Source organism: Tinamus guttatus, unplaced genomic scaffold (assembly GCF_059628265.1).
Source record: "Tinamus guttatus ecotype Peru unplaced genomic scaffold, ASM5962826v1 Tinamus_guttatus_pri_ptg000397l, whole genome shotgun sequence".
NCBI classification, from domain to species: Eukaryota; Metazoa; Chordata; class Aves; order Tinamiformes; family Tinamidae; genus Tinamus; species Tinamus guttatus.
In genome coordinates, this window is record NW_028288931.1 from 2,397,900 (window position 1) to 2,500,916 (window position 103,017).

At 48.4% G+C, this 103,017-nt stretch overlaps 5 protein-coding genes across 7 annotated transcripts; 3 read left to right on the top strand and 2 right to left on the bottom strand.

Moving 5' to 3' along the window:
- The first annotated feature begins 8,655 nt into the window (after nucleotides 1–8,655).
- Nucleotides 8,656–62,895, top strand: MAN1C1 (mannosidase alpha class 1C member 1). The gene is made up of 12 exons (XM_010228653.2): nucleotides 8,656–8,848; nucleotides 27,792–27,888; nucleotides 46,131–46,246; nucleotides 47,639–47,719; nucleotides 49,476–49,570; nucleotides 52,814–52,937; nucleotides 55,404–55,497; nucleotides 58,697–58,812; nucleotides 58,947–59,166; nucleotides 60,446–60,618; nucleotides 61,404–61,519; nucleotides 62,086–62,895. Exons 1-12 carry the CDS (start codon nucleotides 8,834–8,836, stop codon nucleotides 62,207–62,209), a joined length of 1,371 nt encoding a protein of 456 aa, XP_010226955.1. The 5' UTR covers nucleotides 8,656–8,833; the 3' UTR covers nucleotides 62,210–62,895.
- Nucleotides 62,896–67,557: 4,662 nt separating this feature from the next.
- Nucleotides 67,558–81,618, top strand: SELENON (selenoprotein N). 2 transcript variants are annotated; one of them, XM_088531135.1, is made up of 12 exons: nucleotides 67,558–67,665; nucleotides 70,551–70,671; nucleotides 71,450–71,580; nucleotides 71,811–72,023; nucleotides 72,956–73,080; nucleotides 73,882–74,019; nucleotides 75,522–75,603; nucleotides 76,593–76,781; nucleotides 77,720–77,825; nucleotides 78,333–78,445; nucleotides 79,030–79,131; nucleotides 81,063–81,618. In XM_088531135.1, the coding sequence occupies exons 1-12, from the start codon at nucleotides 67,558–67,560 to the stop codon at nucleotides 81,231–81,233; spliced, it is 1,599 nt and encodes a 532-aa protein (XP_088387261.1). In that variant the 3' UTR covers nucleotides 81,234–81,618. The 2 variants fall into 2 exon arrangements, with proteins under 2 accessions (XP_088387261.1, XP_088387262.1); XM_088531136.1 differs by having other exon boundaries at nucleotides 70,554–70,671.
- A 3,454-nt stretch (nucleotides 81,619–85,072) lies between these two features.
- MTFR1L (mitochondrial fission regulator 1 like) lies at nucleotides 85,073–93,871 on the top strand. 2 transcript variants are annotated; one of them, XM_088531148.1, is made up of 6 exons: nucleotides 85,073–85,094; nucleotides 85,312–85,416; nucleotides 85,900–86,009; nucleotides 86,766–86,977; nucleotides 89,424–89,736; nucleotides 93,307–93,871. In XM_088531148.1, exons 1-6 carry the CDS (start codon nucleotides 85,080–85,082, stop codon nucleotides 93,410–93,412), a joined length of 861 nt encoding a protein of 286 aa, XP_088387274.1. In that variant the 5' UTR covers nucleotides 85,073–85,079; the 3' UTR covers nucleotides 93,413–93,871. The 2 variants fall into 2 exon arrangements, with proteins under 2 accessions (XP_088387274.1, XP_088387275.1); XM_088531149.1 differs by lacking the exon at nucleotides 93,307–93,871 and adding an exon at nucleotides 91,885–92,004.
- A 1,963-nt stretch (nucleotides 93,872–95,834) lies between these two features.
- Nucleotides 95,835–99,035, bottom strand: AUNIP (aurora kinase A and ninein interacting protein). Its single transcript, XM_088530979.1, has 3 exons — nucleotides 98,949–99,035; nucleotides 98,454–98,598; nucleotides 95,835–96,936 (listed from the first exon to the last, which is right to left on the bottom strand). Exons 1-3 carry the CDS (start codon nucleotides 99,033–99,035, stop codon nucleotides 96,014–96,016), a joined length of 1,155 nt encoding a protein of 384 aa, XP_088387105.1. The 3' UTR covers nucleotides 95,835–96,013.
- Nucleotides 99,036–100,337: 1,302 nt separating this feature from the next.
- Nucleotides 100,338–101,414, bottom strand: PAQR7 (progestin and adipoQ receptor family member 7). The gene has a single exon (XM_088531138.1). It carries the CDS (start codon nucleotides 101,407–101,409, stop codon nucleotides 100,369–100,371), a length of 1,041 nt encoding a protein of 346 aa, XP_088387264.1. The 5' UTR covers nucleotides 101,410–101,414; the 3' UTR covers nucleotides 100,338–100,368.
- Between the last annotated feature and the right edge of the window lie 1,603 nt (nucleotides 101,415–103,017).

A 103,017-nucleotide genomic window follows, 5' to 3' on the forward strand; every position in this document is an offset into this window, starting at 1 on the left:
AGAAAACACTGATCCTTGCAAAGCTTTGTGCGGGTTCTTGAGGGAATCTGTTTAGTCCAGACAAGGATCCAGGGGAGATTTTCTCACTCGTGTGTATGAATTAGGCATTGTTCTGTGTACCCACTTAGAGCAGGAAAAGGAAAGAGAAATGTCCTCAAAAATGTAATTGGATCTATTGGTCAAAATAGGAAATTTGTCTTTCCATGGGATCTCTTAGATACTAATCAGAAAATGATAGGGCGCTGAATATGGCCTGGAGTCCAGAATGGAGATCTTTTGCCAGAAGAAATTCCGTCTCCAATGCCAGGACAGGGAGGCTGCTGTGAGCCCTGGCTGTGAAAGGGCCCTGCTTTGGCTACGTGTCCCATGGGCTCTCCCTATCCACCAGGCGTGGGCTGGCAGATTTTTACATTTTGATGTGTTTCATTGGCCTAGACTAAGCTGCTCTCCCCAGGCTCCACTATAAAGATAATGCAGATAGTTATTCATCCGAGTGACCTTAGAAAGAAACGCGCTGCCTTCACCCTGAAGGTGCCTTAACAGAGTCTGTTCTGGGCTATGCTCGGCTCCCACCGCACACGGCAGCGTTTACCAGGAAGCTCCGTGCACTGGAATATGGAATCTCATTGTCACGTTAAATTACAGGAAGGCTTGAAGGGAAAGGGCAACGGTCTGAGGTGGATTCAGCCTTATTGGGATTGGCACTCAAGGCAATTTTTCAAAATAAGAGCAACAACCTTGCCTTTCAGGGGAAAATGAACAAATCCTATAAAGCAGGACTGCGATGCCAACATGTCTTCAAAGAGCAGATTCTTCTTTTATGGCTTTACCTTGTGACTTGCCATCATCATTTAAAATCCGAAGTCATGTTTCTTGTCTGGATGCTAAAGATCTGACACAGGAGCTCCCACTCTGGAAATGTGAACTCCAGTGTCTCTGCTTCCTTGTGTTGGTTAACGTCTAGATATGGAAAAGGGTAATTCTCTAATTTGGCAAAGCAATGCATAGCAAAGTGCTTGAACAACTTTTATTACCCTCTGTAGGGAATAGAAATATATTTAGCCACTGGAATATCTGCTCCATTAACCTTAGCATTTCTTCTTTTTCTTTTTTTTCCTTATGTGCTGTTCGCTTCACTGAAACAGGTCTAAATCTTGCTTACCTTGAAAGTCTCTGTGAAGGGACTTCACCCATTAGACACTGGAATCCGTGCAAAAAAAAAATTGAGGAATTTATCCCAGTCACTAACCTGGAAGCTGGAGATGGCTGCAGAAAGAGGCTGGTAACTTCTGAGTAGTCCCAATAAAATACTTGGGAACCTGGGTATTAATCTTAATATAATTGCCCGAAGGGCATCTACCGACCTACTTTACCCTCCAGTGTAAGTTTCTGTAAAGTTGACAAATGGTTTTAGCAGAGCCTTAGTGGTCACCTGAGGATGGCCAATATATAGCGCTATAAGCTGGAATTTTTATTGCAGCACACGGTTTAAATGACTTTTAACTCTTTGGAAGTGTTTCTTTTCCTCCGTAATGGAAATATTTACATTATCCTGTTCAAATGCTCTAAGGTGTCTTTATTTCTCTTGGCCTGGCTCATAATAGCCTAGTTCTGAAGCATTAAAGTTTAAGGGAAATGAGCTTTGCACCAAGGGAAGTTGGAAGACATTTTTTCCTCTCTAAGATGGATCTGTTCACATTAGGAAGATGCTTGTTCCATAATGGTGCAGATTTCTCATTTACCATGTGTAGGGGAGATTTGCAGCAGATCCAGGGGCTCTCTTTATCTCTTTATGTCACCGTAGTAGTACAGGAAAATAATTAAGAGGGGTTGAAAATCTCATCCAATGAGTTCATCAAGGATTTCCCAAACTGCACCAGTAAGAATCCAGCCTAAGCACAGCCTGGGCAGTATCGTACCCTTCTTGCAGCTGGAGGACACGGAGGTATTAAGTCTAATAACTCTAGTTAATAATCTGATTCAAAGCTTTCTTATATTGTTATCTCTTGCTGAAAAGCCAAGACTGCCTATCCTGTAATGGGTATTTTGGTAGGTTTCTTTGCAGCCTCCTTAGATTGGTGGGATTCAGTCTTTGCTTTGTGGTATTCAGGAAACAAATGTCCTCTGTGGAGGTTTCCATGTGGTTCATATGAACCCGTTTGTCTTCCTTGTCTTTGTAGACTGCTACAAAGCAGCGTATTAACCCCGCTGGTCTGCCGCCCGCAAGCTGGGGATCACTGCCCTAAATTACAAGAGCGCTTGTCTGTCACCCAGGGGAGCTCCCGTACTAATCCACATCCAAAACAGACTCCTCTGGGCATGACCCTCTTCCGAGTCCATGCCGGAGCACTGCTGAAATCACTAACCCCATTGCATAATTACGCACAGAAGTGACGGTTCAGCCAGCGGCTCTGCAGCAGACTGGGGCTTGTGGGGCTCCCGCAAAGCAAAAGAGCTCTGAGGCAGGTAGTGAAAAATGTATAAGTGTGTTTCATCTTTGGCCAAGACACAGAGCAGAAGCAAAGGAAATTTTTTTTTCCAATCTGTTGACAATGAATAGGATGAACAGAAAGGTTCTTCCTCCACGTATTCCCACATGATGATTAATCTTCCCAGCATTTGAAGATGTTGGCCATTATTTTCTGGCTTGCCTTGAAATCCACTCTTCAAGAGCAGCTGCAGAAGGATATATTTATATGATGAAAGAAGATTCTGTGAAATATTCATCTGCTACAGTGTCCTCAGAACAAACCTGGTCCAGCTCTTCACAGAGAGCGGAGGAGACTGTCTGAGACATGAGAATGTCTCTGGATTTGGGACTAACAATGGACTGCACAGATGGCTATCAAATAAATGGGAATTTGCCCTTGGGGAGACGATTTCCTTTAAATTACTAGACAGTCTTGTGCGACTACCCAGCAGTCTGGCAACTTCTGAAGGTGTCACTTAGGCTGGTTGCTTCTGTGGCTGGGAAACTTCCTGTGCTTCATCAAACACGAGGTCCACCTGAACAGGCAGATTTTACTTGAAGAGAAAGGCAAATATTCCCGTTCCAAACAATTTGAGATTAAAAATCAAAACAAACAGTTTTACCTGTACATAAACAATAACTCATTTTTCAGGATGTCTGCACCACCATATCGTATATAAATGTCACTTTGGATTGACTATAGATATGTTTGACATGAGCCAATTATTTAAGCTTGCTTTCAAGATTGTTGGGCTTTCTTAATGCATCTGTTCTTCAAATCTTCTTTTTGTTTTGCCTTTTTTAGACAAAAATGTCTTACCAAGCTTAGCAGAGATTTGTCAGTAATTCCAGCTCACCTGAAATGCATTTGCTGACAAATCAACTCTTTGTCTGAAAATTATTCTTAGACACTTTCCACTTGGGATCTTATTTCTGAACCATTCCAAAATAGGAGGTTGCTCCACATTCGCAACAGTGAATTCATTGCATTCTTGTAGCCCTTATCTCACTTAAGTAGGGGAAAATGGAATACTGGAATACAGCTCATTCTCATGATGCTGATTTTAGTGAAAAAGGGGTCTTTAGTCTGCTGAGTTAGTTAGTGTTACAGGAAAGTAATAAACTAGTACTGTTTCCATTCATTTGCTCCATGAACCTTCTGCTATGTTTCTGCTTTTGCAGAGTTTTTCCTCTTGTTTTGGATTTTCCCTGGCAAAGAAGAATTAAGACTTTTGAGACACAGACCTCTACCATAATTAAGCAAGACTCCTCTTCTTGTGAAAGCTCTTTGTCGTGTTTCTATACAGTTCTAGTTTAAGAAATGTAAAACTGATTTTTATTTCCCATGTGAATGGCATTTTCCTCCTCCTTTTTCTTAGGAAATTGTTAGGTCTATGTGAGGTAGTGGTGGCCTTTTTATTGTGCAAATGTCTCTTTCTCCTGCTAACAGAGAACTGCCATTTGAATTCTCAGCAGGACTTTCGAATATCCCTGGACGTAAGTTTAAATTCAGATAATTAATATGTTGTATATAGGACATGCGGAATTAAAAGAAAAGCAGTCAAACCTGCTGGTCAGTGCATGATGAGGGTCCTTAATTCAAAGGTTTGGAGACAAGATATGCTATTTCTGTTTTACAAATTCAGCTCTAGCTGCAACATTTCAATAGTTGCATAGACAGGAACTGTGTTCTGCATCAGCTGGTCACTCTTGATGCAAAGAGAAGGGGTCAATAGCCTTTTGCTTTGTGGGTTTATCACATGGAATTATCATATGAAAACCTTATGTCTGCACAGCAAAAAATATATGAAATGACACTAAGCACAAATCAGGGCAAATTCCACTATTGGCAGCACAAGGTGGCAACAGTTGCCAATGGGATCATTTCAAGGAGAAGGAAGGCTGCTCTAAAGAAACTTAAATGTGTGTTTTTATACCTTCCGTCATCTCCTTTATACAGTATTTTTCTTGCACTATATATAGGTCAAAACTGCCGGCTATGATTGGAGGGATCTTGCTCTATTTGCTGAACTCATCTGGCTATACCTAAATCCAGCAACATCTTCTTGGTTATGTTATTATTACAGTTCAACGTGTCTTATTAGGATACCTCTTCCCAAAACCATCTCAGTTCTCCCAGTCAGTGGATGGTCTAATCTAAGGAGCAATCGTGCATTTGGGCTCTGTTCTTCAAGCAACGCAAGCCAATGTCACGTTCTCCCTTGGTTAAAATCAAGCTGCCAGGTCCTCTGCGTGGCTGCAATTCACTTCCACGCAGCAGCTAGCGACGTTCCTGATTATCTAGGCTTCTCAGGAGCTTTGTGTCCTCTGCTTGTATTTCTAAAACCTTAAAAAAATCGATATCAGCCAGATCTCTTCCGTCCTGAGTCATTACAGGCCATCAGGGATGGTTTTACTCATTCTCACCGTTGTGGATGAGCTCCGCTTTGACACATTTTAGGGCTGTTGCTTGCGTAAAGTTTCAGCCAGTTTAAACATATGGATTTCCCCTTATCTGATCGTGTCCAGATAAAGTGAGGGTGGGTGCAGCGGACCTGCAAGCTTACACATATCTAAGCCTTTTAACAGATGCTAGTCCTTGTGTGTGCAGGCAAGAACGAAGAGGGACGGTGCCTCGGAAGCTCCGTGCTCTCCGCAACATTCCCGCTGGGCTGCATGGGAGTAGGAGCCCACGGTGGGAAGAGCCGGACGCAGCAGGAATTCCCGGCGGGAGACTCCCCTCCGCCTAAGATCCGTCTTTGGAAGCTGCACGGCAAATTAGGCACCGCACCAGAGTGAAGTGTCAGAAATCTTTTAGCTACGCGCTGGAAAATGGCACCTTGTTCTGTCAAGAGCCGAGCTTGTTCTCTTAGAGATAAAGGATTTCTCCTTTTTAAAACCAGCGTTTTCACCGGGTTTTGTTGTTACTATCTATATTTTGTAGTAGCTATCAACAAAGTTTAAGCGTCTGGTTTACACGCTGTGTAAACCTGCTTTAAAGATGCATGCAAATGTACTATCGCTTTCTACTCCAGTGAAACAAGGCTGTTTTTCTGCAATACTAACCACGTTAGCTCTGAAACTGCCTGCCAGTGATTCAGCCTTTCTCCCATCTGCCTGCTGCAGCCTTTCTTTGCCACGCTGCCTAAAAATCACAGGTCTGAGTGGTACTGAGAGCCGGGCAGGGCTTTCTGGCTAAGAAACAAAGTGCTTTTCCAGCCCGAGAGAGGCGTCTGGATGCTCCTGCAGCCAGAACGGGAGCATTTCCTAGAGGCAAAGAGAGAGGAAAAAAAATCTAGCCTATTTAACAGATAGGCTAGAGACCTGAGTGTAATTATCTTGCCAAACTCTTTTGCTTTGAGTATTATCTATCACTCTGTAGTTTTCCTCCTCACAGAAAGGTAGATATTAAATTCCAGTTTTCTCGTGGCCATAAAAAAGTAATTTTCTTTAAAATTATTTCTTCCAGTTCTGCTAAAAACAGGAATCATAATGCATCAGGATCCTCATCTTTCCAGTAATTACGCTCTGCCTCCTAACTCCTTCAATGCCAATTTCTCAGTTTACATGGCTCCTGCCTGGAACTGCAGTCATAAGGCAGAGACAGGGCTCTCTGTCTCCTTAATACATAGACTAAATTGTTTTAAAAATGTAATTAAACATTTACCTTGAAGACAATGCTTTGTCTTCTTTAAGAAGAAAAAGGATATCTTAATTTAGCCTAATTTAGAAAACCTTTAATTTCTAGCATTTACCTTGGAGACAATGTCATGCTAAAATGCAAAGCAAAGCGAGGATTTCTTAATTTAACAGAATTAAAAGATAAGCCTTCAGCTTCCCTATCACTGCTGCATAAAATGAAAAACCAGGCACATCCCTTTGGTGTGTTCACAGATGTCAGTTCTCTTATCCCCTCTGATGCCCCCAAATCCTCTTAGAAAGCAGCACTGTGTAACCTTTTCTGTCATGGGGTGTCTGTAAGCTCAAGGGACCAGCCCCACAACACTGGAGCTTTTTGGGGTTTTGGGGGGTCCTGCCTGCAAACCAAAGGTTCAAAGGACGCATTTCAGAAAAGCAAATAATAAGGATGTAAATTTGCCTCATAGGGCGGTTGCGTTCAAGTTCTGCGGGGCAGCACCGGAGATGTGAAACCACAAGGCTTATTTTTTTTTGTATTTTCATTATTGAAAATCTGCAGGTGCAAGGAACAATAAGGCGGTGCTCCTTAGTCCTACTGCTACAGCTCTTCTGCCCGTCTCCTTTTTATTACTTACAATACTTTTAATATGAAAGTGTCTTTATAATTTTTTTCATTTGCTGTTGTTGTTGTTGCTTCACATTTCGGGAGAGAAACACGTCATGATCCTCCACTCTGGCACAGGTGGAGCGTGAGACTTGGTGCTTTGCCGGTTAAGGTGGTGTGTGATGAGGGCTTAGATGTCCGTGAGGGCTTTGGCACCGAGGGCTTGGCAATAAAAGTGGATTTTGGAGTGACCAAGTTGACTGGGGAGGGGACCGAGTCCCTGCTGGGGACTGGGGCCCTCTGCACGCTGGGGGCCATGAGGGCAGCGCCCCCACGCCTTATTCAAAGCAGCTGGAACCTTTCGGCCAATCACAGCGGGAAAGGGGCGCCGGAGCAGCCAATGGGAGGCCAGGCTGGAGGAAAGGGGCGGGAGAACAGGCCCCTCCCCCAGCTCGAGCCGGGCAAGGGTGGTAAACAAGGAGGCGGGTCGCGCGGCTTGAGGGGCGTTCGGCGCAGCCAATGAGCGAGGCGGCAGCGCGCCCGAGAGCCAGTGGCGAGCGAGGGCGGGACGGCGCGGGGCGGGGCAGGCGCCGCGGCGGGCAGGTGATTGGCCCGCCGTCTTCCCGCCTCCTCCTTCGCCCCGCCCCGCTCCGAGCGACCGTTGGGCCGGCGCGCGGCCGAGGGGGCGGCTCCGGCGGCCGGCGGCGCCGTCTCAGTGAGCGGCGGGCGGGCGGGCACCGGCGGCTCCCGGTCCCCTGGCAGGCAGGGGGCAGGACGAGGGCGGAGTGAGCAGGAGGAGGAGGAGATGCGAGGCCGTTGCCTTCAATTAGCCCGATGCGCGTAGGGCGCTGCACGGGGGTTGCCCGCCCCCCACACAGAGCCCAACGGTTTTAACGGCCGCCGCCAGCCCCTGAGGGGAGACCGCGGAGCCGGCGGGGTGAGCGAGCAGCGCGAGGGGCGAGGCGGGGGCAGCGCCGCAGCGGCACCGGGGGCGTCCGCAGCCGCTCCCGGAGCGCAGCCGTCGCTCTGGCCCTTGGGTTTTGCCGGCGCCCGAGGAAGCAGAGCGAGACGGGGCGCTTGAGGGGGGAGATCCACCGGGAATCACTTAAAAAGACCCAAATCCGTAGTTTCCTCTGAGGAAACTTGAACCGCGCGCGCGCCGCGTGGCTCCAGGTGCCGCAGGGAGGGCAGGGGCAGCGCGGCCCGGGGCGCGTCCCGCTCTGCGGGAGCCCCGCTCTGAGGGGCTGCGGCGCCGCCGGGACAAAGCGCCGCGCGCGCCCTCATCGCACCCCTTCTCCCTCCCGGCAGGAGGCTGCAGCATGAACCGCCCGCGCGGGGAGCCGCGCTCGCCCTGAGCCGCCGCGGAGCCCGCCCGGCCGCCCCGCTCCGGTGGGATGCGCTCGCCGCCGCCGCCTCCATGCCGGGAGCGGGAAGCCTGAGCCGCCGCTGCGCGCCCCGCAAGGCTCCGTGCGCGCGGGCAGCGGCGCCGCTGCGTAGCCCCGGCCGCCGCCAGCCGCGTGCCGCCCGGTGAAGGCGCCCGCTGCAGCCGGCGGCGCCCGCCGCGCCCGCTGCCCCATGGTGCTGCTGCGCAAGCTGCCGGGCATGCCGGGCTGGCCGGCGGCGCTGGGGCTGCGGCTGCCGCAGAAGTTCCTCTTCCTGCTCTTCCTCTCGGGCCTGCTCACGCTCTGCTTCGGGGCCCTCTTCCTCCTGCCCGATTCCTCCCGCTTCAAGCGGCTGTTCCTGCCCCGGCGCGCCGCCGCCGCCGCTGCTTCGTCCTCCGCCTCCTCCTCCTCCTCCGCCTCGTCGTCCTCCTCTACCGGCGACACGGAGCTGCCCCGCAGCCCCCCCGCGGCCGCCGAGCCCCGCCACGCCAGCCCTGCCGCCCCCCGCCGCTCCGGGACAGGCTCCGCGGCGCCGCCCGCCTGGCCGCCCCGCCGGCCCACACGGCCCCGGGCTCCCGGCCGCAGGTGCGGGGCGCCGAGCCCGCCAGCGCGGCGCCCGCCGCCGCCCGGGACACGCGGCCCCCCTCCCGCTTCGACTACGAGCGGTTCCGGCAGAGCCTCCGGCACCCGGCGCGGGGCAGGCGGCCCCCCGAGGACCCCGAGACGAACGCCCGCAGGATGAAGGTTAAAGAGGTAAGAGCAGCCCTCGTCTTCCCGCTCCAAGCAGCCTGGCACCTTCCCCTCCCTCACAGCCCTGTCCCTTTTGGTCACACACCTCTCCATCCTCAGTCAGCTCTTCCCTCCTTCCCCCAAGCCTTGTCACCCCTCATCCCATGTCTCAAGTCACCCACTGTCTTTTTGGTCACACCCCATCCCTCTCTTCATTGCTATGTCCCCTATTCTTGATCACCCCTCATGTTATTTTCCCCTCCACGCATGCCTCCCCATGGCTTCGTCGCTGCTCATCCCCTCAGTTATCCCATGGACCTTTGTCCCCCTCTCCTCATGTCCCCCTCGCTTCCATAGGGTCACCCCATTTCTCTTTGACAAACAGGCATCTTGGAAGGATGGTGACAGGAGCGAGGGGTGGGGGGGAGCTGTGTTAATGGGTGTCCTGCAGCATCACCCTCTGCATGGGGTGTGTTGGCAGGTGCCTGTCGATGTTTCTACACTTTTCCTCTTGCCAGAGGAAATGTTTGGGTAGTCTAATAGGGTGTGACTGGAAGTAAAGAGCTGAAATTAGGCAAAGGCAAATTTCAGCATGGCTATTAAGGAAAAACTTGCTTGGCGGGAGGTGTCTGTGGTTGTGCAAGAGGCTCCCTCCTGGGGTATTGGCAGAAACCTGGCTGCTTTACAGCATTTAAATACATAAAAGCTGGTAGGAGATGATGAAACTTGTGCCGGTCCATGGGATGGACAGGCGGGATGTGCCCTCGCGGAGGCTTGAGCCTCGCTGTCCCCATCAGCCCCTTTGTCACTCTGCCTTGGGTGGAGTCGCTCAGGCCTCGTTACCTGCAAAGGGCAGCCCGAACCGCTCGCACCAGCCCCAGGCAGGGCTGGGGAGCAGCAGCAGGGAGGCAGGGGTGCAACAGAGGGGCGAATTTGGCCTCCTGCCTACACTTCGTGGAGAAAAGCCTGGCAGCCTTACAAACATTGCAGTACAGTCTGTGACCTAGTTAACCAAGAGCGATAGATTCCATGTAGGATTGGATCGTGTTTGTCATATCTTGCGCTGTGATGGATAGCAAACTTGGAGTGAATCTTGGTATGGTAGGAGATGCCAGCAAGTTAAATGCACAGACTTAATTAAGCGGAGCATTAATTTCCTGTGTTTGTTTCTTCATGGAGGTGCAAGTATTCCACGAACATGCTGCCCCACGTTGAACAGAGAAGGAAGTAAAAGACTAACGCTGTGGTAAAGGGCAGGTTATTCCAAGGGCTTTGAAGAAGAGTGTTTTCACACTCTGACAACTTTGTGTGTCCTTAAAACAAAGGCAGCATCCTTGGTAGGTCTCCAACCTGTGCGCCGAGCAGCCAGGCGCAGCACCCAGGGGTGCCTGGTTTCCTTGTGATCCCAGCCAGCGGGTGGGCAGCGGGTACCCGTCTCTGGCCCTCCCGTGTGCCTGGCGTTGGGAATATACGTTTGCGTGTGCTGCAGTCTCCCACTTTCAAGGTGCACTAGTGCAGCGTGATATAGCCAGGAATAGCCCAGCTTCCAGGCTGCACAAACAGCTCAAATTGGAAATCAAATTTATGAAAGCTAGTGGAATTCAATCCTTTATTTGTACTTAATTATTTTTTAAATATAGGATTATTGCAAGTTGTATGGATGCAGCTCCATCTGTTTGTAACACAGCCATAATCAGTGCCGGGTAGCAGAGTTAGATTTTTTTTCAAGGATGAGAATCCATAAATACTAGTTTTATGCTGACAGCTAATTACTCTTCAAACAGAGCTCTTATTCCTTAAAAGTGCCTGTGCTTCTATTTATTCAGAGAGGGAGAGAAACAAATATCATGCTGAGATTTGAGACTGAATGTGCAAAACAAGGGATGCTGGTCCAGCTTATGAAAGAGATAAGGTGTGTCCTCCTTTTCAGGATTTAAAGACATGAAAAAGCAAACTAAGAGAGGTTAGAAGATAAATGCTGCGTGAAAAGAACTGGATGGCTAAAAAATTGCCAGGAAAAAATAAGTCACAATGCAGCATTTAGGTGAGCAAGCACTCATGTGAGCACACGATGTGAGAGATTGCAGCAGGGCAGGTGATGGGGTTGCTGGCTGCTTTGGATGTGGAGGGCTGTGTTAGGGTGTTGTGTGATGTAGCAGCAAGTTGGGTTTTTTTCTCTCTCTATCTTTCCCTCACCCCCTTTTTCTTGTTGTTCTTCCTCCTTTTTCCAGAGCTTTAAGCATCAGAATTTTCTAAAATGTGTTCCAGACCACTCCGGTAGTTGAGTCTTCTTCCTCATCTTTGCCCCCCAGCCTGGACATTCTTACAGGGCAGTGTAAATGTAGCAGAGGGAGGATGGATATGGATGGTGCTTGTTGATTGAGATATATATATATATTTTTCCCTCATCATTCTGCCAGAAGGCAGATAAAAGCTAGGAGAAGGAATTGGTGCATGATCAAAGACTAGAGATGATGCCCAAATTGAAGACTTTCTGCTTTTCTGTAGGGCACTTCCAATGGAGCAGGAGCCCTAGCAGGTATCTCCTCTTTTCCACCCAGCCTCCAGATACTTGAGCCAAGGAGGGTGTGTCTTTAGGTTTTTGGCTGTTTTACGTGGAAACGATCAACTAATAATAATCAAAGCAGAAGCATAGTATAACTATAATGTTGTCCAGAGAGCAAAATCTGTGTGGTGTCTTTTTATTTACCTGCTGTTTGGGAAAATGCTGAGCAGCACAAGAGCACCAGAGCTGTTTGCACATTAAGAAGTTGGGCCAAGGGTATAACTCCCTTATTCTTGTCTTGAATGCTGCAAACATTTTTCCCCCCACACAGAAAGGAAGAAAAAAGATGGATTGGAAAACTGAAATGGTATGTAGAAGTCTGTTAAGAGAAGTAAGTACTGCAGTGATTTGAGTTGACGTGTGCATGCATGTATTCTGCTCTGCATCAGTGAATAACTTAGCAGAGTGGGCAGACTGCTTAGGTTCTACTTATTTTAAAGACAGTCCAAAGTCGATAAACAGTTTTTTTTTCCTTTCCCTCCCTGAGAAAAAGAGAGGAAAGCGCCCGTATTACACAGACTGCTTCCTGCAAAAGGTTGTTGGTCACCTAGAGACTTGCCTGGGATATGCTGCTGTGCGTTACTGTGCACAGCCGAGTACTGTGGGCACTCTGACCTTTTTGGAGAGCACTGGAATTAAAATGAATAACAATCTCGCCATGCTGCAGGTTGGGAAACTTTAAAAGGGCCTGGGACTATTTGTCTCCTAAAATGACTGATAAAAGTATTAGTTCTGTAATTGATCAGTCATGCATGACTTCAGGGAATAGCTGATTTTTGACATGCACCAAATAGTAATAAGTGATGCCCAAAAATAATAATAATAAAAAAATGTGGTTGTAGTCAGAAAGTGCCTGCAAAAATGCCACAGTGGGATTCCATATTTGTTCCCTCTCAACAATTTCCAGATCAAATTGGCTCAGTGAAAAGTCAAAATGATTTCCCCTCCAACTGCTGCTGCTGCAAACTCAGCCTTAGATCTGGGGAAATCAAATCGTGTGGTTTCAGCCTTTTGCATCATAACTAGTAATAAAAATTTTGCGGCTGGAGCTGAGCTCCCGGTTCTGGATGATGGATGAAGCAAACCAGGATCCCTCGTGCTGTCCCGTTGCGGTGTGGCCTTTAACGGGCTGGTAGGGAGGGAGATGCTACAGAGAGAGCGCAGCATCTTCCATAGCGTGTCCACTGCTTGAGGACAACCAACAAAACCAGCTAGAAACAGTTGCCCATGAAGAGGGGAAATGTGTGAATGGAACTAAGACTTATTGTTTCTTCTTATTCTTCAGGCATAAAGGCAAGTTTTTCTCACCTAATGTCAGTGAATACCCAATACCTTAACCTGACAGCAGCCTTGGTCCCTTTAAGTGAGGGTATGTGTCAAATCCAGTCAGACTTTTAGTCGTCTGCTGGAATTGTACCCTTGGGTCTGACACATTTGTTTCTTCTGCGTTGTAATACTGAAGCTGGATTGTTTTATACTGCCATTCTTCTTATCCTAGCTTTTCTTGTTGTCTTTGCTTTCATTTCCCTCCCCTTCCTCCACTGTCCTTTTACCATAGCTCTAAAGATGTATTTCCTTTCAAAAGTAAGACCCCAAGGGGAGAAAGCCATCGGAGTCCATGCCCATAGTTATCTGCACCACTCTGCAGATTAGCAGGCATCTATTAAGGTAGAAGAGTCTTTTAAACACAAATATCCTGACAGTTTGTCACTAAAGCCTAATTGGCAAGAAACGGAAGCGTTATCGGGAGCTGAACTCGTGTGGGAAGTTGATTAGCGTTGGATGCCGGGTCCCTTTGGTGGCTTTGACAGTCCCGACTGCTGCTGCCTGGCCAAGAAGAGCAGGTTGTTGGGGCAGGGCTGGGCCACTGCTGCTGGCCCCCTCCGAGTTCGTGTCCCAGCCCTGGGCCCTGGCGCGGTGCCCGTTCGGTCTGGCACAGCTCTATCCCACCCTTATTCTGGGGGGATTTTGTGCAGATCCATAAGCCCCACGAGCAGGCCTGAGCTCCCCAGTTCATTGAACGCAGGGCTGAAACCCCTTGTTGCTCTGAGCTGCAGTCAGCCTGCCGGCACCGTGCCGCATATCTGCCCTCGTGTTTCCAGAGCCAGCAGAAAATTCCTGAAAGGTTTTGGCCATCTCCATTTCCCAACCCTGTGCAACTTCTTATTCTTTCATTTGGCATAAATGCCTTTTCTTTTTGGAAGCAAGGGACGGATGATATTAAAACCAAACAACATATCAGTTTTAGTACGTAAGAAGCAGTTGCAGATAGGAATGCACCTTCCCATTCTCCTTGCTCTAAGACCCCTGGAAAATCTCCCATCCTTTGTGCTCATCACATACAAATGCAGTTTCTTCTAACAGACTTATTTTGGACACTGTTCTGGGTAAAAATTTTATTATAATGAAATAGAATGATGATCTCAAATCAGTCAGGTACCTTGTGATCAAATCCTAATTTCTCTGGGAGAAGAAATGCCTTTGCAATGAGAGTTTCCCTGCAGTTTGAAACGCTGCCTGGCTCTCGGCTTGCTGGAATTTTCCTTTACTCCATGCTTGCTCTCATGCGAGTTTATTTACTGAGCATCTGAAAAAGGGCACTATACTGTAAATCCCCCCTATGGTTCTTACAATATATTTTATGCTTCGCTAGCCTCTACTGAATTCATGCAAACAAGATTTAGACCTAACCTGTCTGAGCCCCTTTTGGCTACAGGGTATGCAATTAACTGGCTAAAAATATATTTGTTCTGTTGGCATACTGCATGAGTATAGAAAATACTTCAAATGCTGCGATCCATGCTACAGTGTTGCCTGCCTTAAAGATGCCCATGTTACCTTACCCTCAGCTGGAGTGATATCAGCATGAAATATTTCGGAATTTGAATGTGCTGTGCAATTTGAACACATTTGTTTTTACCTCCAAAACCTGATGCTGAAAGCAAGCGCTCCGCAGCAGCTACATTTGGTGTAAGACTAGTCTGCAAACTGCCGCTTAAAGGCAATGCTTTGTTTGCAAAACTGTCAGATCAGGGACCTTTCGTATTACAGCTAGTGACAGTGCAGGTGCTGGACACAGTGCAGCAAGTTTTTGGGATGCACACAAGGGCCTGTGAATTGCCAAATGAGCTCGCAAAATGCACATAAGCTGTTGTGATGTCCTCAAATGTAAAGGGATTTAGGGCAGCAGGGTCGGAGTCCAGCTGCTGCCGTTGCCCTCAGCACAGTCACGTATCTGCAGGTACCTGGGGGTGCCATCGCTGCGGGTGACATGGGACACTGTTTCCCTGTGTGATACCGGGGTCAGCCACGTCCCCCCACCCCTCCTGCTGGTTCTGCCTTCAATCTGGGGGCTGCAGATGCAGTCGTGCAAATATTTACTAAAACGCAGTCACCTCAGTTGAGATTCCATCTTTCCAGACAAAATATTTATAGACTCCTGATTAACTTTCTAATCAGCGATTAAATCTGCCCCTTAATGGGAGCGTGATTTTTGTGCATAGTGTTCTTTCCTTTGGATCCCTGTGCCAGACTTTACCAGGAGATGTTAATCATTTATATGTTTTGCTCTATTTATTATTATTTATCACTTTGTGATGTTTTTACATATGTAAGTCAGTATTTTAAACAATTCAGGTTTTATCTAAAGAGTGGAAGGGGAGAATAAGAACCCTAGATTGGTCTGTGATTGCTTGTTTTGTTTTGAAGATAAAACTGACATGAAGCTTTCAAGAGAAAAAGGTAGGAAAAATACCCCCTTCATGGCTGGGAAAATAAATCTTGTATTTGGACCATTTTGATTTTTATGCTTAGTGAAGAGATTAAGTTTACGTTCCCACAAAAGTACTTTTCAGTGGAGGCTCCCACAACTGCTGCCTGTTTTCGAGCAGCCCCTCGTTGTGTGACACAACATCCAGACGGGCTGCAGAGGAGCTGTCATGGCCAGTGGTGTCCGTGTCCTCATGTAACGTGAGTGTTGTGGGTGATGGACCAAACCCACGTAGGAAAGGGAGCACCACAGGACCAGCTCATAAACATCCTCTCTTAATGAGCTGAGGTGGTTTAAAGTAATGATTATTGGTCATTTATGCACTTAGTAGAGAGGTAAAGCATCTACTGTTAATTAGAACAGGGCACTTGGTCCTGAGTTCTGTTCCTGCTGACAGATTCCGCGTGTGAAAGTAGGCAAGTCGCTGTAGGAATAACAGCCCGAGTCTCAGATTTTGCTGTTTATTTGTAAAGAAATGTTTTTATATTCCTCGTTGCCTGGATTATTTTTATTTTATAAATTATGTGAGCTCAAAAGTGAGCATAAGTAGATATAGGCTGGTTTTATTAACTGTCTTACTGAAAGAAGTAGAAGAAATGATGGGCCCATCTTGTTCTAGTTCATTAGCTCTGCTGAAGAAAACAAGTCTTTAAATACGTTTGAATGTCTGTAATCCAGTATGCACTTCAGTAAAATAGGCATTCTTTCTAATTCCTCAAACTTGTGTGAGGTGCAACTGTTTCCTCTAAGGTGCTTGTGCATTCCCTGGGAGGACACCGCAAGCGACGGCGAGAGGCTGCAATAAACTGAAATGACTTCAGTGCTTGCCTTTTGCATCTGTTTATCTTGAAAGTGCAGACAGAATCCTCTGGGTGTGTCTTGCTGTGTGCTGGATTTGAGACATCCAAATGATGTTTTAAAAGGAAAAGTTTGTTCTTAAAATCCTCGCAGATGGGAGGATATAATGGAGCCTGGTTTCCTTGGATGAGCCCTGCGTGCTCAGTGTGCTTCCTTGGGTCCCCCTCGAGTGCCTGGTGACTTTCCCCTTGCTCTGTCTGTAGTTCCCTCCACGTCACCTCCTCCTGCTCAAGGGACAGGAGGTGGCTCTTTTCCAGGTCCCCTCTCCTCTGTGTGGCCAGAGGCCCCGGTGATGGGTACTCAGAAGGGGTCCGTGTGCTGCTGTTTCTGCCCTCCAGCCCGCTGGCAATTTGCATTGAACTTTAGTTTCTTTCTGCCCTTTACCCTCTGTCAAACCTGATAGATGTTCAGCAGCCCAGAAGTTAGCGGGGAGGACGGGCAGACGACAGCCGAGCAGAGAGCAGTTCTCTGCTTTATTTGACTTAATTGCTTTGATGGCTTTGATTGACTGGGAGCCAGAAACTCATTAGTTCTAATCCAGCCTCCGACATGACCGTTGCGTGGCCACAGAGTTGATGCTTAATTTCTTCCTCTCTGCATTTATCAGGGAGTAGAAACGTTATCACCGGGAGAAGGCTGCAAAGAATAATAAATGCAAGAGAGCTAGAAAATCTACAGCACCTGATTGTGCCAACAGCACTTGTACAGGATGATGATGTACAGTAAAGCTATATGTTCAGCATGCGCTGGAGGATGTCTCCTCTCCAAGAGCTTGTACTTGTTTCAGAGGAAGTCTGTGACATAAATCCCACTGATTTATGGAGCGCGGTGGCTCCGAGGAGTGAATGCACTGAGAACTGGAACCGTGTTAGTAGCTTCCTAGCAAACTGTTTAAAACTGGGTTCTTGCTCTAATTCTGTTAACATGATTTCCCTGGGCAGTAAAGAAAGTGCATAGCCCTGTACTTTGCAAAGTAACAAACGGTGATTATAATGTAATCGTGTTTCATCTGCCCTGAAACCCTCCTGCTGCCTGGGTGAGCCAGCTCAGCTCACAGAAAGCATCAAGTGGAAATGTGGCTGTTTCTGGCTCTTCTTCCATCAGAGCCTCCGTTTCCTTTTGGAAAGAATCTTTTGGAAGTTATCTTGGCAGGACACTGATAATTCAGCATGATGCAAGATGAACCCAAGCAAATCCTTGGCTGATTCCTGGTTCTGTTCTGGCTTTCCCGAAGGCCTTTCTCCGGCACTGATACCATGTTAGGATTCCTCAATCCTGAAGCAGCACAGCTGTGCTGGATTATCTGGCCCCGCAGACCTTTGCTCTGAGCCGCTGAGCTCTCCTGTAAGTAGGACATCGTCGCCTGCAGAATGTGGATTTACCTAAATTTCCTCAGTGGGTGCACAGTGGCGTGATTCAAAAGATGCGTTTGCAGAAGGCAACTCCTTGGCTGGTTGTAGGATAAAGCAGTAAAGACCGCTGCCTTCTATTGCTCTTTATCTGAATTTTGAAAATTTAAAGCAATAAAATTTTAAGCTGAATGTTAGGATGAAATTTGGTAAGTGGAGATTTAGTAGAGTGGAAGCTTGTTGAGTCTTGAAAGAAAGCCTGGACAAAGCAGTGCAGTGGGAGCCACTTCTGCATTGGCAGCGATGTGGAGTTCATGACCTAGGAGGTGCTCTCTGTCTCTATTTTGATGAAACTTTATGGTTCTTTCCTTTAGTTTATTATCTAGATCCCCTAACTTGCCATTTCTTGCTTTATTCTTTCAGCAGTTCATTAATCACTGTAGCCTGATGGGTGTCTAATGCGGTGTTGGAGAGATGCCAGGGCCAGGCCCCGGTACCTCTCACGATGGGAGGTCAGGCCAAATAAAAGCGAGTCCCTTCATCCTGCCAGCTGAATTCTAACGTTCTTCTAACATCCACTCCACCGGCTTCATTGTTATTAAAGATCCAATATTTGCAAGCTGATTCCTATGATTTATTGTTGACCAAAGTATTCTTGGAGGAGTCCCATCAGCCTCCAGCTAATAAATTTGCTTCTGTTCTCCAAGAATTTCTCATGATACCTTTGTGGAGTGACAATGCTGACATGAGGCTATAGGAAGTCTCTGAGTTTCTTGTCTGTTATTAGCTATTACCTTTGATAAATTACTGGACTAATCTCTGTTGACTCCTTAATGCTTGAGAATTTCCTCTCTTCAGAAGTTCAAATCACAAGTAAGCCTGGAAGGGAAGGGAACAGCAATGTTCTGCTCTGTCCCTCTGAGCAAGCACTGGAAAGACTGATGGGCAGCAGGTGAACCAGCAAGACACCATTAAACTAAGCTCGCCCTCCTTGATCTCTGCTGTTAAGCACTCCAGGAGTGGGATAAAGCACAAGGTGTGTTGGCAATTCTGGGCCTCTGTCTCTTCTCTCTTCCAGGGGTTGGATGGAGACAAAAACTCTTTCCGAGCAGATGTTTCTTTTGTTCCCGATGTCACTTCTCGCTGTGTGAAGCTGGAGTGATGCAGAGTAACTCTCGCCCATATTGACTTTTTCTTTCTTTCTCTCTTTCCTTCAGCTATCCCATCTGCTTATGACTGTGCTTTTGGGGCCCTTGAGTCCTCCATGTGTCAGAAACAATTCACGCTTTGCCAGTGCTGGGAGGGAAGGGGGAGATACGGTGCAGAAGTGGAAAGAATCAAACCCGTTTAGCACGGCATGGAGTGACCGTGCGGCTGCGCTCAGTGCGCTGGGCAGGAGCTGGGAGCAGGACGGCTGCCGCGAGGAGACCATTACCCCGCTGCCCTCTGTTTTTTTCTTTTTTTTCCCCAACATAACAGGATTCTTCTGTTGCAGTGAGGCTCCTTTTTCAGAAATTCCCATTTCTGGATGTAAGGGCAATGCTGGGACATACCTGTTCAGGTTGCCGTTAGCCAAGGTTGTGCTTCAAGCTGTAGAGTCAATCAGTTCAACTGTCCACCGGGCTCGCTGTGTCACCTGGAGCTCTCTCAGGATCGCTCATGTCCCGGAGCATTTTGCTGTGACACCGACTGAGAAATCTCTTCATCCTGGAACAGGAGGGAAGGGTCCTCACTTATATCTGAAAACCATTTGGAAGTGTTTCTCTGCCTTGGCTAGAGCCCTTCAGCCCACAGCATTGTGCTGCATTGTAGTTCCCATAAATTGCCTTGTGATATCTGTCAGGACACTTCTACTCTGGAAAAGCAAGGCTTTATTTCTTGCCTCAGGCTGGGTCAGTGGTAGGTTTGTGCACAGAGTCTGGTCCCTGTTCATTCTTTCCCTTGGCAGTTACATTCCGCGCCCACGGACTATTCCTGCCGTGGCCCTACATTCAAGGCTAATGAATACAAAGCTCTTGTCGGTTTTGTTTCTTCATGACATCCTTTTCATAATTGATCTGTTTGGCATCTGTTGTATTCTCTTGACTGTTTTTCTCTTACAAAGAAAAGAAAAATGTCCCTGCACTTGTATTTTTTTTTCTTGCAGTCTGCCTTTCTTTTTTGGTTAGTTATTGCTACAGCATCTTTTGGAGCATCCCCTTGGGCCCTGGCTCTCCAGAAATGAGCGTCCTGTGCAGATGGTATCTCTAGGGAAAGAGAAAATGACTTACCTTGTCATAACACAGCTCTGGAAAAATGATCTTGCAAGGTGTTTGTCTTTCTGCCTGCCTTCCCTTTGGACATGGAGGTATTTTGGTGAAGAGCTGATGGATTCTGGGGTCATTGTTTAACTGATCATTGTTCATCATCCATCTGGAGCGTTGGTTGTTTTTAAAGAGAATCTGTATTCTTTATGTGTAATTAGGGATTTAGGAATTCTGCATCCTGTACACCTTGAAAAGACATGGCTGAAATGCACGAGCCCCTAAGACAGCCTATAGGTCCATCACAGTGCCCGGAATCTGAGAGCTAGGGGAATTTCCTGCGTGGTTTCTGCCTCGGGCACAAAGCTCAGGAGGAGGAATCTGAGGTGACATCTGAAGAAGCACAATTACTAGGTGAGTAATTTTTCCACTTTCTTTCCCTAAAGCATGTGGGAATGGAATAGTAGTCACTAAGAAAAGCCATTACCGGACTGTCCAGCCTCGAGTCAAAAGGATTGGAAAATCCAAATAATAAAGTGTCATCCCAAGTGTATTGCTCTCCACGTCTGCCTACCATCTTCTGCACGTGCTTCTCCTGGCAGTAGCTGTAGAAAAAAAAAATGTTGTACGATTGACAGATATCTCCTAATAAGCAACTTTGTTAGCAAAAGTCAGCTTGTGAAGTGAACCATTACACGGGCATGTAAAGGTAATGATCTGTGACATCGCAGTAGTGTAGGGGATATATTTGCTCGATGTGCTTCTTAGTGCGTGAAAGTATGTATATATTCATATACATGGCAACTTTCCCACTTCCAAAGTGCGGCCTGTGTAATAATTCCTGAAACTAATGATAAACAGCAGTGTGGTTTGATGTAGTTCAAAAAGTATTTTCATACTTTTAAATATCTAATATTCTGCACTTACGAAAACAAGGGTTGATTTCAGATCTTGTTATTGAACACATTGTGCTCTCTTTTGAAAGCACTTATTGATGCTGCATGTATATACTTACAGCTTAAAATTCTATTTAATGTTTCTTTTCTTAGGCACTGACTTTCTTCCTCCAGTGTGCCAAATTACCTTTTATAATTTCGTAAGAAAACATCCCTCCAGCTTAATAGGGTCAGCTCCTCAGGCGAAGACTGCTGTGTGCAAACTGGACAGCACAGATAGCCTTTTTGTGCAAGTTTTCTAAACCTCCTGACATGAATAGCAGCTTCAGGTAATAAGCTTAGGGCCAGCAGAATCTTTATCACTTTTATTCCTGGCCTTGTATTGCATCAGCTTTGGTTGTGCTCTGGGGCTCGTGTACGTCATCGATTATAGAAGCTTGAAGGCAATGAGAAGTTGATGTCTTGTTTTTTTTTTCTGTGCTGGAGAACTCAAGAACACAAATAACTTATTTCTATTAGAATTTCCCCAAGCTTTGATTCTGGAAGGTGCAGGAGATCAGACAATAGCTTTTCTCCTCCCTCTACCGAGTCATCCTGTGCTTTGCTTCAGACTTGCAATTTTTTTCTCAAATCCGTTGTCGTCCTCTTACAGTCTAGCATCTCATTAAGAAACTCTAACTGCAACATCAACTGCTCTTGCTGACATGCTTCCTGATTTAGATGCAGCTGGATCCAGCTGAGTCTTAGTGCCTGAGATAGTCCATTGAAGGATTCCTTTTTTTTTTCCCCCTCTCTTGACACGGTTAAATCTAGTTGCATTAGGATTTAATTAGAAGTTAGTTTGATTGTGTTTTGAGATGTTTGTTCTTCCATTCAGCTTTCCTAGCAGGAGCTGTGAGTCAGGAAGACCCTTGAGTTCTATTTCCGTCCTTGTCACAAATACTGGCGACCTTGGGCTGACTTGGTGCGTGTTCTTTTCTTCCTTCCCTTCTCCTTCCCCAGTGCAGACCAGGCTCCTGGTCCTGTCCTGCGACTCAGAGCAGGGGGACTCCCCTTTGCTCAGCTGGTCCATCCTTCCAGCAACAGTAAGGGGAGGCTGAACCTTATTTTGACATGACTTGCTGGAAGGTGCTTTGTGGCTGTGTGATGGAAGGTGTTTTTCCCAGCTTCAGAAAGAATTTCCCCATTACTTCTTGTGATGGAGATGCCTTTTCTGAGCAATAGTCTGCTCTGGCTATTGTGTGCGAGAGAAGAGCCGTGTTGGTAACTGGTGTTATAAACATCCATGCAAGCTGTTGGAAAACAAGCTGCCAAGACATAACAAAAATCAGAAGCAACTCCCGACTCCCCTGTTGATTTTCAATAATAATCAAACATTATTAATATTTAATTTTCAAACTTTGCTTTAGAATCTGTTGCAGAGAACTGGAGCACATGGGATAATTGGTGGGTATGGGCCTGGTGCATTGGTTTTAGAAGCAAGAGCCTTTATGTTTAAGTAGGAATTGAACAGAAAATGTCAACGACAACTGTCGAGGAGCTGAGGCTTTCCCAAGCTTTCCAAAGATATATTTGCAGGAATTGGGTTGTGAGGCAAATGGGCTTGCAGCAGGAGTTGCCCTTGTGTTATCCAGGATATTTGTAAGTATAATCTTGGTGTAACTCGCACAGCCACCTCGTTGACTGATGGGTGCAGTTCTGTCACTGCAGCTGCAATAGAGGCCGCATCTCAACCAGGTTTTCATTTGGGAGACTCCTTCTGGCAATTGCTCCTTCACTGCCAGTTAGAAGAATGATACTGTATTTAAAGTTACAGAAATCAAGAAACATCTGATTAACACTTACCGAGATGAGGCTGTGTAATGGTTATCAGTTGTTTGAAGGCCTATTAAATGACAGTCCCAGCTCTTCCCTTAATGTTTCATTCAAAGAAGGAAGCTAACGTGGATACGCCGAAACAGGCAGGTTGGCTGCCGTGTCTCTAAAGTGCTCAAGTTCCTACTGGGATCTATTGGATTTACAGTAATGTTTAATTATAAAATGTAATTACTTTAGAATGGATTATCAATGTTGTTGTCCGTTTCTGTAGGTTGCTTGGTAACGTCTTTCATGTGCTGAAGCACTATCTGTTCTGCTAGTTACAGGCTTTTAAACTCGTGAAGGAAAAGCCTGTGGATATTAGAGCCTGGCTAAATGGAACCTTTCAATCAGCCATGTTAAAACTTAGCTTTTTATTGTTATTTTGCTATTATGTGAAAGCACTTCTAAGGACAGTGTCCCAAAGAAGGAATTTGAGAAGTTGCATAGCTTTATATCAAAGATTTTCAACCAAAGTCTAACATTTAAAACATTTTTGCCATGGGGTTTGTATGGATATTTATGTCTGTGTACAATATTAGTAAAAACAGCAACAGATACTAAATACTGCCTATTTACCTTTTTGCAGTCAGTCCTGATTTATACAAATGTATGCAAGTCTGACGAGGAAAAAATATCAACCATTTTGCCAAAATATAAATGGCTTGTCCTGATGTATTCAGGCAGGCTTGTTCTTCTGGCTGCAAAACTGACAGTTGCTCTTTTCCCCTCAGTCTTGTCATCTGGCAAGTTTTTTCAAACAGATGGGGAAACTACATGGCATAATATTGCAGGTAAAAAAAAAGAAAAAAAACCCTGCACTAGAACAGGGCTGTTCTGGGGTATCGAGAAAGAGAGGGGAAAGAGCAGGTCTTGTTTGTCAAACTGATAGGACAACTAATCTTCATCCAGCTATTTGCTCAAGTGCACAGTAGGGAACAGAAGTTCATGTGGTTATTTGAGGTGGGGAATTTTAGGTAGCTAAATATTTGAAGGGGGAGTTAAAAGAAGGTTGCAAAGCCGCAGGAGTGGTTATCTTGTAAGGATAATGGCTTGTATAATGTTCTTGGAAGTTTATGAAAAGGGCTGTTTGGTTAGTATGTTGAGATTTCACCTTTACTAATTATCCTAGTGTAGATGGATAAAGCTAATCAAATGCTCTGAATTTTAAAATTGTCCTTGGTGACATGAAAAGGGAAGCGATAGTGATGCTTTGGTACATTAAACCACGGGTGTTCAGTGCATTCAAGAGCATCAGCTGTGCGTATCTTATAGCAAACCACTTCTATTGTCAAGCTTTTATCTTGAGCCCTGCTTCTCCGTTATCTGGATCTCTGAACTCGCTAAATGCCCTTTTCTGGTCTGAGATCGTCCCCCCTATCTTTCCCCTGGAACTTGATTTTCCATAACCTCAAGGCCACTGAAAAGCAGTGAAGTTGTGGCACCTCTGAAGCTGAGAACCTGGTACATATGGGCCAGAATTGTAAATCCCAACTGTTCAGCAATCCCTGTGTTACCCAGTCCTGGGCTAATGTCACAAAAGCGTCACCAGACCAAGGAGCAGTGGTTCCTGACACCACTTTTCTCCAAAAAGGAGTGACTCGAGACTTGCCAACAGAGAACAGAAATGAGAGACCGGGCAAACCCGTGGTGATGCTGTAGGTCTTTGTTAGGTTTAGCAGATGGAGAAGCTTGGGGTGTCAGGGAAAATATGAAACACTTGTGTGGTATCCTGGTGTGGAATTTGAAGGGACACAATCGCTTGCAGCTTGGCCCAGTGTTTTAAAGGAGAGTATTTTTAAAGCTGACTTCTAAATAAAAGCATTTCCATGCCTTAAATAAAAAATGTGCTGGGAGCAGTTCTAAGCCAGCCTCCTCCTGCAGTGTTTTCATGTGATCCAGGTACCGCAGTGGAGCTTAACTGCAAAGCTGCAAACTGAGACCCCGACCTGCAAGCAGCTCAGTGCAGGACTTGGCACTCGGCACCTCCCTGTACAGGATCCCCAGGGGTTCAAAATTAAGGTTTGCAGTGAGGAAAGCACAAGAAAAAGTAGTGGCCTGAATGATGATGATAAGAATAGTGCAGGTTTTCAGAATTCAGTTTAGTTTCCTTTTCTGTCATCAATTTGAATACTGTAATTGGAGAGCTGAAACTGTCTCGGAGCAATAAGGTGGCTTCCAGACCATAGAGGGGAAGGTGCAATCTGACAAACTCCATTACAAATTTAGAAATCCACGCCATAAGACAGCTGAAGACAGGGTGATTAGAATTGCAGGGCCAAATTGATAATTGGCTATTAGATGGCAGGCAGCACATCTGTAAGAACAAAGTATAAAATTATAGATCTATCTGCATAATTTTTGTGATTCTGGTGTCATTTTTTCACATGTAAAATGGCATAATTTTAGTGTTGACGTATTGCGATCTGTCATGGCTAAAATGGCATAAAATATTCCTTTCTAACCTCGGCATTTCATCAGGAAGCAGTCGTAAACTCTTCATGATGCTGATTTTCATTTTGCACATCTCAGCTCCATCCCCTTCAACGCCAGCCTAGCGTTTGGAGCCTCTACCATACAAAACTCCCTGGAGAGGGATCTCGGTCCTCTATACAGTGGATGTAAATGTGGAATTCCCACTATTAGAGACCTGATTAATCTCTTTAGTGGTTTGGAAGACGTACTGCTAAATTTGGATCGGAAAGACAGCTGCTGAAAGCCAAAAGGGGTAGAGTGGTGCAAATGCTTTTGGCTTTTCAACTTTTCCAGTTGCTGCATCAGGGGCCATCATTAGAGAGGGGCGAGCTTGATGCCAGAAAATGAAAGGGTACCACATCATGCATCTTGCTTTCCAAACAGGCAGGATTTAAAAGCAGCGAGTGAAATTCTGTTCACATAAAGGAAAAATGACAACCCTTTGGTTCGTCTCGGCAGCTTATCCGATTCCATCCATCCCTGTCTGGCTGATTATCAGCTGCAATGTAACAGAGGAGGAAGGTTTAAGACATTGCAGCCAGCAAGGCCACTCCAAAAATCATTTTATAATGGAACTTTTTGTAACGCTGTGACAAATGCAACTTCAAAATGGTTGAATAGGCAAAGGAAGAATAAAGGAAGGATAGAATAGGGAAGAATAAGGAAGGAAGAATAAAGTTATGGACTTGGCGCTGGGAGTCCTGTGCAAAGTGAGTCACTGCGGGGTGTCTGCGAGCAGCCCTCGTGCAGTCCCTCCTTGTGCAGGGAGACAGGAGAGCAGGAGATTTCCCCTGGAGAACCGAAGCAGCTGCTGAAGGGAAAGCCAAGGTAGTTTTCTTGCCTGCTAGGGAGGCGTTTGCCAGCTCTGGATCCTGCCAAGCTGTGCATGCCAGAGGGACAGGAATGCCTGGCTTTCCTGTATACTTGGAGGAAGAGAGCTTTGACCTGCTGGAATGGAGGGGTTAACAGTGCTGCGGGAAGGAAATAACTAAAATTCAGAGTCAGCTTAAAATTAGGCTGATTCAGAATTGCAGCGTTATGACTTTTATGCAACAAAATAATCATCTCCACATCCTCTCTCAGTGCAGGCCCCTGTGTGCCAGAAGGGTGGGTCCTCCTTCCTCCCCACACATTGGAGAGCAGTGAGCTGCTCTTTGCTCTCCAAGGCAAGCCCTGGCGCTGCAGGAAAGCTGTTTTTGTGGGGCTGCCACCTTCCTGCTCTCAGCCTCAGCTTCGAGCCCTGCAATGTAAGAGCAGTTGCCTGGTGCCATCAGAGGGTCAAAGATTCCTTAAAGACCTTTGTGATCTTAGTGAAGAGTGAGAACTTCTCACTTAGGATAGAGCTACCTTGGAGAAATCCCAAAGACTTCAGCAAAATGAAGTGAACACCCTGAGCTGAACGACTGGGACTTGTTTGAGTGAGTTTTGGGGAAGGTTTTTCCCCTCTGGGTCAGTACTTAGTTTCCTCAGAGCACTGGGCTCCGTGACTAACTCACAGCGCAGCGAATGTTTAAAGCCTGCGTTGGTTTTGCTTGTCCAACATTCCTTCTTCTGGTACTGTTGGAGGCTAAATGTTATCAAGCAGCTCAGCAAATGTTTATCCTTGTTCATATGACCAGCCCTGTGAAACTTTACTTTGGAAGCTGGATGTTTAAAAAATAAGAAATGTGGTGATGTGGCAGTTCATGTGCGTGTGCTAATTAAGAAGGATGCTGCCAGAGGCTCGCTATGGCGAGAGTGAAACACAGCAAAGCAGGGAAGGAATTTCTTGAGTGGAGCATTTTAGAAGCATCTTCGCAGAGCAGCGGTGGAGAACACTCTTCATTCTCTAAAGCCACCTTCTTCCCTTTGCTGTCTGACTTTTTTTCCAAAGAACGTGTCAAAGAACATCCAGGTCACCGAGATGCTGGGCCTGAAGCTGCTCTGAACCAGGCTTTGTGGGTTTATAAAAGGAAGCTTTATTTAAGGTACCCCGTAGGGATGACAGGTCCTAGTCTCTCCTGGCTGAAGAGAGGTTTCTCAGTTTAATTTTCCTTATCACCCGGAGCCAAAGGGGCAGGAGGACAGAAAAAACCCTCTGCTGGTGTGTGAGCCTTGGAAGTCACAGAGCCCCCGGCGCTGCAGGCCCCGGGAGAGGTTAATGTGTCCCCAGCCGGGGGGACGCTCAATGGCCCAGGAGGAGCTGAGCAAGTTGGAAGGGATCGCTTGGAAATCACCCACCCGTGTGCAGGGCGCTCTCAGGAAAGCCAAATCATGGCCCTGCTGAGTTTCCATAGGAAGGTAACAAGCTGTCCCGGCCTCCCTCTTCTTCCTTTCGCAGGGATTCCCTCGGTGAACCCAGGGCCGGGTGCCCTGCAGGGCTGTTCTGCCAAGGTTTATGTGTCCCAGCTGCCAGGGGGCAGTTGTGGGGGTGTTTTTGCACTTTGCTATTCAGTGCAGGCATCATAACAATAGGAAAACTCAGAAGGTGAGAGCCCTCTGCCTAGAGATACACTGGCTTTAGCTGTTATATTTTTATCCCATTTTAATTACCATTCTGGCATACTGGCAATTTCACAAATGAGCTCAAGAATTCAGAGATGGAAGGGTCTTTCCAAAACTCCCAGTCAGGCGTGGGAGAAGCCCACTGGGAGCTGGGATCCTATAATCCTGGGAGAAGCCCAGGATTAAAAGGAAAGTATTTGCACAATATACTGGATCCTGACGTACATCTGAAACACACCAGTCCCAAGTTCTGCAGCAGAACCAGTGGGTTTGAGACTCCGCAGCGAGGAGCTGAATGTGGCCTGAAGGAGTGTTTACCGTGTGCTGTGCACACTCTGTTTTCTTGTAGCTAATGGGCCATTTGTTGCCAGGTTCAGCATTAACTGGAATGCTTCCAACCCTTCCCGCAGCCAAAGCCCACAAAACTTTTAGCTCTGTTATGTGCTTTAATTCCAATTTTCTTTTCACAGATGATGAAATTTGCTTGGGATAACTACAAACAATACGCACTAGGAAAAAATGAACTGCGACCGCTGACCAAGAATGGCCACATCGGCAACATGTTTGGTGAGTCCTGCATCCGTTTTGGTGCAAGTTGCTTTTTTAAAATCCCATGTTCATCCAGGTGCATTTTCTGCAATGCAGAAAGGTGTCTGCAACATCTTTGATTTCTTTTCTCTTTTTGAGTTTTAAGGAGCAATGCTTCAAAACTTGCTTGCCCATGTCCCTTTGCTGGGATTCTCATTCCTACAGATATATTTTAAACCCACAGCTTGTCACCTTTGTGTACAGCTCTAGCACCAAACACGCCTGAGAACAATGCTAAAACCAACCAATGTCTTCATTAAACATGAGGCCAGTCCAAACCCGATGTGGCTGCTATTTGTCTAAGCTTGTACACGTCAGGACCTGACCAAAGTGAGCATTTGCTCTCTCATTGCTCCACTGTTGAGCAAGATGCGAATTCCATGAAATATTGAATGGGTGAATCAATATTAAAGGCTCTTTATACTGTGTGCTTACTGGCTTGTATAATTTTACTCTTTAGCAGATTTTTTTTTTTTTATATGTGAACCACTTGCATAATTTCAGTGCTATTCCCTTGCTTGTTCTGGTGGGATACTTGTTGACTTTTTGGAATATAAGTTGTCTTTTTCCTCATTTGTATTCAAAGCATTTCCTGCTCACTCTGCCCTAGCCTGGTCTTCTCAGCACAGGTTGTGCCGAGCATGGGGGAAGACCAGGAGAATCTGCTTTACCACCCATTCTTTGGGAGGAGACAGGGTCTCTTCTTGGCTTCTTTCAGTTGTACTTTGCTTCACAGACATCTCCCAGAATCAGATGGAAGTAGAGTGAGTTCTTTAGTGAGCAAATTATCTGCAAACTGTGTTTCCCCAGGGGAAAAAGCAGGAGAAATGCAAAGGGATTGGAGTGGCACCATCTGAAGGAATGCAGAATCCCTGATTGCTGGAGAGCAGAGCCTTGCAGCATTCCCTGCTCTATCCCGGGCTCCATGTGACCAGCTGCTGCTCTTGCCCTGTCTGGCTTTGCCAGGAATGGCAATTTGGGTTTGTCCTTTTGCCTTCCCCTCTCTCTATCCCAAGAATATCCCAGTTTCTTCCTTAAGAAGTTGCATTAACTGCAGCGTTTAGTTTTTGCTTTGCAACTTCTCCATTCTGGCAAGCTTGTCAAAATTCCTCAAGGAGCGTGCCTGTAAACAGACAAAAATATTGAAAGCTTTTAAATGCATTTATCATGCTGAAACAATTGGCACTACTTATGCTTGTTTGTAATGTGTCTGTGAGCACTCTCAAGGAAAATACTTTGGAGCACAAGAGTTTGCAGACAATTGCAGAAGAGAGGCTACAAAGTCTCTTAATAGACTTTTCCCCTTTCTGACTGTGGCTAGTAAAGAACTGAAGCGTTAGTCAGTCTGGTGCTGCTGCCCTCCATCCCTCTTATCTTCAGAGGCATTTGGAAATCAGGATAGGGTCATGTTCCCCTCCCTCAGTATTGCCTGTTCCACATCCTGCATCATGACATGCCTTTTTGTTCTGAACTCCAGGTGCAATGTGGGCAAATCTGGTCTTCTCCGGGCTGGAGGTGTCAATATTAAGCTGTAATTTCCCTGCAGCTGCTTCTGTGTGGGAGAGAGGGAACCTCTTTGGGGCTATTTTCAAATATGTTTGTGTGAATGAGAAGTAATCAAGTTCTTGAGGGGTGATACATTTTCCTGTTGTGGATGTGATGCTCACTTGTAGCCTGGCCTTCAGTTTAGCAGATTCACCCTGAGGAAGGGAGTGAGCTGCTCTTTCTCAAATATTCTTTCTAATCAAAATAGAAATGCAAAACAAACCTTCACCTCCCACTCTTTAGTAGCATTCTGCTCTGTTACAACAGCACAGCCATAAACTAGCAGCCCTCCCTGCATCCACTCGGATGGCAGGAGAATCCCAGGCAGCGAAACTCCTCCTGTTTCTCCACCCTCCTTAATCTGCTCTGGATAATTTGTATTCTGCTTCATACCTGTCACCAGAGCAGCAGGGCTGCACCTGGCTGTGCCTCTGCTCCACACTGGTCGCTTGGTCTTTCATTCCTGTTTTAACTGATGCTCTCCAAGTCATACCCTGAGAGCATCAATTGCAGCAGCATTTTCTGGTGTTCTGGACATGGTTTATTTGTATAAAAGTCTTGTGATTGCTGTCATTTATAATCAATGCAACTTGAAAGCCCTTTCTTCATACCCATTAACCACGGTTCTTTCATAAAGATTATTGGTTCCTCCGTGATGCCTGTGATAAGCAGTGCCACACTCAACATCCCATCCTGCCATGCGTCGTGGTGGGGCAAATGATTTTTAGAACTTGGCTGTTTCGGGTGTGTGCTGATGTCCCTGCAAATGAACACGAGGAGAAGGGCCAAGCACCCTGCTGAGGAGGAAACGGGAGCTCAGTTCGGGTAAAACCTGCCCCATGAGCCTTCTGTGTGATCGTTTGGTACAGGTGCAGAGTTTGGATAATTATTTGCAGAATTTCTCTCCAAGCTTCAGCTGACCTGAGGAGGACCTGCAGGGCGCCTGGCCGCTGCTCGAATCGGCCCCAAACGTGTTTGTTTGGGAGAGAGATCTGAGGAAAAGGCTGGATGAGCCTGAGGTCGGGTTCGCAGTGAAGGGCGAAGGCCAGAGACCGGCAGGCACGTATTTTATTCCACATGCTCATCGGGCTCTCTTAACCCTTCCTACCTCAGCATCTCAGCTTTCCTGCCTTCGGAGAGCACGGAATTAACTGCTGTTTGCAAAGTGTGTTGAATTCCTTGGAGCGAGGCTCCTAGAGAGGGCGGCCGCGTTGGGTAGCGCAGTGCTCGAAATGCCCCTGTCACTGCGATATCCAGCGCCAGGAGCTGAATTACTATTCTGCCCGCTCCCCGGCTCTGTCATAGCCACTTATTTTTCTGACAAAATGTTTTTAAAATCCTGTTAGCTTTACGGAGTTTCTCCGGCTATGGGAGAGTGAGCTGGCATCTATTTCTGCTCATGCATCAGCCGAATTGTCAGTTACATTTTGATTGCAGAGTCTTTTAACAATGATAAGGTAAGAAGCCTGATTTTCAGATATCTGATGAAGTGTGCAGTTCTGGCAGCAGAAGAATCCTTTTTTGACTTATAACCTGCACCAATTTGCTTTGAAAGCAGTGACAGCAAGTAAATATGGAACCTTGCTGTGTTGTTAGACAGTCATTTTTCAGCACCTAGCTGCACAATACTATATTAATTTTAGCGTAAAATTCACATTCTTAGCTAAGTTCACATTCTTAGCTGAGTTCCCCCCTTCTTTTTCTTCCTCTCTCCCCCTTGAAATCACACCCAACACTGGGTTGTCTTGTCAGAGCCACTGCTTCTACCGGCATTGCTGAATTTGTGCATCTTTGTGAGGCTCCGCAGGAGGCTCTGAAGTGAATCTGGGTGACAACTGTCACATGTAGGACACAGCCAGGTCCCCAAACTGGACGGCAAAGCCGTGACAGCAGCTGGGCCTGGGAGGCGCGAGACTGTTTGATTTCATCCTCAAGGACGGCCCTGCGTCGCCGGGGCGCAAAGGGAGCCTGCGCGGCCGCGGTGGCGGTTCCTGGAAGACGAGCGGGCTGCGTGGGGGCTGTTTGTGTGCACAGCCCGGCCGGCGGCCTCGGCTGCCCTCACAGCTTGTTCAGCAGCCCGGAGGTCGTTGCTCTCGGCTGCTCGGAAATAGGGCTCTTTTGGCTCTCTGAGATAAGAAGAGGTTGAAGAGGCCAGGAGAGAGCCAAACTAGTGCTGATGTGGGTGTATAGAGAGGCCCCTAGAACCGTACGCAGCTGTTTGCGCTGGGGTTCAGACTCCTTCAGTTTTTCTCCCCATAACAAATGCAGTGTAACCGGTACCAGCCCTGCCCGCCGCGCTGCCGCCTGCCCGGAGCCTCGTCTGGATGTGGCTTTGAGTAACTCCGCACCGGGGGATGCGACCGGGCTCCTTCCGTGCGAGCGTGTGGGCTCGCTCACGGCCAGCTCCCTTCGCGTGGGTGCCAGCGGCTCCGCGTCCCCGGGGCAGGCTCTGCACCCGCTCTTTGCCCGCCGAGCCAAACGTTTTACAAATAACCGCTTCCTTCGTCATCAGTGATTTAGCTAGGAAACCAGGAAGCAAGCAAGGAATGCACCCACCTCAATTAGGAGCAACGTGAGTTAACGGATGAATATTTGACTTTGGAAAGGTAACCGGGTGAAAATACTAATTTAGCAGCATTCTAGCAACCAGAGAAAAAAGGGTAACCTCCAGTTGTGCAATCACTTGGCGTAGTTTTCATTCTACTTATGTGTCTCTTTCACTGTGATCACAAAATTAGAAAGCCCTGGAGTGTCCTTTTATGTGATTAAAATAATAATAATAATAGTTCTCTGAATTTGCATGCTAAATTATTCCTGCTGCCTATTGCATGTGACATGACAGATTGCTCCATAGGCTTTTTAAAGAAAAAAAGCCTCCACCCTCCACACTTCTATACGATAATGAAGATGTTTCTGTTCCTCTTTGAACACGGTTGTTCCTTGGCATTTTTTTTTCCGTTTCTCCTTTTTTCTTTTCTTTGGTAGTGTATTACTCAGCTGAATATTACCTGATAGAAGGACATCCTGAGTTGACGTTGGCTTTTGCTGCCACTGAAATCTGTAGCAACAAACTTATTTCCTGTCAATGTGAAGCAGTGAATCAGGGTATCCTCCAGATAGCCAAGTTGTTGGAAATGGGCTGCATGATTCATGTCAGAGCTGACATTTATCCCTGTTGTATTTTTTTTCCCTGCCTTCCACCTGCCACAGATGGCTCCTTGCAGCCACCAAGGAGGTCATCAATGCTGGAGGGGACGTGTTCCTGCTTCGCCCTCACCTTGGTCCCCCTGAGAACGGTGCCGTTTTGAGCCTCAGCTTGAACATCAGGGCTCCTCTGAACCCTAAATCTCACACAGAGATTTAAGTTGATTCCAGTGGCTCAGCTGACAGGTGGCAACCCGTCAACTTGAAATAATCATTTAAATAGTTGGAACAGAAACTGCTAACGTCAAATACAGCGTCCCAGGGCCTTCCGCAAACGCCTTCGCTATCGCAGCCCTCACTCTGGGGCTGAGCCAGCCCGGGACCGCGATTCCTGAAAACAGGCAAACTTCGCATTATCTCAATGGAAAACCATTAATCAGCCCAGGCTTTCTCACGGGGTTTGTGAACTTTCCAGTGACCCTGAACGGTGTTTTGAGTTTAATGAGGCTTAGGAGTAGGAGAGTGTCTTGGGATTTGTCAGAACTGCTTTGCACAGCAAAATGGGGGAGAAAGAGACAAAAAAAAATAGAGAAAAAATGATGAAAGTAGCAAATGAAAACCTAAAAATAAGAGAAATACTGTTGAGATGTTATAATTAATTAGTATTTTTTGGGACCTCTTTTCGGGATGTTGAGAGGAGCTAAAGAGCAGAACGTAGTGTGGAAGAAGCAAGCGATGCCGCAGAGCAGGTTACGATGCAGACGGGGGGACGATGCAGGGTGTAATTAGTTGTTGGGGTTTGTGTTTGTTTATTTACTTTCTCCCAACTTTGGAGGGTGTGTTTAAAAATACAGTAAACTTGTATTTATGTGTTCTTTAAAGAAAAAACGGTCCTTTTATGGGATGCTGATTGTGCCTCGTTCCGGACACTAATTATGCAGAAATAATTGTCTAATCTTCGCGGCTTTTGAGCGTGTGATGAAAAGGCAGCCAAGTGAGAGCGGGTGCAGTTGGAGCATTTGCTGCTTCCCCTTCAGCTTGCAGAGATGCTGGTGGCATCTCCACAGCAAAGGCTGAGAGGAGCTTTGGCACTTCCAGCTGCCTCCGACCAACATCCAGCATTAACTCCAGGTACTTTACTAGCACCCTCTGTGCTGACTTGATTATAACCCGGATAATACAACTGAATATTGAATTAGAAGCACCTGACATCACATATGCCCCTGCTCTTGGTGTGAATACATCCTTTGGAAAATTTAAGGGCAATTTATCTCCTAGCCACCATTCGTAATGAGCTGATTGATGTAATTTGTGCTGCTGAGACAAACCCACCTGCAGACAGGCACTACCAGCAACTACATAGGGAAGCAGAACAAACTAAGACTATTTTAGAAGTGTTTTTCTAGCTCTGCATTTTTGTCAGAGGTATCTTGAGACTTCTAGTTTTGTTCTATTTATCCCTGCATTTAGCTTTTTCGTCTTTGTTCAGAGGAGATGGGTAACTGTAAATTCTGTAGTAAAAATCTCATTTATCCTTTTTGGTTTAAATTCACTTCTATTCCAGTCTTGAAATTTCTGAAGAGATTAGGCAGATTCAGAACTGACTTTGTTGTGTTGGATTTTTACGTGTCAAGCTCAGCTACTTTATCATGCCGTTTTGGGGGCTATTGTTGAAGTTTTTGCCACCTTTATTACATATCTCATTGAATATTTGTCTGAATTAAATAGAAAAGCATCCAATTTTATCTCTGCCTTCAGGAGATCCCATTTACCATGGTTTCTGCTACAAAATTCCCCTTTCTGTAATTTCTCCAGGTACTTGTTTCCTATATTTTCTTCATCTATGGTGACTTTTGGGATAAGAGAAGTCTCTTGCCCCACTTGATCAGTAGATTTAATGTCATCCCACAGGACATCAACTTTCAGGTTTGTCACCATTTCCAGTGTTAGATCTATATGTTCGTAGCATTGTGGGAGGCAATTTTTCTTTTGAAGACCTTTATACTTGTTAAAAAAAAACTTAGCCTCTCAGGATTTTTCTTGTCTTTAGAGATATTTTTTTCTGAAAGTTCAAGAAATTTTTTAGTCTTTGCTTCAGGCATCAATATGAAAAATGGGGAAGATTTTGTTTTGTGGCTTTACTAAAATTGTTCATCCTTCTTGTGATGTTTTATTCTCAAAAAATCTCCTGCAACCTCCTATGCTTAGGCAGTTCCCAGTGGAAAAAAGGGGGAAAAATGGCTCAGGAAAATGAAGGTGTTTCAACAGAAAGTTCTAAGGCAGAGTTTGTTTCCACACCAATTTCAGTATACTCCAAATATTCTTGTTAGATACAAACACGCAATTAAGAACACCTAAGTTATTTCTATTTCTAGCCACAGTGCTTTTATTTGAATATGTGATTACATAGGGATATCATTTCTTCAATGAAGTTGGAGGATGGGAAGGCACAAATCATGCAAATATAGTGTTCACCTTGCAAGTGTAGCTTGCTCCCAGATCACAGAATTGTAGGGGATGGTCTTTGCAGCAGCCCCACCTTGTCTCTCTCCCACACCTCATTTTCCAAACTCAAATCTGTTTGGTGTTTTGCAGGCAAGAGCTAATAATTCAGGAATGAGGAAATTGAGGATTAAGTTTTTCCCTTGCAGGAGAGCACGGAGCTTTCATTCGCTTTGCTGAGGCCTCTTCAGACATCTGGAAGTGCAAGTCGCCTTCAGGCAGTAAAATTAACACCTTTGACTAGGCTAGAACATTCCTTCTATCTTGGCAGGCTGCATCCTGGTTGCTGTGGGAACCAGCATTTTTAATTTCCTGACTTCTGTGTACATCCAAAATTGTAACTGTGATGTACTCTGTCACTAAGGTAGCTTTGGGGGTGTGAAGGGAATTGAGCCATCAAAAAACATTTTGCAGAACACTTCCTTCCTTCGCTGATGTTTTGCCGCATCCAACGGGCGTCTTTGGAAACCTGCAATTCCCATTCATCTTAGTGAGTAATCACAGAATAAAAAAGCAGCAGTGAGAGGTCGCTTAGTCCTTTGGAACAACCCTGAATTGCAAAGCCACCCTAGGCATTCTGCATCCGTGCCGTTCGGTTTGAAAGGTGGTTCTGCTGTCTGACCTCGCTGTCCTGCTGAAAGCTAAGCTGAGACTTCTTGGCCTCTCCCCGTGGATATAGAGAATTATTTACTTTGTTATTCTTTGCAGCATCTCTATCTTCAAAAGCTGTTGCCAAGCCTTGGGAGTCTGCTCTCCTCAAGGCTCTGCAATCCCAGCTCTTCCCAGCTTTCACTGTAGGTCTCGTTCTGTGGTCTTATCATTGCTGTTGCTCCCCTCTGAACACTGGAGGAGTGGAAGGGAAAGGAGGACCAGGAGAGGGAAGGAAGGATATGGACAGATGGTTCTGAGTTACATGGATTGAGTTACATGGGCTTGATGTGTTCCTGCTCAGCAGCTGAGCCCTGGTAACAGCCCCTTTGCATTCTCCTGCCCCGTTGTGCTCACAAGTAGAATGTATGTAGATATTCCCACAATTAGTGTTAATAATTACGGCTCAACTCATGAGCAAGTGTCTGAGCTGGTAACGGGTGTCCAGGCCCACACCTTCCGTTCAGTCACACGTTGAACAGCATCATTAATCCTATTAACTCTATCTTTCTGAAGCAAAACATTTTTTTCCATTCCTGTATCTCTTAATTCCATTCTTGCAGCGGAGCTTGTGTAAGGCTCAGCTCATTTCTCTAATACCCCGCGGGAGGTGATGTCTGCTCGCCTGGGCTGCAGCCATCCCCGCCTCCGGGATGGGTGTTTTGATCTCCCCAGGAGAAGGTGCTGAGTGTTCCCCAAAGCCCTCGCACGAGGAAGCTGATCTGCAGAGGGGGAAATGCAGCCCAGAGACAGGACAGCACGCGGCGGAGAGGCAGCTCCAAACACAGCCGTTCTGGGGGAAGCGCAGAGGGAAGATAAAAGGACACCTTCTTCCTGATTTTTACAGCAAAATCTCCCTCCTTTGAATTTGGAGATGAGTTAGCAGCCTCTGCTCGGTAACTGGAGAGTATGGATGATAGGTCTGGGTGGGATGTGCGTGTCCAACGGGCCTGTGGAGACCCCTCACGTTGGATGACGCCAGCCCTCGAGGAGGTGAGGGAGGCAGCAATAACCAGCCTGCAACCAGATTGCCTGTAACCGGCCTAAAATTAGTTTGAGACGCCAAGAGCAGCAATGTTTGGCCCTGCCAGTATTGCTGCTCTTGTCTTCCTCTTAACCTTCTTGAACTGTTCTGACCAGAATTGCTCCTCACTTGTCAAATTACCTCTCTCTGCCAGAAATCATCACTGCTGCTCCACACATTTGAGCATTGTTGTCCAGACAAAGGAGAAAGCCTCTTTCCCAAAGGAGCATTTGAACCTTTGCTGCTTCCAATTTTCCACAGAGCTTTCCAGAGCAGGCGGGCAGCTGTACATTATGGGAAGAGGTTTGGATACTTGTGGAGAGTGGATTTGCAGCATCTCCGGCGCTGTGTTGCCGCGGCTCAGTCAAAGCTCCTCTTCCTCTGTGGCATTTTTAAACAGAAAGTTTGATGTGAGCTCCGGGAGGTCTGGAGTTGTGCAGTGACTGGGACGGTCCCTGTTGTGGGGAGATCACTGAACACTGAGATGATTCGAGAAACTGGGGAACAGAGGATTAAACTGGGAGAGCTGATGCCAAGTATTAAATGCTTTTGGATCGGTTGGTAATAGGTGTTGATGCTGTTACCCTGTCCCCTTCCACTGAAGGATGTAACTGCGTGAGGGGCTGTTACTGTGACAAGTGATCATTTTCGTGCTGAACACCTTTCCTTTTTCTCCCTTTCCTTTTTTCCTCTGTTTCTTTTTTCCCTCTGTTTCTTAAGTGCATGCTAAGAATGTTGCTAACCTGCTCCAGACGTGGTCTACTTTTCCACATTAAACCTCCTAAATGAGCAGGAGCCTTCTTTTTCTCCCTCTTTTTCTCCCTCTTACCCCTTCACTCATCACTTGTTCAGAGGAGACCTGCCACTGATAGTTCACTTCAAATTATAGACTTAATTCTTTGGGGAAAATTGCTATTTGAAAAACATGAGTGGTTTGTCATCCAAAAAAAGCTATTTCCTCCCCAGCTGGAACACATTCTGTGTTAAATCTGATCATAGCAACCTAAAAGCCAACACTCACAATGCTTCTGTGTTTGGTGCCAGGTTGTACCTAGAAACCGTGCGGTGCATCTGCTGACACCCGTTGTGCAGTGCAGCTGGAGCTGGGATTCGCGGCCTCGGAATTTCGGCTCCCGGTGCCCGCAGACTCCCGGCCGAGCTGCCCCGTGGGCCGGGGCTGCTCTCCGCAGCGCCAGCCCTCGAAGCTCCCTGCCTTCGAGAGCCACGGGCACCTCCTTTGGCAGCTGCTCCTTCCCGACTGTCTCTTCGTGCTCCAGGATTAGCTGCTCTCCTGGTTTTTGCAGGGAATGGCCGGTGCGTTGCCCTCCCGGCTCGGGGCGAGCGCGACGTTAGCTGCCCTGCAGCGCCCGGGGCTGCGTTTGGAGCTGCAGGGCGACAGTCACCTCCGCGTTGCCTGTACTGACAGCCAGGGATTTGTGAGGGTCTCCATGAGGATTTCTTAGGGAAATGCAAGAAAAGGAGTATCAGTAGGATGAGATTTTTGGTGGCTGAGGAGGTTGGCAGCCTGTGGAGCAGCGGGGTTAGCTGAGGTTGGCCGGGGCCATGGAGCAGCCGGTTGCTCACAGCACCTTGCTCAGCCCAGCTCCCTGGGGCCATAGGGGACCAAGGGCTCTGCGAGGTCAGTTCTGCTCTTTGGAATCATTCCCCTCTGCCTTGAATGTCTGGCAAGTGCGTGGATGGGAGAGTCTCTAGGACACGATGCTCCAAACAGCACCCAGGGAAGGAGAGGAAGGCGAATGTGAGGAGGACAGGAAAATGACCTTGGGCATGGAGCTCTTTCTGCCGAGGTCCCTGAAGCGTGGGTGTAGTGGTTTGTTCAGAAAGCAAAGAAAAATGAGGTTGCTCAAAAGCAAATGGACTTTCTTTTTTTGCTCAGTCTGCAGGAGAATGTGCTGATAAGAAAAGAAATAAATCTTTTCTAATTCTTGGACTACTTTTTTGTCCTCTTTATCTCTCTCTGCTGCTACCTTGTTGTGCAGGTGTAATTTGTTTAGTTACCTTAAATAAAGGGACTAGAGTTACACCGTGTTACAGCTATCAGGTTCACAGACAAAAGCCTCAATAAATAAGACACAGTGGCCAGCCTTGAACCCCGGCTGCTGCTGGTGGGCTGCAGTGTGCAGCCTCAGCCGGGATGCTCACGTAGGTACCGGCTACAGACCGTGGTAAGACTGGCTTTTAATGAGACAATTGTGAAGATTTAATTAAGGAATGTCGTTTTTCCCAAACAGGGCTGTAACCCATGCGCTGGTTTTGTTTGGTTCTCCTGTTAAGTTTATGCCAGCTGAAGGAATAGCACCAGTGCTGTCCAAGGGATCGCTGGCAACTTGGAAAGTGAGCAGATGTGGGGATTGTCCTCCTGCCTCCTGAGAATCCCCTCTGGAGCTGGATCGTATCTTCCTGTAGTGATATCTGAGGGAAGTCTCCATGCTGGATGGCCATTATGATAGGAAAAATTAAAATACAAAGTGACAGGAGTGTTTTCATGTGGCCAGTGCTGCCTTTCCAGAGGGAACGGCCGGGGCAAGGTCCTTAGGAAGGACACAGACAGAAGTGTCACACTGGATGGCCGTGGAGAAGCTGATGTGATGAACGGGGACGAGGAGAGAGCGGTTGACCAGGACACCAGGGACTGCTCAGGGTCAGAGGGGTGGCCCAGGCCTTGCTGCCTATGGGTGCTCATCTCTTGTGTTGCTGGAACTGGTACTGCGTAGAACAGGCTGAAACTTTGGTCAGCACATGGCATCACTTTCTCCAAGTAGGATTTAAAAATCTTCTTTTCCCTCTAACCAGCATGTTGGATTTATTTAAACTCTTTTTCCCTGTAAATTCTGAGGTAATGCCTCCTGCTCTTTTGCTGACAGAAGAAACTGAGGCCTGGAGTAGGTGGGGAGCCTTGGTCTAAATCCAGATGGTAACTCAGGAGTTCCTGGCTCCAGCCCATGCTCTGCCTGACCCAGAGCAAGGAGAACAGGGTAGTCTTCCTCGCAGAGCAGATTCTGCAAGAAGCTGCGAGGGATCGTCATGGTTTACTCTGTTGCCAAGATCATCTGGAGCTGTGGAACAGCCTCTGTGAGCGTCTCCCCAAGAATTCTGCAACGTGCCACCGTCCGAAGCTGCCTGTGACGTGATTTCAGCTTCCAGGCTACTTGCACAAATCTCTGGATAAATGTCAAAAGCTCAGTCTGGTCTCCAAGCAGCATCAATGACAAAAAGAACCAAAAAGAAGAAAAAAATGGAACTCTGAATTTTTTTTTTGTTCCCCTGAACTCCTGTTTTAACAGGCACTGATTTTAATCAAAGCCAGTTCAATCTTTTGAAGCCTTCACTACCCACATAGCCATAAGAAGGGATCTTAGTGTTTCCAGTTCTCGTTTTACCCTTTGCAACCTGTAGCACCTCGAGAGGTGAAGATAAATAACTAGTAATGACTGGAGTCTTGTGTGCCTGAACAGTTAACAAGTTCATCATGTTGTGTAGGAACTGCATCCTAATTTTTATTCCAAACAAGATTTCAGCGCTAATTTTTGTTTTGACAAATACGATTTGACATAAGAACAGTGGGAGTCAAGACCTTTCATTTTTGATCTAGGTTTACATTGCTCTGATCTAAAATTCCTCCCCCTTTTGCTCTTGCTTTTCAATTGTAAACTTGGTTATTAAAGTTAGCAAAAAGCTATTTGAAACTCTTGGTGCTGTAGCGTTTAAACCGTCCTGCTATATGCAAGATTAAGTATGATAGCTTCCTAATGACTTGTGCTGTTCCTTTTAAGCACTGGCACAAGGGATTGCTGTACACATTTTTAAATGGCTTTCTCAAAAATGAAAGATCCAATTTCTGTTCACTGAGAAGCTCCATAAAGGAGGTTGTTGGCCAGGTGCTGGGCCAGGCTCCTTGGGTCTAGCCACGCTGGCTTTGAGATGAGGTTTCCTTTAGCCTCCCTACTCGCCCTGGTGCTCGGCTCTGCCCCACGTGTGTGGGCGCTGCTGGGTGAGCTGGAGCTGCCGTCTCTTACCGGATCCCCAGGCACCGGCTGGCTCTGGAGTCAGAAGCTCTTCCTCCTTCCTGAAAAAGATGACTATTAAAGACCCACATTTGCTGGGTGGCACTTTTAGAGCTTTTCTAAAGCCTCTCGAGGGACAGGCTTGCAGCTGGGAGCCCTTCAAGTCTCATATGTGGACTGTGATACTCCAAATTGTCTATTTTGGGAAGAGGGGAGTGAGGGAAGGCGACTTTCTGTCCCTCCCATCACAGCTGTTCCACTTTGCCTAGAAAAGCAGCCACTTGCTGAACTGCAGAGGCTGAGTATGTGTCCTGGGGTTAGGCCACTTGTTTAGCTGTGGGGAGAAGCAGGTGTGGGTCTGTGTGCCAGGGCCAGCAGCGAAGGGCCTTGGTTCCCAGCCCCTACATACCTCACTGCAAGGATGTATTTAATTTTCAGCAAAATTCCATCCTGGAACCTGGTGATACTGTTAGCTAGGAGAGCCGGTCGGACTTGTTAACGGTGGAGCTGGAAAAGCTGGAAGGAAGGAAGGAAGAAAAAGGGCTTGATTCCCTTGTGTGAGCTAGTGTGGAGCGCTTTGAGAGTCTGGAGTTGCAAGGGGAATTGGTGGCCTCCAAAAGCTTCAGCAAGTCAGACATAAACTCTTACTGATGGTCAGATGTGAGGTTGCTGTTGTGCACCTGAAGCTGCTGTGTTTGCTTGGCCCGTTTCTGCTGAGAGTGGCGGGTCCGATTCCCACGTGATGGGTAGCTAAAAGGGAGCTCAGAGAGGTGGCGGCGGTTGCGTCTGTTACCACAGCTGCCCTTGGTGCCTCCTTGGTGCTTTGCAGTGCTTTTCAAGCCTTAATGAATCCTTGCATGTGTGGCAGGTGGTTGCACAGATACCCTCCACCTTTGATCGGCCCTCGTGGCCTCCCGTTAAGCTGTATGTTCACAGGAGAGCTGCTGTGTTCATGTTTTTCCTCTGCGCTGCCTTGCTGGGTGGTGGGACACCTCCAAACGGGTGAAGTTGTGCATGTGTCACAGGGTCCCATCTGTTCATTCGAGCTCCCTAGGAGCCAGCTGAGGAGCTCGTCACCATTAATCACCCTCGCCCAGCTCGTGGTGGGGACCACACGTTTGCTGCTGCTTGGCCTCCGTCCACTTACTCGTCTCCAGCTGGGTCAGAGGAGCCAGCTCTTCTCCCCCACCCCACATAGTGCGTTCAGAGAGGACGGTCCCTCCTGTGTCACCCCATGGGCTGGGCATGCTTTTGTCATTGCCACCTTCCTTGGCCGTGGACGTTGCCACGTGTCTCCCAGAGTGTTCCCCATCTGGTCCCCTGAACACCCTCGAACCCCGTAACGAGCGTTTAGCAACGTGTTCTGCCCTTAGAAGTCTGGCTGTAGGCCGTGTGAGTGAACGCGGGTTGTACTGAATGAACAGGTTGTATTAACGAACACCCTTCTAGGCGGCACCAGCAGCAAGTCAGGGTAAGAGGCGCGAGGAGCGGAGGTGAATGAGACGGTTCAGCTGGTTTTCCCCAGCTGGGAGCGGGTTGTCACTGGCTTCATGTGTGTTTCTTACAGAAACAGAGCTCCTGTTAGTTCCCGTGAAGGCCCCTCCGTGGTGATGCAGCTCGAAGGTCCGGGGCGGCCTCGCGGCGCGCTCGCAGCCGGGCTCCGTGGGCGCCGTGTTCGTACAATGGCCGCTCCTCGCCGCGGAGCAGCCCATTCAGCACCTCTCACGAGCATTATGTTAATTAATGTCACATTTGTTAGGGGGCTCCGCGCAGATGATCGGGCCTCTGGGTGGGTGGACGTAGGAACAGAGCGGCCTTGTTGCCTCCCTGGATGTCACCATTCTTCTCGTTGACAGAAGAACACACACACTTGTGGCCTGGAGCGGGCTGGTACGGGGCGTCTTCTGCCTCAAGGGGCTGAAGAGCTGAATCTTTGTGCTGCCACCGTGAGCTGCGCTGCCATCCTCACAAGTGAAACTCCAGACAAAGGCCCCACCACTTGTTATCCCAAGAGCTGCCAAGAGTCCCTTGCTTAGGAACGTGCTGGTTCCTGGATGGACATCCTCGACTCCTACCTCAGGCCCCGGATCTTGGCAGCGGGCGCAGCGGAGAGGCTCCCCTTTCCCATTGGGAATGGCCACGGGCGCTCCCGGGCAGTGCAGGGACCTGCTGTGTGTGCAGAGCCGAGTCCAGCGCGCGGAGCTCCTCCTTGGCCATCGGCTACGCGGCTGCCTTGGAAACACGACGGTTTTGCAGTAGGACTGGGGATACTCTTCCTATACGGGAGCTAAGATTTGTGGAGAAAGGCAGTAGCTCAGACACGGAGTCTTCTCTAAAAGCCATAGCTACCGTTTCTGGGCACTTTCAGAAGGGTTTCTGTAGAGAACTCCCTGGTTTCTACTTCAGATCTCTATCAGAGAAGAGTACAATGAGGCTGAAACCAGTAATTTGGAGAGGGGAGTGTCAGCACGAGTCAAAAGTGACAGGCTGGGTTTTGATTTCTTTTCTGTTTGAAGCTCTTTCCCCTTTGATTATATCCCGTGCATTATAATGTGCAGATTGGGAAAGGTGATTATTTTTTAACGTCTCTCAAGATAGGCAGCGTGTCAAGCAAACATGCCCAGCTTTATAACGGGGTGCGTGTGTGTGTTGTAATAGATGTGCTGGGCTACGCGTGGCACCGTCCTCTGACAGCTGAGCATAACCAGGGCTGCCCCACACGGCGTCACCAGCCCTATCATGATGTGATGAAGCAAGAGCAGAGCAGGCACCTGGAAGGAATCGCTGAAGTAACGTGTCACTGTGGGGAACGGGTCCTCCTCAGGTGTCCTTTGTGGCCTGGCACGTCACCGAGTCACAGCAGCGAAGTCTCCATGCCCGTTTGTGTTTGTGCGGAGGAGGGAGGCTCTGTTTTATCCTGCTCACGAGGCGACTTGTGCTGCTGTGGTAGCTCTTGGTCTGGAGATGAAGATGGGGTTCGTTAGCTCTAGGAGAGAAGTCAGCTCCGCATTCTGCAATTGCAAAGAGGAAAAGAAGCATCGACAAGACCCTTGTACAAAACACGCAGCCTGTGGCTGTGCAGGCAGGCAAGTGTTTGGGGGAATATGTAAAACAAATGCTTAAAATGACAAAAAAACTAGTATTAGGGAAGCAAAGTTTGCCCTCCACTTTGTCATATAGCGAGGAGGAAGGTGAAGCAACTCGGAGCTATGCTGCAATGAAGATCCAAGCATGTTCCTAATCCCCTGGTGCATTTCATGTATTTAAAGACCTTACTTGCTCAAAACATAAAAGGCTCTGTAAATTCAGGCAATATTTTTCATTTCAATTAATCATCTCAGAGGACTGTAACTTCATTGTCTCTTTGTATGGGCAAGTTTGAGCAAATCCAACTTTTTTTTTCCATTTTCCTCTGCAGATTATGAAAGGCTTTGTGGATTATATCACCAAATTAAAGCGAGCCCGTTAGTGTTGCTCTCAGAATATCACAGTAATGGGCTGTGCCTCAGGCAGCACTGTCTGTCCCTCTCTTTTAGCCTGCTCTGCCTGCATCCGTGTTGCTCAGAGCTGGTGTTTCTCCTCGCTAATAGGAAAGTGCATAAAAATCACATAATCGTTAATATTGAAGAATCATTAAGGTTGATAAAAACAGCTCGGCCTGGGATGATGTTGATTTCATGGTCACTGCTTTTGGAAAACATGCCACAAAACATTGGCTCGGTGTTGTTTTTTAGATCCCACTGGGTGATCTAGTGGCTGCTGGACTCCATTTTTTGCACTTCTGGAGGTAACTCCAGCTCTATAAGAATAAATACATTTCTGGAGGCTGCCTGCGCTGCCTCCCTCCCTTTTCCGCAGCCCCTGTTTCTGATGCAGACGGCATCCGAAACCCGGCAATCTATGGCTGAGCAGTAAAGTCTTGGTTGGGTTTTTATTAAAGCAATGATGTGCTGACTGGCTGAAAAGTGTCAAAACTGCAATCTTGTAACATCAACAAAATAAGGCAGGGTGCCCTTTTTTTTTTTTTTCCTACAAGAGAAGAATGTTGAAAGCACAAACGAGCCCTGCGCGAAATTGGTGGGCCTGAGCACTTGTCCTTTGGGGAAGGGGAATGGTGAATATCAGAGGCAGCTGCTTGTGTTTCTCATTAAGGCAACCAAGGCCATAAGGTTTGTGGAGATGACCAGCCTTTGCTCTCCCTTCCTCTCTGGCCTTTCCTTTCTTGAGTAGAACTAGAATGGAAGTAACATTGACAGCATTATAAAAGTGGCATCTCAATCTCAGCATGTAATAATAATAATAATAAAGCTTGTATCTCACTGGAAAAGCTGAGGAAATTCAGGATGATGTTTTAAAGTCGATCAGTGAGAAAATGGAACTGACTTGAGCCAAATAGAAATACACATCAGGTTGCCCTGGAAAGGACAGAGCCGGTTCAAGCAGCTTCTGCATCTCCAGAAGCACAACCTGAACCTTATCCAACCATCTGTGCAGCCAGGGACTCCGCAAGGTCTTCTTTTTTTTTTTTTCTTTAATATGGATTATGTGGTGGTTCCAAACTTAGTTGGCATTTGCCGGGTGTCCATATCCCATTGCCATCTGCTGGGGAATGGTGGGGAATGGGAATGGCCCCAGCAGCCTCCTGGGGCCCATTTGTGCGCTAGTCCAAGCGAGGCAGCTGTCCGCAACCCCCCTCTCTGTTTTCCAGCCTGTGCTCTAGCCGGGGCTGTGTTTCACGTGTGTGTTGGTAATGGGAAACCCAGAGTCACAGCATGGTGCAAAACCACTCAGTGTCTCAGATAACAAATACTGCATCGGGACAGAACGATCAGCCTCCTGTCTTGAATGCTCTTGCACAATAAAAACGTAATTCTCTGCCATCACTTAGAAGAGGGCTATGCTGGTAACCGGATTACAGAGTTTGGGTTTGCAGCTGAATAAAGATTAGAGCTGGAATCTCCTTAATGTCTTTGGCCAAGACAAGAACTGGAAAACGAGGCCAAGATTTGCAGCCATGGCCAGTGATTTACGGTGTGGACCTTGAGCTGTTCCACAGGGGTATTTTTTTCAAAACACTCTCATGCCTTTGAAAATTGGGTCTCTCTAAAGCGACCTATTGTGGGCGGCTGAGCACGCTGGTCCCATTAGAAGGTCTCAGCCTGGATTGTGGCCAGGATCTTCTTGCTAGATCCCATCCAGACATCCCGAGCACTGAGGTTGGAAGCTGCTGTCTATCCCGTCCACTCCAGCAAGTGCAACCAACACAGATTGGCTTAGAGCTAGAGGAGAAGGCACCAATGAGGCTTCATCACGTTGTTCTCTTTGCACCATAGGAGGCCTTCGAGGAGCTACCGTGGTGGATGCCTTAGATACTCTGTACATCATGGAGCTCGAGGAGGAATTCCAAGAAGCAAAGAAGTGGGTGGAGAAGAGTTTTGACTTGAACGTGGTGAGTCAGTGGCTGGGAATGGCTGCCTGTGTCACAGAAACGTCTCTCTGCATTGGCCTGTTCTGACCATAGAACCATTTGAGAAGGAAAAATACAAAGTCTGTGCAGGAGAGAGGTTCTGCACTGGGAGAGAGGTGCCTTGGCAGCAAAGTGGGGGAACATATTGAACATCAGAGCTCTGTGGTGCTTGCGGGAGAGCGGATGGAATCGTCTCAGTGGCATCGGGAGAATGTTAAAAGCTGAGTGCTGCTCAAACTTTTATTTTTTAATGCCAACCTAGTTGTCTGTTGTGAAAAAAATGGTTCTCCCCATGGGAACAATGCATGCAGCTGCCTTCATAGAAAAGCATCGTCTGTGAGGGCATGACTGGCATTCATACATTCATAAAAGGGAGACCACATCTGATAAATTTGGTGAATGCTCTCAGTACATTACTGAATCGATAAACAAGGGACAAAATCAACTGGGAGATAATTTATCCGGATTTCATAAAAGCTTTTAATCTTGGCCTGCAGAATAGATTGATCTGCAAAGACAAGAATGAATACTGCAGATTGATCCGTGTAGTCGGAAAACACAGCAGAGGAAGAGCAAGAGGGAAGTTAATTAAAAATTGGCTATGTACAAGGAAGTCTGATGGTCCAAAAGAGTGAGACAGGGACTCACAAACTCTGGGTGCTCTGCTCTGTCTTATGCTTCATCTGGAGAGAAGACTCGCTCTGATTTGTAACCGCCAAATTGTTTGGAAAGGCCAGACTGGTGTGGCAGTTGAAGGGCCCCTTCCCTTTGCCCCGCTTGCTGCCAGCGCGGTGTCAGCAGAAGACCTTCCTGGTCGTGGTTTTATGCGTTTGCGGAGGGGAGGGATCGTTTGTCATGCAGATTCACCAGCCAGAGCGTGTTGGTTTTTGTAAAGCACATTTTGAATGCAGTTGTTTTGACATTTGCTGATCATCAGCTGAGCAGCTAGAGCAGAGCTCGTTCCAGGTGAGTGGGTTCTCGAGGGATGCGGTGAACCAAATCCATCCCTGGCTGCCTTCTCTGGTGGGGGGCACACAGACATCACTCAGTTTGTCCCTCTGTAGACATGTCCGTGACAGGCACCTCTTAGGCTGTGATGTTCTCCGAGCCTGCAAGATGAGATGAGTCCTTGAGTGGCATTTCCTGAGATTTCTTGCCAGCTGTTGGTAAATGGGCAGTGGGGAGTGGTTCTCTTCCCTTCAGCTCCAGCTCTCACTGTAGAGCAAATGAAGTGCTCTGAGATCTCAGGTGAAAAGCTGCATTACGCTGTGAGTGAGGACTGGAAGACTTCAATATCTGCCTACAAGATGTTCCCCTTAGCTCCTGTTTGCATGCGCAGATTTTGCAGTCAAGAATGTCATTATGTGTTTTCAGAATGGAGAAGCATCCTTGTTTGAGGTGAACATCCGCTATATTGGAGGACTGCTGGCCGCGTACTACTTAACTGGAGAAGAGGTTTGTTTCAGCATCCCTGTGTGTGTGTCTCAGTCACCAATAATGAATTGAAAGGGTTCTCCAGAAGCTTTTCATTGAGCATCAGATAATCCCTCCATAACAACAGGCTAAACCTATCGTTTTTATGAATATTGAAATGCCACTAATGTTCTTTTAATTAAGTCTCACATAATTACCTTGCACACACCATGAATGACTCATCAGCAGAGATCTTTTCTCTGGTGGGCAATTCTAGCAAGACACATTTTCAGTTGAATACATTGCTCCCCAGTGAAATGCCATTTGCAGTGATCTTTGCCTTTCTTCTTCCTACTTTGTGGTTACTCAGTGCCCTAAACATAGGCAATATTTCATCAAAACAAGAGTCCAGACTCTGCCCCTCAACTCAGGGGCAGCAACTGGTTAGTGGCAAGTGCTCCAAATTCTACCTGGCCAGTCCTTGTGCAGCAGAGGTTTGGAAGATGAAGTGCCCTGGGGAACAGAGGCGCTTCTTTCTCTCCAGTGTAGCAGAGGTTGGGACAATCTGTTTTTACAATATAACTGGACTGAAATTTTAGAGCTGACTGCAGAGAGATGAAGAGATTATTCTTCTGCTCTGGAAATCTTAGGCAAGCAGAAATTCTGCTTTTTGGAGGAGTTTTGCGGGTGAAGGAGCTATGAGATTGGCCCTAAATGAGAGGTGAGCTCCCACCAAGCACGGCTGAGTGTGGTCTGCCCTGGCGGGTGCGGTGGCTCGTCACTGCATAGTGCTGCCATTGATCGGGGAGGCACAGGAGCTGCCCTGTTACTAAGGTTGCATTTTAAATGAGTTCCAGGAATTAGTTCCCTCTGCGATTTCCCTCCAGGGAAAACTCTCAAAGACTCTATGTCCCAGCTCAGGGCCTGTCTCCATTGCAGCTTTCACAGCCTTCACCCCAGCAGACCACAAAGAAACCATATGAAACCACAAAGTTTCAGTGATGACCCTTTGTAGTCAGCAGCGATGCAGCAGCCAGGGCAGTGCCTGTCACATACCCAGGTGGTGACACCAGGCTGAAACACAGGAATTGAGGCCCTGTCTCTTGGCTTCCCTTTCTGAATCAAACCCACCTCCTTGTGAGGGTATCACAGGCCTGCAAGCCCACAGGAGAGTTCATGTTTCCTCTGTGCTGTATTTTTAGAGTAATAAACTCCTGCTTTCTTAGAACTACTGTGACAGCTTGGGCTGTATAGGGGGGTTAGAGGTAAAAGGCTTGCACTTTATCTCATAAGTCACTTACAGGCTTCCCTTGATCAGGACTAATCTCTGGAGCAAAGATTAGGGCTTGTATCAGTTTGTCCCAAAATAATTGTGTATAGTAGCTTTGTGCTGCAAGCCACCATAAGCTATAATTTGATTTGAAAGCCCAAAACTGAAGCATTAAAAATGGAAAAAGAGCAGCTTAGACATGAAACCGTGAAACCTTCCTGAGAAAGATTGCAAGTAAAAGATTGTTTGCTGGAAATCATATTTTTTTTGCAATAGGAGATAATACCAGCTAGGCAAACCACTGTCATAAATCTGACATGCTTCCGCCTAGAAAAACTTGCTTTGATTTTAATTTTACCACCCAGGAGTGGATTGGGGGCAGCTGCATACCTGAAATGACAGATTCTTATAGTGCAGTACTTCCATCTTTCATTAATGACATGCTTGAAAAAATGCATTTGAAAGAATCCAGTGTAACTAGTATTTGCAAGCAGTCCATCAAATATTTATCCTCTTTTCTTTTAACAGGTGTTCAAGAATAAAGCTTTGGAACTTGGAGAGAAACTTTTGCCAGCTTTTAACACCCCTACTGGTATCCCACGAGGTGTCATCAATCTGGGCAGGCAAGACACACATCCTTATGAGCATGTCCTCTCGTTACTGAATGTTTGCAAAAGAGCAGCACCCAAGCAGGAACAGCAGCAGTTCCTCAGAGGTGCCCCGCTCTAGTGCAGTTTCTTCGAGGTCATTTGTTTTGCCAGCCAAACCCAAGAGGTGTCTTGGCAGAGATTGCAGGTGACTCGAGTTAACACCAGCCCTGTTTATTAATTCAGAGCTATCTACAGTTTCTTCCTCTGCCTTTTGACAGGGCTCTCTGCTACAATAGCATTTTCCTCACCGTCGTTTCTTTGAAAGGATATTTGTAATCTGGAAGTAGCATGTGGCACACTCTGTATTTTTGCAGTCTGCGCAACTAGATGCATGAATTTATCCAGGTTCCATACCTAAGGAAGTGGGAAATGGATTGGAAGGGACTGGCAGACATTTTTGGAGCTAGAAAGGGGGAGTACCCAGCCCCTCTGTCTCGCTGCTGGCAGTCTCAGCCATGTGTATATTCTTGCTGTAGTCGCAGGGTCGTGTGTCAGGTATTCTCGTGCTACAGGGGAGCTTAGAGGCAGCTGGGTTAAATGGGCAGCTGGGGATCACTCGGCAGAGGTGCGAACGGGAGGCTGGACAAGGTCTGAACCTCACTCGTAGATGCTGTTCTGGCCATTAAGGGCTCATTGGTTCCTTTTGATACCTACTAACCAGTCCCCCCTGGGTAAAAGCTGCATCAGGCTGAAACGCAGGCAGCAGGAAACGTGGGTTAACCAGAGCCTTTCATCCTCACCTCTCGCAACACGCAGAGCAGCAGCTGTGAAAATCTTTATTCATCTCTTGGCCCAAACGTCCTGTTTGGCTCCTGTCCTAGGGAAGCACAAGGCTGTCAAATGTTTGGCTTGGGCTGATCCTTGCTCAGATATCACTGTCACCCTTCAGTTGTCTCCTCTGCACGCGATCCCAATGAAAATTTGATCCACCGCCACGACCACTTTAATTGTTTCTTTCTACAGAAGAGACATTCTGCTTCATCCGTGGCTGATAAAGGCTCGGCAGAGACTAACCTTTCACAGAAATGCCAAACCCTCCCCTGCCCTTTGTGAAGACAATCGAAACAGACTGTGCCTGCCTAGACATTCCCCAAATGTTTTGCTGATGACCTTGACTAAGAGCAGAGAAACTCAAAATAACACAGAGCCTGAAATCCAGAGCCTATATTACAATTTGGAGCTCTGGCTTCAGAGCCATAGTACTGCTGGGAGGGCCTGGAAGTGTTGATGGATTTAGGAGCAAGGATGAAGCGAGCTAAATCTGTATCCTGGCTATTGCAGAAACATGACCAGCCAAAGCTTGTAAACCCAAAGGGGAAGGAGTTATTCAGCATGAGGTAGATACGGATGTGGAAGCAGAGGTGAGTGAGATGATGTGGAGAGAGGGGGTGTTTAACACCAAGGTCAGGGCCAACGCAAATCTTAAGAGTTTTGCAGGAAGAAACTAGGCCCACTTCTATCTTTGAAAGAGTTGCTGGTTCCAGAGAAGCCTCCCTGGCTCAGAAGCAGGAGGTTTGCAGCATATGCAGCGTTTCTGCTGGTGGGGGACTTGGAAGCGGGGAGGGAGGCCTAAGAATGAGATTTAGAAATTTAAAACAAACAAGAGCTGGCGTTGCACTAATTCCAAGTAGATGTTTCTGGGGACACAAGTAGCAAGACCCTCCCTTTGCTTTTCCTATAGCCAGCTGGCCTTATCTCTTCCTATCACCTTGCACCACCTTTTCCTCTTGTGTCCCTCCACTGATGTGCTTCCTTGTGGCCTCCTGTTTTCACAAAAGGCCTCGTATCACATCTCGCACAGGCTTGTTTTCCATCCTGCTGGTCCAATGGCCACATTTGCTGCCAGCTCCTGCCACACACTGTCTTTTCAAGCTGCTTTTCCATGTCCTCGCTGCCTGCACATTGTGCTGTGCTCTCTCCTGACGCCTCCTGGTCCCAGCGCCCCTTCCCACCTCCCCCCAGACCCTCTGCACCTCCACGTTCTTCCTCATCCTCCTCTCCTGACTGCCCCTTTGACTTGGCTGCTGCTCTGGGTCTCTGTGAGGGAAGGAGATGAAACAGCCACTTCCAGCACATGGAGCCACTGCAGCCAAGTAATTGAGATGCAGTAATCTGGGGGGCAGAGGCAGCTCTGGGCATTTTCTTTTGACTTGGAAACCAAGGTACTTAGAAAGGTAGCTTCCTTCAAGATGTTAGAGCAGGGAGCAGATGTGAAGACTCAGCTTGTCCAGCCTGTAATGCTGAAAAAATGTTTCCCCACAGGGGGTCATTTCAGGCCGCTCTTTGGCCAGGGCCGTGTTGCAGACGGGCTGTCTGCACCAGCCCCCCTCTCCCGAGGCCATTTGTCCCCCCGCGCGCAGGGGGGGCTCCTGGCCGCGCTGTCCTGGCCCTCGCCGCGTGTCTGGGACTGAAGGTCCCGGCAGGGCCGTGGTGGCCGCGGTGACCCCGGAGAGCCGCCGTCAGTCCAGGCACCCGGAGGGCTCTGCCGCGGCCCTGCTTGGGCTTTACCCCCCCGCCTTGGAAAGATGATTAATTTTCACCTCCTGCAAAGAGCAGCAACTCCGTGCTGCAAATGGCCAAGTTTGCAGGCGCCATCTAGTGTGTCCTGCCCCGGAACTTGGGATCCCCCGCGAGCAGCGCTCCTGAACGGACCCGCAAAGCGCGTCCCGGCGCTTCCGAACCGGCTGTCCCGGCCCGGCGCCTGCACCGGCTGTTGAGGAGCAAGGCCTTGAGGATACAGGTCACTTCTGCTGTCAGAGAGGTGCAGAGCTGTAGTCTGTAGCAGTGGGGCACAAGAGGGACCTGGGCTGCTGCAAATGCAAATCCAAGCAGGTTGTACATCGTTGTTAGTGCTAGGAAGAGCCTCTGCCTTTCTGTGTCTGTTGATTAGATTTTTTTTTGAGGATGAAGGGGGAACTGATGCCCTCTTGACTCCCAGAACCTGGCCCTGGCTTTGCTCCAAGGAGGATTTTTCTCCATCACTGCGTTTTGCATGAGTTGGTCAGGGTGAGACATCGATATCAGGGCTACAGGGAGGAAAAGAGGCTGAGAATGGATCTCAGTAGATCGAAAATAGTGGTGAACCCTTTGTGTGGTCCCTGTTGATCCCTGCTGTGCGTCACGTGCACGTAGCACAGGCAGTGTCTGCACCGTGGCAGCAGGGTGACCTCAGCTTTGTTTGCTTGTTAACGAGGGCTCCCTTTTCTCTCCTTGCAGCGGCATGAGTTGGAGCTGGGGCTGGGCATCTGCCGGGAGCAGCATCTTAGCAGAATTCGGTACCTTGCACTTAGAATTCCTGCACCTTTCGGAGCTCTCCGGCAACCCGGTGTTTGCAGAAAAGGCAAGTACTTCCCAGCTCGGTGTGCAGGGAGCTGGTCTCTCGCTCCTGGAGCAGAGCAGCACTTTGGCCTGCCCACAAGAATTGCTCCCTCTGCCCATTTTCAGTTCAGCTCACCAGAGAAGAAGCCTTTGACAGTGGGACTCGTGTCTCAAAACCTGTCCCTTGCAGGCTGCAGACTTCAGCAGTCCTCAGAGCATCCTACCCCATTCCGATGCGAAGATCCCAGCAGCTTCCAGCTACAGGTCCCATCATGCAGACTGCTCGGAAGGCAGCAGTCCCTGGGCTTTCCTTGTCCATTCACACGTCCTTTAGCCCCTCCACTTCCCTCCGTCCATCACTGACAACAACATGGGAGATGGGGATGTTCTCCCAATGTCTCAGTGATGTGAAGTTGCAGTAAAAACCTACCTAAAAAAAAAACTAAACACAAGCAGAATTAATCCATCTGTTGGATGCAGGCTGCAAAGATAATTGTTAATTCTGATACCCTAATAGTGTTGCCTTGTACTTGCAGACCTTTCCACTCTAAGCAGGCATTAAATGTTATGCTCTAGCCGGCAACATTTCTGCTGAGGTTTCTCGTGTAGGAAAGGCCTGACAGTTGACATATTGGATTCCTTTTGTGTAACTTGTAACTGAAAATCTGTTAATATTTCACATTGCCTTGCTCCTTCTTTCTTTTTTTTTTTTTTAAAAAAAAAAAAAAAGTTATCTTGAAGTACATTTATTAAATATGCTGTTGGATACCAGCAAATCAGTAGCTTCCACTGCACGTCCCTGAGGAATCAGCTTTGAGGGGGACAAATTGTTCCAGTTAGAACCTGAACTGCCCCCATGAGCCCAAAGAAACAGGGCCAGTTGAGAGCTGCACAGTGGGTGAAAACAAATAGTAGTTCTGAGATTACCAGTAAAAGGCTCAAAATGGTCCTTTCCTTGGGTGTTGGTCTGTCAGTTCTCACTGAAACAAGAAAAGAATTTGCAGAAGAGAAGGGACAGAAGAGAAGGAAGAAGCTACAAGAACCAAATGGAGAACAGGGTGTGGAAAGCAAAGGGTGAGATGAGCAAGAGAAATGTCAGAGGAGTGAGCAGGAAGGAATAGCAGAGGGTAAGAGGAAGCTAGAAACCCAGGAAACTCTGTAGGCAAGATACAGAAAGACTGGCAATTTGGAATAAAAAAAGACAAGCTAATGATTCTTGATGATGATGATGAATTACTCAGAGCAGGGAGGGGGGAGCTGAGAAAAGGCCAGTAGAGGAAAAGGGACGTGGAAAAAAAATGGGGGAAAGAAATGGAGGAGGAAAACAGAGAGAGGTGAGCTCTGAAAACACAAGGTAAGAAGATGCAACATTGCGAGCCAGAATTGCATCCATATTCTGTGTTCAAATTGTGCTGTTCTGGGCCAGGGTCAAGCCTCTATCCCCAGGGTAACATGTTTCCATCTCGGACTCATAAACCAGCTAACGGATAAGGGCAGAACCTTTCTAGTGGACTGTCCTGAGCCGAGCGTGCCTTGTGTGTGCCACAAAAAAATGTGTCACATTCAGCCTGATACCCCCTGAGAGAGAAGATGTGGGAGGAGAGGGGCTCAAAGAGCCCATCGTGTGGGAAATGGCATCAGAGGAACACATCAACTCATTAGCTTGCAGCTTGGGACTTGTGTGATTTTAGCAGGAATAAAGTCCATCTGTGTCTTTTATTCAAACATGTCATTAATATGCCATGCTACTAAACTTCAGTAAATATTATGCAGCCTGATGACTTACTTGGAAGCACCGACTTATGCCTGTAGCCAGCTTTTGGCGTACAAATTGTCTGATTTTATAAAAGGTTTAGAGAGTATTAGCTGCTCTGTAGGTTATAATAGAATATTTATGCTGCATACCATTTAACTTCATCCCTTATGGAAAAGGCCTATTGGATTTAATGGGAGTGAAACCAAGGGAGGTTTTAGAGAATAAGTAAATCTGTTCTAGCATATTAAAGGAGCTGTCTGTTGTTGAAATTAAAGGCCCCAATTCATCAGGTTAAGTGAGCACACGGTGAATTTAAGTGCCATGTGAGTCACTCATCCCTGCCACTCCTTTCCCTTTGGATCGTGGAAAAAAAACACCCACTGCCTCTCATGCATTCCCATCCAGATTACAAACCCATTCCTCAGGATTCCTGCTGGAGCATTTACTTCCACTGCTTTTCCAACTGGGACTTTGTGGGGTTTTCAGAACCATTTCTAAAAACCCACAGAACTGGCTAAAGACTATCCTGAGGATCCAGGAGGAAAGTTCCTCCGTCACAGCCCCTTCCTTGGAGAGAAATGTTGCTGCCTCCACTTGTTTGATGATTCACAACATAACAGGCTGCTGTGCTCATTCAGCTAGGCATGAAAACCGAGGAGCCAGTCTTCAGAGGCAGAACCAAACACAGCCTTTGCAGTGAGGTAACACGGTTTTGTGTCTTATGTCTTGTAGGTGATGAACATCCGCAAAGTCCTGAATAAAGTGGAGAAGCCGCAGGGCCTCTATCCCAACTTCCTCAGCCCGGTGACAGGCAACTGGGTGCAGCGTAAGTAGCAGTGTGCATTGAGCCCCGCCTGGAGCATTTCTGCCTTTCCATTATCCTTTAGGAAGATACAGCAACTGTCAGAGCAGCGAGCCAAGGAAATGTCTTGTCAGGCAGCCCGTTATACATGTGATTAGATAATGTGACTCGATTTGGAAGATGCAATATAATCATCGTACACTTAGTCCATCAGCCTTGTTTCCAGCTGAGTGTCTCACCTCCACAAAGAGAACTAGAGCCTTTCCTTTACAGGGAGAGTAATGGTACATGGTTTATCACGTAGATATTAGAAATCAGCACGTCTCTCTACGAACTTATCCTACAGTTTTCATATAGCCTGTGGGCCTCCTCAGCAGCTGCTTGTGAAGGCTATGAGCAGAAGCCATAGGAGATTTGCTTTCTAAGTATGATGTATCAAATAGGGATCCATTTGGAGAGGCCGTGGCTTGCAGAGTTTCAGATCCCCCTGGTATCTAGCACTCTGTCTGCCCCAGATCTTTGACCTCAGCTTTCCCCTCTGTTAGAGATTTGCTTATTTTGGCAAGGGATGTTGCTGGATTTCATGTTTCTCTTTTAAAAGAAATAAAATTTCTCCTTCAGCAGAGCTGTTCTTAATCTGTCAGTGGATTATATTGCTTAAGCAGGTTTATTTGATTCATTGCAATATTTCTGTCCCTGTGTCCTGCTGCACTGTTGGCTCTCCTAGATCACTGTAGGTCTTTCCAGCCACAGTATTAATAGCTCTGTTTGTAACTGCCAGGCGGCTGCATCATCTGGGGCCCTGGGAGAGCACTAGCTGTGAGCAATCCCTGACCTCTGACTGCCACATCAGCACCAATAATGGTGACTGACAGGGCTTGGCTTGAAAATTGTCCCAACGCAGCATCCTAGATAATTCCAGTTGTCCCATTAAGCCAGAGCTGTTCTTTGGTGCTGTGATAAAAAAGTGATAGGCTTCCATGTCCGTCCTGTTAATTGACTTTGCGAGTTATCCCTTTGCTGGTTCATCCTCCCTCTGCATTTGTCTCTGCAGAGCTGTTCCAATATGCTCCACTTGCGAAGTTAATCTCCCATCCCTTTGCACCCCTGAGGTGCAGTTTTCTTTAGGCTCTTCCCAGCTGGGAGCCACACTGCACATTCTCCCATAAATGAGCATTAATCCTACCTGCTCCTTGGGGTTGAGAAGAGATGAAGTTTCAGGCTCTCAGTTCTGTTGTTGCCATAACTGATTGTCACCAAATCTTTGGAAAAATTAAGAGCTGTGCTCTTAATTCAGAGGGTTAAAATACTCAGCTTGATGCTCACTGTTAATCACTTCTACCACTAATTTAATGCTATTTATATCCACAAATCTGACTTCATTTTACTGATCAGCTCCCACCCTTTGCTGACATATAAAGGGGCTTTTTGCTGAGTCTCAGAGCTTATTAAAAGTAGCATCTGATTAGTTCATTTGGGATAAGGCGGTTTATGAAAAAGGTCTTCAGATATCCTCTCTCCTAGACTTACACATCATAAGGACACCCCGTGGCACAGGCTTCTCCTGACAGTTGCCCATTTTCTGACCTGTGGTCCGAATCCGTGTTCCAGTGGGGCAAAATGCTGAGGAGCATCTTCTGCACCTCCAAAACTGCTAGTGAGAAATAGATTAGGACTAAAGGAAGGAGACAGCTGCTGCCTGCTATAGAGACGTTCCCCATAGGTGCCAGGCTCTCATTTTCTCTTTTGCCATTAAAGCTCTTTGCAGGAAGCTGGTTCTTTTCTTGGAATTGCTGTGATTTTCTTAAAAGGTGCATCTTTGACCTGGCCGAATGAGCACGTCTGCTAATGAAGAGGCAATTTTGTACCTCTTCTGGGTGCATTTGTTACCTTTAGAAAATTAAAGCACAGTCCCCTGCTGAAATAAAAGATTTGTTTATGCAAAGTGCCCAGGAGGCGAATGCTGGCAAAGTCATGCCATATGGAATGCAATTATGTACCAGAGCTCCTGCTTTGGCGAGTTTATGAATGACATACTTAGGATCACAGAGTTTCTCTTTTAAAGACAGACTGTGCAGCCGGTGTTTGTAAATAGTGTGTCCTCCTCTTCTCTGAATTCATACATCTAATCTTGTTGTTTTGCTCTGGATTATTCTGTGGACCATTGGACACACTGTATCAGGGATATTTGCTCTTCAGGTCAGGAAAATGCGTGGCTGTTATCTCTCCTGTTGGTAGGATTTAGCACTTAGAATAAGCCTCAGGATTTTATATATATACATTGAAAGGGAAAATAAAAATCTGAAAAGCTACTCCAAAAACCCTGCTGCGTCTGCTTATGTCAAAAATGAGGAAGCATGCAGATGCAGAGCTAGACACTTTTAATTAATAGGGTTGGTTCAATCTGTGGTGGGTAATTTGTCTTGCTCTTATAAAAAGGGGAGTTCTTGACTGCTTCAAGGAATTAGTGCTGCTTTTCACCCTGCGGTATAGTTTGAAGATATAAATCCATCCACGAGTTCCCCCCAGGCAGAAACCCGCAGCTGTCATGCCTGTTTCACAGTGCAATTCCTTAGCATCCTCTTCTCCAGTAAGGTCAAAGCGACGTGCACTCCGAACAGATAGCCTTGAAAATCGGATTTCTCCACAAGATATTCCGTGCACATCCTTGCACCCAACTTTATCATTTTAATATGCCAACAACCCCAGCCTTCCCCAGGACACAGAGTCCCACCATGAGCCAGGAATACAAATGGCAGGATGCAGAGGTCCCTGTAAGTCCCTTGCCGGCGGCTCTGTCTGATCCAATATACATTTTCCCTTTCCTGAGGCAGCGAGGCAGGGCCCAGTGACTTCATCTAGGCAGAGATCCATCAATATCTGCCATTGCTCTCAGTTTACTGGGCTGGGATTTATGATGGTGGCTTCATAAAAAGAAAGCACGTTCAAGTTAGAGTGTAAGTAACTGTTGCAAAATAAGACCTCTGAGCATCTGGTAAGGGATACTGATGCTTTGTAAAATGACAGAGCGTTTTTCTTCTGATTGCACTTTCCACCTTTCTTCCTTTTTAAAAAAGAAACTGCTGCAAGCTCTCCCCAGGAAACTGAAAAGAGAGAGGAGAGAACAAGGGCATTAAATAGGACATGGTTGTTTGCTCTTTGTGAAGTGACTGCTCATTGTATATTATGAACCTGATGTTCTTTTTTGCCTTTCCTATTACAGATCATGTCTCCATTGGGGGGCTTGGGGACAGCTTTTATGAATATCTCATCAAATCGTGGCTGATGTCAGACAAGAAAGATTCTGAAGCTAAAACGATGTATGATGATGCGCTAGAGGTAAGGAGTGAGTTTCTACTCTTACTTTCTTGTGGGAGACGTTGTTCAGCAGCATGTTGGAGGCAAAGGCGTGTTAGCTCACTCCCCACGCTGTCCACAAAATACCCTGAGACCCTGATTTTCATCCCTTTTAGGCAATAGAAAAGCATTTGGTCAAAAAGTCTGCTGGAGGATTGACCTACATTGCTGAATGGAGGGGTGGCATCTTGGATCACAAAATGGGCCACTTGGCTTGCTTCTCCGGAGGCATGATAGCACTTGGAGCTGAACACGCTGGAGAAGAAAAGAAGCAACATTACATGGACCTGGCTGCAGAAATAACCCACACGTGTCATGAGTCTTACGCACGCTCAGGTAATCCGGGTGGGCTGCCTAGGAAACATGAGTAGGGGAGAGTCCACAGCCTTAGGAGACTCTGCTCTTGTGTGGCAGAGCATTGCAGCAGGGTGTCTTGTGCTTCAGCAGCATTTTTGTCCCTGCATGGGACACTCACTTTCCTTCTCTAGGATATCCAGCAGGGAGGGCAGTGACAGCCTTCCTGTTCCACAGAACAGACGGCTGGAGCAGAGGCAGATGTGAACTGCGGTGGCAGAGCTGGGAAATGAACCCTGACTGAATCCTGCTCCTGCATCCCAGTTGTAGAGCTTGCCTCCTGCCAGCAGGGCTAGAGTTTGAGTCTGTCCTTTCACATTCTTTTGCGGACAGAAAAGGGAGATTAACAGTGATTTATTGTAGGATGTCCCACTATATAGAGAAGAGCAGTTAAGAAGCCAGAGTGTGTTGGAGACCTGTACCCGCTGCTTTAAAAGCAGTAAACCTCTCCTCGGAGCCTGCGGGCAGCAAAGCAGCAGTGTGCTCTCCAGGACCTTGTTGACCACCTCTGTCTGTGCTAACGGTTTCCAGAGATTGTTTCACACCTAAACCACATCAGCAAGTCCATATTGGCCGCTGGCATCCAGCATGTTTGCCTAATAAACTTCAGGCTAAACTGAAATCATATTTGCAAATAACTCTTTTTTTTTCTAGCACTGACAGAACTGAAACAAGTCACCCGAACTAATAGCCCTCTGGCTGTGAGTGCCTGGAGCTGATTTTCACCTTCAGCAATATCCATCAGCACAGGAAGGACAGTCTGCCCGCCCTGGGCTCAGAGCTGCTGTTTGAGCAAGCTCGTTGTTTTGCAGAGAGTGGCTGTGCATGTCACCCAGGCCACAAACAGCATAGCTAGCAAATACCATCAGCTCCTGCACAGCCTGAGGGCCTAGAGAAGGTGTGCAGAACGTTTAGAGAAATGAAATGAATACCCTAAACACAGCCTTGTGGGTGCTGCAAGAGAAACCTGACGTGGCTCAATCACAAGCAACCTCTAAGCTCGTTTCCCTGTGTGTCACATAGGGAGAGGTCCCTGTGTTGTAAGGAGGGATCTCCGAGCAGATACTGGCCAGAGATTGCCCCTATCTTGATATTAGCTCTTAGGTTGATGTGCTGCACCAACACGACTGATCTGCTCGTCTGACCTCACACAAGCCTCAATTTTAAATGTCTGAAGTCTTAGCAGCTTAAAAGCACCTCCACAACCTGTTTTCTTGCTTTCTGTCCAAACTGATCATTACACGCGTGCGATTGTGTCTAGATACCAAGCTTGGCCCCGAAGCCTTTCGCTTTGACACTGGAAGTGAAGCCATGGCAACGAGGCTCAGCGAGCGCTACTACATCCTGCGCCCAGAAGTGGTGGAAAGTTACCTGTACATGTGGCGACTGACGCACGAGCCCAAGTACAGGCAGTGGGGCTGGGAGGCTGTGAAGGTACGGCTGGGAAACAGGCAGTAATAACAGCTCCAGGCTCTTGGATTCTTGCAAGAATCTTTTTCAGACAAGAAAAAGCAAAAGTGATTTGAATTGCATTATTCACTAAGACACATTAGCAATGGTGCAGAAATATACAGAATAGCTCAATTTAGTGGGGCTTCTCTGCTGATCATGGTAAATATTTTCTTCTCCCTTTTGACCTATATCAAAACTGTAGAGGTTTATGGAGAGGAATGCTGCAGATAGTGAAACCTGCTATTAATGAAACAGTCCTTGTACCTGAATATGTGGACTGCTCAGAACCACTAGTTTATAGTTGGCCAGAAAAAAAGGGGCAGGCCTGCCTTTGCCCTTCCTCCTCTCCCTCTTCTTCCTGCAAAGACCTCCCAACCAGCAAGACCCTCTCTTTCCAATTAATCCAATAGCCAGTTGACTGCTGCCCCACATCCTAGCAGGGACCCACTTCAGTGGCAGAATTGTCACTCATCTAGTGCCCTGGAAAAGAGGCTCTGCAAACAGCAAGTTGCCACTTGAGACCTCTTTTTGCTTTGGGTGTAACGTCAAGGTCAATCAATCAGCCAACTTAGGCAGTCTGTGTTTCTCTTGCTATTTCATTAGAACTGGCTTTATTCCTGCCGTAATCACCATGCTCTTCAGTGAGAGAAAGAAACTACAAGAAATCTGGAATTTGATTTGTAAAACTGACTTGTGATGGGACTGATGATGCTTAACGACTTCCTCCATGTTACAGTATGTAACTGACATCTCTTTTCCTTTCTCAGGCCCTGGAAAAACACTGCAGAGTAGAAGCAGGTTTTTCTGGCATCCGAGATGTTTACAGCACAACCCCAACCCATGACAACATGCAACAGAGTTTTTTCCTCGCAGAGACTCTGAAGTAAGTATCACAGAAGCCTTTCAGAACAGCATAATTCCCACATCATCAATGCTTTTGATGCTACACATCTTTCTGCATGATAAGTCTTTTATCCTCTGCATGATAAGTCTTTTATCCAATCTGCAGGGCAGATTGGACAAGATTATAGGTGCTGCGAAGCTTTAGTAACTTCTTTCTGCAGAACCACTGCTGTCACAGGCACTCTCTGAGTTCCTGCTTCTGCCCTGGGTTTGTAAGATGCTTCCTTCAATCCAGAGCTGTGCTAAGCAAGTGGGAGACAGAGCTGGCCCCTCTGCCGGGTTATTGCTCTGAACAAAGAGGAGGCATGAAAATGGCCCGGGTATACTTCTCTGTGGCCTTCAGTTGATCTCATCCTTGGCACAAATCTGCCTTTGCTGGTATCCTGAGCTCATGTTTGTGGGGTGGCCGTGGGCAGGTGCACATCCCATTCCCCCAGCAGAAAAGCAAGGCAAGGAACATATCACCATAAACCATGGAGTCCCATTTGAGCGGCCTAAATCTCTCCTTGTGTCTCCTTCCTCCCTCGCGTTGCCGTGCGGCTCCAGGTACCTCTATCTTCTGTTCTGTGAAGACGATGTGCTCTCCCTGGATGACTGGGTGTTCAACACGGAGGCTCACCCCCTGCCCATCAACCACACGAACTTTAAAGCTAAAGCAGGGGTGCAGTAGGGAGCCGTTGCCCAGCACCTGCTTCCGCAGCGTCGGCGGGTTCCTGCATTTCCTTTCCATTAAAGGAATTCGTGTTGTTCCTAAAATGGTATTTTGGGGCACTAGTCCAATTCCGGACAGTATTATATCGGGGAGATGAAACCGTGACATAAGCACCTTTTTTTTTCCTCTGTGAGGAGCTCTATTAGCCTGAAAATGAAATGTTTATTCTGGGCCATATTGTACACAATTCATAGACATTCCTTTATACAGAGAATTTATATGAAATCCACTGACTTCGCTCTATAGTGGCCAAAGGATTGGAAGTTTGCCATAAAATAGACTTTCCCACACTCATACACATCTTTCTTTTCATATTTTTGTTTTGTTTTTGCCTTTTATATACTGTTGGATTTTATCGCCTTTCTAATTAACAGTTTTCAATATACTGTGCTTTCTAGGTGGTGTCAAAATTGTAACTAAATCAAAACCTGTCTGCAAAATTCTTGATCCTAATGTATTTTTATATCATTTTTCTGTGCTCTTAAATCACATTTACCATACATCACATCTCATTTAACTTTCCTTTATACTTTTTGTGTTTTTCTACTTTTATTTGGAACTAAATGTTATGAGTCACTTGTAATAATTTCACTGCTGTAATAGTCAAATCTGTGAAACGGAATAAAAGTCTTGTAAAATAAAAAGCATGTTTGGGTTGATCCTGCTTTAAAGCCATCTGTCAGACTTGTTACATTATGCTGGAAATGACTAGGTGACAATAGGGGTTGATTTTAAGAATGTTTCACAATAGATGTTGATTTACAGAGTAATCTAGTCAGCGTATGGGCAGTAATTCCAGTCTGCGCCAGCTCTTTGAAATTGCTTGTTTGCTGTCTGATGCAGGTTTGCAGGAGTTCTACTAAACATTTTATTTTCTAGCAAAAAACAAAAAATCCCCAGCTAAATTTGCTCCTTGGTGTGTACTATTTCTGGAATGAAGTTACAGGAGAAGAAGAAAGGACAAAAATGGAAGCAAGGTTCTTGCATGTACCCTGCTCCTGGACTAGCTGTTGACCGTGACACGCCGCTCCGTCCTGACCCTGGCAGCCGTGAGCACCTGCCTGGCAATTCCAGCAACAAGGGCTGGATCCTCTTCAGCTTCCTTCTCCCTGGGGCCCTGCAGCAGCTTTTCCCCTGGTCACTGCGAAGCTACGTGGCCCTTGGTGACAGAACATTTTTCTCCATTCTTGTGAAAGAATATTTGGTTTATTCAGCAACTTGGGAAGATAAAGTTGCTTTGAGCATGCTGTGAAAACAAAAAGATGTGTCTCTGAATTCATGCCTGTGTAATTCCCCCGGAGAAATAAGGTTGTCAGATAGGGACTTAACATCATCCCAGAGATAAAGACACTGTCTGGTAAGCTTGGCCTAGAGGAATGGTTATTGGTAAATAATCATCTTGGGAGTAAGCTGTCTTATCCAAGAGATTTGGATACTAGGAAGTCAGTTTAGCCCAGAGGATTCTTATAGTGGATTAAGGAAATTCCATAAATAAAAATGCCCTGTTCTTCAAGTAACTCAGAATACTGGCAACACTGAACACCTCCCTTCCCACCCCCCATCGCAAATAAGCAGCATTGCTCTAGCTCCCCTTAGAAATATCCTTGGTATTGCATTAAAACTCTGCTTGTTTTCTCTTCCACGCAAGTGTTCAGATATGGCAGTAAGCAAGTTTGCTGTTAATAGACTCACAAATGCTTCTGGAAGAAAGCTGCTGCTTTCCTGCAGTTCAGTGGCATCAAAAAACAGGCACTTTCTTTAGCTGCCCGAACGCCTGACAAGGTAAAGCTTATTGGCAGTATTGCTTACCAAGACACCCAAGTGGAGCTCAGCACCACTCACAAAGAAGAGTGTTTCCTGGAAATGACCATGAAATTTCCTCTCTTCTAGACTAGAATTCTGCAAATAGATCTGCCTGTGCTCACAGGTGTCTGCAGAGTTCCATTCCTGAGGACAGTGATTAATTGCAGATGTAAAGTTAAGCACACGCGTGTTTAGCAGGTTTGTTCCGAGGAGCAGCTCTGTTCCAAGGCCTGGCGCTGGCCCCCAGCTGGGATTCCCCCATCGTACGGGAATGCAGGTAATGGGAACATGGCCCTTTTGGCAAGTGCTGAGATCTCATGTCTCGGATCTTGCTCCTGCCCTCTATACTTCCTTCTTTAGGGAAGGGAGGAGAATCTGTTGCTGATTTATGATGTTTTTTCCACTTTTGGCTCACTTTTCCAGGAAGTGCAACCAGCTTAGCTTGTTTCTGGCCATTTCCTCTGTTGCATTCAATTTGAGGATCTCTGATTCTTTTAATTATTTCAATTTTCACCATTAAAAGATGTGACCCTATATTATATCACGAGAAATTTCCCTCCAAGTTCTGATACAGAAAGTTGCATCATGTGATAGAGATGAAAAGCAGTAACTCACTCCTTGCAGAAAGGCTGGATCTTGTTGCCCGACCATACAAGGAGATAAGACAAAGCTCTCCAGAAAACCAATGCATCTTTTTGTAACCTGCACTTCATTTTTACAGCGTTATTAAATTCCCTTGGAAGGCTTTCAGCAGAATTGGTTATTGGATTCAAAAGCCTGGCAGTCTTAGTGTTTTTCCACATACGTTTTGATCTGATCTATTTATCTGATTGTTTCAGATGTGATGCATCAAGTGCTGGCTCCCAGCATTAGCAGTCCCAAAGTTTCCACAGTTACTTCAGGTCGCGACTGGGTCTGTGGCTTCATTCCCCATGGAGCCCCAAACAGGTACTGTGCTCTAATTAGCAATGTAGAACACAACGAATGCTTTTGATTAACGAGATAGTGAGTATAAGAACTGTAAGATACCACTAAATGGATGAGTATAGAGTGAATATAAAAGGTCAGGCTGCAAACGGGAGGAATTCCAGCCCATGCAGATTGAGTAGCATCGGCTCTTCTGCTAAATGTTCTAGTTGAAATGCCTCTCGCCAAACCTCCCTTCACTCCGCAGCCCCCGTTTCCCATCCCTTTCCTGGCACTTTTCCGTGGCTGCCGGTGAGACCCGCCGTGGCAGCGCAGCTGTCCTTGGCCAGGCCACAGGCCCCTCTTCTGCACTGAATATCCCTCTGGTTTTCCTGGCCCCTTCGAAAAGCCCCATGTGAAGCCAGGCTTGGACACTCCTTGTTCCCTGCTGGTTTCCATAGGATTTATGCTCTTGGGCCGCTGCATGGTCAAGACTTGTTTACTCAGTGGTCTTCCTGTTTCCAGGTGTTTTCTCCAATTACAGAGTCCAGGTTTTAACACTGCCTTCCATTACACCATGAGCTTAAAGTGGGCCAAGGATTCATCCTATGGGGCCATCAGTTTAAATTAAGGGACTCGGAATGTGCTCTCCTGGAACACGGACTTGCTGCATGGTATTCCAGCATCTGGAGAACCCATCTCACTGCCAGGAGGGTTGGGACAAGCTTTCAATCCCTGCAGTAATTTATCTATATTTTTCTTATTTTCAGCTGGTCTGTCCTGGCTGGCAAAAGGGAAATCTGGGAAAATTTTCCCTGCCAGGCGAGTTTTTGTGTGTGTTGAACCTTCCTTATTAATTCTCTATCACAAGAATTTCCTTTGGTATAAATGTGGGCCACATGGCATGTGTCTGGATATTTAAAATTCCTCCTGCACACTGTAATCTGTAATCCCCCAAACTAGCAGTGTAGAGCCAGGAATTGCAGGTATTGTCCTTTGAGAAGGATTAGTTCCCAGCAGATGCCCTGAGTTATTTCATCTTTTCTCTTTCATTCTTTAATCTGTCATCATTATATGGTAGCTGATGACACTGGGGATGGTTCAGATGTAAAATAAGTCACTTTGCTGCTTGTGAACTGTTGGGTACTTTGGCTGTGACAGCCCTGGCAGGTCTCCTTCTTCATGCCGGAGTCTGCGGGCTTTGTCATTTCTTATCACCTCTTGCTCCTGCCTGTTTCCCAGCCACCCGTGTGCATTTATCCCGTTTCAAAGCTATCTCATCCCGTTACATGTTGTGCTCTGAAGGTACTTGCTCGGTTATTTGAGGTAAGTGAAAGCTCTCCACACCTCGCTGTTCAACCTAATGAATCCAGTAGGTTTTAAAGCACATCTGCTTAAAGAGACTGGCTCATTCGCACCCGTCTCAGACATTATTTCAGTGCTCTGTTAATTCCGTTCCTCCCATCTCCTCTGCACTGGTCCAAGCACCAGTTCTGCTTCTTGGGTTGATGAGGAGCTAGGGACAGAAGAGCATCAGGAGAGTCTCCCGAGCACTTTCTCTTACAGTGGAGCTGGCCTAAGGAGCCTTCTCCCTCTTCCCTCAGTTGTGCAGATGTGCAGCACTGATCTGTCTCTCTTGTCCTGGGAATTGCTTGAAACTCCACATATTCCTGTTCCATCCAAGATTAATTACCAGCCTCTTGCTCCTTCTGTGATGAGGCTGCCACGGCTCTCCCCATCTCCCAACCAAAATGCTCTACAATAAAATGATCAGGCAGGCTTAGGAGACAGCAAAAGCTTCAAAGCGTTAAATGCTAACGCTTCCTGCTACCCTTTGAGAGATCAAACACGCTGCAGCGTTAGCCCTGCAGCAGCAGCAAATGCACTAAATCTTCCCGAGCAATCGGGATTTCAGTGACAGTGCAGGATTGTGTGTAAGGAGAAGCGAGAGACTGATTTAAGGGGAAGATTAAAATGACTAAGTATGTATTTCTCGGCCAAGCCACTGCTTGGGAGCGATGTGACAACTGTGTAGAAGAAGCTGAAGGGCACAGAAAGCGAGGAGATGGGGGGATAGTTTGGGGTGACATAAAGGTTTGTGACCAGGAGCGATGGCACTTGGCAGTGCCACGTTTAACACCTCTTAGTGCCTGCATGGGAGGACCCTGCAGAAGCCGCTTTTCCCAGCGGGACGGACGTGGGTTCGGGGTCCAGTGACGCTTCCCTGCTGAGCATCACATGGGGACTGAGCGCTTCCCAGCTCAGAACTAAAAAATAATTAAAAGCAAAAGCCCTCTGAGAGCTCTAAAGAGATTAGAGGCATCACGAGGCCAGAAGGATGAGTGATTTCCCCTAAAAAATAAAAACAACAACAAAAAATAACTTTTAAAAAGGGAAATATATATATATATTTCTGTCGGAGATGGTCTTAAATCGCACCAAAAGGGAGGTGAACGCGGGCTGGTTTAACGGGAAGCGGGGCCGGCCGCCCCAGCCCCGGCGCCATGGGCGGCCTCTCCCCGGCGGCGCGGCCCGCGCGGCGCCTCCCCCGGGCGCCGGCCATGGCGGGCGGCGGCGCCGGGCGGCGCGGGGCGGCCATGGCGGGGCCCGGCGCGGCCCCTCCGCGCCTGGCGCTGGCGCTGGCCGCCATCGCCGCGCTCGCCGCCGTCAAGTACTACCGGGACGCCGAGGCCGCGCGGCAGCAGGTAGCGGCGGGAAGGGGGAGGCCGCGCCGAAATGGCGGGCGCCGTCGCCGCGCTGAGGCGGCCCCGCCGCGACCCGCGGCTGCTTCGGGGCCTGGGGTGGCCACCGGGCCGGGGCGGGGGTGGCTACCCGCGGGGTTGGGGTGGTGGCCACCTGAGGTGCCCGGCGGGGTCGAAGTGACTGTGGCTTTGTGGCCAGCACGCTGCGGTGGCCGCTGAACGTGAGGTGGCCCCGGGCCCGCAGCCGGGCTGTGGTGGCCACCGCGGAGCTGCCCGACTGTGTTAGAAGGGACTGAGGTGACCGCCGGGCTCGAGGTGGCAGCCGTGGGGCAGAGGAGACCACAGTGACCCGCGGGATCAGTGCCAGCCCCGGGCTCGAGGCGGCCCCGCAGGGCTGAGCTGCCCGGGCATCAAGGCCGGCAGCCCCTGATCCACGCACGGCAACTTCTCACCCCCCTCGAGAACGTGGCGAGCAAAAACACCCCTTCTTGCTGCATTATTCCCTTTAAAAAGAACCTGAAACTTTGTCTGATATTTATTTATTATTTTTATGTTAGAAACGCAGTTCTCCGCCCTGGGAGACTCTGACTGAAGGAGCAGCAAAAGGATAGGAAGTGGGAGTAGAACAAAAGGAAAGCATTTTTAATTTTCTTTTATTTTTTAAATATGTATTAGACTAATTGATATTGTTTTTGATTGCAGTCTGTACATGTCAAATAGCTGCCACGTGCTTTGGAGAAAGGGTCTCTATTATGGACAATGCTCCCCCGGCTCCATCGGAGCGCAGCCCTGAGCGTCCACAAAGGCTCACAGGGAAGAGCAGGCTTCTCCCTCTTGGCATTTCAACAGTAAAAAGCCAAATATTGTTAAAGGATGCATCTTTTCTTTCTCCCTTTTTACAGTGCAAAAAGGGGAAGATGACAAAAGTTCTTTATTAGGAGAATTCCTCAGTTGGAGATGGAACAGTCCTTCACGGGCTGTCCAAGAGCACAAACCACCGGTTGTTTGGGGTGTTTTGGGTATTTTGGTGTTGTGCGTGTGGGTTTGCAGAGCACAGGCAGGTGAATGTGGTTGGGCAGCAATGCAGAGGAGAATGAAATGTGAACAGCCCCAGGTTTTTGTATTTCCTTCAGCTTGCTGACCCCATATGTCTCCTCTCTTTGTATGGAAATGTTTGTTTAGCCAAGCAACCCACAAGCAGGTGGGAGAAGAAGAAGCCACAACCCTCCTCCTCCTCAGGAAGCCTGAGACTGCTGCAGCCTCACTCTGCCAGCATGGCCAGGGAAACTTGATTTCTTACAGCTGAAGGTCAGAAAGAAAGGGACAAGGGAGAGAGACGGGCTCTGGAGAGCTTTCTGCAACATAAACGCTAGCGAGAAGCAAAAGGCCAAGGCCTGACATCTTTCTTCCCTTTCGAGCATCATCTTTGGCATCTTCCTCGGGCGGGTGCTCCAGGGCAGGCGCCTGCTCCGCGGGAGCCCCTGGCTCTTGGCGTTCCGCTGCTCCGGGTGCAGTCCGAGGTTTAACTCGTTGTGTCGGGGCTCACTGCTTCCCTTTCTGCTCCAGCCTCGTTCAGTAAGTGCTCGTGGCTTTGTCCTAATGCCAAAGCAGCCGGCACTCTGAGTGCAAACTTCGTCATTCCCTGCCTGGCTCCTGTGTGTAGGTAGACTCTGCACTATCTTCTTCTTCCCTTTTTTATTATTATTTTTTTGCAAACACAGTTTCTGCTCGCTCCTCTCTGTGCCTTCGCCTTTCTCCAGCCGTGCCGGAGCCCAGCGCCCTGGTTTGTATTCCAGGGTCTTTGTTTCTGTCTGTCACAACCCTGAAACTGCCCTGGAAGCCTCTGAAGTGCAGTTGACAGCGGCAAAGCCTTCCAGGCTGCATTAGTGCTGCTTCAGGCTGGCAGGCAACAGATGGAAAATAAACTAGTTCAGGAGCCCTGGGGATGGTAACGGTGCTGCAGGCAACGGAGAATAAACACAGCTAAAGAGCAGAATGCAGAGGATTTATCCTTGCAGCTCTAGGCTTTTACTGGGGTGGCAGAGGAAGCTGTCCCAAATGATGGCTCCCAGGGGAGCTGCTGCAGGCTGGTAGGGAGAGATGTGGCTGGTCTGACTTGCTCGTTGTGCTTCTCTCTTCTCACACCACCGTGTCGCTCCTGTTCTGCATGCAGGTTGTCCCTTGCTCCCCTTTTTTCTGCGGAAGAATCCAGGATTTTTCCGAGGCTGCTCCAAGCGAGACGTTGCCTTTCGGTGGTGTTTTCCACTAGGGCTTGGCAGACTCTCCTGCCACATGTGCAGAGGGAGAACCTGAGGCACAGAGCGGCCGGGGTCTTGCCCAGGCCATGCAAGTGCTGTGTAAGTTTTGGGGAAGGCGATGGGATCTGCGGCTCCCGGATGGATGGCGAGGGAGGCGGCAGCTCTCCCTGCGGAGCCAAAGCCGAAACGATGAAGGTTTAAGCTGAGTTGTTTTATACAGAGCTACAAGGGCCCGGTTCACCTGTATGTGTGGTCGAATAGCCGTATATTGGGCCAACTTCATTTCACTGCACATTAGTTAAATTCCAGCAGTCAGGAGCTCCAGGTGCTCTGAATACCTGCAGGCTGAGGAAGAGTTGGAAAATTTCCTGGCAACAGACTTTGAGGATGACTTGGAGCAAATGATTCAGTTTGAATTGCTCAGCCAGATGTAGTTTTAATACGCTCATGCCAGCAGTTCCTGGACACCGATCCCTATTGTAAATAGCATAAAACCTTGCCAAGGGGCGTTAATCTTTCAATTTGATGGCTGTGTTTGCATGCTGTAAGAATGCAGATTAACTCCAAGAGGGCCCTGAATGAATTTGTGAGAGGCTGGACAGAAATCTCATTTACCTCCTCTTCCCGAAGCAGGAGCTGGCGCTGAAGTCCCTGGGAAGCGAGGGGCTATTTCTCTTTTCTTCTCTGGACACCAACAACGATCTGCACCTCAGTCCGGAGGAGTTCAAGCCAATAGCTGAGAAGCTGACAGGTAGGTCTCTCTCTGCCTTGCAGAGCTCCCCACACCGAGCAAGCTTTGCAGGTGCCCAGAAGTTTTTAGCCACGTTACTTTTATCTTCTGGGCAATGTTCTGCTTTACTTGATGAGTCTGCTGAGCTTTCCATGGTTTTGGAACAGCGTAAGCACCACACGCCACTTTCACAAAGTGCGGTTTTTATTAGACCAACAATCTCGCTGTTGGACTAGTAAAGCTCTCCAGTTACTTTGTCTAGGGCTTAGAGGGGATTTGGGATGGGCGAGTGCAACAAATACTGCTCAGGCCTGGCTCAGCCCAAACTGTTAGTGAGTCACGGTGCTTCATCCGTGCCCTCCTCTGGCTGTAGCAATGTCTCTCCAAGCTGTTACAAGCAATCGTGTTTGGAGACTCTATCAGTGTGTAGCAAATGTCTCTTGATGGTGCCAAGCAGAAATGCAGTGGTGATAACGTGCAGGAGAGCTCACAGTACAACACAAAACTGAGAGTTATTTGCTTATGCTGTATTGAATTGGCTGGAGTGTGTGTGTCTGTTCCCCCGGGTGAAATCCGACTGCCGGACGGTGCCGGCGGCTTTGGAATGTTGTTTGCTAAAAGGAGGGGTCCTCTTTAATCCCAGGGGTGAGTCTGAATTTTGCCGTTACGTACAGCATAATGACAGCTGGGAAGCTACAAGTGCTGCAGGATTTACCAGGATAAACGTATAATCACTTCATCTTTGTTTAAAGGGAGAAGGAGGGGAAACAGCTGCTTAAATTCCTGCCCTTTTGTCTAGGGATTGCTCCCATCGCAGAATTTGAAGAGGAGGAGACGCCGGATTCGAGCGGGGAGACGTTGTCCGTCGTGGCTAAATTCCAACCGTTGGTCATGGAAACGATGACCAAGAGCAAAGACGGTTTCTTAGGGGTAGGTATCGTGCACGTCCTGCACACACGACCAGAAATGCAGGTGTCCTCTGGGTTGGCAACTTCACCCTTCACCAGGGTGCCAGGCCTGCAGTCTCCTAAGGGCCTGGGGCCACAGTATTTGTCATCTGGGCCACGGTATTTGTCACAAACCCCCACAGCTGCTTGTTCACTGCGAGCACAAGGGGAACAGCTCCCGTCACTGGCTCTGCTGCTCTGTTTTGTTCACAGATTTCTCATGTGGCCCTGTCTGGGCTGAGGAATTGGACCACCCCAGCAGCCCCCAGGAGCATGATGTTTGCCAGGCAGTTCAAAGCCTTTCTTCCCCCAAAGAATAAACTGGATCTTGGGGATCCGTGGTGGATAATTCCGAGTGAATTAAACATCTTCACTGGGTATCTTTCCAACAACCGATTTTACCCTCCGCCTCCCAAGGGCAAAGAGGTGAGATAGGAACTGTTCTTTCTGCCTACCCAAAAGGTGATTTGTGCAAATGTTCTTTTGTGGTGCCTGAGCTCACACTTGTGTCTGTAGGAAAGCGGTGTTGTGGTACGTCAGTCCATGGACCTCCTGGGGATTAGGACTGTTGAGGAAGCAAGTGGACACTGTAACTGTAGTTCTTGATCCTATGTTAGTGGGACTTGCTTCAGTACAAAACGCTCTGTAGCCTGGAGGAGCGGAGGGAATTCCTGGAGCACCCAGGCTGTCATATTTTGTCTTCCTGGGCTTTCTCAGGCAGCAAAAAATGCATCAACATATAGGCAGGAACACCACGGCCTAAATCAGAGGTAAAACTGCAAGCAAGAAGCAGTAGGTGCCTGTCCTGACCAGCCTGGGCTGTGGTCTGCTTCATCTTGAAGTGTTTGGGTGCTTTAGGCAAGTTCCTCCAAGACAAGGGAGGGGAGAGGATTATTGAGAAGGCCCTTGGATGAAGCAGCTGCAGCTGGGGGAGCTGTTGCTGGCTGCTGCCCTCCAGGCAGGGCATCTGCTGAGGAGCAAAACGAGTTTGTAAACCCGGGGCAGGTGTTAGCAATCGCAGGGCTGATAAACCTCTGAGCCTTGTGTTTATTGATTGCATAGGCCCTCTTAGAAAGTCTTAAGTAGTATTGATGGATACAGCCTCACGGATCAGCTTACAGTGCTCAGACATCCACCCGACTGGGATGATGAAAACTTTCAAACCATGGGAATAGATTTGTTTTAAAAAGCAGCCTCTTGCTTTATGCCCTTGTTTCTCAATTAAGGAAGTTCCCAAGCCAGTTTTTATGTCGGAGCCATTATCTGACCTTCCTGACGTGGTGGGGAGTGTTTTGGAGCTGCAGCGGGCTGCTAGAGGGATTGTTCTCACTTTTGCTCTCTTACAATTCTCTCCCTAGGTCTTAATCCACAAGCTCCTGAGCATGTTCCACCCGCGCCCCTTCGTGAAAACCCGCTTTGCTCCGCAGGGAGCCGTGGCCTGCATCCAAGCCAGCAGCTCCTCCTACTACACCATCGCGTTCAGGTGAGGGCTCCAACGTGGCCTCGCGGGGCCGGGGGACACTTCAGAGCTTGCTCTGCATCTCTGAGCGGTGGAGAAGGCCGCTGTGAGCGCGTGGCAGAGCGCACGTGTGGCTGCATGTGCAGGTGTGTTCCCAAGCAAGGCCACCTGCCTCCTGCCCAGGGGAGATGAAGCAGTTGGGTGGTTTTGAGCAGCTCCAGTCCAGCTGTGATGCTTGGCTGAGGCCCGAAGAGGGCACTCGTGCTCCCTGTGTCCCCGCACCTGTGGGGACACAGGGACTGCTGTCCACATCCAGGGCGATGGCCTTCCTTAATACCCCTTGGTTGAGAAATGGCCCTGGCTGAACGGGAAGAATCTGATTAGCAAGGAATTTGTTAGCTTTCTGTGTTTTTTTTGTTTGTTTGCTTCTTTTTAATCCAGGGATGGGGCATTTGCTTCAAGGCAAAAATTCTGGGTTCTCTTCTTTTACCGGGAATGTTACACACCTTCTTGTTGCTGGATCAGGCTGGAAGAGAGACTGAGGAGTTGTAGTCTGTTCTGCTTCAAGCAGTAACAGCCACTGTAACCCGGCCTTCCTGGGCAGCCCCTTGTTGCTCGAGTCCAGAACCTGTTAGCACTAGAGCATCTCCTGACCCGGGGCATCTGCCCCAGCCCTTTGCCCTCTTTCGTGTGCGTCATGAGAAGCTTCTGAACTGAACCTCTCTGTCCCAGTTTAGCTTCATGATTTCTGGGGCCTGGAAGTCACTTCTCCCAGCTGCCATCTGCAGCACAAGATCTGTTCTGATATCTCCCTTCTCATTTCAGGATCCACGCTGAGTTCCAGCTGAATGAGCCACCAGATTTCCCCTTCTGGTTTTCCCCAGGGCAGTTCACAGGTTACATCATCCTCTCCAAGGATTCTTCCCATGTCCGGGAGTTTAAGCTCTTTGTCCCTAATAACAGGTAGAGCTTTTCCTTTCTCTCCATGTGCGTTGAGTGGGGACTTGAGGATTGCTACAGGCAGGGAAACCCAGGAGCTCTGGGATCCTGCCCTGTGCAGCAGTGGGGGCTGTACCTGGGAGGAGGCTGGTGGGCCTTTTCCCTGTGCAGATCCGAGTGCAGTAACAGCCCGATGTCCCTTGTAGGACATGGGTTTTCTGGAGCACGTGGAGACTGCAGATCTGTGGTCTGAGCTTTGGGCAGGCTAATTCTGCCCTTTGCTTGTCTGTTTTCCCCACACGTTCCTCTCTGCCTCCATTCTGTGGATATAACAGTGCCCCAAACTGGTTCTGATGGAGGTTTTCAGGAACAGCTCTGTGTGTTGCTATCAACGGGTCTAGGGAGCATCTGGCAGGGAATGACAAGGGCAGGGATACGGGGACAAGGACTTGGAGTTGTGATTGGGGTCGATGTCCTTACACCACCTGGCTGCAGTTGGCACGTGCTTCAACCCTGTGTGTCCAAACTGTCCTGGGTCAAACTGCTCCAGTGAGGAAGGCACCTGCAGCCCCATGGGCAGATGTGTGGGAACAGAGGGATTTAAGTTATCTGGGTGTTGCTGTAGACAGGCATTCCTGTTGCAAACACCAGGAGACTCCTTGGGTGTCTGTGCTGGACAAGCTGAAGCTGTGCAGCAAAAAAAAAAAAAAAAAAAACCTGAAATCTCTTAAAAGTCTGGATGAAATGAGCTCTGCAGTTCTCTGTAAAACTGGCAAAGCATCTTTACCAGTTCCCTGGCCCATTTCAGGACCTGATTCATTTTCCAGTAACTTTCACCTGTAGTTGGAGCATGGGCAGGGACAGGCAGGGCATGGAGAGGGAGAGCCTGGATTGAAGCACTGGAATTTGGTAAAGGCCGATGCTCTTGTTTCAAAATATGTGTTCACTTGCTGTTTTCTGTGTGCAGTTTCACACTGGCTCGTTACTGCTTTTTGACAGGCAGCTGGAAGAGCTTCAGGGGAGAGAAGCTTCAAATCTCTTTGCCCATGATGGCTGGAGTGAAAATTCTGTAATAACATTACCCTGGCGACTCAGTCCGTATGGTTCTGTCAGCACATTTGTTACAGCAAGCAGACCCTTGTGGCTCTGCCAACTTCTTGCAAGGGCATTTTACTTCCAAAAAAACCCAAAAAACAAACAAACAAACCAAAAAAAACACTTATAAAGTTCAACAGGATCAGAATGTGCAAGTGAGGGTTGGGAGGAAAGAGGAACAAATACACCCCTCTCTTCTGTACTTTGAGTACTCAGAGGTGGAACACGTGTGCCCAGAGGGCTGGGTAGGTGCCTGGGCCCTGGTGCAGACACATCCAGGGTTGTGCAGGGCTCTCTGCTCTCCCAGCACGGGGCTGTTGGGCTCCTGGGCTCACCCTGCGAGAGGAGCATTGGATCTTCTCCCAGGCTGTGCTTTCCCATGCGCAGCTTTAGCCTTGGCTGACCCTGAGTGTTTTGGGTTCTCCTTTCAGGTCCCTGAATGTCGACATGGAGTGGCTGTACGGGGCGAGTGAAAGCAGCAACATGGAGGTGGATATAGGTTACCTGCCTCAGGTCTGTACCCACTCGCTGTGCTCCACATGAGCACAGCATCTTCGCAGGGATTTACCTCCCCTTGCTCCTGAGCTGCGTAACTTCAGCTATCTCTGCTCTTAAGAGCGTTCTCTTGAATGCTACAGTATAATATTTCACATCTGTGTGTGTGTATTTTGCAGCCATGTGGCTCACTATTGCCAGCTCTTGTGGGTCTCTATTTTTTCTCTTGTTTGTAGTGTGGGTTGAATTCCAGGCTCCTGGAGTCATGGACGTGCAGAGTCATGGGAGTTTCCCTTATACAAAAAAAAAAAAAAAAATCTGAGCTGGGAGTTTGGGGCTGAACCCAGGCTCTGAGCCCAGAGGGGTTTTAGAAAAACAGCGTATCTGGATTTAGAAATGCATGAAGTTTTTCCTTTATTTCGTGGTAACCCCAGCTCAGGGGACAGGAAATTTAAGTCATGATCTTGAATGCCTGAGGTTAGGGCTTCTTCTAAACTAGGTCCATATTTCTTTTTGCTTGTCAGAAGTTCTGAGAACAGACAGACAAAATAATTTCAATGTACAGGAACACTGAGGTACAGGGAAGTCCCTAAACAGCTGTCCCTGCTGCACCCTCTTGTGGCTAGAGGACTGTCTGAGGGCTGTGCTGGCAGGATGAGCAAGAGCTTCCAGATAACCCTGCCACATCCCGACAGTTTTAAGGATCTGTTGTCCCATAGTCAAAAACTTTCCACTGGCAGGGTAGCAGCATGTAGTGAACAAGTCTCTCGTGCAATCTCAGTCTAGCAAGATGTACTATAACTGGAAGATATAAAGTTGTGTTTCTGGTATTCCTCAATAAAACATAATTCAAAATGGTGAAGTGCAGCTCCAGGAACAGAAATCAAGTTAATGATCTGTGTGTCTTCATTAGAAGTCCTACTTTGCATCCTTATCTTGTCCTGCAGTCCTGGCAAGCCAGGAGTGATATATCAATAATATCTAACTCTGAGCCTGTTCTTCTGCAGATGGAGCTGGAATCGACAGGGCCTTCCATCCCCTCGGTGATCCATGACGAGAATGGGAACGTGATTGATAGCAGGGATCCCTCAGGGGAGCCCATTCAGTTTGTGTTCGAAGAGATAACCTGGCAGCAGGAAATCCCCTGGGAAGAGGCAGCCCAGAAGCTGGAATTGGCCATGTATCCATTTAAGAAGGTGAGGATGGGGCTGTGCTCTTTCTTCTATTATACATCTGTTTGAGCAGAACACGTTTCACTGAGATGTTGGCATTTTCACTGAGATGTTCAATCACCTCAAGGGCCAGCAGGGATCAGAGGCCATAATTTAACAGCACTTGGAGTAGCAGGAGGATTTCCCTGCTCAGGGGCACCATGCAGGTGCTGCATGTGTGACATGATGGGGGCTCCAGTTTCCCAGGAGAGGGAACAGCCTCCCGGAAAGGCCGTTTGGGGCTGCACAGTAGCAGGAGCACAGCCCAGATGTCACGTCATTCCCAGCTCATTCTGTAAATGTAGGCTCATCCTTCTTTCCTCTTATCAGCAGTTGCTGATGCTGATTTCAGAGCAAGGCAGTAATTGCACTTCTTACAAATGACTTTCCTTTGGCGTTACTTTTGCAATGTTCTGCTGCCTTTGGACCAAGCTTTCCTTATCAACAGAAAACACACACTCTGTCTGCATGTCCACACCCTTCAAGGAGACTCAGATTCATAGCACTGAGTGACCTAAATTATTTAGCATGCCAGTAGCCTCTGGAGCAGATGGCTACTGCCTGTCACTGCTCCCTTGGCTGAAGGGACATGTTTCAAAGGCTGCCTCCTTGTGCCTGAGCTTACAAATGCCCCTGAGCTGCCAAGATGTTAATAAAGTTCCCTCCCTTTGAGTGACTGGAACGTGCTCTCTGCAGAGTCCCTCACAGGCAGTTTTTAGGCAGTTTCAGCGAGCTTTCGTAGTAAATATCTGTGGGTCCCTGAGGGGAGGAGCAATGAAGTTGCCCATGGGGAGAGCACTGCTATCACGCTGCAGCTCTGTGTGTTGCCAACGTGACATAGTAGGTCCATCCCTGCAGATCCTACTCGTGTTTGAGGTGAGCTGTTCTGCTGCACGTTTTTCAAACTCTCTCTCTGCCTCCAGGTTTCCTATCTTCCCTTCACGCAAGCTTTTGAGAGAGCAAAAGCAGAAAAGAAGCTGGTGCACTCGATCCTGCTGTGGGGTGCCCTGGATGACCAGTCCTGCTGAGGTGAGGGCTGCTCCCACTTGGGCAGGGGAGTGATATGCATGATCCAGGGACTCGGAGTCACGGAGGAGCCAGTGGATCCTTAGGTTTGATCCTAAGTGCACTAAACCAGGCAGCCTCCTTGGCAGGCTGGTTCTGCATGGCAGAACCTTGGCAGGCTGATATGCATGATCCAGGGACTCGGAGTCACGGAGGAGCCAGTGGATCCTTAGGTTTGATCCTAAGTGCACTAAACCAGGCAGCCTCCTTGGCAGGCTGGTTCTGCAATGCCTTTGGTTGCCTTAAAAGCAGCCGGCATCTGCTCTGAGTCTTCTCTGCCAGCAGCATGCACTGGAAATGGTAAAATATGGAAAACTGCCAACAAGTGAGAAAATAGACGATGGACCTGCTTGGGGAGGCCTCAGCCAGCTGCCACGGCAGCCAGCCACTGAGCAGAGCAGTGGCTTCAAACATGGCAACAGTGACCTCAGAAGTGCACCAAGTAACTGTCTCCCACCTTTCCTGTGTCAGGTTCGGGGCGAACTCTCCGGGAGACCGTCCTGGAAAGTTCGCCCATCCTCGCCCTACTCAACGAGAGCTTCATTAGCAGCTGGTCGCTGGTGAAGGAGCTGGAGGAGCTGCAGGTGGGTGTCACAAATGCCCTTGGCGCAGGTGAAGGCAGGGGGTGCCCGGCACCAGGGTGCAGGTAGGAAGGGGGAGCTCACGCCTGTGCTGATGGGGATTGCAGTTCCAGGCCCTCTGTGTCTTAGCAATGGCAATGGCAAAAGAAAACAAACACCAGATGGAGTCAGGCTAAGGACACAGTGATCTCCTTCACTCTGTTATAGTGCTAATATTAAAAACTAAACCAGATGCCTCATTGAGAGATAGCCCAGCCCAGGACCATTTGTGCCATCGACAGACTGACAACCCTGCGCCTCCTCATTGCACCTTTCCATGCTCATAAGCCTGTCTCTGGCACATGCTGTTATTTGGGGGCAGTCACAAAAGCTGTGAAAAGCCCTGATCAGGGTGTTTATGCGCCCGAGAACTGCCAGGGACAGGGTGATCTTACTGCGATCTGCTGCTAGGGTCTGTGACAAGCAGGAAACCCTGACTGAAAGGGAACAGTAAAGCACATGGTGAGAATGGAGCCAGGCACGGTACTAGCATGGTGCTCTGCTAGCAGTGGTGTGTGCAGCCTGCTTCCCTTGGGCTCTCTTTACAGACCAACAAAGAGAACGAGTTCCACAGCAAGCTGGCTGCCCTGCACCTTGCGAAGTACAACTTCCCCGTGGAGATGATCATCTGCCTCCCCAACGGCACGGTGGTAGGTTTGTCACCCCTTCAGCTGGGCTTGTCTCTTCCCCTCAGCCCGCGTTCTCTTCCTCTTCCCCAAACACGTCGCTCCCCGGAGAGAGGAGATGGCGTCATCCAAAGTGCTTGGAAGACACCCAGCTGGTTCAGGCTCTATTACTGGAAGTGTGGTGCTGTTTATCAGGATGAGGGTAGGACACATGGAACAGAATGAGCTCCAGCTTGCAGGAGGCACTGGAGTCGCATCCAGAGATGCCCACGAGGCAGGGTGTTGAAAGGCCTGAGAAGAGGTCAGTGTCCTGCAGACTGATGTCCTTATGGGCCCCTGTGCCCTCAGGCTTGCTGGGCCTGGACAGGACTAGAGGCTGGCTCCTCTGTCCAGCAGCAGCCCAGAAAATACAGGGGCACCTGTAGACCTGAAGCTCTTATCAGCTTCCTGAGCTGTTCCCTGCTTCCCCGGGTACTCTGTGGGGCTGTAGTCCCTTGCACTGCTGGGCTCTTGGGTATTGTGACAGACAGTAGCACGTGCTCTACCAGGAAATATGCATCAAATGCACTTTTATTCAGAGTCAGAAGAGAGAGAATACCTCTAGCAGGAAGGGAAAGCAATTGAGCTTCAAACATTTCTTCATTCTGTCCCATAGAATCCTTGGAAGGGACCTCTCGAGGTCATGTAGTCCAACCCCCTGCACACGCAGGGTCACCTAGAGCACGTGGCACAGGACTGCGTCCAAGCGGGTTTGAAGATCTCCAGAGAAGGAGACTCCACAACCTCTCTGGGCAGCCTGTTCCAGTGCTCTGGCACCCTCACTGTTAAGAATTTTTTCCTTAAGTTCCTGTGGAACTTTCGATGCTTTAGTTTCCGGCCCTTTCCTCTAGTTCTGTCAGTGGCCACCAGTGAAAAGAGACCAGCACCGTCCTCTGCACTCCCTCCCTTGAGGTACTTCTAGACACTGCTCAGGTCCCCTCTCAGCCTTCTCTTCTCCAGCTGAACAGGCCCAGCTCCCTCAGCCTCTCCTCATAGGGCAGATGTTCCAGGCCCCGATCATCCTTGTAGCCCATCCCCATGTTGCAGCTGGCAACCTTTGGAAAGCAATTGTAGCTCGTGTCATGAACCCTCTTTCTGTCCTTCATGATCCTGCTTTAGAGAAAGTCTCTCCTTATCAACGTTCTAGGATGTTTCTCTTTTTTTTTTTTTTTTTTTTATTTTCCCTCTCCGGGCTTGTCACTGCAGATCAGCCATTAGCAAGTCAACAAGCCTTGGATCTGAAGAACAACAACAGCCCGTGACACTTGACGCGGCAGCACCGCGCTCTGTGTCAGCGGCTGGGCTGTCTGACGGGGAGGATCCTGCCAGGTTCCTGCCAGGCCAATCTGAGGGTGCCCCACACTTGCCAGCTCCCACCTAGTAACATTTGCAGTGACTTGTTGCTGTCTCTTTAGTGGCTGCCCTCCAAATTAAGCTGTTGACTGCAGAGCTAGTGAGTGACCTCAGCTCAGCGAGTTGCAGCCTGTCAAGGTTGCTGTGGTCATTGGCCACATGTCCCCCCTGCCCATCTCCTCTGGGAAGCAGAAGGCACGGGGACATTTTAAGCTCACCCGTTGGTTTTGCAGCCAGGCTGGACTGGGAGCACACATTGAAACAGTCCATGCATGTAGGCTGCTAACTCCCCCAGCCCTTGTTCAGCTTGTGAATTGTGTAATTTTGCCCAAATCACCTTTTTCTTAACCATGCCGAGCAGAGGGTCAGTACATTTGGAAAAGCAGGACTAACTGTTAAGTGGAAACTTGATTCCTGGATGCTGAACTAGCATTTGGAAAGCATTAGAGAGTCTTAAATTTAATCGCAGTCTTGTCATCTGTGTCCTGGCTAGAGGCCAAAGCAGTGGGTGGTGAATTGATGTGGCCTTTAAAGTCTCCTCTCCCACCTGTTTTCTTTCCCAGATTCACCATATCAATGCCAACTACTTCCTGGATATTACTTCTATGAAGCCTGAAGATGTTGAAAGTAGCATCTTTAGTTTCTCAAGCAATTTTGAAGACCCTTCTACTGCAACTTACCTCCAGTTCCTGAAAGAAGGACTGCAAAGAGCAAAACCATACCTGCAAACCTAAAAACTATGGCACCTGCCAGCCCACGGAGGTGGCCAAAGACATCAGAGATCTCTTTTCATTACAGCAGTTCTTCCTCCTCTTCATTGCCAGGCATTGCTGTTACGATGCAGACAGTCCCAGGCCTGGAGCTTTGTGCCCAGTGATCTAGGGCTGTTGAAGAGGCTCCGTTTGGAGTGACACCGGTGTCCTTTTACATAACCTGCCCTTTGGAGTTCAGGCGATTTTTTTTACAGGAGTGAGAATACTTGAATCTGTAAACACTATGTACATGTACCTTGGTGTGTCACCAGCCTTCATATTTTTCCACCTCCTGTTGAAACTGTATGTGGTGAGATTCCTGTGACAACTCTACCAAGTGTCACCTGCAGACACACGATCTCAAGGACCGACTTTGTGCTGGATCACGGAGAACGGCACTGCCATCACGGCCACGCGCTCGGGGCGAGTCCCTCTGCCCTGCGGGTGAGGAATCCAGCACGGGTGGAAAGGCCTTTCCTGTTATCCAAGGTCCTCACGCCTCCTCTCCAAGGGCAGCTCTGAGGTTAATGGCTGTAAACTATTCCATGGATGGATCCCAGCTCTTCAGGATGGCATTTATTGACCGCAGGGGCACCAAATGCTTGTGTGGGGACTCTAGCTGCTAGTGTGTAGACATGCAAGTTGGGGGGGGTCTGTCTAGAGGCCTGGGCTCTGAAGTAGCCTCTTTCCAAACCCCCTCCAGACGTGTGTCCTGGGGGTCGTGGTGCAAGACCTGTCTCACTCAGCCGGGTTCTTTGTGTCCGAGGGAGATGGTGAACTGCCATGGTGAAAATAGCCATGGAGAACCAGGCCCCGTGTTGCAGCTTGGAGATGCCAGGTGAGGATGGGGGTAAAGCTCGTTATTTCCACCAGTGCAGTGTGAGCACAGCACGTTACAGGACGGGCTGGTGAGTGGTGACCCCATCCCGTACCCGGCACTGCTCCCACCCAGAGCTTTGTCCTCCCCGTGAGTCTGCTCCCTGGTTGCTCCTATCCACATTCATTTGGAGAGTTTCCACTAAACAGATCACACTAAGCAAGCGAACCATGACCAAGTTCCCTTTGGGAAGGGTTTAGGTTTACACTTGCCCTAAGACCATTAGCTGGTTGGGAACTGAGCCGTTTTAGAAGCCAGTATTATAAAGAAGCTTCCACAAACACTTTCCAAAGAAGAAGTTGTTCAGACAACGTTGACCGTCATCTGTGACCACCCTGAGCAGTCAGTTCTGTCTGGAACACGTGCTTGGCTACAGGGTAATTTGGGGAAGAGTGTAAGTGAAGCAGGTTTAAAGCATTTTCCCGTAGCTATGTGAGACAGAGCATCTCCACAGGATGGCTGCAAACAGCCATGGTTGTAGATGTTTTCCCTGCTCTCTAAAGCACAATTTAGTTGGACCAAATCAAAACAGAGAAAAGTCTTTTTTCAAAGGGGCATTTTCATTCCTGGAATTCACAGCCAGGAAGGAACCAGGGGTCTCCTCTTACCCTGTCCCTGTCCTGGCCCCAGCTCTTCTGTCTGTATCCACGGCTGGAGGCTGCGCTGAGCTTAGACGGACCTTTGGGCTTACCCAGTATAGCTCCACTAATTGCTGCAGTGAAATTAATTACCCCTGGGACGTTTCTCAGTATCAGCTTTATAACTATGCATTAGCTCTGCACTTTTCCAGCCCTCCGAGGGGCCTGCAGCGATCACGCACTCGGCTCTGGCAGTTTTCAGGGGTGGCTCCGGGAAGCGTTGACGTCTCCAGGCACTGTTGGGACCGACCTGCAGCTGCTGCGTCCCGTTGCAGTCCCTGGCTCCTTCGGAAGCGCAGTTTTTGTGCAGAGCTGCCTTTCTGGCTTTTACAAAGCTGCTTTTGAGGTATTTTTGTTGCACCTTTCTTTATCCCCTCAGTAAGAGGCCTAAGACATGCAAGCCGTGTTGTGAGCTGCACCCTGCCAGAGAATTCGTGCTGTTAGGAGCCCTGGAAACACCTTGATTTTGCTCCCACAAACCAGAGCCCTGAACAACTTGCACAGCCTGGAGGCACTCACAAGTTCTCCTGGGCTGTGGGAGTGCAAGGGAAAGGGATTAACCCAAAGTGTGGTCCAAATCCCGCTCCTTCAAGAGCAAAGAGTTTGGGGATCCCATGTTCACTGGAACAGGCTGCCCAGAGAGGTTGTGGAGTCTCCTTCTCTGGAGATCTTCAAACCCGCTTGGACGCAGCCCTGTGCCACGTGCTCTAGGTGTCCCTGCGTATGCAGGGGGGTTGGACTAGATGATCTCTAGAGGTCCCTTCCAACCCTAAGCATTCTATGATTCTATGATGAGAGGAAACGTGACTGTGGCCCCATTAATCCATGAACTAAAACCTGCCCCTTTCCTGCCGTGTGACAGCTGGAGGTGAACTCTGGGTGGAAAACGTTGTCTGAGGCTTTTTTAATATGTGCCAACCTTTTTGTTTTTCCCCTTGTATTTGTAAACTTACGTATTTCAGTAGTGTTTTGATATAGCGGCGGGCAGGCGGAAGGAGCTGCTCGTTTCCCTGCTCTCCCGTGCGTGGTGACGGCCTGGGCCTAAACCCCCCAGCGGCCCAGGCCCGATGTCGGCAGCGGGTGGCCGGGGACGGCGGCCGTGCGGCTCCCGCGGTGCTCGCGGCTCTGTAGCTCCTTCCTTAAACGGCTGCCACCACCTCGGCCTCGCTCCTTCTTGCCGCCGTCCGTGGGGGGACGCGCGCGGGGACGGGGGGACGGTCCCTGCTGTGGGTCACCCTGCGCCTGTGCCACACACGGGTCACACACGCTGTGGTGCTGCCGCTGATGCCACCTCGGTGCCCCATGCGCCCCTGCTGCCTCCCTGGGCTGGGGGGCCCCAGGGCGGCCCTGGGTGCCTCCGTGAGCCCCCCGTGGAGTCACAGCCTCTGAGGAGACACCCCTTCACACACGCACCCCCAGGTAACACCCCGCACCACAATTACACCCAACACGTAACACCCCGCACCACTACACCCCCTCACACACACAATTGCATCCACCACATAACACCCTACACCAGTACACCCCCTCAAACCCACACAATACACCCACCACATGCACCCTACAGCATCACACCCCCTCACACACCCCCCCACCCACAGCATCACCCCCACATCACAGTGCACCCATACACCCCATTCACCCACCAACCACCATTACACCCACTCACATACAAAATTACACCCACCACGTGCACACCATTACAGCCCCCCACACATCACAGTGCACCCATACACCCCACTCACACCCACCACATCCACCCTACACTGTTACATCCGCTCACACAGTTACACCCACCACATGCACACCATTACACCACATCACAGTGCACCCATACACCCCACTCACACCCACCACACCCTACACTGTTACATCCGCTCACAGTTACACCCACCACATGCACACCACACCACTACACCCCCCCACACCATCACCCCCACATCACAGTGCACCCATACACCCCACTCACACCCACCACCTACACCCCACACCGTTACACCCCCTCACACACAAAATTACACCCCGCACATGCACACCACCCCACTACACCCCCTCCAAACACCCCTACATGACAGTGCACCCCTACACCCTCTCACACCATCACACCCCGCGCCGCTACACCCCTCGCTACGCCCTCCCCCGCCCCGCCGGGCGGCTCCCTGCGCATGCGCGGCCGGCGGGGCCCGGCAGCGGAAGCGGCGCCGCTCGGTTCCGGCGGCGGCGCAGCCGTTACGGGCGAGGCCGCCGCGCACCCCCCGCCCCGCCGGGAGCCCCGCGGCCCGCGCGCGGCATGAGGCGGGGCCGCCCCGCGACATGGCGGCCGACTCGGTAGGTGCCTCCAGCCCCGCTGGAGCCGCCCCGGCCGCGCTGCCCCCGCGCAGGGCCCCGCCGGGGCGCGGGCCCACGCGCTCGCTTGGGGGTAAACCTTGAAAGGCGGCTTTGAACGCATGAAAAACGCCGAGCTCGGCGGCCATGGGGAGTGGTGACTTTTAAAAAAAAATGTATCTGACCCGAAATGCCGGTTTTGTGCCCTTGCCTCCCGCAGACCATCCCCATCTGGCAGAACAAGCCGCGCGGCTCGTCGCGCAGCGTCGTGCGCAGGATCGGCTCCACGCTGCCGCTGCGGCCCTGCCCCAGGGCCAGCTTCGAGGTGAGCGCCCGCGGCCGCCCCCGCGCCCCGCGGCCGGGCTTCCTCCGTGCCCCTTGCTGCCTCTGTGGGCTTTACACGAGCGCTGGCAAGCGGGGGTAAACGTCTCCCTGAATAGACCCTACACGCGGGGTGGTGCGCTCAGACGGCTGCGCTCGATGGTCTGGGGGCCTTTTCCAACCACAGTGGTTCTACGATAAGTAGAAGAGACAGAAACTCGGTGTCTCCGAAAGGTGTTCTCATGGTGGGACCTCTGTGAAGCCTCTCGGCCCCTGGGCTCTTCTTTCCGAACAGGCCAGGGTTTGTCCCCGTGTCCCCTGGGGTCAAGGGCAGAGGCAGGGCCTGTCACGCGGGTCGGGTCGCGGCTCCTTGGCCTCCGCGAGCCGCACAGCGTCGCTGCCACGTGCCTGAGGTTCAGCTGTTGGCAGGTTTGGTGCCATCGCAGGAAATGGAATCACCGTTTCCCTCGTGCCACTTCTGTCTTAGGTCCTGCCAAATGTTTCCGAGCTGTATTTAAGTGATGTCCCCCCGGTGCCCACTTTGGCTGACATTGTGTGGATAGCAGCAGATGACGAAGAAACGTATGCCAGAGTCAGGTTGGTTTTTTCTTTTTACCTGCTGATCCTTCGTCTTATATGCTGGTTTATTTTATGTGGTGCAGGCTAGGTATTAATCAAATACTCAAGTGTTTAAGGTGTGATGTGCTGCCTGTTGAAAGAGTTTTTCTCAAGAGATGGGGGAAAATTTAGACAAAAATCCCTGTGAAGAATTCCCAAAGGAAGCGCTAAGGAGATGGTGTCCTACCACAGTTTTCTCGCTGAAAGGTCTGTGCAGAGAATCCCATGTGGTTCTTGGCATTTTCACCTTGGAAAGCTGATGAATAAAGTTGTCTTTCTGGGCTCAAAACGCTCAAACCCCCAGGAGTTCAGCTCCTGGTCGCTTGAAATTTTGTAATTATTGTCCTGAAAGCAGTGGTGATAGGTGTCTTATGAAAGAGCAAAATGGACTTTGAAATGAAAGGCAGAGTTTAATGGGGTAAATGGCTTTTGCCCAAGCGTTTGCAGCAAACTGCCCAGGAGGAGAGACATGTGGTAAGGACAGAAATGGTTTTTGCCTCAGCTTTTGTCCCTGCTTCACCTTCCCATGTCTTATGCAGTTTGTCCATGATTTCTGCACCAGACTTTCTGTTTCTTGCAATGCAGAGAGGTAACACATAGAGTGCAGCAGCACATCATATGGTGGCACGTAGAGTGCAGTGCTATGGAGATGTGAAGGTGGGAGCAGAGCGCTGCTGTCACCGAGCAGTCCAGCTCTTGCAAATAACCAGCAGATTTCTGTCCCTCACATCTTAGGAGTGACACTCGCCCGCTGAAGCACAAGTGGAAGCCCAGTCCCTTCACGGTCATCCAGCGAAATGCTTCAGTCCCCAACCTGAGGAGGCAGGAAGAGAAGCTGCTCGCCCTGAAGAAACCTGGTTTACCAGCACTGAGCCGAACAACTGAGCTCCAGGATGAGCTGAGTCACCTTCGGAGTCAGATAGCTAAAATAGTGGCCGCAGAGTCAGGTAGGTCCATAGTGACTTTCTTGTTGTTGTTGCAATTGTCAAATTAAGGCTTAAATTAGTGAACAGTGATATTCCTTCTCTACACAGCCAGATTTGCAGCTTGTTTTCTCAGCAGAATTGCTGGGATGTTTTTCTTGCTGATGGGATGCTGTCTTTGGTACCAACTCAATGCTGGTTCTTCATTGAGGCACATTTGTTTGGCTGGATAAGCCCTGCTTGTTTTAAGAGGTGCTAAGTATAACTTTGGTCTGGAGAAGGAGTCCTCAAATGCATGATCAGCCCAGGCCAGGAAAGGCAAGAATATACCAAATGTCTTGATATATTCAAGGTATTTGAGATTATTGCTTTGAAAAATCAGAACAGGCTTGTGCCATGCTTGAAATGTGACTGTGCTGGCTCATTCTTGCTGTTGGAGATGAGAATGATGAAACCTTCCTTATCCTGTGTCTGAAAGCAAATATTTTTTTAAATGCCCAGACTGCTTGTTTGCACTGTGTGTACACGGAGAAACCTCTCGTGCCTGTGACAGGCAGGACAGGGTGTTGTCTGCCTGTAGCCCCAGCTGACCTGGAGCCCTAATGGCTGCTTGTATTTGGTCCAATAACCTGGGAGCCATTGGAGCATTTGAACATGAAACAGGTTATGGTGTTTGATTTAGTGCTGTTTTCTACTTGAAAAATAGTTTGGGGCAGGATTGTTTGTTTTATATTTTTCTGTGACAATCAATGTGCTCAAAGAATCTATTTGGTGTTGATAGTATAGATGTATATGCCAAATATAACAGTTTTGGTCTGTGAAATTGTGCTCAAGTGAGAGGAGATTAGGTATTTCTTGTACTGATGAACCATCGGTTTCCCTCTCATAATTTTATTGTAATTTAATGCACACGGAGAATATCCATCTTCCTGAGCTTTTGTTTCTTATCATTTTTGGTCCTGTCAAAATAGAGCAGCCATCAGCTGCACAGATCCCACGTGCGACAGACTTCAGCTTTAACAAGAGCAGGGTAAAGTGAAGCCCCTTGGAGGGTCACAGAACCACATTACCCTCAGGTCTGTGGGGAATAAGCATGAAAGAAGACATCACAGATGTCCCCTTCAGACAAACTCTTTGTGTCCTCAAGATCAGAGGAACAACTGAGCTGTAATAAAGAATGGGCAAAATCTGTTCATTTTTCCTTCTAACTCCTGCCTTGGCTCTACAGTTGTCCAAGCTGTGTGCCAGAAAAGCCTGTTCAGTTCAGAGAAAGTAATAACTCAGAAAATTAGAGACCTGGGTGGGAGAAAAATGCATTAATCATTTAATTCCCTTTTCTCTCCCTCTCTACTTAGCAATGTTCCCAGTCTTGTTCAGTTAGCGTTTGAGAATGCATCTTTTAAGTCAGCAATTGGGAACTATGATTTAGGGCCTACCTGTGGCTCAGTAATTTGATACAGGGGTGAATAGTTAGCAGGTTTATTTGGAAAGGTTGATGGCAAAAGAAAAAAAAAAAAGAAATACAACCCAGTCTGCTTTATTATATACTGCTACAGAAAGCTCTTAATTGGAAATCGATAACGATCTACAATTTTTCTTTGGAGCCTAAAAGGCATTAGTGCTTTAAGGTACCATTTATTTTCAATGAAGGGAAGTTCTTTCAAGGAGATATGCACTTAGTTTCAATTTAAAATATTAAGGGAAAAAAAAAGATATCTAACTCATTTTCACTTAATAACAATTGGAATTTATGTAATTCTTCTTGGCCTCACGGTGCTTTAAAACATGAGCAAATAAATCTCATCTCTTTTTTGTGAAATAAGTGGCTGCTATTCTCATTTTTTAAATGATGATGGAAAGCAAGACACATCAAAACACCTGCAGGCACAGAGGGAATTGCTGTGAAAGCCTGGTTTAAACTGCAGGAGCTCTTGATCTGGCTCTGTGTTCACACCATCTGTAATGGTTTGAGGGTGAGGATAGTGAAATAAAAAGAAAGGAGAGGAGTATACACTGTGTTGAAGGGCAAGGGAAGAAAAATTGAGACAATTAAGACCTGTACCATAATACAGGCTCCCCCTGTGACCTTGAGCAGCAGCTAAATCTCTGTCCCTTCCTTATCTGTAAAATGAAAAGAGCAAACCTGGCCTATGCAGTCTCTGGGTGCAGTGTTTGAACTGCAGGGATGATATGGCACTGGGTGTGCAGGTGGAAGTATGGTGGGTTGGAGGGATAAAAGATCCTGGAGAGAGTCTTGTATGGTGTTTTAGGCATGTTAAAATGGTGTTTTAGGAAGTGGAAACCGTGGAGGGTTGGACAGCACATTGGATTAATTTGTTTTCTGTTGATGTGGGGGATGCTGCCTCATGATACCTTTTGATTCATATTCTATTGCTTAGGTAAAAAAAAAAAAAAAAAAAAAAGATTTGGCACTAGTTTATTTATCCACCTATATTGTTTTCTTTTTCAGCTTCTGCTTCCTTCACACCAGATTTATTATCTCCAGGAAGCTCAAATGCATCTTCTCCCATTCGTTGTTTTGGACCCTCTTTCCACTCTACAACTTCCTTTGTCATTAGTGATATCACAGAGGAGGAGGCAGAACTGGAAAGCCCGGATCTCCCATCAGTTTCCCTGCTTTGTTCTGCAACCTCTGAATGTTGCAAACCAGAACCAAAGGATCCTGACGAGGAAGACTCCGTGTCCCTTTCGAAGGCCAGCAGCTTTGCGGACATGATGGGCATTCTTAAAGACATTCATAGGATGAAGCAGAACAAAGACTTGTAAGTCCTTTCCTGAATTCTCTTGATTTAATTTTTTATTTGAAATGTCATCATCTTTTTTTTTTTTTTATTCCATCTGTCAAATCGTTGCAGACACTGGACATTGCATCCATCTGTTGGTGGCGGTGCTGTATGTTCATGATTCACAGAAGGGAAATAACAATTTTATAGTAGAACTTGCTGACAATTATATTTCTGTACTGTTTTAATTACATCAAGGATGAGAGATTTGGGACCAGACCTGTGTTACTGAACTAGCTGGAGAGAGAGCAGTGAAGAGGAGGCTTAAACACAATGTTTGACTGTTTCAAACTATTCACCTCAAAAAAAGCTTGGGCTCTGCCCAGATTAAACGAGAGCAGTGAGGTCCATGTTTCAGTTCTCTGCTTGAAGCTGTTCAAGACCCAAGCTTGGCTCCTGCTGGGGAGCTGAACGGCTGTTTTGACTCCTGTGTTGTCCACGGGAGCTTTCCAGCTTCCAGCCTGGATCTGGTTCACATGGGACCAAGCTTTGTCCGTGGGTTTGCACTTGTCTCATGATAAGTGTGTACGTTTATCAGGAGAATGCCCTGAGCTGCTGAGTTCTGCATGGCTGAGGCAGGATTCTGCCCATCTGATAAAGCAGTTTGTTTAAAATGTTAGCTCTACTTAACTCTCTTTGTTTTACATGTGAAATCACAGAAATTTACATGTGAAATCACAAGTTTCAGACCAAAGATACATCCAGCGACTACCTTGTGTGAGTGACAGTAGTGGCCAAAAATAACATGTTGAGTGCTGGTTGTTCAGGTTTGAACTGGTTGAAAAGAAATGTAGTTTCTTTTGACTATATGCTTATTTTCAGTATTAAAAAAATGAGAGAAGTGTGTTCAGCTTGCACTAAGAACACCTGTAACAAGGCCTGACCTGGGGGCAGGCTGTTTGCAAGGTCTTTGAGGCAGGTTGGAGCAAATCCATGGGAATGACAGAAACAAGAATATGGCTTGTAAACTTGCCATTGGTTTATTTTAGCCCCGCTAGGCTGCCATGTTATGCAGTTAGCAGCTGTTATCCTGAAGCTGCAATGACCAGCTCTCCGTGTTACCTTCTTGCACGTGGCAGTTATGGAACACGAGTGCTTTGGCATCTTCAGCAGCCAAAGTTGATCCTTTGTGAGAAGCAGCCTTTAGGTGACAGGGAAAGCTGCAGTAGGGGCAAAATTTGACTCAAATTTCCTAGCCTGAATGTATGAGAATAACTAGCAATGGATAGAGGTGTTTAATCTTGCTGTTACTCTAGAAAGGAATCTATGGGAAATAATAGGAGCAAGAGAAAGTATTTATTAATGGCATCAAATAAAAATGCAAGTGAAGGGGGAGAGGTAGGTTATCATACCATAGGATCCTTCTTGGAGATTGAGAGGAGGGAATATCCTTCCTTTGTGGGTACAGAGTTGGGCGAACAACCTGAAAGGGCGGGTTCCCTCTTCCCCTTTGTGACAGCTTGGTGGATTGGGAAGTGAGTTGGCTCACAGACGAGTCTGGTTTCTCTTTCCTGATGGAGCTCAGAGAATTGTTGATGCTTGATCCTCTGCACGTGGTGGTCTCCTTCCCACAGCTGCCGACAGGGAACATCCTCTTCCAGGTCAGCAGCGGTCGCACACAGCCCTGTTCTTGCACAGGGGGTTATAAGGACCTCGCTCTCAAGCAATAGCAATTTGAACAAGTGTTTTAAATGGGAGCAGGTTCAGACAGGTAGGCTCCCTAGAGGCACCTCTATTTTACCTCTCTGGCTTTACGAACTTGGTGTGTGGACAGATCTCCATGGACAGATGTGGAATTGCTTCCGCAGTTCCATGAAGTGGTGTTTGACAGCCGAGTAATTGAGGGTACGGCGGGTTTTACCCTGCTGCATAAAGAAATGCCTGGCAGAAGCCCCTGTTGAGTTTCCATGCTACAGATGTTTGTCTCTGGTGTGGAAAGAGGATTCCCAGATCCAATCCCAGTGCAGCTCTGCTAGCAGGTTTGGGCTTTTCCCACTGTGCTCACTGTGCAGGGCTGTTACAGGGGTAAAACTTGCAGGTTACATGTGCTAAGTTCTGTAGTTGAGGGTGCCAAGTGGTGTTTTAACAAGATAATTACATAGATGCTTCTCTGATGCTCCTGTTTAGGACTTGGTGCTTAATCACAACCTTGGAAGCTTCCTGAATGAGTATGAGAAACACTTGCAGGAGTGTTTATGTTTCAACAAATGTCAAATAGACCTTTTAAAGTGTCTGTGATGCCCTCTGGAAGGGGACTGAGTAGTGTGCCTGCTGAGCCGTGCATGCAGTGGGTGCTTAAGAACAGGTAGCATGAGGAGCTGCTTGGAATGTGAGTACACGTTTATTTTTAAGCACTTCTTCTTCTCTGGGATGAAACAAATGAATCTGCCCGTGATTATTTCCTCTGGCCCTCGGAGAAGCAATGAAGGACTGAGATGCTGAAGGTTAATTCTGGTGCTTCTTGGCATTTAGGTGCTGCCTCTGCCACTAGTTTCTCACGGTTGTTGCTGTTTGTGCCTTGCTGGAAGTTTGTGCTCTTTGGTAGGACAGATCACTTTCCTCACCCGAATTATCTCATCTTGTGAGAGGTTTTCCTTGTGCTCGGCACACGTGGGGCTTCGTCACGGCTGCCTCTCTGCTGCTGTTGGCCTTGCTCTGCTCCTGGCTGCTTGGGTTGCTCGCGGAGGCCGTTGGTTGATTGATGCTTCAGGTAGCTCTGAGTTTCCAGACTTGCCTGCGTGGCAGGAATCATTTTGGGGGCTCCTGGGCTTTATCTCCGCACTCAGAGGGAGCAAATCCACGGCATGTTTCTAGCTCTAAAATCAGCTTTCAAACCGTGGTCAGCCTCGGAGCAAGCGCCTCCCAGACAGCTGCAGAAACACCCTGGGGGATGGTTTTAAGGACTCTTTACAACACGCGCTGGTTTCTGACCCAGAGAGGATTTTAACTAGAGAAAACTTGAGCTCTGAAATTGTTACTACAAATTCCAAACAAAGTCTTGTTGAGTCATGATAGCCTGAGGGGAGAAAAACCTAAAAACCTACATTTTGACTTCCTGAAAAATAAGCTTGCCAGCACTTCTTAAGCAAACTGCTTGCCTGGACTTGTCACAAGAGGCAGAATGCTTTGATGATAAATAGTATACTAAAAAAAAAAAAAAACTCTATGTAGTTGTGTAAGAGAAAGGAAATGCATAACAATTTTCTTGATAAATGATAAATAAAGAGCTTTCCTGAGATTTTCTGTGGTACAAGATCTACAACGTGAGCTGCCTGTTTCCTACACCAAACATGAAAGATCTGACTTTTAAGCTGCTTTTTTTCTTCTTTTGTATGGTTGTTCTTGCACCTCCTTCCTCCACTTGCAACAAAAGCTGATGATCAAGATTGCAGGAAAATACTTAAATACATTTCTAAAGCTAAAATTACTAGAACTGTAAATTCCAGAATTACTGGACTTGTAAACTTAATTGTAAGTTAAAATGACCAGAATTGTAAGCCATCAACTTTGATGCTTATCAATACACTGTATTTTTTATCTTCCACTTAGAAACCGAACCTCAATGAAGGAAGAAGACCCTGCTATTCTCATAGCAGAAGTTTTGAGAAGAAAATTTGCCCTAAAGGATGAAGATCTAACTATGAAAGAGAAGTGATGTTACTGTCATTAAACTCTGTAAGCAAGTGTTATGCTCCCAAAATTTTCTCCACAGTAGCTGCCTTCCTAAGGATTGAACTTTTATGCCTCTTTTATTAATTAGAAATTGTTTATGCACTGGACACTTATTTAGGAAAGACTGTATGGATTTGAAGTGTTTTCAATGTATTGTAATATTTAAGAAAAAATCTTTTTAAGATGGAAATTCTTTTCCACTTGTATTTAGGTCTTGATTTTTGGTAAGGATCTTCTAGGGAACGCAATGAGTGCTGCTGAATGAAGTTCTTTCTACCTACAGGTTTTTAGGTTCACATTAAGCATTCAAGTTAACTTATAACTGTCTTGTTGCAATATAACTTATTACTCATTACAGTAAAAACGGATGTCAAACATCCAGTTCTTCCTCTAGTGTGAGTCTGGTACGGAGCTAGTAAGAATAAAGTGTTTCATGTTTGCAGATCTTTGGTGTTTAGGAAGTTGTTGAATCAAGGAGGCGAAGGGTTTCTTCCCAATAACCTCATCTGAGCTATGATGAGACGAAATTGAAGTAAATGATCAAGTTCAGCCGTGCCTCGCGGGTGCCGGCTGGTTTCAATACGCCCTTGCTCTTTCTTAATTCACAAACCACCCTATAGTTGCATGACAGAATGGCCTTATTTTCTTGCCTGTAATTTCACGTCTCATTAGTAGTCCCTGTATTCAGATGAAATGTATTTTATTTAGTGTTCTGAAAGGTCTCTGTATTGAACGGCCAGTGCTAAGAGCTGAGCACCATGAGACTTGTCATCGGAGCAGAGGGAAACGACGTTGTTTATGGCTGCCCTTCGCGCTGGTTGAAGATGTTTTTCAGCTATGCTCACTCTGCCCTGTTCCTCACAGCTGTATCTAATGTATGATTTTTTTCATTTATATAAAATTGAGCCTTCATAAGACAGTAGTTTTCCTTAATATTATTAATATGTTGCTATCTACAGTGTGTCAGTGCCTTATATTGTGGAGAGGGATTCCAGAGTGCTGCAGGTGCCAGGGCTTTCTTAATTCACCAGTCCCACAGGGCCTGGAAAGTTAAGTCATCATCCCCCTGTAAAAGTGAGGGAAGATGTTTCCACAGGGTCATTTGGCCACACAGTAAAGTGAATCTAGAAAGAACATTCTAAGACTTATGCAGATGCATATAGAGAACATATATATGCAATGCAGATACAATCCCAAGAACAGCTTTTTCCCTCTCAGATACATGCCAGAAGCCTGGACTATCAGATTTTTTCTGTCACAGTTGTCACAGTAAGTCTCTTCTGTATAAGGAGTTGGTGGGAATATATCTCCTTATGGAAAAAATTGGATTGAAATCAAGACTTCCTGTTACTGGGAATGTGTTCCTCATGCAGGCAGCAGAGCAATTAACTTCTCAGCTGTGACATAGTTCAACAGATCCAATTAAAGCTGAAATTCTGGCCCAATGGGAAAGTAAAACTCTCTTAAAAAAAATATTTACAGAGTTAAAAGTAGTGGCTGAGGAAAAAAATAGTTTTATTTGGCATAAAAACCTTTAAAAAAAATCAAGCAGTTGTTTCTAACAAAGGTGGCTGTTGTAGAGGGTGCTGGTGGTCACAGATGCTGCCTGTCTTGTCTGTATTGTGTTTGACCCCTGGGGTTTTGAGCAGCTGCTCTCTGTGCTTCACAGCAGATGAAATCTGAAGCGTGTCCATCCAAAACCCTGCGTCCAAAGAGCAGGGATTATGCGAACAGGCTGCACCAGAAGCACACAAACTATTTGCTGCCCTTCCTGAACGGTGGCAGCTGCCAGATGCAGCTCAGCTAACTCTGAGCAGAGTTTCCTGGGCTGCTGCAAGGGCTCTGTGCTTGGCTGGTTCCATGAGGGAGCAGAGGGACTTGCTGACACCCCCGGCCCCCAGGTGCATCTTACCCCAGGGAAGAGTTACCAGGTGGCTGCTGTTAGGAGCAGTTCAGGCTCACCCAAAATAGATGCACTCTTAGAATTCATCCTCTTACCAGTTTTAAACCTTTTGGCAGTAGGAATTAAGTGCTTTCATTGCACCTTTGCCAGCTGCAGGTGAGTTTTTAACAATTATAGAAACAAGCTAAAAAGCCTAAATCTCATTTCTTCCCCACACCAGCTGTCACTTACATAGGATGCTACAACTGCAGCTTGGAGGTAAGCAAGATTCTGCAGCTGGCAGCTGAACACAGTCTTTCTGCAAGCTCACAGCTGAAGCAGACAGTGCGATTCCCCAGCTGATCCTGAAAATCTTTTAATTTGGACTTCTAGGAGACTAATGTGGAAGTGTTGCCAGCAAGTTGTTTTAGGCTGAAGAGCAAAACAGGTCACGTAAATATTAAAGTGTTAAATATATATATATAAAATAATGACTGAAACAACCAAAGTATTATAAACACAATCCTTTAAAAATTGATTTTATTAGAGACCAAAGAGATTGTGCCTGTTGCATGGCTCTACTACGTAAACTGTCTATACATAAGCAATGGATATAGCTACCTATTCCTAACCTCTCTCAGAGAAGATGCTTTCCTTAGGCTGCAGGCAAGTTGGTACAGGCTGCCCATTAATGGTTACTAATCAGTGTTTAATAACCCTGTTCCCTTGGGAATCCTGTGTGAACAGTAAATCGTAGCACACCTCTAACTGGTGCTCCTCTAGTTTGCTTATGTGTTTTGTAGTGTCCCTGGAACAATCCTTGTATGGAGAGTTAAGCAGCCTCCTCCTAGGACTGTTTTTGTCCTTTAGAGGAGATGTCACTTCACGGCATTTGTGCGAAATGACCGTGTTCCCCTCCGAGTCCTGGGTGAACAGCTGCTTCCAGGGGCTGCCCCCTCTCTGGGCTGCCCCCGCGGGGTTCTGGCTGCGCTCTGCCAGCGGCTGCGCTCCAGCTCTTCTCCTTGGAGATGAGCAGCAGCCAGCAGCCCGGCTCCCGGCCCTCCTTAGAGCAGGGTCTATGTTCTCAGTCTCAGAGAAATCAACTGACGTTTTGGCATTACTAGACCATCCGTGCGGTTTCTTACTCTGGCTTGCACCATGCCCTGGCTGGAAACCAAGTCCTTCCTCCCGCTCTGGGTGACCCTCTTTGTTTATCCACGAGTCTGCTGTTTTTCTTGAAGTTACCTCGCTTGTGGAAGCTGTTTCTCCAGCAAATAGATGAGCTGCGTTTCTGTGAGCTATGACCCGGTTGCCCTCTGAATCCTGGGTAAAGTCCAAGAAGAAATCCTCCTTTTCCCCACAGGAGGCCTCACTCTTACCAAGGGACTCTGCTTCTGGCAAAGAGCCTGGCAAAAAGGTCTGCGAGATGAGTGCTTTCTGTACAGGGTGCTGGGCTGTGATCTGTCCCTTCTTATCCTCAGCTCCAAAAGGTGGTTTCTGGGCTTCCTCTGTCTCTGGAAACATCAAGATCTTCACCGGGGAGGCAGCCAGAAAAATACCTTTTTCTTTATGTTCTTTATTGAGGGCAAGTGGAGATAACCTGTAGTTTTCTTCATCTTTTTTATCTGGAAACAAAGCAGAATTGGGTAACGTCAGAGCTGCCACACACATTTCTCAGAAAAACCATTTGAGACGGAATCTAGTGTAGCTTCTCAATATAAGGCATCTTATCCTTAATTCAGGATATGCTATTTGTTTGCAACAAAAATAACAAGAATTGTTACAGCTTCTTAAACCTTGTAGCAGAATCTAATGAATAAGCGCTGCATTTATGACTCGAAACACATACATGAATAAATTAATCAGATGCATCAAACGAATATAAGCACACAGATAAATAAAGCCATATAGTGAATTCAAAAGGCATAGGACCAACAAATCCAAAAGAAATTGTCAATAACCCTACCACAATGCACTAAGTAAGAATTCTATCAAATGGCAACAAGCTGGGCTTAGTTCCCCTTGAATGGGCCAGACCCTCTTTGGTTTGTTCTGTTCATCTGACCCATCTCCCCTACTCTTGAGAAAGCAGCCTGCTTCACTAGTCAAAACTGGGTGACTTCATCTGTTAAACTGTACAGTTTATGCAGTGGTTCCTCTGGTTTGCTTATTTCAGAACTGCAGATGATCTAGCTGCGATACAGCTTGGATGCCTCTTTTCTGTAAGGCATCAGTCTGTATCCAACACTGCTGAGTTCTGCAGCTATTTTACTGCTCTCTGTATTTATTCATTTGAGAACATGACAGCCAAATGCCAGTTTCTTGTTCAAAACCACAAAAGCAACCTCAAAGCACAGACATTGTAACTGGCTTATTTGCCATGTGATCTGCTCTCAGTCCAATTAGGATTTTACATTGCGTTCTTCTGAAAAGGCTTTGACAAACTATTCCCAAAGCTTTCCTTGCAGAACTCCCCCGGACTTCCCTTACAACTAGACTCTTTGCAGCACTTGCATCTTCACTTGCAGCTATGAAGTTCTTCCCAGAGCCCAGGAGTGCTCTTGTTGACAACGAAGCTTCCACACAGCTCCTTGGAAGCTCTCCCTTCTCCAGGCAGAGCAGCTGCCCACACAACGCGGAAGGGTTTGGGACATCTGCTCACATGGCTCCTTGCACACCCAGATGTGGCACCTCTGCCTTGAGGGTGCCTTAAGTGCCACCAAAGCTTGAAATCCCACCTGAGAAACCCAAGAACACACTGCAGCTACAGCGTGAAATTACAGAAATTCTTAAACTCTTGATTAAGTCTTATACATTCTAGCCTTCAAAATAACAATACTTTCAGCTGCCTTCCTTGCTTTTTGCTGGAAAGGCCAGTTTGGTAGAGAATAGATCTGGTATCTTATTAAATGGGTTCATCTCACTCTTGAATGAAGACTGGCTGTAACTACTCGCTGTTACTGGCACTTCAGTCTAATGCCGCATAAACACTGCTTTTCCCTTGATCTCACAGTATGTTTCTTTCCAGGACATCTAACCCTCCTCACAAGGAAACACCTAGTAAAATCCCTACAAAGGCAGAAGGCTTTTCCATTACAGCCTGAGCTCGCTTCCCTACGTGGGCACGAGCGGTCCGCGTTACCCGTCTGCGAGCCGAAGAAGGCGGAGATGGTGGTTTGCTTGGTGCGCGGCCGCGCTGCTCCGGGCTGCGTCGCCGACACGGAGCCGTTCCCGTCGCAGTTCCTTTCCTGAAGGCGATGGAATGCTTTGGGCCTGGACAGGACAGACTGGGAAAGGAAAGAAACGGGATGTGACTGTGCGCTGGTGATAATGAACCTGCCCATCCTCCGGCATCACGGCACAATTCCCGCTTCCCCGATACCTGGTTCGGCTCCTCCTATCCAGGCGTCTTGCACTGCCCAAACCTCATTAACCACAAACCACTCCACGTGTCTTTAAACACTTGTATATCGCACCCATTTTGCAGCCTCTCCTAGTTATTATTGCATATGATTCATATCTTGGCATCATATATCACAGTATTATCCCATTTTCTCCCCGATCGCAGTCCCCTATGGCCTAAAAAGGCTCCCTGAGCCCCTCACAGCCGCTAACGAGATGCCCGCGGCCCCCGCACCTGCACCGGCCGCTGCTTCAGTTTCTCCGTGTCCAGCCAGACGCCGCACGGCTCGACCCGCGGCGCGGGGCGGCCCCTGCGCCTCATGGCGGCCCCGCGCCAGCCCTGCGCGGAGCGAAGGGGCACACGGATCTGCGCGGGGACTGCCCGAGCGCGGGAAGCGCCGCCACCGCCGCCTCCTTTTCCGGCGGGCGGAGCGGGCAGCCCGCGCAGGCGCCGCCGCAGCGCGCGCCAACCGCCACCGCGTAACGGCCGTAACGGTCGCCGCGGGGGCGTGGCCCCGGCGCGCAGAGAGGCCAATGGCGGAGCCGGGTGGCATGATGGGCAGCCGTGGCTCCGCCCACGCCGCGCCGCGCCCTATATATAGCGCCCGCCGCAGCCGCTGAGCGGCGCGGGCGGCTTCTCCTCTCGATGTAGAACGGGCCAAAGCGGGGGCGGGTTCGGGGTTCCCTGCGAGCCAGCGTGAGGACAGGGGTGGCAGTGGGAGCGGCTCAGGCAGCCTGTCACCCATGGCCGGGACGCCCCCGCACGTCCATCTCCTGTCACCCATGGCCGTGGCGCCCCCCGCACACACGTCCGTCTCCGCCGTGAGGAGGCAGCCGCAGGCGCCTCTGTGCAGACGCCGCGGCCGGAGCTGATGCTGCGTGACGGGGAGGACGGGCCTGCGGCGTCAACAGCGGCGCTGCCCGCGCGGCTGCTGCCAGCCGGGGCCAGAAGAGGTGGCGGCGACTGCCGCGGGGCTCCTTGGCGGGACAGGGAGGCTGGGGCTCCTCTGAGGGTCAAAAAGGGAGCGCCCCCCACCCCTGCATACACAGTTACCTGTGGGCTCTGTCCCCCCTGCAGCCCCAGCCCATTTCACCTGGTCCTCATGAGCAGCAGCTGTGGGTGGTTGGGAGCAGCCAAGGGCCCCAGCTGTTCCTCACACCCTTACCCACAGGTAAGGGGAGACCTGCAGGGGTTCTTACAATTTCCCTGGGACACAGTCTCCACCAAGTCCTTCCTTGGCCTTATTTCTCCATCCCTTAAGTTTTTCTGACTTAGGTTCTGCCACCACTAATTGGGTCTAGAATCAGATCACCTTACATTTTGCCACGAGACCTGGCAGCATCCAAGAAACCTTCCCAGCTCAGTTAAGGCTTAGGGTTGCATTGCTAGGAAAGAGCATTTTGTTCTAGTGGTTTATTCAGACATTTGAATTAAATCAGCGTACCATTTTAAGAACGAGATGAAACTACTCCTGCAGTTTAAGAAGCGTGAACAGCAGCTCAAAGCGTCACCCCTGCAGAGAGCACCGAGTAGGAGCCGTTTGCCCAAGCGTCTCACTGCTCTCCTCGACGTCTGGGGCGCATCCGATGGCATCGCTGCAGCTGCCTCTGCACTGAGCACCCAGGTGAGCCCGAACGCGTCTCCTTCGCGGCTGTTACTCCTCTTTGAAGCTCAGCTTGTGCTTCACCTTCCTGGCCATGTAAGCGGCTGTGAGAACGGAGCAGGTTACGGTGAAAAGGCAGAGGGCAGAAAAGTTGTGAGCTGAGTCCCCGTGGAGCTCGGAGTAGATTTGCCGCCTGGACTCGTAATCCAGCACCACGGCCTCGATCTGCGCCAGCGTGCAGAGGACCAGGAACACGTGGAAAATCTGGTGGCCTTGCCCAAAAAAGTGACATTTCCCCGGGAACCACTTCTCCGGGTAAGGGTGCGAGAAGAAAAAGGCGCCGATGAGGAAAAACAGCACCTGGCACTTGTGATACAGGAGGGCCGGGTCGTCGCGCGCGGCCGAGCGGGCGCTGTAGATGCGGTGGATGACGGGGCTGATGTCGAGCGCGTAGGCCAGGCCCGAGGGCGCCTCCTGGCACAGGCGGCCCAGCAGCTGCGTGGACTCGTGGTAGCGGTATTTGGCGTAGCAGGAGCCGGCGCAGGACAGCCAGGCCAGCAGCACGGCCGCGGGCACGTAGAACGGGCGGACGCGCTCGTGCCAGCCGGGCTCGATGGCGTAGTAGTAGTGCACGAGGGCGCTGCCGTACTGGTAGATGGCAACCCCCACGTAGTCCATGAAGAAGAAGCTGTAGTGCCAGAACTCCGACTTGGCCTGCAGCAGGTGAGCCAGGGTGCTGAACGTCAGGTACGTGATGGACGCGGCGATGATGATGAGCAGGGGCTGCGCGTGAGGGTCCTGCGCGAAATCCACGCGCTGCGAGAGCTGCTGGAAGCGCAGCAGCAGGATCAGGGCTGCCACCAGGTGGGTCCACACGTTGATGGCCTCGTTGTGCTGCTGGAAGAGCGTCCAGAAGTAGTAGCGCCAGGTCTGGTGAACGGGCCGGTAGCCCGTGTGGATGTAGGGCTTCCAGAAGACCTTGGGCACCTCGGAGCTGCTCACGGTGGACGGGGACGGCAGGAACAGCAGCTGGGGGACCTGGCGCACGTTGAAGATGAGGCGGCTGAGCCTCTCGGTGGCCGCGGTCGCCATGATGCCACCAAGGCTGATCACAGCACCCTTGGGGACGAGAAGAGGGTTTTGCCGCGGTGCTTAACAGGAACTTGAGCAAAATCAAGGAGAGGCTGAATGTTACTGGCTTCAGATGTGTAAAGTCACATATGCAAAGAGGAGGGCCTCGTTGTAACACCTGAAATAAATGCAGTAAATAATAAAGGCCAAAAATAAAAGGCAAAGCAAGAAGTGCTGCTGGCTGTTCCCTGCCAAGCGGCCTCAGAAACGTACCAAGAAGAACAAGCCCGAGACTAGAGGATTTTTTCTGCTCTTCTCCTGGCTGGGCTCACCAGATTTGCTCAAACAAGTTTTAAAGGCAACAGCCAGACTCCCTCCAGTTGCTGGGCTGTTTACACTCCCAATTCTTGGCAAGGTGAGTCATTGCGGGACAGCTCAGATAGGAAAAGCTCTGCAAAGTTTGGAAATAGGAGGAGATGGGGCTGTTTGTTTAAAAATGAGCTATTTCCTCATCAGAAGGGGCCCGATAGCCGCATAACCGGTGCCTGCCCAGCACCAGGAGCTCCGCGCAGGTGGGAGCGGGTCGCGGGTTCCCTCCTTCCTGCCTTGTCCGCCCTCCCGACCTGGCAGGCGGCTCCCGCATCCCGCCCGGCGCAGGGGCCCGGCCGGGGCCTCCCCTCACAGACGACTCCGCTCCCGGCCCAGCTCTCAGGGCTGCCGGGGAGAACTCACCGGCACCGACCTCTTCCGGGCTCGCGAGGGCTCCGCCGAGCCGGCCTGGGCGCTGCCAAGGGGATGCAGGCGGGAGCGGCGCTTCCTGCGTTGGGCTGCTCCAGAGGGGAGCCCCCGTGGGCGATGTGGAAGCGGAGAAACGCTGGAGCCGTGCGGAGCACCGACCTCTGCGCCCGTCCCCGAGCGGGACCGCCCCACGGGAAGCGAGGAGGAGACTGGACCGTGTCAGGGCGGGCTGCGAGAATTCCTGCGGAAAAACTGCCCCCAGGCTTTGTCCAGGGAGCTGCTGGGACAACCCGGCAGGATACAGAGCTGTGTTTACACGAGCGAGCTCCGAAACTTGTTTGAGCAAGACTTAATCTGTGAGGCTCTTGCAAAACTCGGTTAGCAACATCCTGCGCTGTGAATGGTCCTGCTAGCAGCCTGGCTCACAACAGCCCCAGAGCCGCAACCTCCTCGTGACGCTGCCTCCGACACCGGCTGTTTCCATTGGAGTATTTCCCTTCTCAAGGAGCATCCACCCATCCTGCTGCATTTTCCTAGGGAGATCGTCAGTCTCCAGCTGTTTGCTCTCGTGTGCACAGCTGTCATTATCTTCCTGAAGCATGAACATGGATGACTATGTATATATTTCTATTCAGCTTTCCCTGGACTCAGCCCACGGTGCCTGTGTGCAAGTCGTGTCCAGGCTCCGGGCCCGCCAGCCTCTCCATCCTCCCAGCGCAGCAGCTTTATGTGACTTACACGACCCTTCCATAGGGCAGCCGGGGACCGGCCTGTCCCCCATGCCATTCCGCTTCCCGCGGAGGCAACGCGATTTGGGGACTGCCACGTGCGCTGGGTCAAAGTCCTGTGTGGCCGGGTCACTGCCGAGGACCCAGCAGGTCCTGCTGTGCG

Excerpts from the sequence above, each read along its gene's own strand:
- MAN1C1 (XM_010228653.2), top strand. Across the intron at positions 27,889-46,130 it reads CCACATCGGCAACATGTTTG|GAGGCCTTCGAGGAGCTACC; the intron begins GTGAGTCCTGCA and ends TTTGCACCATAG. Across the intron at positions 55,498-58,696 it reads GACAGGCAACTGGGTGCAGC|ATCATGTCTCCATTGGGGGG; the intron begins GTAAGTAGCAGT and ends TTCCTATTACAG.
- MTFR1L (XM_088531148.1), top strand. Across the intron at positions 85,417-85,899 it reads GCCCCAGGGCCAGCTTCGAG|GTCCTGCCAAATGTTTCCGA; the intron begins GTGAGCGCCCGC and ends CTTCTGTCTTAG. Across the intron at positions 86,978-89,423 it reads AATAGTGGCCGCAGAGTCAG|CTTCTGCTTCCTTCACACCA; the intron begins GTAGGTCCATAG and ends TTTCTTTTTCAG.
- AUNIP (XM_088530979.1), bottom strand. The coding sequence starts at position 99,035 with ATGAGGCGCAGGGGCCGCCCCGCGCCGCGGGTCGAGCCGTGCGGCGTC. Across the intron at positions 98,599-98,948 it reads TGAAGCAGCGGCCGGTGCAG|TCTGTCCTGTCCAGGCCCAA; the intron begins GTGCGGGGGCCG and ends TTCCTTTCCCAG. Across the intron at positions 96,937-98,453 it reads CTTCTTCGGCTCGCAGACGG|ATAAAAAAGATGAAGAAAAC; the intron begins GTAACGCGGACC and ends CTTTGTTTCCAG.
- PAQR7 (XM_088531138.1), bottom strand. The coding sequence starts at position 101,409 with ATGGCGACCGCGGCCACCGAGAGGCTCAGCCGCCTCATCTTCAACGTG.